Source organism: Gorilla gorilla, chromosome 20, assembly GCF_029281585.2.
Source record: "Gorilla gorilla gorilla isolate KB3781 chromosome 20, NHGRI_mGorGor1-v2.1_pri, whole genome shotgun sequence".
Classification (NCBI taxonomy): domain Eukaryota; kingdom Metazoa; phylum Chordata; class Mammalia; order Primates; family Hominidae; genus Gorilla; species Gorilla gorilla.
The window spans coordinates 52,753,840-52,895,134 of record NC_073244.2 but is presented as its reverse complement, the minus strand read 5'-3'; the positions used below and the strand labels follow the sequence as shown (position 1 = coordinate 52,895,134).

Sequence of the window (141,295 nt, the reverse complement as noted above, 5' to 3'; positions counted from 1 at the left end):
AGCCTGGCAACATAGCCAGACCCTGTGTCTTCCAAAAAATTTTTTTAATTAGCCAGGTGTTCTTGCACACATAGTCTTGGCTACTTGGGGAGACTGAAGCAGGAGGATTGCTTGAGCCCAGGAGTTTGAGGCTGCAGCAAGCTATGATGGTGCCAATGCATTCCAGTCTGGATGACAGAGTGAGACCCTATCTCCAAAAAAAAAAAGAAAAGAAAAGATGGACAGGTGGTGCTGGGGTGGAGTTTCTACAATGAGCAAGACAAGTCCACATCCTCCTGGAGTTTCCATTCAAAGGGGAAGAGAAATAACACTCACATAAATACTTATCATGTTGCAAGATGTGCAGTGAAGAAAAATAAAGCAGGGGCCAGGCACAGTGGCTCATGCCTATAATCCCAGCACTTTAGGAGGCCGAGGCGGGCAGATCACCTGAGGTCAGGAGCTCGAGACCAGCCTGGCCAACATGGTGAAACCCATCTCTACTGAAAATATAAAAATTAGTCAGGCACTGTGGCTCACGCCTGTAATCCCAGCACTATGGGAGGCTGAGGCAGGCGGATCATGAGGTCACGAGTTTGAGACCAGCCTGGCCAACATGGTGAAACCCTGTCTCTACTAAAAATACAAAAATTAGCTTGGTGTGGTGGTGCGCACCTGTAGTTCCAGCTACTCGGGAGGCTGAGGCAGGAGAATTGCTTGAATGCAGTAGGCAGAGGTTGCAGGAAGTGAGCCGAGATCACGCCACTGCACTACAGCCTGGGTGACAGAGCAAGATTCTGTCTTAAAAAAAAAATTAAAAAACCCCAAAATTATCTGGGTGTGGTGGTACACACCTGTAATCCCAGCTACTTGGGAGGCTGAGGCAGGAGAATCACTTGAACCCCAATGGAGGAGGTTGCTTTGAGCCAAGATCGCTTCATTGCACTCCAACCTGGGCGACAGAGCAAAACTCCATCTCAAAAAACAAACAAACAAACAAAAACAAAAAAAGAAAAAGGAAAAGAAAGCAGGGGATAGTGAGAGGTGTGGGTGCTGTTTTAGAGAGGATGATGGGGGAAGGCCTCTCTCAGGCTATGATTGAGATCTGAAGTAAATTAGCAAGTGAGCCCTGTGGGGAACAGCATTCCAGGTGGAGGGAACAGCCAGTGCAAAGGCCCAGAGGCAGGCGTGTGGCAGGCATGTGAAGAACTGTGAGGAGGCCTGTTTGTGGCTGGAACAGTTGGGGGCAGGAGTAGAGGGAAGGTGGGCTTGGGGTGAGGGCAAGCCTTGGCCTGGCAAAAACTTTGGTCTTTGTTTTAGCTATGATATGAACAGGAGTGATACCATCTGATCTAGTTTTAAAGGATCCCTCTGCTAAGGCAAGTGAAAGGATGATACGTTCTTCCTCTGTTGCCCAGGCTGGAGTGCAGTGGCATGAACACAGCTCACTGCAGCCTCGACCTCCTAGGCTCAAGTGATCCTCCCACTTCAGCCTCCCAAGTAGCTGGGACCACAGGTGTGTGCCACAATAACTGGCTAATTTTTTAAGTTTTTCGTAGAGACAGCGTCTCATTTTGTTATCTGGGCTGGTTTTGCACTCCTGGGCTCAAGAGATCCTCCCGTCTCGGCCTCCCAAAGTGCTGGGATTACAGGCGTGAGTCACTGTGCACCTGGCTGGTTGGCAGAGTTTCTAACAGAGGGATCAGGACCTGGACACATTAATTTTAAGCGTCACTACACATGGGACCATCAGTTTTGCAATGTGATGCAACAAGATGTGGCCCAGCACCTCCAGGGTGGATCTCTTGCCAGAATGAGCCTGTATCTGATCTAATTCCCAGTTTACAGGAGATCCTGGGAACAGAAGGACATCTTGAACAGCACCACAAAGATGCTATCAGCCTAATCCAGAATGTGAAAAATTGCACAGGGCCAAAGACCCAGTTGATTCAAGAAACTAATGGCATGTAAAAGGATGGGTAACAGTTACAGATTTTAAAAACTTAATAGACATTTCAAACAAAATTCAGATTCTGATTTGAACGAACCAATTTTAAAAGACATTAATATTCCAGCACTTTGGGAGGCCAAGGTGAGAGGATTGCTTGAGCCCAAGAGTTTGAGGCCAGCCTGTGAAACATAATGAAATCCCATCTCTACAAAAAAAAAAAAAAAAAAATTTTTTTAAATTAGCCAAGTGTGGTGGTGTGTGCCTATAATCGCAGCTACTCAGGAGGCTGAGACGAGAGGATCACTTGAGCCTGGGAAGCAGAGGTTGCAGTGAGCAGAGACTGTGCCACTGCACTCCAGCCTTTTTTTTTTTTTTTTAAAACAAAGGACAGTCCAGGTGCAGTTGCTCACACCTGTAATCCCAGCATGTTGGGAGGCCAAGGCGGGCAAATTACCAGGTCAGGAGTTCCAGGCCAGCCTGACCAACGTGGTGAAACTCCATCTCTACTAAAAATACAAAAATTAGCCAGGTGTGGTGGCACACACTGGTAGTCTCAGCTACTTGGGAGCTCGGGAGGCTGAGGCAGGAGAATCGCTTGAACCGGGAAGGCGGAGGTTGCGGTGAGCCGAGATCGCGCCACTACACTCCAGCCTGGGCAACAGAGCGAGACTCCATCTCAAAAAAAAAAAAAAGGACATTTATGAGACTATCAGAGAAATGTGAAAATGTGAACACTATGAATCACTATGAATACAATGAATGAATAACAGAATTGTTCTTTGTGATAGGTGTGAAAATGAGTATTGTAGTTTTGACTTTTAAAAAATAAACTTTAATGGGGAGTTATTGTGTTTTTTGTTGTTGTTGTTTGAGATGGGCTCACTCTGTCACCCAGGCTGGGGTGCAGTGGTGTGATCAAAGCCCACTGCAGCTTTGTCCTCCCAGGCTCAGGTGATCCTCCCACCTCAGCCTCCTGAGTAACTGGGACTACAAGTGTGCACCACCACACCAGTCTCACTTTTTGCAGAGATAGGGTTTCCCTATGTTGCCCAGGCTGGTCTTGAACTCTTGGGCTCAAGAGATCCGCCTGCCTTGGACTCCCAAAGTGCTGAGATTACAGGTGTGAGCCACCACGCCCAGCCAGAGTTATTATTTAATGGGTAGTTTTTGTTGGAAACAATGGAAACATTTTGGGCACAAATAGTTGTGATGGTTATACAAGATTGTGAATATATTTTTTGTTTGTTTTTTTTCTGAGACAGAGTTTCACTCTTGTTGCCCAGGCTGGAGTGCAGGTTGCTCACTGCAACCTCCACCTCCCGGGTTCAAGCGATTCTCCTGCCTGAGCCTCCTGAGTAGCTGGGATTACAGGCATGTACCCCCACGCTCGGCTAATTTTGTATTTTTAGTAGAGAGGGGGTTTCTCTATGTTGGTCAGGCTGGTCTCGAACTCCCTACTTCAGGTGATCCCCCTGTCTCGGCCTCCCAAAGTGATGGGATTACAGGCGTGAGCCACCGTGCCTGGCCCATTGCGAATATATTTAATGCTACTAAATTGTATACTTCTAAATGGTTAAAATAATATTATTATGTGTATATTTTAACACACGCAGAAAACTATTTGAAGACCACACCGATTCCATTTTTACTTTGGGGGCCAATAATTCTTCTTTATTGTTTAAGCCATTTTGAGTTTCTGTATTTTTTTACTTGCTACTGAAATCATCCTGATGTCAACTTTTATACTGATATACTGCAGAGTCTGTGCCTTTGTTTGTTTGTTTGTTTGTTTGTTTTCTTTTTTGTACAGATGGGGTCTCACTATATTGTCCAGGCTGGTCTCAAGCTCCTAGGCTCAAGCGATTCTCCTACCTCAGCCTCCCAAAGTGCTAAGATTACAGGTATAAGCCACCATGCCCAGGCCGACATGCCTCTTTATTTTTTATTTATTTATTTATTTATTTATTTATTTATTTATTTATTTATTTATTTTTGAGACGGAGTCTTGCCTTGTCGCCCAGGCTGGAGTGCAGTGGCACTATCTCAGCTCACTGCAAGCTCTGCCTCCCGGGTTCACCCCACTCTCCTGCCTCAGTAGCTGGGACTACAGGCGCCCACCACCACGCCTGGCTACTTTTTTGTATTTTTAGTAGAGACGGGGTTTCACCATGTTAACCAGGATGGTCTCGATCTCCCGACCTCGTGATCCGCCCACCTCAGCCTCCCAAAGTGCTGGGATTACAGGCTTGAGCCACCGTGCCCAGCCCGCCTCTTGATTATTTTTTTTATTATTTAAAAAAAATTTTTTTTTTTTTGAGGCGGAGTCTCGCTCTGGCGCTTAGGCTGGAGTGCAGTGGCGCAATCTCGGCTCACTGCAAGCTCTGCCTCCCGGGTTCACACCATTCTCCTGCCTCAGCCTCCTAAGTAGCTGGGACTACAGGTGCCCGCCACCATGCCCGGCTATAGCCCTCCTCTTTAAATAAATAGGTCTGCTTGTATTTCTACCTGATTCCAGATTTCCCTGAATGTGAATTTTGAGTGCAAAGGAATGCAAATCATTGCCTTAATTTAATTTTTTATTTTTTTGAGATGGAGTCTTACTCTGTCGCCCAGGCTGGAGTGCTGTGGCACAATCCTGGCTCACTGCAACCTCTGCCTGCTGGGTTCAAGCAATTCTCCTGTCTCAGCCTCCTGAGTAGCTGGGATTACAGGTGCCTGCCATCATGCCTGGCTAGTTTTTATATTTTTGGTAGAGACCACGTTTCACCATGTTGTCCAGGCTGCTCTCGAACTCTTGACCTCAAGTGATCTGCCTGCCTCAGCCTCCCCAAAGTGCTGGGATTAAAGGCGTGAGCCACCGCACCTGGCCCCATTGCCTTACTTTTAAAAGAAGAAAACCTTAAACTTCATTCCTTTTCAAAGTGCACCGACATATAAAAAATAGTAATAATATTAAATCCAAGAAGAACTTAGCAGATATTTATTTCCTACGAAGTTCTGAAAGTTTTCACATTTCTTTCCGGATTTTTTTTTTTTTTCCCTTGAATCAGAGTCTTGCCCTTTTGGCCAGGCTGGTCTTGAACCCTTGGGCTCAAACAATCCTCCCGCCTCGGCCCCTCAACAAGGGTTACAGGTGTGAGCCACTGTGCCTGGCCCACATTTCTTACATCTTATCAGTTTATTAAGGCTTTAAGATGGTAGAACCTCAGTCAAGGTGTGACCAGCTAGGAGGTGGCAAAGTTAGGATCTGATTCCAATCTCATCTTTCAGTTCTCTATTATTCTCTGTTTTGTGCTATCTCTATAGAACTTAAGCCAATAAAGTGTTAACATCTTGGATTTTTTTTTTTAAAAAAGAAGCTTTCGCTAATGATATATGCATTGCTTAAGTTTTTTGATGAACTGATACGTGCATTTACTCGGAAATGCCTAAAAAGTCCTGAATTGGTCTGGGCATGGTGGCTCACGCCTGGCCAACACGGTGAAACCCCATCCGTACTAAAAAAACAAAAATTAACCAGGCGCTCGCTGGTAATCCCAGTTACTCAGGAGGCTGAGGCAAGAGAATCACTTGAACCCGGGAGGTGGAGGCTGCAGTGAGCCAAGATCATGCCACTGCACTCCACGTTGGGTGACAGAGTGAGAGTTCGTCTGAAAAAAAAATAAAAATAAAAATTGGCCGGGCGCAGTGGCTCACACCTGTAGTCCCAGCACTTTGGGAGGCAGAGGCAGGCAGATCACTTGAGGTCGGGAGTTTGAGGCCAGCCTGACCAATATGGAGAAATCCCGTCTCTACTAAAAACACAAAAATTAGCCAGGCGTGGTGGCGCATGCCTGTAATCCCGGCTATTTGGGAGGCTGAGGCAGAAGAATCACTTGAACCCAGGAGGTGGAGGTTGCGGTGAGCCGAGATCGCGCCATTGCACTCCAGTCTGGGCAACAAGAGCAAAACTCTGTCTCAAAATAAATAGATAAATAAATAAATCCTGAGCTGGTGGTCAGGTGTGTAGAAACGTTAGAAAGCAGTGTAGCAAAGTGCTAGTGGGAGAACCCAGGAAGTGCACAAGGTGTTCCTTGTACAATTCCCTCAACTTTGCTGCATGTTTGAAAACTGTCCTCATAAAATGTCAAGGGCAAAAATATCTTTAACTCTCAGAAATGTGCATTAAATTACTTTCTGTAATTTGCCTTAAAATAATCTTTAAGGCCAGGCGCGGTGGCTCACACCTGTAATCCCAGCACTTTGGGAGGCCGAGACAGGCGGTTCACCTGAGGTTGGGAGTTTGAGACCAGCCTGACCAACCTGGAGAAACCTCGTCTCTACTAAAAATACAAAATTAGCTGGACATGGTGGTGCATGCCTGTAATCAATCCCAGCTACTAGGGATGCTGAGGCAGGAGAATCGCTTGAACCTGGGAGGCGGAGGTTGCGGTGAGCTGAGATCACGCCATTGCACTCCAGCCTGGGCAACAAGAGCGAAACTCCATCTCAAATTAAAAATAATAATAATAATAATCTTTAAAAAGCAATAGGTGGCCAGGCACGGTGGCTCACACCAATAATCTCAGCACTTTGGGAGGCCAAGGTGGGCAGATCACCTGAGGTCAGGAGTTCGAGAGCAGCCTGGCCAACATGGCGAAACCCCATCTCTACTACAAATACAAAAATTAGCCAGGCTTGGTGGCAGGCGCCTGTAATTCCAGCTACTCGGGAGGTCAAGGCAGGAGAACTGCTTGAACCTAAGAGGCGGAGGTTACAGTGAGCCGAGATGGTGCCACTGCACTCCAGCATGGGCAACAGAGTGAGACTCTGTCTCAAAAATAAAAGATAAATAAGTAAATAAAAAGCAATAGATACAATAAAAATATCAGGGCAGGGTGCAGTCACTCACGCCTATAATCCCAGCACTTTGGGAGGCTGGGATGGAAACTCTTGAGGCCTGGAATTTGAGACCAGCACGGGCTGTATAGTGAGACTTTCTCTATAAAAAATAAAAATAAGAAATTTAGCCGGGTGTGGTGGCACGCATCCGTAGTCCCAGCTGCTTGGAGGCCGAGGCGGGAGGATCACTTGAGCCTAGGAGTCCGAGGCCAAAGTGAACTATGATCATGCTACTGCACCCCAGCTTGGGCAACAAAGCAAAACCCCATCTCAAAAAAAAAAAAAAAAAAAAAAAAAAGAGGCAGAAAAGGATATAGATGAAGTAAAAGCTGCAGAAAGTTGATGACTATTGAAATGAGGCTGGGTGATGGGCACCTGGGGGCTCATTGTATCTTTCTACTTTTGTGTATGTTTGCAAACTTCTTTGCTAGATAAGAAATTTATCCAGTAGCGACTCAGGCCTGTAATCCCAGCATTTTGGGAGGCCGAGACTGGCAGATCATCTGAGGTCAGGAGTCCGAGACCAGCCTGGCCAACATGGTGAAACCCCATCTCTACTAAAAATACAAAAATTAGCTGGGCGTGGTGGCACACACCTGTAGTCCCAGCTACTTGGGAGGCTGAGGCAGGAGAATTGCTTGAACCCGGAGGCGGAGGCTGCAGTGAGCCAAGATCACACCACTGCACTCCAGCCTGGGTGACAGAGTGAGACTCCGTCTCAAAAAAAAAAAAAAAAAAAGAAATTTACAAATGCCTCTGGTTTCCTTGTGAAGGGGAGGCAAGAGAAAAAGGGTGGAAGAAGTGGGAGTGGGCTTAGAGTCTGTGTTGCAAGCTAGTTCCTGTACTCAAGTTTGAAGAGTTCTTATGCTTTCAAGTTTGAAGAGACTCTAGGGTCTGGATCTAGTTGGCTTCAGGCTTTCCCTGGCTGAGGAAGCCCCCAAGGTCCACAGTCCAGCTTGGGTTACCCCCTCCTTGCCCACTTCCCACCGCTGGGCACCTTGGCCCTTTTTGGAAATGAGGCCCAGGGCGTCACCAGCCCTGCCCCTCCTCCCAGCTCCACATCTGGTCCTGATGTCAACAGCCAGGGTGGGCGGTGGCCATGTTTTTCAGCTCCCGCCCAGCCTCAGGGGAGGGGTGGACTCCCCTGTCCCCACCCCTTACTCACAGTGACTGACACGGGTCACACACGCAGTAGGCTAAAGGCCAGAAACAAACTTTAATTCCCAAGCCGGACCCTTAAGTCACAAGGAACGTCAGATCCGGCTCACTCCCTGACAGGGTGAATTGGAAACTGGCCCCCACTTGGTCTCTAACCCCTTCCACTGGGTCTAGTGGGGACTCTGATGCCGAACAGGGGCTGTAGATCAGTGAGTGTGTATGTGTGTGTGGAGGGGCAGCAGGGGCCGCTTTCCACGTGGTTACATAAGCACGTGTTGGGGTTGGGCAGGTGTTCCTCCGGGCTGAGGTTCCTCGTATGTCCAAAGTCTCTGTGCATAATCGCAGACCCAGATGTGTTTGCATTTGGTAGAATCAGGGTGCTTAAAAAGGGGTGACTGAGGGCTGCAGCTGCAGAGGTGGCTGGGGACTGTGCCTCCGTGGGAGCGGCGTGTCTCAGTGGGAAGATACTCTGGGGAGCCAGGACGATGTCGTACGTGGGTAGCTGTGTGGACAAGTGGTTGGGGGTGTGTGGACATCGGTGGTCACAGGCTGGGAGAGTGGTGTAGCCATGAGAGGGAGCACGAGTTGGGGCCATAGACAGCGACAGTCTCTCGGTGGCATGACCCCGGAGGGGGCATGCTGTTCCCTGTGCCAGGCACCAGCGACAGGGACACTGAGAAGTTTGATGAATGGAGAGGGCGTGTGAGCTGTGAACATGTGTGGCTGTTTCTGTGGCTTGTGAAGGTGACAGCCAGACTCCCACGTGTGGGTTGCAGATCCAGGGGAGTCGGTGGGTTACCTGGCTATGTGCTTGTGATTGCAGATGGACTATATTTATGTCTGTGGAAAGCTAACGCAGCAGTTGCTTTGTGGCCCTTGTAGTTGTGTATGGGTGTGTGGTTGTGCGTCTTAACAGCAGCATGAGTCAAGTGAGTGTGTGGGCCGTGGGACAGACTCCGGAAAACAACTGCAGGCGTGTAAATGTGGCTGCCTTCAGTGTACACTCTGGAGACATTAACCCTGTCCATGCCCACTGTTGAGGCTGGAGGCACCGTCCCGGGCACCCACCACTTCCAAGTCGCCTTCCTTCATCTGGTCTGCGTGGTGGAGTGAAGGTCAGTGGGACGGACTTGCAGCTGGAAGGCTGGGGGGATGTTGAAAAGGCCACTGACGGTGGGCTTGAGGCTCAGGGTGTCCGGTCGGCACGGGCTCTCCAGGGAGAAGGCTTGTAGGATGGTGGTGAAGAAGAGGAAGAGCTCCGCTTTTGCCAGGCCCTCTCCAAGGCAGACACGCTTCCCTGGTGAGGAGAGAGATAGAGGGCTGAGTCAGTACTCCTCACACCCAGGCCCACGGGGAGAACAGCAGGTGGAAGAGCCAACAGTAAGCCCAGGGTGCAGAAGGGTGCCCCCAGCTGGCACAGATGCCTGGAGTTTGCCAGCACCTGCTTGTGATACCCAGGGCTGCAGCAGATACCTAAGGAGAAGGGCAGGAACGCCTCATGCTTCCTGAACCGTCCATCTGCATCCAGGAAACGGTCTGGGTTGAACTCTTCTGGGTGCTTGAAGATGTTGGGGTCATGCAGGATGGAGCCAAGGAGGGGGAAGACCTCCGTGCCCTGAGGGGAAATAATAATGAAACTATAAACCCCTTCCCACCCCAGTCTATTTGGTCCTCGAGTGTGGAGTACAAGTCTGGGGTGCCAGGGACACTAGTTCACAAAACATAACGGCATCAACATTTGTGGAGTGTTGAGTGGCGTGCAGTGGCTCATGCCTATAATCCCAGTCACGTGGGAGGCTGAGGTGAGAGAAGCATTTGAGCCCAGGAGTTTGAGACCAGCCTGGGCAATATAACAAGACCTTGTCTCTACGAAAAATTAAAAAATTAGCCAGGCATGGTGGCATGAGCCCGTTGTCCCAGCTGCTCAGGAGGCTGACGTGGGAGGATCACTTGAGCCTAGGAGTTCAAGGCTGCTGTGAGCTATGCTTGTACCACTGCCCCAGCCTGGGAGACAAAGAGAGACCCTGTCAAGAAAGAAAGAGAGAAAGAGAGGAAGACAGGAAGGGAGGAAGGAAGAAAGGAAGAAAGAGAAAGAGAGAAAGAAAGAGAAAAGAAAGAAAGAGAGAGAAAGAAAGAAAGAAAGGCAAAGAATAGTAGTTAAGGCATAGGCTCTGAGTTCAAATCTTGAATCTACTATTTGCAGGCTGGGGGACCTTGGCAAATCTTCTAAAAACTTTTCAAGCTCTCAGTTTCCTTATCTGTAAGATGGGCATGATAATGGTATAGGGTTGCTTTAAGGATTAAATGAGATAATAGATATGCAAAGCACTCAGAATAACCCCTGGTGCAGAGCAGGTCCTCAAGCCTGGATACCTGTCATTATCATCATTAAATCGTTGCTGCCTGGTACATAGGACCGGTTCCCAAGAGTTGAGTTGGTGTTTGTTTTACAAGCATTATCTTACAGCTTCAAGTTGATACTATTATTGTTTCTAATGTAGAGGAGGGATATATCGAGGTTCAGAGGGGGAAGTGATTTGCCCAAGGCCCCATCTACAAAACAGGAGGGGGTAGGCCAGGTGCAGTGGCTCACGCCTGTAATCCCAGCACTTTAGGAGGCCGAGGCAGGCAGTTCATGAGGTCAGGAGTTTGAGACCAGCCTGACCAACATGGTGAAAACCCATCTCTACTAAAAAGACAAAAATTAGCCGGGTGTGGTGGCATACACCTGTAATCCCAGCTACCCAGGAGGCTGAGGCAAGAGAATTGCTTGAACCTGGGAGGCGGAGGTTGCAGTGAGCCGAGATCACGCCACTGCACTCCAGCCTGGGCAACAGAGCGAGACTCCATCTCGAAAAAAAAAAAAAAGAAGAAGAAAAAGAAAATAGCAGCATAGCAGCACTGGATCCTAACTGCCATAGGTTTGATTCTGCAGTGAAGGTGGAGGAGGGAGCTGCTTGCACTAAACCGCTGGGGTTTCTGGGGAAACATCGCCCCCTTTTGGTTCTGCATCGGAGCTGCTCTCCAGTGAAGGGCACTGAGATTGAGAGAGAGAGAGAGACAGAGGAGAGAATGTGTCTGCAGCAGGGGCTAAGGGTCAAGAGGGCTTCCCTTAGTCCTGGACTTGCTCCTCAGTTTTCAAACTGCTTCTCTGTATGTTACCTCATTCGATTGTCCCAACCACCTTGGAAGGAGGTAGAATTAGGAGATCTGTGGGGCAGATGGGGCCCAGAGATAGAGTCAAAGGGGAAGAAAAAACAAACCAAAAAGAAACAGAAAGAGTTAAAAGATGCAGAAAGCATGGCTGGGTGCGGTGGCTCACGCCTGTAATCCCAGCACTTTGGGAGGCCGAAGCGGGCAGATCACGAGGTCAGGAGTTCAAGACCAGCCTGACCAACATAATGAAACCCCGTCTCTACTAAAAATACAAAAAATTAGCTGGGCGTGGTGGTGGGCACCTGTAATCCCAGCTACTCGGGAGGCTGAGGAAGGAGAATCACTTGAACCTAGGAGGCGGAGGTTGCAGTGAGCTGAGATCACGCCATTGCACTCCAGCCCGGGCAACAGTGCGAGACTCTGTCTCAAAAAAAGAAAAAAAAAATATGCAGAAAGGGAGGGGGTGTCAGAGAAAGAAGGAGGAGAAAGATGCAGGGGGGTAGGAGTGGAGGAGGAAGACAGAGACAGAGATAAAGACAGAGAGAGATAAAGACAGAGAGAGATAAAGACAGAGAGAGAGAGAGAGAGACACTAAGATCAAGAAAAAGTCAGGGAGACACTGACAGCAAACCACCCGGGCTCAGGCCCCGAGGCAGAGAACCATGGGTGGCAGCCATACGCATACCCACCTGGGGCAGGGTGTACCCTCGGAAGCGGGTGGTCCACATGAGGGTGCGGGGTATTCCCATGGGCACCAGCGCCAGCAGCCGCTGCGCCTCATGCAGAACCGCGTCGGTGTAAGGGAGGCGGGTTCGGTCCCCTAGGCTTGGTGCCTGGCCAGCCCCCAGCTCCCGATTCAGCTCCTCATGTACCCGCTCTGCAAGCAAGAGGAGGGCAGGAGTCAGACAGGGGTAGGGCCCAGGGATCCTCCTCTCAGAAGCCCATCTGCTTGCATAGCTATAGTTTGGGGTGAGGCTGACAGGTGGGGAGGAGTGGTCCCCCAGCCCTCACTGAGCCCAAAGACCACACATCTTGTGTGTTGGGTGTTCCATCTATCTTCTCTCTCTCTTATTTTATTTTATTTTATTTCATTTTATTATTATTATTTTTTGCAATGGAGTTTTGCTCTTGTTGCCCAGGCTGGAGTGCAATGGTGCGATCTCAGCTCACCACAACCTCTGCCTCCCGGATTCAAGCGATTCTCCTGCCTCAGCCTCCTGAGTAGCTGGGATTACACGCTCTGCCACCCAGGCTGGAGTGCAGTGGCGCGATCCTGGCTCACTGCAACTCTGCCTCCCGGGTTCAGGAGATTCTCCCACCTCAGCCTCCCCAGTAGCTGGGACTACAGACGCCTGCCATCATGCCCAGCTCATTTTTGTATTTTCAATAGAGACAGGGTTTCACCATGTTAGCGAGGCTGGTCTCGAACTCCTGACCTCAGGTGATCCACCTGCCTTGGCCTCCCAAAGTGCTGGGATTACAGATGTGAGCCACCGTACCCGGCCTTCTCTCTCTCTCTTTTTTTTTTTTTTTTGACAGGGTCTTACTCTGTTGCCCAGGCTGGTGCAGTAGTACAATGACGGCTCACTGTAATAGCCTTCATCTCACCTCCTGGGCTCAAGTGATCCTTCCACCTCAGTCTCCTGAGTAGCTATGACCACAGGCACGCACCACCACGCCCAGCTAATTTTTCTATTTTCGGTAGAGACAGGGCCTCATTATGCTGCCCAGGCTGATCTTGAACTCCTAGCCTCAAGTGATCCTCCCACCTCAGCCTCCCAAAGTGCTGGGATTACAGGCATAAGCCACCATGCCTGGCTCATCCATACTTTCTTAATTCCCACAGCACCCTTGTGAGGTACATATCGTTATCTATCCCCATTTCCTAGGTGAGGAAACAGACTCAGAGAACCCAAGTCACTGCTGGAAGTCACAGCTAGTTCCACTCCTGCAACACTACCATGACCTCCACTCCCATATTCCAGGTCAGCCCATCCCCATGGCCCACAGCAGCTGCCTGACCCGAAAATGCTAGAGTTGGGCTGGGTGCCTTGGCTCATGCCTGTAATCCCAGCACTTTGTGAGGCCGAGGTGGGCAGATCACTTGAGGTCAGGAGTTCGGGACCAGCCTGGCCAACATGGGGAAACCCTGTCTCTACTAAACATACAAAAGTTAGCTGGGCGTGGTGGTGCATGCTTGTAATCCTAGCTACTCGGGAGGCTGAGGCAGGAGAATTGCTTGAACCCAGGAGGCCGGAGGTTGCAGTGGGCCGAGATCGCACTACTGCACTCCAGCCTGGGCGACAGAGTGAGAGTCTATCCCCCACAAAAAATAAAAAAAATAAAAATAAAAAACCAATTTGACCTTTCCCTCCCCTGCTCAAAGTCATTGCATTGCTCCCCATGGCTCAGGATAAGGCACCTAATGTATCACTAAGGCAATGAGGCCCACAGACACCTGCCTTGTCTTTCACTGTGCCTCATACTGCAATCAGCAACTCCTGAACCTCTTCTGGCTCCTCGACATCTCAAACGCCATGCCCATCGATGCCGCAAAGATCTAACTCAGCCTGTCTGCTCGGCCCACCCACTCTTCCCTCTAGAACTCTCACTTTTTTTTTTGAAACAGTGTCTCGCTCTGTCACCCAGGCTGGAGTGCAGTGGTGTGATGTCAGCTCACTGCAACTTCTACCTCCTGGGCTCAAACAATTCTCACTCCTCAGCCACCTGAGTGCTGGGATTACAGGTGCATGCCACCACACCCGCTAATTTTTGTATTTTCTGTAGAGACGGGGTTTCACTGTGTCAGCCAGGCTGGTCTTAAACTCCTATTCTCAAGTGATCAGCCCGCCTCAGCCTCCCAAAGTGCTGGGATTATAGGCGTGAGCCACCTTGCTCAGACTAGAACCCTGACTTCTGTTCCCAAGGCCTGGCAAGTGGAAAAGGCTCTTACTTTGGACGTGAGGGTATTTCATCAGGAGCAGGAGGGTATAGCCGACCGTGGCGCTGACCGTCATTGTCCCAGCGAACAGCAAATAAATGACTGTCATCAGCATGTTCTTGTTGGTGAATTCTGTGCCTGGGTTTTGTTCCTCCTGAAAGAAACCAGGCAGAGGGGCTGAGAGAACACAGCCTTCGGGAAGTAAATGTCCAGAACAGCCAAGCCTGGGGTCGGAAACACAAGTTAAAGTTTTGTCACGGGGTTTAGATAAATTTTTGGGAAGGTTGGGAAGTAGACTTTTTTTTTTTTTGAGACAGAGTATTGCTTTGTTGCCCAGGCTGAGTGCAGTGGCACGATCTCAGCTCACTGCAACCTCCGCCTCCTGGGTTCAAGCAATCCTCCTGCCTCAGCCTCCTGAGTAGCTGGGATTACAGGTGTGCACCACCATGCCTGGCTAATTTTTGTACATTTAATGGAGACGGGGTTTCTGCATGTTGGCCAGGCTGGTTTCAAACTCCTGACCTCAGGTAACTGCTGTACCATTTTCCACAGGGCTGCGTCATTTCACATTCCCACCAATGGTATACATGGGTTTCAAAGTCTCCACATCTTCCTCAATCCTTATAACTTTCTGTGTTTTTGTTATTAGTCATTCTCTTTCATTTTTAAAAACATTTCAACCAGAGAGAACTAATATCAAGAGTCTACTTCCTGGCCAGGCACAGTGGCTCACGCCTGTAGTCCCAGCACTTTGGGAGGCCGAGGCAGGTGGATCACTTGAGGCCAGGAGTTTGAGATCAGCCTGGCTAACACAATGAAACCCCATCTCTACTAAAAAGACAAAAAATTAGCCAGGCGTGGTGACGGGCACCTGTAGTCCCAGCTGCTCGGGAGACTGAGGCAGGAGAATGGCATGAACCCGGGAGGCGGAGCTTGCAGTGAGCCGAGATCGAGCCACTGCACTCTAGCCTGGGTGACAGAGCGAGACTTCGCCTCAAAAAAAAAAAAGGTGATTGCCAGGGGTTGGAGGAGGGAGGAACAGGCAGTTGTTTAATGGGTATAGAGTTTCAGCTTTGCAACATGAAGAGTTCTGGAGACTGATTGCATAACAGTGTGAATGTACTGAACACTACTGTACTGTATGCCTAAAAACGGTTAAGATGGTAAAAGTTATGTGTATTTTACTACAGTTAAAACTAAAAAATATTCAATAAAAGAGAAAAGAAATGGGGCAATAGGGTTAAGAAAAATTTTTCTTTCTCCACAAACAGGGAGGCTGCATTTAATTAAAGAATTGGCCCCATTCTTCCAAAGTTCGTACAGTTAAAAACTATTTATTTCCTTAGGAGTCACCTTAATTCTAGTTTACTTATAGGGCATGGTGTCTTTTTCTTTTTTTCTTTTTTTTTTTTTTTTTGAGATGGAGTTTTGCTCTTGTTGCCCGGGCTGGAGTGCAATGGTGCAATCTCAGCTCACCGCAACCTAAGCCTCCCGGGTTCAAGCGATTCTCCTGCCTCAGCCTCCCTAGTAGCTGGGATTACAGGCATGTGCCACCATGCCCGGCTAATTTTGTATTTTTTTTAGTAGAGATGGGGTTTCTCCATGTTGGTCAGGCTGGTCTCGAACTCCCGACCTCAGGTGATCCACCTGTCTCGGCCTCCCAAAGTCCTGAGATTACAGGCATGAGCCACTGTGCTCGACCGGGCATGGTGTCTTATGCCTATAGTCCCAGCACTTTGGGAGTTCAAGGCAGCAGGAGGATTACGTGAGCCCAGGAATTCAAGACCAGCCTGGGTAACATAGTGAGAGTCCATCTCTACAAAGAAAAAAAAAAAAAAAATTAGCCAGGTGTGGTGGTGCACACCTGTTGTCCCAGCTACTCAGGAACCTGAGGCAGGAGGATTGCTTGAGCCCAGGAGTTCAAGGTTGCAGTGAGCTATGATTTTGCAACTGTACTCTAGCCTGGGCAACAGAAAGAGATCCTGTCTCTTTAAAAAGAAAAGAAAAAAAAAAAAGGAAAAGAAATATTGTTCTCATATAATTAATAAAGTGGACTTTATTAACATAACTTGATATTGCAAGGCTTCCTAATAAATGACCATAATTCACATAAAATTGTGAATTTACATAAAAGTCTGGGGAGGCTGCAGGGGATGGGATGAAGTGGTCCTGGGGATTGCTGGTGTAGGACCCTGGGCATGGGGCCTGAACACAAGGGCCGAGGTGGGAGGCAGAAAGAGGAGAGATGCTGGAGATACAGAGAGCCCAGCACAAATGCCCAGGTCGGGGGCAGGAGAGGCAGTGAGAGCAACGCCCTGAAAGGGACAGACAGATGTGCAGAGAAGGGATGCACACACATGCACAGAGACACTCATACTCACAGAGACATGCAGAGAGAGAGAGAGGAACCCAATTGAGGTCCCCAGGGACACCTGGCTGGGGACCTGCCAGGTCACCACGCCCATTCAGAGAGGGGGTCCCTGCACCCTTCCCACACCTGTGCCATCTTCAGCAGGAAGGCATCGACAAGGTCACGTGCGGGGCCCGAAGCATCCAGGTTCCCCTGGTGCTGCTGCACCTGCCGGACTGTGAAGGCAGCCAAGGTGCTGACGTGGTGGAGGAGCTGCTTGTGGGGGCCTGGCAGGGGCCGCAGGAACCAGGAGAACATCTCGTAGGTCTGTGGGGAGAAGGGCAGCTAGTTCTCATGGGACCTTGGCAGGAACCTTCAGGGAAGGTAGTTGGAGAGGGGTCCCACCCACTCACCTGACCCCCCTGGGAGCTGACTCCCAGCAGGGTACCACCAGCTGCCCGGACCACGGCCTGGAACTCCTTATCCTCATAGGAGAAGCGGAGGCCAAAGAGGAGGGAGCAGACTACGTTGGAGGTGGCCTGGGCCAGCAGCAGGGAGGGATCGAATGGGCGTCCTGGGGGGAATGGGGGCAGGGAGGTAGGCTGTGATGGAGCCAGGCAGAGGGGAGCAGGTTGGGGCTGAACCCAACCAGAGAGAGACAGGGAGGCAGGGAAAGACAGATGGATGGACAGCACAGGGAGAGAGCTAAACAGGCAAAGAAGGATACAGACAGATAGGGACAGAGAAACAGACAGGGAGAAAGAAACAGAGTGACCATCACACAGACAGGGAGACAGAAACAGAGATAGACTGAGGGCACAAAAAATAGAGGAAAGGAGAGAGAAAGAAAAAAGACAGAGAGAGAGATGGAGACCCAGGAAGAATGGGAATGATAGCACCAGAGACACACAGAGAGATGTCATGACAGCCTCGGAGAGACAGTGGGACAGAGACAGAAGGTGGCGGTGAACAGAACCCCCAGGCCAGCCTTAGAGTTCAAGGCTTCCCCTCCTGCCCATTCCAGGACCTGGGTTGGGGCCACCCCCAGCCACAGTAGGAGAGTTTTCCCTTTCACTCGGCTGGAGACCCTGGGGTGACCCCGCCATGCTGACCTTCTGTCCCCTGGAATGCCTCCACCAGACACCGGGCCTCCGCCTGGATCAGCTCCTCGCCTTCTCGCTTCCCCATGCCCAGGTCCCGCAGAGCAAGCATGGTAAACTTCCTCAGCTGCCTCCACCGCTCCCCGTTGGAGAAGAAAACCCCTGCGCAGAAGGCTAGACTCAAAGAGGGACCGGCCCCTCTCCCCATTCCCCCTTCTTCCTTTCTTTCCTTTTTTTTCTGAGACGGAGTCTCGCTCTGTTGCCCAGGCTGGAGTGCAGTGGCGTGATCTCGTCTCACTGCAACCTCCGCCTCCCGGGTTCAAGCAATTCTCCTGCCTCAGCCTCCTGAGTAGTTGGGATTACAGGCGCCCGCCACCATGCCCGGCTCATTTTTTGTATTTTTAGTAGAGATGGGGTTTCACTGTGTTAGCCAGGATGGTCTCGATCTCCTGACCTCGTGATCCATCCACCTCAGCCTCCCAAAGTGTTGGGATTACAGGCGTGAGCCACCGCGCCCAGCCGATTCTTCCTTCTTTCTAGTGAGGTTCCCTGAGGGGGACTCTTCAGGCTCCATCTGAGTCCATTCCAGCCTAGCCCAGGGATGAGGACTCAGTAGGTGCTCAATAAATGCATAATCAAACTGGTTCTCCCATCCTTTGCCCTTGGGTAAGGGAGTACATTCTCCTGAAAAGTAGGTAGCTGGGATGACCCAGGCTCCTTCTGTTTTGTAATTATTATTATTATTATTGAGACAAGGTCTTGCTTTGTCACCCAGGCTGGAGTGCAATGGCACGATCTCAGCTCACCGCAACCTCTACCTCTCGGGTTCAAGTGATTCTCCTGCCTCAGCTTCCCGACTAGCTGGGATTACAGGCATATGCCACTACGCCCGGCTAATTTTATATCTTCAGTAGAGATGGGGTTTCTCTATGTTGTCTAGGCTGGTCTTGAACTCCTGACCTGAGGTAATCCACCCACCTCAGCCTCCCAAAGTGCTAGAATGGCAAGCGTGAGCACCGCACCTGGCCTGTTCTGTAAATAACCAGGATGAATGAAGAGTTCTTTCCTCCTTCCTTCCTTCCATCCACCCATCCCATCATTTATGGAGTCCCACTGGGTCCTGTGCCCCATGTAGTTTAGAGGTTGAACAGAGAGGGAGGAGGATGGAACTGCACCATTTTCCTCCCTTATCCAAGACACGTGCTCCAGATAGACCCTCCCTTTCCAATGCCAGCCTGTCGTGGTCTCTTGGGCACTTCCCCTTGGGTGTCTCCTGTCCTTGCCCTACTGTGTTCCAAAGTGGCCTCAGCATCTCTCCTCTCCCTGTTTCAGCCCACCATCCGTTCCTTGGCCAGAGCCCCAGGCCTCTCCCAATTACTCCTTCCTCCCCATCCCCTGGCCCCAGCCCTGGTCCATCACCCTGGACCTCCCAGCCTCCCCATCACCCTGGATCCTCCCTATCACCCTGGGCTCCTAGCCTCCAGTTTCATGCCCTTCAGGCAGCAACCACAGGATCTTCCCAACTCTGAATACAGCTGTTCCCTGCTTAAAATCGACTGCTCCCAGGAAAAACAAAAGCCCAAACACTCTGACGTGACTCACAGGCCTTGCATGACCAGGGATTTCCCTGGCTTCTCAGCTTTGTTTTTTAACCCACTACGACTGCGCTGGTCTTCTCTCACTTCCTCAAGGGCGTCAGGATCCCCTGTCTAGGCCTATGATCCTGCAGTTCCCTCTGCCTCCATCACTCTCACCCCTTTCCATCCCATCCTTGGTGAACTAACTCGTTCATCCTTCATGTCCCGGCTCAAATGTCACCCTCTCTGAGAAGCCTTCCCTGATTCCCTCCTTACCCTCGTACATATGCTTGTGCCCTGTGTTTGCTCTCAAATCTGTACCTCTCATTTTAGGATTATATTCCCTCCCTCTGTTGTCTTACTGCAGTACAAGCCCGCCTCTCCCACAGTAGGAGAGGACACCATATCTGCCTGAGTCATTTCTATGTACCTGGTACCCATGGTACCAGATATAATGATTTTTTGTTTGTTTGTTTTGTGGAGGCAAGGTCTCACCGTGTTGCCCAGGCTTGTCACAAATGCCTAGGCTCAAGTCATCCTCCCCATTCAGCCTCCCAAAGTGCTGGAATTACAGGCACGAGCCACCGTGCCCAGCCTGAAAATTCATCAGATGAATGGATGAATGCTTCTCTCAAAGTCATGCTTTTGTAGGTGCTGGTCTTTCTGCCTGGAACACCCTCCCCACTCATCTTATGAGTCTCAGCTCCGACAGCTTCTCTTCCAGGAAGACTTCCTGAATCTCCCTCACCAAACAAGCCGGGTCAGGTACCTCCTCTAAATTCCTACAGTCCCAGGGCTTCCCTCAGCCTGGCCCTGACCCCTCTTGCCCTGACCCCTCCCCATCCCACCCTGACCTTTCTCCCTGTGCTTCCCCATCTTGGCCCTGACCACTCTGGGCTGGGACTGTGTGGTGAGTCTGTTTCCCCACTGGCCTAGGTGTGCTGGGGAAGCAGCACCGGTGCTGTCTTAGTTACTACTGAGTTCCTGGCAGCACCCAGCATGGGCCTCCTGCTTTCTGTTGTAACACAGAGAACTGTTTCTATTATTCGAGGGCTTGCCCACCAATCCCCAGCACCTTGAAAGCGCTCCGGCATCTTTCTGAACCCTCAGGGCTTTACCTGGATCATTGATGGTTATCACTGATACTACAACCTGGTGATTAGTGAGTGCTCACTTTGCACAAGGCTCAGTCCTCACTCAATCACTCAATCCTACATGATGGGCACTGCTTTTTGTTTGTTTGTTTGAGATGGAGGCTCACTCTGTTGCCCAGACTGGAGTGCAGTGGCACAGTCTTGGTTCACTGCAACATCTGCCTCCCGGGTTCAAGCGATTCTCCTGCCTCAACCTCCCAAGTATCTGGGATTACAGGTACGCACCACCATGCCCAGCTAATTTTTATATTTTTAGTAGAGACAGGGTTTCACCATGTTGGCCAGGCTGGTCTCGAACTCCTGACCTCAAGTGATCCACCCACCTCCGCCTCCCAAAGTGTTGGGATTTCAGGCACAAGCCACTGCGCCCGGCTGATGGGCACTGTTATCACTCCATTTGACAGATAAGGCAACAGAGGGACTAAGCCATGTGCAAAGGTCACACACCAGTAAGTGGTGGCAGGCTGTGAGCGGAGGGCCTAGCAGCCCTTGACTTACCATGGCCATCAAAAGTCCCTTCCAGCATCGCTACGGTTCCCCGGCCGCTGAACTCCTCAGCCTGACCTCCCAGGGCCTCCCGCACAGCCTCCTGCCCAACCAGGACCACCACAGGCCGCCAGGGTCCCAGGTAGATGGTGAACACCGGTCCGTACTTCTTACTCAGCTGGGGGTAGGGAGGAAGAAAGAGGAGGGTGCTGTGACTTCTTCGATCCAAGGTGTCTCCATCATGGCCCCTGTCACTTGAGGAGCCACCGGGTCTAGCTTCTACACCCTCTACCAGGAACCTGCCCCCATCCCAGCAGAAATAGCTGAGGCTCAGTTCTCTTTTTGCACTAGGCTCCCGGGCCTCCTCCCCCAGTACATCCTTCAGTGGCATCCCCCAACTTCCTGTCGTTCCCTTGCTTCCTGCTGAACCCTAACCTCTGACGCTGGGCAATCCAGAAGCAGTTTGGGTCTCCCTTAATTCCTTAGGGCCCTCCGTGCCCCCCAAATATCCAGCCACCCCTTTCAGTCACCACAAAACCCTGAAATTCTGGAGCAGACACTGCTGAGTATCCGCCCCATCTCTCCCCCAAGACCCCACCCTTTTTTCTACGTCCTTGAAGTCACCCAGAATCCTTTTGAATGGGAAAGTTCAGGCCTCTGCCCACTCCCACCTGCTATCCCCTAAGGCTGGGGCTGCCTCTGCCTTCTTTCTTGCTCTCCTTCCTCCCCCGTCCCAGGAACTCCCAACTGAGCTCCACATCCTCCCATCCTCCCATCCTGCATTCTCTGCTGGCAGATTCCTTCAGCGGGACCCCCTCTCTGAGCCTGCAACACTCCAGCCTCTTCTCTGCCTCCAACTCCCCGCAGGGACGCCTCCCCCTTTTCTTCTTTGTGCCCTCTTCAGCATGCCCCACCTGTATGGCTCCAGCTACCTCTCCCTCTGGGACAAGCCCAGCCGCATCAGCTTCTCCTCGGCTGGAGGACTCCTGTCTCTTTCAGCCTCGGTCCCTGCCCATCACCTTCCCAGGATTCTGTAGGCAGAGGTCTCTGCCCCTCCTAGCCCTGGTCCCCCACCCCACGATCCTCTCTCCCGGGCACCTCTCCCCTTCTCAGCCCTGGACAACCTGCTCCTGCCCCCAACCCCAGGACAGCAGCAGCCCCTTTGCCTTGGGACCCCTGCCCCTGCCTCCTCCCTAGGATACCCGAAAAGCCTCTCACCCTGGCACTCGGGGTTCTCTCCCAGGAATCCCCCCGCCCCTAGCCAGGACGTCCCCAGAGCCCATTACCCGCATGAGCCCTGAATACAGCGCCCCGGGCCGTAGCTGCAGGAGGTTTCCCAGCAGTGGTAGCGGCGTGGGCCCGGGGGGCAGGTGGCCTCGGGCCCTGGTCCCGGACAGCGCCAGCGTCAGCAGCAGGAGCAGCGCCAGCGCCAGCAGCAGCGCCCAGGTGCCGGTCGCCTCCATCTCGGCAGGTCGGCTCCTTCTCCTCTCCCAGGCGCTCCGCGCGGCTGGGCTAGTTAAGGGCGGGAGCCGGGCGTCTCCCTCCCCAACGAAGTCAGGCGCGGGGCGGGGCAGCTAGCCCAGCCCCCTGCCTCCTGGGCAGGCTTATCTCCCGGCCGCCGGGTTTCTCCCGGACCACCGCCGCCGCCTGATGTCGGGAACTCATGCTCCAACGAATGTCTCCGAGGTCACCCAGGTTTACGCGGGGCTTGGGCGGCGGAGACAGCTCCTTGGGCCCCGGGATAGGGAGTAAGCAAACAGAAGAACCTGGACGCCAGAGACTTTGGCCGCCTGGAGGTTGCCACACCCCGCATCTGGCGGTGACCCCGCGCCACTGTCCCCAGCTCCTACCTCCCTCATTGTTCGGATGTGGGTTCGTGTGTGCGTGCGTGTATGGGGTGTCTTTGAGTCAATTTTCTCCAGCATCTTACATCTTCACGAACCGAGAGGAAGGACTTGACCTTTAAGGATAAACAATCTGAAGTCCAGGGAGATAAATCGGTTGGCCCCAGGTCAACCTGGCTGAGTGGCAGAGTTAATATTTCGACTTGGGCCAGTTAGAATGATTGAGTCATTCATTCATTCATTTAGAGGCAGTTTGCAGAGCGGTTAGGACGGTGATGGCTAAAGCCAGACTGCTTGAATTCACAGCCTAATTCCTCTGTGCCTCTGTTAGCCTTGTAAAATGGGGCTAGTTTTCAGGATTAAATAGTACATCTGTGCACACCATTTAAAGCAGACGCAGGTGCACATGTAACAAGCACTAAATAGATGTTAGCTAATATTTCTGCAACTAATTGTTATTGAGGTCTTACTATAAACAAGACCTTGTTCTAGACCCGAGGGTGCAGCTATGAGCGATGGAGAGAAGGGCTCTGGCCTTCCTGAGCTCATATCCACATGCAGATGAAGATGAGATGAAGACAATTTCAGGAAGTGAGAAGGCCTGCCAGGGGAATGGGCTTCTTGAGAAGGAAGAATGTTAGAACCATTTGTGCATGAATTATTGCAGGTTTGGTTCACTGCTGTATCCCCAACTTATAGTGCAGTGCCTGACACACAGTAGGCACTCAATAAATATTTGTTACATTTTCAAAGATTGAATGTAGGAGATAAGATTCATGAAGTCTGCAGGGGCCATCTTGCAAGGTCTTAGAAAAGACTGCATTTTATTTCTATTGCAAACGGAAGCTGTCTGGAGGGGTTTTCAGCAGGGCAGTTACTTTGTTTGCTTTGCATTTTCATTTCATATTTTATTATAAAAATATTAAAATTTCAAACATACAGTGAACACCTGTATACCCATCAGATTCCACCATTTTATTATCCTTTCTTTGTTACCTATTTATTCTTTTTTTGTTTGTTTGTTTTTTGTTTGAGATAGAGTCTCACTCTGTTGCCCAGAGTGGAGTGCAATGGCATACAAACTCGGCTCATTGCAACCTCTGCCTCCCGGGTTCAAGCAATTCTCCTGCTTCAGCCTCTCAAGTAGCTGCGATTACAGGCATGCACCACCATGCCTGGCTATTTTTTGTATTTTTAGTAGAGATGGGGTTTTTGCCATGTTGACCAGGCTGGTCTCAAACTCCTGACCTCAGGTGATCTTCTCACCTCAGCCTCCCAAAGTGCTGGGATTACAGGCATGAGCCACTGTGCCTGGCCCGTTTTTCATTACATATCTATTCATTTTGCCTATCCATTGATTTTTTTTAAAGCATTTCAAAGTCAGTTGCAGATACCAGTACACTTCACTCCCAAATACATCAGCATGCATATCAGTAGCTAGAGCTCAGTATTTGTTTACAGATACTTTTTGTTCCTCAAGGTATCTTATATACAATGAAATACATACCTCTTAAGTGTATGATTAGATGAGCTTTGAGATGCATATGCTGGAGTTTTAAAATATTAGATTCTTAGAATTTTCACAATCTTTTTTTTTTTGAGACAGGGTCTCGCTCTGTTGCCCAGGCTGGAGTGCAGTGGCACGATCTTGGCTCACTGCAATCTCTGCCTCCTGGGTTCATGTGATTCTCCTGCCTCAGCCTCCTGAGTAGCTGGGATTACAAGCGCCCACCACCACTCCCAGCTAACTTTTGTATTTTTAGTAGAGTTGGGGTTTCACCATGTTGGCCAGGCTGGTCTTGAACTCCTGACCTCAGGCGATTTACCCACCTCGGCCTCCCACAGTGCTGGGATTACAGGCATGAGCCACTGCGCCCGGCCTGCAATCTTGCAATTTGTATTCTAGTCCAGAGCCCTTTCAAGAGCATAGCCAGAGTGCTCCCTGGAGTCTGGGGAATCCTTGACTGTGGTCTTCTTTAGCATTGATTCCAGCCTCTAACATTCCAGGGGTGCCCTGAAGCCAAAGGAGGAGGGGTGGGGAGGCTCATACGCTCTTGCTATGAAGTAAATGCCAGTTCTCAGTTCCTCCTTTGCCTTGTTCTGGAAGGTTTCTAGGACGTTCCAAATCCAACCTTGAGCCTATCTGCTCACTCTGTTCTACCCCTGGGAGAGCTAACAGACATCTCAAACTTCATGGATATAAAAGAATTCCTGATTCCCCCACCTCCTGCAAAATGGGCTGTACCAGCTTCCCACCCCATCTGGGAATACTTTCTCTCACCTCCTTCCTTACCTCTGTAAAAGGTATCGCCATCTTTTCACTTGCTGATGACAACAAAATATAGGAGAGGCCGGGCGTGGTGTCTCATGCCTGTGATCCCAGTACTTTGGGAGGCTGAGGTGGGCAGATCACCTGAGGTCAGGAGTTTGAGACCAGCCTGGCCAACATGGTGAAACCCCGTCTCTACTAAAAATACAAAATTAGCCAGGCGTGGTGGCGCATGCCTGTAATCCCAGCTACTCGGGGAGGCTGAGGCAGGAGAATCGCTTGAACCCGGGAGGCGGAGGTTGCGGTGAGCCGAGATCGCGCCATTGCACTCCAGCTTGGGCAACAAGAGTGAAACTCTGTCTCAAAAAAAAAAAAAAATAGGAGGAGGGGAAAAAATTAGTTTCATTAGACAACACATCCTTCTGGGTTATCAGATTCTGGTCTTGTTCATTGTTTTTGCAGCCATCTTTCCCCCTGATGCAATAGTCTTTTTGCATAATGTCTCTACTCGCCTGAGACCACATCTGTTTTTATTTGTCAGGTTTAACCTTGATTTCTCTCTTTGACTTTAAACCCAGTTTGTCAGCAAATCCTGCTGGCTCTACCTCTAAATACATTCGAAATTTATCCATTTCCTCCTTTCCCTACCATCCTGATCCAACTGACACCAGCCCTGATTCAAGGTACTGTCATTGCTTGTTAGGATTTTGCAGTAGCTTCCCCACTGAGCTACCTGCTTCCTCTCTCCTTCTCCCCCTCCTCCACAATTCATTCACTGGATGCCAGCCAGAAAGGTCTTTTTAAATGCAAGGAGAAAACTAATCTATGGTGGAAGGGAAGAGGGATCAGTACAGACTCCAGGGAGCATTCTCGTTTTGTTTTTGAGACAAAGGTCTCCAGCCTAGAATAAAAATAGAAAGACTGTTGACCAGGCACAGTGGCCAAGGCGGGTGGATCACCTGAGGTCAGGAGTTTGAGACCAGCCTAGCCAGCATGGTGAAATCCTGTCTCTACTGAAAATATAAAAATTAACCGGCCGGGCGTGGTGGCTCACGCCTGTAATCCCAGTACTTTGGGAGACCGAGGTGGGTGGATCACGGGGTCAGGAGTTCAAGACCAGTCTGGCCAAGATGATGAAACCCCGTCTCCACTAAAAATACAAAAATTAGCCAGACGTGGTGGTGGGCACTTGTAATCCCAGCTAGTCGGGAGGCTGTGGCAGAGAATTGCTTGCTTGAACCCACAAGACGGAGGTTTCAGTGAGCTGAGATCTCCCCACTGAACTCTAGCCTGGGCGACAGAGCGAGACTCCGTCTCAAAAAAAAAAAAAAATTAACTGGATAAGGTGGTGCATGCCTGTAGTCCCAGCCACTCGGGTGGCTGAGGCGGGAGAATCACTTGAACCCAGGAGGTGGAGGTTGTAGTGAGCCAAGATTGTGCCACTGTACTCCAGCCTGAGCGATAAAGTGAGACTCAGTGTCAAAAAAAAAAAAAAAAAATATATATATATATAGCAAGATTATTATAAAGATTCCATGTCTAATGTTTAAAGATGATGATTGTAACATCCTATAGATAAGAAAACTTAAAAGTTCTTGCCAGGCGCGGTGGCTCATGCCTGTAATCCCAGCACTTTGGGAGGCCGAGACGGGCAGATCACGAGGTCAGGAGATCAAGACCATCCTGGCTAACGCGGTGAAACCCCGTCTCTACTAAAAATACAAAAAATTAGCCGGGCGTGGTGGCAGGTGCCTATAGTCCCAGCTACTCGGGAGGCTAAAGCAGGAGAATGGCGTGAACCTGGGAGGTGGAGCTTGCAGTGAGCTGAGATTGCATCACTGCACTCCAGCCTGGGTGACAGAGCGAGACTCCGTCTCAAAAAAAAAAAAAAAAAAAAAAAAAGTTCTTGCCAGACGCAGTGGCTCACGTCTGGAATCCCAGCACTTTGGGAGGCCAAGGCGGGCGGATCACGAAGTCAGGAGTTCGAGAGCAGCCTGAATATGGCGAAACCCCGTCTCTACTAAAAATACAAAAATTAGCCGGGCATGGTGGCATGCACCTGTAATCCCAGCTACTCAGGAGGCCGAGGTGGGAGAATCGCTTGGACCCGGGAGGCGGAGGTTGCAGTGAGCTGAGATCATGAACTCCAGCCTGGGCAACAGGGCAAGACTCTATCTCAAAAAAGGCAGGATTGCTTGAGCCCAGGAGATCAATATAGCGGGAAATATAGTGAGACCCCCATCTCTCCAAAGAAAAAAATTATTCAGGCATGGTTGCACATGCCTGTAGTCCCAGCTACTCAGGAGGCTGAGGTGAGAGGATCATTTGAGCCCAGGAGGTTGAGGCTGCAGAGAGCTGTGACGGCACCACTGCACCCCAACCTGGACAACACAGTGAGACCCTGTCTCTCAATAAAATAAAATAATAAAGATTCCTGAACAAGACTTTCCACTATCCTGGTAATAAAATTTGAGCCCCTCGTGGTGGCCTACAAGGCCCTTCAGCATCTGTCCACTGGTTGCTGAATTTGACATCATCTTGGTCCACTGTATTCTCTGCTTATAATACATCACTTCTTTTTGTTTCTCTAATGTCTAGCCAGCCTCAGGGCATTTGCACTTGTCCTCTGCCTGAAGTGCTTGTCCTGGAAATTGAGGTTGGCTCATTCTGTTCCCTTCTCAAAGACCAGCCCCCTTCCAGAAGAGACCCTCTCAGACCACGCGAGCTGAATTAGCTTAACCCCCTTCCCCATCCCAGCCCCTGCTTTAATTGATTAAATAGAGTATTGTATACATATTAAATGAGTTAACATTTTAAACACTTAATAGTGCCTAGCTTATACTAAACTTTTCTTTAGAGGCAGGGTCTCATCATGTTGTCCAGGCTGGTCTTAAACTCCTGGGCTTAAGCGATCCACCCACCTCAACCTCCCAAAGTGCTGGGATTATAGGCTTGAGTCACTGCGCCCAGCCTATAGTATGCTTTAAATTGTTTGTTAAATATATAAAACATTTTCTTTTTTCCTTTTTTTCTGTTTTTTTGGAGATGGAATCTTGCTCCATCACCCAGGCTGCACCCAGGAGTGCAGTGGCTCAATCTCAGCTCACTGCAGCCTCTGCCTCCTGGATTCAAGCGATTCTCCTGCCTCAGCCTCTCGAGTAGCTGGGACTACAGGTAGGTACATGCCACCATGCCTGGCTAATTTTTCATATTTTTAGTAGAGATGCATTTTTGCCACGTTGCCCAGGCTGGTCTCGAACTCCCGAGCTCAGGCAATCTTCCCACCTCAGCCTCCCAAAGTGCTAGGATTACAGGCATGAGCCACTGCGCCTAGCCATAAAACATTTTCTTGTAGCCTCTTATCACCACCTTCAAATATCTTTTTTTTTTTTTGAGATGCAGTTTCACTCTTGTTGCCCAGGCTGGAGTGCAATGGCATGATCTCGGCTCACCGCAGCCTCTGCCTCCCCAGTTCAAGCGATTCTCCTGCCTCAGCCTCCCTAGTAGCTGGGATTACAGGCATGCACCATCACGCCTGGCTAATTTTGTATTTTTTTTTAGTGGAGACGGGGTTTCTCCATGTTGCTCAGGCTGGTCTCAAACTCCCGACCTCAGGTGATCTGCCCGCCTCGGCCTCCCAAAGTGCTGGGATTACAGGCGTGAGCCACCGTGCCCGGCCTCAAATATCTTATATATATATATATATATATATATATTTTTTTTTTTTTTTTTTTTGAGACAGAGTCTCGTTCTGTCACCCAGACTGGAGTGCAGTGGTGCGATCTCGGCTCACTGCAACCTCTGCCTCCCGGGTTCATGCAATTCTCCTGCCTCAGCCTCTCAAGTAGCTGGGATTACAGGCACATGCCACCACGCCTGGCTAATTTTTTTGATTTTTTTTTTTAGTAGAGACGGGGTTTCACTATGTTGGTCATACTGATCTCAAACTCCTGACCTCGTGATCCACCTGCCTAGGCCTCCCAAAGTGCTGGGATTACAGGCGTGAGCCATCGCACCCGGCCATATTTTTAATGTATTGTATTTGCCCATATTCATGGAGTACGTGTGATATTTTGTTACATGCATAGAATGTGTAATGATCAAGTCAGGGTACTTAGGGTATCCATCACCCGAGTATTGGACATTTCTATGTGTTGGGTATATTTCAAGTCCTGTCTTCCAGCTATTTTAAAAAACGCAATACATTGTTGTTAACTACAGTCACCCTACTCTGCTCTCAAACATTCGAATTTATTCCAGCTGGGCATGGTGGCTCCCACCTGTAATCCCAGCACTCTGGGAGGCTGAGGCTAGTGGATCATCTGAGGTCAGGAGTTCGAAACCAGTGTGGCCAGCGTGGTGAAACCCTGTCTCTACTAAAAAATACAAAACTTAGCTGGGTATTGGCTGGGTGTGGTGGCTCATGCCTGTAATCCCAGCACTTTGGGAGGCTGAGGCGGGTGGATCACGAGGTCAGGAGATCGAGACCATCCTGGCTAATACAGTGAAACCCCATCTCTACTGAAAATACACACACACACACACACACACACACACACACACACACACACACACACACAAATTAGCTGGGCGTGGTGGCGGGTGCCTGAAGTCCCAGCTACTCAGGAGGCTGAGGCAGGAGAATTGCTTGAACCCGGGAGGTGGAGCTTGCAGTGAGCTGAGATTGTGCCACTGCACTCCAGCCTGGGTGACAGAGTGAGACTCTGTCTGAAAAAAAAAAAAAAATTAGCCGGGTATGGTGGCACGTGCCTGTAATCCCAGCTACTCTGGAGGCTGAGGCAGGAGGATTGCTTGAACCCAAGAGGCAGAGGTTGCAGTGAGCTGAGATTGTGCCACTGCCTTCCAGCCTGGGCAACACAGTGAGACCCCGTCTCAAAAAAAAAAGGAACTTATTCCTTCTATCTAGCTGTATTAACCAACCTCTCTCCCCACCCCACCCCACCCATACGCCTTTCCCAGTCTCTAGTATCCATCATTCCATTCTCTACCTCCATGTGATCAACTTTTTTAGCTTCCACGTGGGAGTGAGAACATGCATTATTTATCTTTCTGTGCCTGGCTTATTTCAATTAATGTAATGACCTCCAGTTACATCCATGTGTAATTGTAATAGGTTCGTTGCCCAATGCACACAGCAAGTCAGTATATCGAGACACTGTGAAACCATTACCACAGGGCTGACAAGAATTGCATGCTGGGTTCTGGACAGAAACATACTTATAATTAAGTGTTATTCGGGCTGCACTTTGGTCCATTTCCTTGTTGCTAAAACTCAGGTAGAGCTAGATACTGACCATGTGCACCCCCATTGTTCCTATAGACAGTATCTCTGATATTAGAGTCATAAGGCTTTTGTTAAAGAAAGAATCACTTAAGATGCTTTTCAGGGCCAGGCACGGTGGCTCACACCCATAATCCCATCACTTTGGGAGGCTGAGGTGGGTAGGTCGCTTGAGGTCAGGACTTCAAGATCAACCCAGTCAACATAGTGAAACCCTATCTCTACTAAAAATACAAAGGACATTAGCGGAGTGGAGGTGGTGGGGGGAGGTGGCTCACACCTGTAATCCCAGCTACTCAGGAGGCTGAGACAGGAGAGTTGCTTGAACCCAGGAGGCAGAGGTTGCAGTGAGCTGAGATTGTACCACTACACTCCAACCTGGGAGACAGAGTGAGACTCCATCTCAATAATAATAATAATAATAAATACATAAACAAAAATTTTAAAAGATGCTTTTCAGACCCTGAATTCCAGCAACCAGTGTGAAGGCTACTCACTGGGGAATGGGATCAGCATGAGAATGTGGCTTCTTCATCTCCCTGTCCCGTGACTTCACCCTACATTCTTCAACTCCTCATCTCTTTTGGCGACCCTACGATGAAACCTCTTCTGTCCTGCAACCCAGTGTCTCCTGTTGATTTGCTGTGCGCACTGGGCAATGAGCCTACTACAGTTATAACTGGTTTGCAGCAGAGAAGCAGGTTTAATTGTAGGGTCACTGAATGAGGAGATGGGGGGAAACCTCACATCCATCTCCCCTAAGAGTTTGGGGCTAGGGTGTTCAAGGGTTTTGGAGTGGGCTGAAGGGTGGAGATCGTTGATTGGTTGAAGAGTTCAGAGTGAAGTCACGGGACAGAGGATGGAAGAAGAAGTTATAGTCTCATGCTGATCCCTTTCACTCGCGTCCGTGTGAAGAGACCACCAAACAGGCTTTGTGTGAGCAACAAGGCTGTTTATTTCACCTGGATGCAGGCGGGCTGAGTCCAAAAAGAGTCAGTGAAGGAAGATAGGGGTGGGGCTGTTTTATAGGATTTGGGTAGGTAGTGGAAAATTACAGTCAAAGGGGGTTGTTCTCTGGCTGGCAGGGGTGGGGGTCACAAGGTGTTCAGTCGGGGAGCTTTTGAGCCAGGATGAGCCAGGAGAAGGAATTTCACAAGGTAATGTCATCAGTTAAGGCAGGAACAGGCCATTTTCACTTCTTTTGTGATTCTTCAGTTACTTCAGGCCATCTAGATGTATACGTGCAGGTCACAGGGGATGTGATGGCTTAGCTTGGGCTCAGAGGCCTGACAATCCCCATCCTCTGTAGGGGTCTTCAAACTGGTGGCTGGAATTGGGGTCCAAAAAACATCTGATGTGATCCTTAACAAAAACATCATGATTCTAAGGTCAGCGATGCTGTCTATAAGAGCAATGGGGATACAAATGAATTTTTAAATAGTCTTAGGACCCTAAAGTCAGAAATCTTGTGTATAGGAACAGTGGGTGTGCAAATGGTCAGCATCTAGAGCTATGTGGCTTTTAGCAACAAGGAAGTGGACCAAAGTGCAGCATGATTAATGCTTAATTTTCTTTCTTTCTTTCTTTTTCTTTTTCTTTTTTTTTTTTGAGTCTCACTCTGTCACCCAAGCTGGAGTGCAATGGCATGATCTCGGCTCACTGCAACCTCTGCCTCCCGGGTTCAAGCAATTCTGCCTAGGCCTCCCAAGTAGCTGAGATTACAGGCGCCTGCCATCACACCCAGCTACTTTTTGTATTTTTAGTAGAGACAGGGTTTCACCATGTTGGCCAGGCTGGTCTCGAACACCTGCCCTCAAGTGATCTGCCCACCTCGGCCTCGCAAAGTGCTGGGATTACAGGTGTGAGCCACTGTGCCCAGCCAATGCTTAATTATATTTCTATCTAGAACCTGGCTTGCAGTTCTTGTCAACCCTGTAGGGACAGACAGTTTCACATGTTGCTGCAAATGACCAGATTTTATTCTTTTTCTAATGGCCAAATAGTTTTCCACTGTGTATATGTACCACATATTCTTTATCCATTCATCTGTTGACGGACATTTAGGTTGATTCCATATCTTTGCTATTGTGAATAGTGCTGTAATAAACATTGCTGTGTAGCTATCCCTTTGATACACTGATTTCTTTTCCTTTGCATAAATTCCCAGTAGTGGGATTGCTGGATCATATGATTTTTGTTTGTTTGTTTGTTTGTTTGTTTTTTGAGATGGAGTCTTCCTCTGTCGCCCATGCTGGAGTGCAGTGGTGCCATCTTGGCTCACTGCAAGCTTCGCCTCCTGGGTTCACGCCATTCTCCTGCCTCAGCCTTCTGAGTAGCTGGGACTACAGGCGCCCGCCACCATGGCCAGCTAATTTTTTTTTTATATTTTTAGTAGAGACGGGGTTTCACCGTGTTAGCCAGGATGGTCTGGATCTCCTGACCTTGTGATGCACCCACCTCGGCCTCCCAAAGTGCTGGGATTACAGGCGTGAGCCACCGCGCCCAGCTCTTATGATAGTTTTTTGAGAAATTTCCATACTGTTTCTCATAGTGGCTGGACTAATTTACATTCTCACCAACAGGGTATAAGTTTCCTTTCCTCCACATCATTGCCAATGCGTATTATTTTTTGTCTTTTTATATTTTATATATTGATTCACTTTATTTTTTGAGACGGAGTCTCACTCTTGTTGCCCAGGCTGGAGTGCAGTGGTGTGATCTCCGTTCACTGCAACCTCTGCCTCCTGGATTCAAGTGATACTCCTGCCTCAGCTTCCCGAGTAGCTGGGACTACAGGCATGTGACACCATGCCTAGCTAATTTTTGTATTTTTAGTAGAGACAGGGTTTCACCATGTTGGCCAGGCTGGTCTTGAACTTCTGACCTCACTCAAGTGATCCACCCACCTTGGCCTCCCAAAGTTCTGGTATTACAGGCATGAGCCACTGTGCCCGGCCCGGCCCGTCCTACTTTTTTTTTTTTAAAGACAGAGTTTTGCTCTGTTGCCTAAGCTGGAGTGCAGTAGTGTGATCTCTGCTCACTGAAGCCTCTGCCTCACAGATGTCAGCGATCCTCCTGTCTCGACCTCCTGAGTAGCTGGGACTACAGGTATGCACTCCATGCCTGGCTAATTCTTTGTAGAGACAGGGTTTAGCTATGTTGCCCAGGGCTCAAGCGATCCACCTGCCTCGGCCTCCCAAAGTTCTGGGATTACTGGTAGGAGCCACTGCTCCCAACCTTGATTTGCTTTTTTATTCTCCCTTCTCCCACTGAAATGGTCTCTCCATAAGGGCCGATTCTCTGTCTGTTTTGTGTGTTGCTGTATCCCCAGTGCCTAACACACTGTGGGTGCTCAATAAACATCTTGTTGAATAAACAATTTCAATACAATTTGTAAATCTCTAAAATTCATCCAGAAAGCAATCACGTGTCCAAAATTCTCAAGTCTAGAGAGCAAACATTCTTAGGTTCCCAAGATAGATTTCACAGTAACTGAGTCATTCCAGGTGCATTCTGGCCTTTCTGCAATGCCAAATCCCCACCCTGGGCCAGGAGATGCCCATATGTATAGTTCAGCTGAAAACAGCCTGAATTTTTCCACCACGCCCTGCCCTGACCCCAGCTACTTCCCATCAGAAACCCTCTGATCTGGGCTGGGCAGTGCTGGAGTGACCATTTTTGTATCTGGCCTCCTACTGTGGATTTTATTTTTCTTTCTTTCTTTTTTTTTTGAGACGGAGTCTCGCTCTGTTGCCCAGGCGGAGTGCAATGGCGCGATCTCTGCTCACTGCAATCTCTGCCTTCCGGGTTCAAGTGATTCTCCTGCCCCAGCCTCCCGAGTAGCTGGGATTACAGGCGCATGCCACCATGGCCAGCTAATTTTTTGTATTTTTAGTAGAGACGGGGTTTCACCATGTTAGCCAGTATGGTTTCGATCTCCTGACCTAGTGATCTGCCTGCCTTGGCTTCCCTAAGTGCTGGGATTACAGGCATGAGCCACCGCGCCTGACCACTACTGTGGATTTTCCTAACCATTCTGGAAGCTGCCAACCCAAGGGTTCTGGCAAGCTGTGTGATGGATGGGTTTGAGAAACTGCTGGGGGATTTAGTTTGCTAAGGCTCCTCCAAGCATATGGCTCTGGAACCCCACCTGCTGTCCAAGGCTAAGCCACAGCCTGTCTGCTCTGTGGTCCACTTTACTAGGCTCACTCTGCCTGCCCACTCTGATTTTTTCCTCTCAGTCTTGCTTATCTTAGTCTCTCTCCTTTCTCTTCTTCAGAGGTGCCTCATTCAGCACCTGGAACTAGATAGAAGGGGAAGTCCAAGATGAGTCCTGCTTCCAGGCCTTGGACTTCCCCAGATTCTGTGAGCATCATCCCTGGCTGGGAATAGTGTCAGTGAGTTGAGTTGCTTACATCATCGACCCCAAAGCAGCAATGTTCTCTGCTCTGGGCTTCTACAGCCGTCTCGTCATCCTATCCCTTCTCCCTTCCCTATTTATCCTGTCATCCATCCACTCGTGCACCCCACCATCAGGAGAGCACTGCCTCCCCCATGCTCTCATTTACCCCCACCTATCCCTTATCCAGTCCTTCATTCCATCCCCTCATCCCACTGCTCATCCTGTCCCATTATCCTACATCCTCACCCCATCACCTCACCCCATCCTTTCTTTTCCTGACATGTTCTATGTACTGTGGACCTAAAAGAAAGAAGTCAAGGGGTGGGTGCAGTGGCTCATGCCTGTAATCCCAGCACTTTGGGAGGCCGGGGCGGGCAGATCACCTGAGGTCAGGAGTTTGAGACCTGCCTGGCCAACATGGAGAAAACCCATCTCCACTAAACATACAAAAATTAGCCGGGCGTGGTGGCGCGCACCTTATTGGCCAGGCTGGTCTCAAACTCCTGAGAGTTATGTTATTTTTGTAAACCAATAAGAATTCCTGACGAGCATTTTTTTTTTTTTTTTAGCGGTGGGGTTATTGAGTTTTTTTGAGACAGGATCTCACCCCATAGTCCAGACTGGAGTGCAGTGGCAGGTTCATGGCTCACTGCAGCCTCGACCTCCCAGGCCCAGGTGATTCTCCCACCTCAGCCTCCTGAGTAGGTGGAATCACAGGCATGCACCACCATGCCTGCCTAATTTTTGTACTTTTTTTGGTAGAGATGAGGTTTCGCCATGTTGCCCAGTCTGGTCTTAAACTCTTGGGCTCAAGCGATCCACTTGTGTCAGTCCCACTCCCTGTCCCCCCTTTTTTTTACCTTTAAAAATCCACTTGTTCGCTGGGCACAGTGGCTCATGCCTGTAATCCCAGCACTGTGGGAGGCCATGGTGGGCAGATCACCTGAGGTCAGAAGTTCGAGACCAGCCTGGCGGACATGGAGAAACCACACCTCTACTAAAAATACAAAAACTAAGAAAAACTAAAAAAAAAAAATTAAAATTAAAAAATACAAAAACTAGCCAGGGATGGTGGTGCACGTCTGCAGTCCCAGCTACTTGGGAGGCTGAGGCGGGAGGATTGCTTGAAACTGGGAGGCAGAGGTGCATCAGCTGAGATCGCGCCATTGCACTCCAGCCCAGGCAAGAGAGTGAGACTCCGTCTCAAAAAAGAAAAAAAAAAATCCACTGGTAGGCTGAGGCAAGAGGATCATTTAATCCCAAGAGTTCAAGACTATGGTGAGCTATGATCTTGTTGCTACCCTCCAGCCTGGGTGACACAGTGAGACCCTGTCTCAGACCAAAAAATAAAATAAAATAAAATAAAATAAATCCAACTTGCAAGTACTGCTAAATCAGAGTGCATATTCAGGGCAATTTGAATCTATACTTCTGAGTTGCAACCCTCAAGCTTGGCTCAAATAAATAAACGCTCTACTTTTGCCTTGACTTCTTCGTTTGTTTTTTGTTTTTTTTTTTTTTTTTAACAGAGTCTCCCTCTGTTGCCCAGGCTGGAGTGCAGTGGCACGATCTCAGCTCACTGCAACCTCTGCCTCCCAGGTTCAAGCAATTCTCCTGCCTCAGCTTCCTGAGTAGCTGCGATTACAGACGCCTGCCACCATGCCCAACTAATTTTTTTTATTCTTAATAGAATTGGGGTTTCACCATGTTGGCCAGGCTAGTCTCGAGCTCCCGGCCTCAAGTGATCCACCCACCTTGGCCTCCCAAAGTGCTGGGATTACAGGCATAAGCCACTGCACCCGGCCTAAAAGTTCTTTACTAAGTACTACTCTTCGTAGCTGGGTGAGGGTGGGAGAAGAAAAAAATAAGGCACTGCTCCCACAAATTCATATCAGGAAGGCAACCATAAGTTGAGAAAAATAAAATTTTGGGTCTCCTGGGGGACAGCTTTTGCTTCCTTTCCTTCATCTCCCTCTGTATCCAACTATCACCTGGTTCCACACCCCGCCAGTCCCCTTATTAAAAAAAAGGTATTTCAAAAGTATATATATATATTTTGAGACGGAGTCTCGCTCTGTTGCCCAGGCTGGAGTGCTGTGGCGCGATCTCGGCTCACTGCAAGCTCCACCTCCCGGGTTCACACCATTCTCCTGCCTCAGCCTCCTGAGTAGCTGGGACTACAGGCGCCCGCCACCACACCTGGCTAATTTTTTTGTATTTTTAATAGAGACAGGGTTTCAGCGTGTTAGCCAGGATGGTCTTGATCTCCTGACCTCGTGATCCGCCCGCCTCGGCCTCCCAAAGTGCTGGGATTACAGGCGTGAGCCACTGTGCTCAACCAAGTATACGTTTTTGAGACAGGATTTCGAACCGTTGCCCAGGCTGGAGTACAGTGTTTTGGTGGGCTCACTACAACCTCCACCTTCCCGGGTCATGTGACCCTCCCATCTCAGCCTTGTAGATAGCTGGGACTACAGGTGCATGCCACCACACTTGGCCAACTTTTAAATGTTTTGTAGAGATGAGGTCTCACTATATTGCCCACGGTTGTCTTGAACTTCTGGGCTCAAGCCATCTTCCCGCCTTGGCCCCTCAAAATGTTGGGATTACAGGCGTGAGCCACTGTGCCCAGCCTCCAAAATATATGTTATTTTAAAAATAATAATAATTACTGTTTTTTGAGACAGAGTCTCGCTCTGTCACCCAGGCTGGAGTGCAGTGGAGTGGTCTCAGTTCACTGCAACCTCTGCCTCCCGGGTTCAAGCAATTTTATATTTTTAGTAGGGATAGGGTTTCACCATGTTGGCTAGGTTGGTCTCAAACTCCTGACCTCAGGTGTTCCGCCCACCTCGGCCTCCCAAAGTGCTGGGATTACAGGTGTGAGCTACTGCACCCGGCCAAAAATAATTATTCCTTTTTCTTTTTTTTTTTTTGAAATGGAGTCTTGTTCTGTCGCCCAGGCTGGAGTGCGGTGGCATGATCTCAGCTCACTGCAACCTCTGCCTCTGGGGTTCAAGTGATTCTCCTGCCTCAGCCTTCCCAGTAGCTGGGACTACAGGCACACACCACCATGCCCAGCTAATTTTTGTATTTTTAGTAGAGACAGGGTTTCACCATGTTGGCCAGGCTGGTCTCAAACTCCTGGCCTCAAGTGATCCACCCGCCTCAGCCTCCCAAAGTGCTGGGATTACAGGCATGAGCCACCGCGCCTGGCCTCGAAAATAATTATTTCAAATACAGACATGGAGACAGGATTAGAGGAATTACCACGATTATACATACACACCTATCTTTACAATATCTTAACATTTTTACCATTATTAATTTAGAGAAATAAAATACTCATGACCGGGTTTGGGGTTCCCGGTATCCCTTCTGAAACATCACATCCTTCTCTCCCTCCTACAGGGGAAGCACTGTCTTTTTTTTTTTAGACGGAGTCTCACTCTGTCGCCCAGGCTGGAGTGCGGTGGCGTGATCTTGGCTCATTGCAACCTCCGCCTCCCAGGTTCAAGCAATTCTCCTGCCTCAGCCTCCAGAGTAGCTGGGATTACAGGCACATGCTGCCATGCCTGGCTAATTTTTGTATTTTTAGTAGAGATGGGGTTTCACTATGCTGGCCAGGCTGGTCTTGAACTCTTGACCTTGTGATCTGCCCACCTCAGCCTCCCAAAGTGCTGGGATTACAGGCATGAGCCACTGAGCCCAGCGGGAGGCACTATCTTATAGTTAATATTTCCAGGTACCTTCTGATTCTTTTCCTGCATATTTGTGCAATCACACACAATTATTTGGGAAAACATTATTTTTATTTTTATTTTTATTTTTTTGAGATGGAGTCTTGCTCTGTTGCCCAGGCTGGAATGCAAAGGCATGATCTCGGCTCACTGCAATCTCCGCCTCCCAGGTTTAAGTGATTCTCTTGCCTCAGACTCCCGAGTAGCTGAGATTATAGGTGCCCACCACGCCCCGCTAATTTTTGTATTTTTAGTAGAGATGGGGTTTCACCATATTGGTCAGGTTGGTCTCGAATTCCTGACCTTGTGATCTGCCCACCTAGGCCTCCCAAAGTGCTGGGATTACAGGTGTCAGCCACCATGCCTGGCCTGGGAAAACATTCTTTTTCAGGCTTAAAAACTTTATGCACTCTGCGAGCGGTGGGTCACACCTGTAATCTCAAAACATTGGGAGGCCCAGGTGGGTGGATCACTTGGGGTCAGAAGTTCGAGACCAGCCTGTCCAATATGGTGAAACCCCATCTCTACTAAAAATAAAAAAATTAGCTGGGTGTGGTGGCAGGCGGCTGTAATCCCACCTACTTGGGAGGCTGAGGCAAGAGAATCACTTGAACCTGGGAGGCGGAGGTTGCAGTGAGCCGAGTTCGCACCATTGCACTCCAGCCTGGGTGAGAGAGCAAGACTCTGTCTCAAAAAAAAAAAAATAAATAAAAGAACAACTTTATGCCTGGGACAGCACACAGGCCACATCCCTTCTTCTGCAACTGGCTTTTGGTCTTCAGCTTTTAAGATTCATTCATATCCATACAGCTGGCTCTGGATCACTAATTTTAACGCCTGGGAGGTGTTTCAGAGAAGGCTTTGGCACACCTCTCCATCCATTTAATTTCCCATCTGATCAGATCTCTAGGTTGTTTCTAATCTTTTCCTCTTAGAATCAGTTCTGCATCTATCTCTGGGTTGAGAATTTCCTCATTTCAAACGCCTGAGTCATGGGGTTCTGTTTTCTTCTGCCTCTAGCATTTGGCTTTGATCTGCCCGCTTCTGCCCTCCACACATTCTATTCCGGCTCTTTCCCCTCCCATCCAGGCCCCACCCATTCTCCTCTCAGAGCCCCAGGCCTCCAGGTTCGGCTCCCCTCCACCCTCCCCTCTGCAGCCAGAGGATCTTGAAACAGCAGGCATCTGAGATTATTTGTCTGAGCTGGTTTCCTCTCCTACCCAAAGAGGGGCGAGTGCAGGGACAGGGCTTGTCTGCCTTCCCTAGGCCTGTGTGCCTGTGCCTTACACTGCCATGAGATGAGGAAGACACAGTCATTAAACAGGATGAAAATGTACCTGTCTCAACAACTGGCTTCTTGCTCACAGGTCGAGAGCGATCTTGGCTGTTGAAAATATGTGGATCGGCAGGTTAGTGGAGACAGGGGGAGTAGAAGAGGGGTGGTGGGTAAGTGGTGGGATAGGCAGGAACTGGAGCTTAACAGTTTAGCAGGAACATGTTTGGGGGATGGGATGGAGAGGAGTGTGGAGGCCCAAGCTTGAGGTCTGGGGGTTGGAAACCCAGGGGAACCGGAGTTACTGGAATTCAACTCATTGCCCTGCTAACACCACTGCCTCTTTCTTTTCCTTCCTTTTTTGTTTTTTGAGACAGAGTCTTGCTCTGTCGCCCAGGCTGGAGTGCAGTGGTGTGATCTTGGCTCACTGCAAACTCCGCCTTCCGGGTTCAAGTGATTCTCCTGCCTCAGCCTCCTGAGTAGCTAGGATTACAGGTGCGCACCACCACACCCAGCTAACTTTTGTATTTTTAGTAGAGACGGGGTTTCATCATGTTGGTCAAGCTTGTCTCGAACTCCTGACCTCAGGTGATCCGTTTGCCTCGGCCTCCCAAAGTGCTGGGATTACAGGCGTGAGCCGCCGCTCCCGGCCTCAAAATAGACCAATTTAACAGCATTCCACCGATGTCCATGCTGAACCATGGGAATGGCGGCCTGTTCTTTCTCCTGGAGTCCATCCTCCTCTGCAGCCGGATTTCTTAGCCGGAGAGTCGTGCTGAGGGAGCACCCCACTGCGTCTTTTATGTGACTGGCCAAGTTGTCCAACCTCAGTTTTCCTCATCTGTAAATGAAGCTTATAACTGTACCTAGCCTCCATTAATACTCTGAGAGAGATACTAACATATCATCTCCATCTTCAGATGAGGAAACTGAGGTTCAAGGACCCTAGGTCACCTGCCCAGAGTCACACAGCCCCTAAGTGTCTATGGCTCTGGGATGCTCCTTCTCTCCTTCTCCCACTGCTCTCTTCGTCTGGGGGCTTTGTTTTGCTCCACTCCTACCCCCCAACACTCCCAGAACAGAGTGGACCCTCTGGGCTGTGATGATGAAGAAATGAATGAGTGCACTCTACTCTGATACCTACCTTTCCATATCTCGGTGGGACCCAAACCACCCCCACACTCTCACCTGCCTCCACCCTGTACCACCCTGACTTTCTGCACTCGGCACACACGCACCAGGGGGTGCCCCTAGCCTACAAGTCACCCCATTGGGCTTTTGGAGAATGGGGCAGGGGGAGAGAAGGAGAATGGCCCAGAGACAGACTGAAAACCCTGGAGGTGAGGGGTGTGCAGAGAACCAGAGAGAGATGGACAGTAATCCTTTCTCTTCTTCTTCTCCTCCTCCTCCTCCTCCTCCAAGGTGAGGGGTGTGCAGAGAACCAGAGAGAGACGGACAGTAATCCTTTCTCTTCTTCTTCTTCTTCTTCTCCTCCTCCTCCTCCCTGGGTTCCACTTTTACGCTGGCTCGGGATATGTGACCTTGGGCCTATGACTGAACTTCTCATCAGCAGATCGGGGATGACATGTGAGTGCAGCCCTCAGAGGTTTATGGGGATCATATGATGAATACCTGCGCAGCGTTTAGGCAAATACTTGCACGTAGCCAACGTGTGCCAGCTGGCGTTCACTGCCCTTCTGCTCTCCATGCTTTTTCTGTGCTAGGTGTGGCACCGAAATCTTACAACAGCCCGAAGTCAGCACCTTTATGATCTCCACTTTATTATGCTTTTCATAGGAATTCAGTTACATAAGTAATAGATGATTATGGGTTGATTACAAATTTCAGCCGGGTACAGTGGCTCAAGCCTTTGGGAGGCCAAGGTGGGAGGATCGCTGGAGCTCAGGAGTTCAAGACCAGCCTGGGCAGCATAGCAAGGCCCCCATCTCTAGAAAAAATTTAAAAATTAGCTGGGTGTGGTGGCAGACGCCTGAAGTTCCACCTACTTGGGAGGCTGAGGAGGGAGGATCGCTCAAGTTCGAGACTGCAGTGAGCCGTGATCGCGCCATGGCCCTCCAGCCTGGGCAAAAGAGCAGGACCTTGTCTCCAAAAAAGGAAAGAGAAAAATAAAATTTCAAAGACTACAGAAAAATAATTCCCTTTCTCCCTTCAACCCACTACTCCCTGGCTGCTGTCTATTTCAGTCCCACCCCCAGCTGTCCATCACCGGCCACTCCTGCCATTACTATTGTTCTAAAGCTGCCAGAGTCAGCCTGGCCTGGTTCTATTCTTTTCTATCTTTCTAGAAGGTAAGACCCACTCTGGGTGGGTCAGGAGGTTAGTGTGTTACTTTTTTTTTTTTTTTTTGAGACGGAGTCTCGCTCTGTCACCCAGGTTGGAGTGCAGTGGTGCAATTTTGGCTCAGTGCAACCTCTGCTTCCTGGGTTCAAGTGATTCTTTAGCCTCAGCCTCTGGAGTAGCTGAGATTACAGGCATGTGCCACTACGCCCAGCTAATTGTTGTATTTATAGTGGAGATGGCATTTCACCATGTTGGCCAGGCTGGTCTCGAACTCCTGACCTCAAATGATCTGCCTGCTTCGGCCTCCCAAAGTGCTGGGATTACATGCGTGAGCCACTGCGCCCGGCCTCTATGCGTTACTTTGGAGAAGTCACGTTCCTCATTATACACCCATATCTCCAAATGTGAAGTCCACTCCATCTCCATTTAGTTCCAGTTTTTATTTCAACATGCTGCAGCTTCCAGAATAAGGAGTAGCTGGAGAAGATCCAGAGTGTGGCATGCAGAAAGCCCCTCCACCAGTGCCAGGTACTGAGGCCCCAGGGAACTCCTGACCTCCGCTCCTTTATGCAGAATTGATGCCAGGCCTGCATCCAGGCCTGACTGGGTGATGCTGGGGAGGCAGTAGAGACAGAGACAGCCCTACCCCCATGGGGCCTACAGTCCAGTTGAGGAGGCAGGTTAGTCACCAGACCTTGACTGCCCAGAGTGGTCGGGGCTGGGATGGGGGAGGCCAGGGGGCCTGTGGGAGCCCAGAGTAAGTGCCTGCCCTGGCCGGAGAGTGGTGAGTATCAGGGAGGGCTTCCTGGAGGAGGGGATACATGGATCTGAAGAATGACTAGAGAAAGATCATGGGGAAGAGTGTTCCTGCAGGGGCAATAGCATGTTGGGTGGCTGAGAGGGTAGCAGGAGGGATTGGAGGAGACCAGGGTTTTTGATGATGATTTCAGCACAGAGTGCTGGGGCTGTGGGGGAGGTGGGGGAACTGATTTCTCACCTCAGGGAGGGGCAGGACTTTGGAGGAGAGAGGAGAGCAAACATTCCAGGTGGGGAAACACCTGTTACAAGCCATAAGAGGGAGTGTACGGCGCTGGAGGCCCAGCAAGGCCAGTGTGGTTTAGCACAGATCCTTGCTGTGGACACAGAGTTGGGAGTCCTTGGCAGACGGACGGCAGATTCTGCAGCTCTGTGAATGACCAGGCTCACCTGGGAGAGAGGGTGAGAAGAGGACCCGGTTTCTAGCATGTGGAGGTGGGGTGGGGGAGAAGGCAGAGCGAGGGAGACTGAGGGTGGGGACCCAGGAGGTGAAACACCGCCACCACCTGGAAGCTGGACGAGGGGCTCTCAGCCAACTCCCCACCAGAATTTGTATTGTATAATTCTAAAAACGATGTCTGGTTAACATTTACTTTTATATTCAAATGTATCTTTTTAGAATATTGTGCCAGTCTTGAAGATCACTGGAGATACTTCTACCTTCACCTACAATTTTCTTTCTTTCTTTTTTTTTTTTTTTGAGACAAGGTCTCACTCTCTTGCCCAGGCTGGAGTGCAGTGGCACGATCTCAGCTCCCTGCAACCTCAACCTCCCAAGCTCCAGTGATCCTCTCACTTTAGCCTCCCAAGTAGCTGGGACTACAGGCGCATGCCACCAGACTGGGCTAATTTTTGTATTTTTTGTAGAGACGGGGTTTCACCATGTTGACCAGGCTGGTCTGGAACTCCTGGACACAAGTGATCCGCCCGCCTTGGCCTCCCAAAGTGCTGGGATTAAAGGCGTGGGCCTCCGTGCCCGGCCCTGTTTTACTCTTTTCCTGGTGCCTTTTTTTTTTTTTTGAGTTGGAGTTTTGCTCTTGTTGCTCAGGCTGGAGTGCAATGACGCGATCTCGGTTCACCGCAACCTCTGGCCCCCAGGTTAAAGGGATTCTCCTGCTTCAGCCTCTGAGTAGCTGGGATTACAGGCATGTGACACCACACCCAGCCAATTTTGTATTTTTAGTAGAGACGGGGTTTCTCCATGTTGGTCAGGCTGGTCTCGAACTCCCCATCTCAGGGATCTGCCGCCTTAGCCTCTCAAAGTTTTGGGATTACAGGCGTGAGCCACTGCGCCCAGCCCTTCCTGGTGTCTTTGATGAACTACATTTGAATGTAGTCCAATTTATCAGTCTTTTCAGTAATGTTTGTGCTTTTTTGTGTCATTTTTAAGAACGCTTTTTCTCTCTTGGGGGCATAAAGATACACTTCTAGATTATCTGTTAAAGCTTTTATTGTTTAGCTTTTCACATTGAGATATATGATCCATTTGGAATTAATATTTGATGTGATGTCAGGTAGGTTTCGAATTTCCTTTTTCCCTGTAAAGGTATTCAATGTCTCAGTCTCATTATGGAAAAGACCACCCTTTCCTCATGGTTCTGTAATACCATCCTTGGCATCAACCAGAAGTGGGTTCTTATTTTGGGCTGACTAATCTCTTCCATTGGTCTCTGTTCATGTTTGGGTAATTCTACACTGTCCTAATTACCATAGCTCCCTAGTAAGTTTGATATCAGGTAGAGTAAGTCCTCTTATTTAGTTTTTGTTTTTTCGGAGTCTTACTCTGCTGCCCAGGCTGGAGTGCAGTGGTGTGACCTTGGCTCATTGCAACCTTTGCCTCCCGGATTTAAGTGATTCTCCTGCCTCAGCCTCTCAAGTAACTGGGATTACAGGAGCCCGCCACCATGCCCAGCTAATTTTTGTATCTTTAGTAGAGATGGGGTTTCACCATGTTGGCCAGGCTGGTCTGGAATTCCTGACCTCAGGTGATCCACCCGCCTCGGCCTCCCAAAGTGCTGGGATTATAGGTGTGAGGCACTGCGCCCAGCCTTTGTTTGTTTGTTTTTTGTTTTGTTTTGTTTTTAGAGACAGGGTCTCATTCTGTCTCCCAGGCTGGAGTACAGTGACATGATCATAGCTCACTGCAGCCTCCAACTCCTGGGCTCAAGGGATCCTCCTGCCTCGGCCTCCCAAAGTGTTGGGATTACAGGTGTTAGCCACCATGCCTGGTTACTGTCTTTTTCTTATTTAGGAATGTCTCCGCTCTGCTTGATGTTTTGCCTTTCCATATGTATTACAGAATAAGCTTATCATTTCCTTTTTTTTTTTTTTTTTTTTGAGATGGAGTCTCGCTCTGTCCCCAGGCTGGAGTGCAGTGGCGCCATCTCGGCTCACTGCAACCTCCGCCTCCTAGGTTCAAGCGATTCTCCTTCTTCAGCCTCCCGAGTAGCTGAGATTACAGGTGTGCGCCACCAGGCCCAGCTAATTTTTGTGTATTTAGTAGAGATGGAGTTTTGCCATTTTGGCCAGGCTGGTCTCGAACTCTCGACCTCAGGTGATCTGCCAGCCTCGGCCCTCCAAAGTGCTGGGATTACAGGCATGAGCCACTGTGCCTGGCCAGAATGAGCTTATCAAATTCCACAAAATTTGGGATCTTGATTTGGTTTATATTGAATCCATAGATCAATTTTGGGGAAACTGACATTTAAAATATTAAGTTGATCAATTCAAGAGCCTGGAATATTTTTTCACTTATTTAAGTCTTCTTTTTTTTTTTTTTTTTTGAGACAGAATCTTGCTCTGTCACCCAGGCTGGAGGGCAGTGGTGCAATCTCGGCTACTGCAACCTCTACCTACTGGGTTCAATTTTCCTGCCTCAGCCTCCCGAGTAGCTGGGATTACAGGCTTCCGCCACCACGCCCAGCTAATTTTTGTATTTTTAGTAGAGATGATGTTTCACCATGTTGACCAGGCTGGTATTTAAGTCTTCTTTAATTTGTCTCAATATTTCCTTGTTTCTCTTTTTTTTTTTTTTTCTTTTTGAGACAGTCTCGCTCTGTCGCCCAGGCTGCAGTGCAGTGGCGCTATCTCAGCTCACTGCAAGCTCCGCCTCCCGGGTTCACGCCATTCTTCTGCCTCAGCCTCCCGAGTAGCTGGGACTACAGGCACCCACTACCACGCCCGGCTAATTTTTTGTATTTTTAGTAGAGACGGGGTTTCACCATGTTAGCCAGGATGGTCTCAATCTCCTGACCTCGTGATCCGCCCATCTCGGCCTCCCAAAGTGCTGGGATTACAGGCGTGAGCCACCGGGCCTGGCCCCTTGTTTCTCTCTTGGTGTTTTTGCATGTCTTTTGTTAGATTTATTTTGAAGGGTTTAATGTTTGATAGTTTTAAGTGCTACTTTAAAATTTCAGGTGCTAATTGTTGCTTTCATCTACAAATACAGGCCAAGTACGGTAGCTCATGCCTGTAATCCCAGCACTTTTGGAGGCCGAGGCAGGCGGATCACTTGAGGTCATGAGTTCAAGGTCAGCCTGGCCAACATGGTAAAACCCCATCTCTACTAAAAAAAATACAAAAATTAGCCGGGCGTGGTCACGCACGTCTGTAATTCCAGCTACTCGGGAGGCTGAGGCACGAGACTCACTTGAATTGTGGAGGCAGAGGTTGTAGTGAGCCAAGATATCCCCACTGCACTCCAGCCTGGGGGACAGAGCGATACTCCAAGACTCCATCTCAAAAAATAATAATAATAAAAATTAAAAATTAATTAAATAAATAAAAATACAAATGTATCCATTTTATATCCAGCAATCTTTCTACGCTCACTCAGTTTTTGAATTTCTATGTACAAAATAGCTCATCTGCAAATAGAGGCAGGTTTGTTTCTGCCTTGCCATTATGGCTTATGCCATCTATTTATTTCTTCCTTTATTTAATTATTTGCCTTAGTGACCTGGTTAAGTCCTCCAGTACCATGTTCAATAAAAGTAGTGAGAGTAGACATCTTGTCTTGTTGCCATTCTGAAATGGAACATTTTCAGCGTTTCACTATTAGGTATAAAGTTTGCTGTAGGAAACTTGATTAGATTAAGGCATTTTATTCTTAGTTTGCTAGAATTTTTTTTTTTTTTTTTTGAGACAGAGTCTCACTCTGTCACCCAGGCTGGAGTGCAGTGGTGCGATCTGGGCTCACTGCAACCTCGACCTCCCAGGTTCAAGCGATTCTCCTGCCTCAGCCTCCCGAGTAGCTGGGATTACAGGTGCACGTCACCATGCCCCGCTAATTTTTGTATTTTTAGTAGAGATGGGGTTTCACCATATTGGCCAGGCTGGTCTCAAACTCCCGACCTCAAGTGATCTGCCTGCCTCAGCCTCCCAAAGTGTGTGAGCACTGCGCCCAGCCATTTTTTCTTTTTAATCATGAATAGGTGTTGAATTTTGTTAGATACTTTTTTAGATGCATTGAGATCATCATATAGCTTTTCTCCTTTAATCTGTAAATAACACTGAAGAATTTTCCGATGTTAAATTATTCTTCCTGGAATAACGACAACTGAACTATGATTTATTAACATTTTTATATTTTGTAAGATTCTGTTTGCTAATATATTTATTCATATTTTAAACTCCTATCTGTACCAGATGCTAGTATTTTATTTATTTATTTATTGAGACGGAGTCTTGCTCTGTCACCCAGGCTGGAGTGCAGTGGCCTGATTTCGGCTCAGTGCAACCTCTGCTTCCTGGGTTCAAGCGATTCTCATGCCCTAGCCTCCCAGGTAGCTTGCATTACAGGCACCTGCCAGCATGCCTGGATAATTTTTGTATTTTTAGTACAGATGGGGTTTCACCATGTTGGCTAAGCTAGTCTTGAACTCCTGACCCCAAGTGATCCACCCACCTTGGCCTCCTCAAGTGCTGGGATTACAGGCATGAGCCACTGTGCCTGGCTGCTAATATTTTATGTATGATTTTTATATCCAAGTTTGGTAGTGAGACTGGCTTGTAATTTTCATTTCTTATATTGTCTTAGGCAGGTTTTGGCAATTAAGTTTCCGCCTGCCTTATAAAACTGTGCTTTTTCTATACCATAAAAGAGTTTATGTGAGATTGGCATTATTTCTTCCTTAGATATTTGGTAAATTTCACTAGTGAGTTATCATAAACATTGGAGGGAAGATATTTAATTTTAGACTTGATTTCTTTAATCATTTTAGCACTATTCATGTTTATTGTTTCTCCTTGTGTCCATTTTGGCAAGTTGTATTTATTTTTCTTTCTTTTTTTTCTTTTTTTTGAGGTGGAGTCTCGCTCTGTTGCCCAGGCTGGAGTGCAGTGGTGCAATCTCGGCTCACTGCAATGTCTACCTCCTGGGTTGAAGCGATTCTCTTGTCTCAGCCTTCCAAGTAGCTGGGATTACAGGCGCCTGCCAACACGCCCGGCTAATTTTTTGTATTTTTAGTAGAGATGGGGTTTTGCCGTGTTGGCCAGGTTGGTCTTGAACTCCTGACCTTAGGTGATCCGCCCACCTCGGCCTTCCAAAGTGCAGGGATTACAGGAGTGAGCCACCGCACCTGGCCTATTTTTCTAAGGAATGTGTTCACTAATCTTCAAACTTTTGACATAAAATTGTTGCTGGTTTTTTTTCTTTTTTCTTCCTGTCAAGCTGTTCTTTATTTCAGGGAGAGGGCAGGGGAGGGGGCTCAGTCTTTCTAGGCAGCAGCTTTCCTCACGGTGGCCAGCACCTTGCTCAGCTCCTTCCGCTTCCTCTTGGCACGGATGTGCGTCCCTATCCTTTTCTTGATGAACTTGAGGGACCGTTTGTCCTTGGGGACCTTCAGCAACTCCATGGTGAGCCGCTTGTACGAGGCGAAGCTACACACCTCCCGAATCATGTCCCGCGCAAACCTGGTGTGTTTGGTCAGACGTCTGGGGCGGCAGCTGTGCCTGGGCTTGCTCACGTCCTTGGTCACCTTGGGGCCCACGGCCACAGGGTCGCGCAGAGCCATGGCTGCTGCTCTCCAATGGCAGCCGTGGCGGAAGCGCTGGTATTCTTTAAGTTTATTTTTATTGAAAAATTTTCGGCCGGTCGCGGTGGCTCATGCCTGTAATCCCAGCACTTTGGGAGGCCGAGGCGGGCGGATCACGAGGTGAGGAATCGAGACCGTCCTGGCTAACACGGTGAGACCCCTGTCTCTAAAAATGCAAAAAAAATTAGCCGGGCGTGGTGGCGGCCGGCGCCTGTAGTCCCAGCTACTCGGGAGGCTGAGGCAGGAGAATGGCGTGAACCCCGAGAGGTGGAGCTTGCAGTGAGCCGAGATCGCGCCACTGCACTCCAGCCTGGGCGACAGAGCGAGACTCCGTCTCAAAAAAAAAAGAAAAAAAGAAAAACTTTCATTGTCTACCCCCCTGGTGATGCAAGCTTGGAGAAAATGTGTTCACATAATTAAATAGATGGGAATCCAAAGAATATCAGTATAGCAATGTCCCTTAATTCTTTTAACTCCTTCTAAGCTATATGCCAAAAATCAATGGTCACCTATCTTCAAAATATAGTTGAATGACTCCTCAGCTGACAATTGCTCTAGGTCCTCTTCTAGTTTTGTTGACTGCAAAGTATTGAAAGCAAAACATTGAAAAGCAAAGACTTGCAGGCAGATTTATTACCCAGTCAATTGAATTCCTCCTAACACCACTATTAATGTTCTAGATGTCTCTATTTGGTCACCAGAGGATTTCAGCACTGAGAGCATGTACTGAAAATGGAAGAGAGGTAGGATTTTTTTTTTTTAAGTGGGAACAAACAAATGAACAAAAAAGTAAGTAAAAAGTGGGGCCAGGCATGGTGGCTCACTCCAGTAACCCCAGCATTTTGGGAGGCTGAGGCAGGAGAATCACTTGGGCCCAGGAGTTCAAGACCAGCCTGGGCAACATAGTGAGACACTGTCTTTACAAAAAAAAAAAAAAAATTAGCCAGGTGTGGTGGCACGTACCTGTGATTCCAGCTACTCAAGAGGCTGAGGTGGGAGGATTGCTTGAGCTTGGGAAGTTGAGGCTTCAGTGAGCCAAGATTGAGCCACTGCATTCCAGCCTGGGCAACAGAGCAAAACCCTTTCTGGCAAAAAAAAAAAAAAAAAAGAAAAGAAAAAGAGAAAGTCTGGGCGCAGTGGCTCACGCCTGTAATCCCAGCACTTTGGGAGGCTGAGGCAGGCAGATCACTGGAGGTCAGGAGTTTGAGACCAGCCTGGGCAACATGGTGAAAACCCATCTCTACTAAACATACAAATATTAGCCAGGAGTGGTTGTGCACGTCTGTAATCCCAGCTACTTGGGAGGCTGAGGCGGGAAAATCACTTGAACCTGGGAGGCGGAGGTTGCAGTGAGCTGAGATGGGGCCACTGTGCTCCATCCTGGGCGACAGAGCGAGACTCTGTCTCAAAAAAAAAAAAAGAAAAGAAAAGAAAAAGGAAAAAGGAAAGAAAAAGAAAAAGTGGGTGATGGGTGGAAAGTGAAACAGGATATGGGTAAATCATTCCTATACAACTGGGGCATTTTCAGGCAGGTCTCCTCGGGGAACTGTTCAATTGAAAGGTGAGGATTTGGGCATTAATTTCCTTTATTATTTATTTATTTTGAGACGGAGTCTCACTCTGTCACCCAGGCTTGGCGTGCAGTGGCGCCATCTTGGCTCACTGCAACCTCTGTCACCTGGGTTCAAATGATTCTCCCGCCATCGAGCCCAGCTAATTTCTGTATTTTTTAGTAGAGACAGGGTTTCACCAATTCAGTCAGGCTGGTCTTGAACTCCTGACCTCATGATCCACCCACCTCGACCTCCCAAAGTGCTGGGATTACAGATGTGAGCCACCGCGCCTGGCAGTTTCCTTTAATTTATCTCTGTATCCATCTATCCCATGGAAAATGTTCACGGACCCTTCCAGGTGTACATACCTAGACTAAGGAGCAGTCACCACCCTGAAGAGTAGCTGATGTTTTCTGTGTTACACTCTCTTGCCTATTCTGACGTGCAATAATAAAGGAGTTATTTTACAGCAGTTACTACCACAACCTAGAGTGTCTCGGACTGTGCGTTCTGCTGGACGCTTGGTCCTACATAGCTATGTATTGTCAGCACAGACTTAATTATATATAATCATTACAAACTCAACAGCAATGGCATGGACTGTATGCCATGCCAGGGGCTGTGCCAAGTGTTTGAGAGGCATTGCCTTAGTTAATTCCCATTTTACAGGTGAGGAAACCGAGGCTTGGGAGTGTTCCGTCACTTTCCCACGGCCAGCCAGTCAGTAACTCCCAGGCTTTGGGCTCAAACCCGGGTCTCTCTGATTCCAGAGCTGGTACCACACTGCCTGGAGACTCTAGACACTCAGAACTGTGAAATTTTAATCTTGGGACCCCATTAGAGACCCTCTGACCCATGCCCTTTGTTTTACAAAAGAAGTTTTAGGGCCAGAGTCAGGAAGTGACTCATGCAAAGTCATCTGCCCAACAGGTGCAAGGTGCGAGGGGAAACGGGAGGCATGGGTGGGAACCTCTCCCTGTTGACATTCTGATATCTAGGACTTTGGCACAATTTATTTTGAAGATAAAGAAGTACCTACGGCAACCAAGGTATGTGCCAAGTTGAATGAGTCCCTTAATCTCTTGAGAAATTTCTCTAGGAGACAGGGGTATGGCTGAGATGACCTTGAGGAAACCTAAACCAGAGGCTCCAATAGTTTGCATTCTCTTCCAGCGCCTGAATGAGCAGGAGCCGGACAATGTCACAGGATCAGTAGACATTCCAGGAAAGTAAAAGTTATCAGTTTGTGTCCTGACCACAGGTACAGACTGACTGCTGATCCAGGCCTTGGAACGAATCTTAACCCTGGACCAAGAATGAACCCTAACTGCAGCCACAGAGGGAGCAGAGAGAGCCTGGGCAAAGACTAAGAGAAAGACAATATATAGTATGTTATGGGAGCCTGAGCTGTTTAGGCCAGAAGGATCTCTAACTCTTGTTGCCACATAAAAGCTACTCCAGGGCCGGGTGCGGTGGCTCATGCCTGTAATCCCAGCACTTGGGGAGGCTGAGGTGGGTGGACCGCTTTAGTCCAGGAGTTTGAGACCAGCTTAATCAACAAGGTGAAACCCCATCTCTACTAAAAATACAAAATTAGTTTGGCGTGCTGGCACCTGCCTGTAATCCCAGCTACTTGGGAGGCTGAGGCAGGAGAATTGCTTGAACCCGGGAGGTGGAAGTTGCAGTGAGCCGAGGTGGCACCATTGCACTCCAGCCTGGGCAACAAGAGCGAAACTCCATCTTAAAACTAAATAAATAAATAAATAGGCCAGGCACAGTGGCTCATGCCTGTAATCACAGTGCTTTGGAAGGCCGAGATGAAAAGGCAGGAGAATCGCTTGAACCCGGGAGGCAGAGGTTGTAGTGAGCCGAGATCGCACCACTGCACTCCAGTCTGGGCAAGAAAAGCAAGACTCTGTCTCAAAACAAACAAACAAACAAACAAACAAAAAAAACAGGGGTCTGGGCGCGGTGGCTCACGCCTGTAATCCCAGCACTTTGGGATCAGCTCACTGCAACCTCCACCTCCTGGGTTCAGGGGATCCTTTGTCTCAGCCTCCCAAGTAGCCGGGACTACAGGCATGCACCATCACACTGGGCTGATTTTTGTATTTTTAGTAGAGACAGGGTTTCACCGTGTTGGCCAGGCTGGTCTCGAACTCGTTGCTTCAAATGATCTGCCCACCTTGGCCTCCCAAAGTGGTGGGATTACAGGCGTGAACCGCTGCACCCGGCCGATGGTGTTATTATTTCTCTATTGCTGCCATTAACAAATTTCCACAAACTTAGTGGTGTAAATCAACACAGATTTATTATCTTACAGTTCTGGAGGTCAGAAGTCTGAAGCTAACCTTAACGGGCTAAAGTCAAGTGTCAGCAGGGCTGGATCCTTCTGGAGGTTTCAGTGGAGAATCTGTCACTTTTTTCTCCCAGCCTCTGGAGGCTGCCTCCATGCCGTGGCTTCTGGCTGCATCACTCCAGTCTCTGCTTCAGTGGTCACATCTTCTCTGACTCTGACCTTTCTTTCTCTTTTTTTTTTTTTGAGATGGAGTCTTGCTCTGTCACCCAGGCTGGAATGCAATGGCACAATCTTGGCTCACTGCAGCCTCCACCTCCCAGGTTCAAGTGATCCTTGTGCCTCAGCCATTTGAGTAGCTGGGACTACAGGCACACGCCACCACACTGGCTAATTTCTGTATTTTTAGTAGAGACAGGGTTTTACCATGTTGGCCAGGCTGGTCTCGAACTCCTGACCTCAGGTGATCCGCCCACCTTGGCCTTACAAAGTGCTGGGATTACAGGCATGAGTCACCGTGCCCAGCCTGACTGTGACCTTTCTGCTCTCCTGTTAGAAGGATGCTTGTGATTACCTTGGGTCCACTGGCTAATCCAGAATGACCCTTCCCTCTCAAGATCCTTAATCATTTCCGCAAAACCTCATTTACCATCCCGGGGAATGTGTTCGCAGGTTCTGAGCATTAGAGTGTGGACATCTTCGGGCGGGTCGGGGTGGCGTTATTCAGCCTACTATGCCTGGATCTAGGAGATTTAGGGACCTCAGTCTTGTATAGAATTCCTCCAAGAAGCAGACTCTGGGAAACCTTTGGGGAGAACTCCCTTTAGTGCTCATTTTCTTCCCCTCCACAGTTGCTCTGTTTAGCTTTCCTCCCTCCCTCCCTTCTCTTTCTTTCTTTCTTTCTTTCTTTCTTTCTTTCTTTCTTTCTTTCTTTCTTTCTTTCTTTCTTTCTTTCTTTCTGTCTCTCTCTCTCTCTTCTTTCTTCTTTCCTTCCTTTGTTTTTTTGGAGTCTCACTCTGTCGCCCAGGCTGGAGTACAGTAGCGTGATCTCAGCTTACTGCAACCTCTGCCTCCCAGGTTCAAGTGATCCTCCTGCTCAGCCCCCCTAGTAGCCGGGATTACAGGCACGCGCCACCATGCCCGGCTAATTTCTGTATTTTTAGTAGAGACAGGGTTTTGCCACGTTGGCTAGGCTGGTCTCAAACTCCTGACCTCAGGTGATCCACCCACCTCGGCCTCCCAAAGTGCTGGGATTACAGGTGTGAGCCACCACGCCTGGACGTTTATCACTATGTCTAGTTAAATCAATGTTGAATGCTTGCGTGACGATGACTCTGCAATAGATAAGAGTCCACAGTTAGGCTGTGTAGTGAACTATTCAGTGATGGCATTTCCTTTCTCATACAGACTTGTTTATCCTGAAGTCAATGTCTTGTCTTTCATTTACTTACTTTTCCAAGCACTTGTTAGTATTTTATCCCTAGATTCTGACATAGCCATGATCCAACATGTCAGGGAATCAGCATCTTTTTTTTTTTTTTTTTTTTTTTGAGAGGGAGTCTCACTCTGTCGCCCAGGCTGGGGTGCAGTGGCATGATCTTGGCTCACTGCAACCTCCACCTCCCAGGTTCAACCGATTCCCCTGGCTCAGCCTCCTGAGTAGCTGGGATTACAGGCACCCACCACCATGCCTGACTAATTTTTGTATTTTTAGTAGAGACAGGGTTTCACCATGTTGGCCAGGGTTGTCTCAAACTCCTGACCTCAAGTGATCCACCTGTCTTGGCCTCCCAAAATGCTGGGATTACAGGTGTGAGCCACAGTGCTCTGCCAGCATCTTGATACTCAAAAGAACCGAACCTCACAGGCCACCTTTGAAGGATGCTAAGGAACCAACTCATTATTGTGAAAACTAGTAAGTAAAGGAAAGAATCAGGCATGTCTCTTGCTTTTTTTTTCTTTCTTTCTTTTCGTTTTGTGACAGGGTCTCACTCTGTCCACCCAGGCTGGAGTGCAGTGGCGCAATCATGGCTCACTGCAGCCTCAACCTCCCAGACTCAAGTGATTCTCATGCCTCAGCCTCTGTAGTATCTGGGACTACAGGTGCTCACCATCATACCTGGCTAATTTTTAATATTTTTTGTAGAGACAGAGTCTTGCCATGTTGGTCGGGCTGGTCTTGAACTCCTGGGCCCAAGCAATCTGCCCAGCTCAGCCTCCCAAAGTTCTGAGATTACAGGCGTGAGCCACCACACCCAGTTGTTTCTTGCCTTCTCTATAAAAACTGTACATTAGACCCCATTTTTCCCAAGCCGAAGATCTCAGTAGTTAAAGATTTTTTTTTTTTTTTTTTTGAGACAGAGTCTTGCTCTTTCGCCCAGGCTGGAGTGCAGTGGCGCGATCTTGGCTCACTGCAAGCTCCGCCTCCTGGGTTCACGCCATTCTCGTGCCTCAGCCTCCTGAGTAGCTGGGACTACAGGCGTCCACCACCATGCCCGGCTAAATTTTTTTTGTATTTTCAGTAGAGATGGGGTTTCACCGTGTTAGCCAGGATGGTTTCGATCTCCTGACCTCATAATCCGCCCACCTCAGCCTCCCAAAGTGCTGGGATTACAGGCGTGAGCCACCACGCCGGCCAGTAGTTAAAGATATTAACATTATTTTGTATCTGCTTTTTCCTGTCTGTATCATCTATATCCATTTCTATATTCATATCACATGTATATACTATATTTATATTATCTGTATTTGAATCATCTATATACCATTTATGTCTATATAATTTATCTTTATATCTATATTATGTATCTAAATAATCATTTTTTTTTTTCAGATGGAGTCTCGCTCTGTCACCCAGGGTGGAATGCAGTCGTTTGATCTCAGCTCACTGCAGCCTCTGCCTCCTGGGTTCAAGTGATTCTCCTGCCTCAGCCTCCTGAGTAGCTGGGACTACAGGCATGTGCCACCACACCGGGCTAATTTTTGTTTTTGTTTTGTTTTGTTTTGTTTTTTGAGATGGAGTCTCTCTCTGTCACCCAGGCTGGAGTGCAGTGGTGCGATCTCGGCTCGCTACAAGCTCCACCTCCCAGGTTAAAGCGATTCTCCTGCCTCGGCCTCCCGAGTAGCTGGGACTACAGGCACCTGCCACCACGCCCAGCTATTTTTTAAAAATATTTTTAGTAGAGACGGGGTTTCACTGTGTTAGCCAGGATGATCTGGATCTCCTGACCTCGTGATCTGCCTGCCTCCGCCTCCCAAAGTGCTGGGATTACGGGCGTGAGCCACTGCGCCCGGCCGATAATTTTTGTATTTTTTGTGGAGACAGGGTTTCTCCATGTTGGCCAGGCTGGTCTCAAACTCCTGACCTCAGGTGATCTGCCTGCCTTGGCCTCTCAAAGTGCTGGGATTACAGGCGTGAGCCACCAGGCCCAGCCCTAAATCATCTTTCTATTGTATAAGTATACATCATTTATCTGTACATCTATGCTAATATATTCATATTCTATATTTATATCTAATATTTCAGAATAACCTACCCCTGTTATACTGCTGAGGGACTCATGCACAACCACTCTTTTTCATTCTCCAAAGACTTCAGGTTCCAGATTTCCAGTCATCCCAGACTTTTAACTGCCCTTTACCTACAAACACACACAGAAGTTCCCATGCAGATATAACTCGCACAGGGGCAACCCCTCACCCCCCATCAGGCTAAATGTGCCTTTGGTCTCCTCCAGTGAGAACAGGTAACATCCCAGAGCTCTCCAGCCCTCTCCAGCCCAGCACCCTGCCCCTTATCCACTCTCCCGTTCTTGCGCCCCCTCCAAGGATCAGACCCTCCAGGCCTCCAGGAGGCGCTGTGAGCTGTAGCTGAGGTGGGAAGGTTTAGGAATTGCGGGGGCAGGAAGACAGAAATGGCTTGAGTGGAAGAGAGAATAATATATATGATCCCATTTAATTCTCAGAAATCCCGAGGGAAATATGATTCCCACTTTACAGATAAGGAAACTGAGGCTCAGGAAAATGACACGATTGCTTAAGTTCACACAGCTCGGAAGCAAATGAACTAGGACTGAACTTACATGTTGTGGCAACAAAGCCCTTTCTCTCTCTCTTTTTTTTTTTTTGAGAGGAAGTTTTGCTTTTGTTTCCCAGGCTGGAGTGCAATGGCCCGATCTCAGCTCACTGCAACCTCCACCTCCTGGGTTCAAAGAGTCTCCTGCCTCAGCTTCCCGAGTAGCTGGGATTACAGTAGTGTGCCAACACACCTGGCTAATTTTGTGTTTTTAGTAGAGATGGGGTTTTTACATGTTGGTCAGGCTGGTCTTGAACTCCTGACCTCAGGTGATCTGCCTGCCTCGGCCTCCCAAAGTGCTGGGATTACAGGCGTGAGCCACCGCACCCAGTCAGCCCTTTCTCTCAAACACTGACAATACATTGCTCTGGGTTAATGTGTATGGAGGTGGGTGGTGCTTTCAGTTGATCAAAAATATCTGTGTGAAAGTAATGATAATATCGATAACAACAATAGCTAATATTTGTTAAAGGCGTCCTATAAGGACTTGTGTTCAGCCCTTTGCCTACACGTCTTGCTGAATCTTCACATACCACTGAGAAGTAGGTAACATTTTCTTTTTCTAAAATTTTTAAATTTTTTCCTTGTATCCACAAATTATTTTCATTTCATTTAATTAATTAATTTATTTCATTTCTTTTTTTGATATGGAGTCTGACTCTGTCACCCAGGTTGGTTTGCAGTGGCGTGATCTCGGCTCACTGCAACCTCTGCCTCCTAGGTTCAAGTGATTCTCTTGCTTCGGCCTCCTGAGTAGCTGGGATTAGCACCACCATGCTGGCTAATTTTTGTATTTTTAGTAGAGATGGGGGTTTCACCTTGTTGACCAGGCTGGTCTTGAACTGACCTCTTCTCCTCCCCTCCCCTTACCTCTCCTCCCTCTTTTCTCTTTCTTTTCTTTTCTCTTTTCTTTTCTTTTCTCTTTTCTTTTCTTTTCTTTCTTTCTTTCTTTCTTTCTTTCTTTCTTTCTTTCTTTCTTTCTTTCTTTCTTTTCTTTCTTTCTTTCTCTCTCCTTCCTTCTTTCCTTCCTTCCTTCCTTCTTTCCTTTCTTTTGTTTTCTTTCTTTCTTTCTCCTCTCCCTCCCCTCTTCTCCCCTCCCCTCCCCTCCCAGCCCTTTCCTTCCCCACCGCCCCCTTCTCCTCTTTCACAGGGTCTCACTCCATCACCACAATCACAGGCTCACTGCAGCCTCTAACTCCTGGGCTCAGGCAGTCCTCCTGCCTTAGCCTCCTGAGTAGCTGGAATTACAGGTGCACCACCACACTTGGCTAATTAAAAAACTTTTTTTTTTTTTTTAAGAGAGGGATTCTCACTATGTTGCCCAGGCTGGTCTTGAACTCCTGGCCTCAAGTGATCCTCCTGTCTTGGGCTCCCAAAGTGCTGGGATTACAAGCATGAGCCACCTCGCTTGGCCAATCTTTTCCTTTGTTTGGTGAGATGCCCCATGGTTCTGGTGTGCATTCTCCCTCATTGAAATGGGTCAGTGAACCTGGCTTTGTTAGACTACAAGTTAGTTCCTGGTCACCTTAGATTGATGGGTGAAGGGGTTGAGAGTGTGTTACCTCAAATTTGCCACCCCAGCATACGCATTATTTTGAGCTGAAGACAGTTGAGAAAAAGCAGACACATGAAAGAACTCTGCCCTCCCCTTCTCTACCAAGAAGGGCAGGATGATTTCTTAATAGCCAATACAATCTCTAGACTCTTATCAGCCCACAGATGGCAGGAGGGGAATCTATATAACAAACCTTATGAGCCAGCCTTTATCTTCTACTAGTTGCCCAATATATTTATCTTCCCACAATTTGCTGTGCCCGGAAGCTCAAAAGTTCTTTTCCTGTGTCTTGTCATTCTCTACAAATTTATTGTTCTTTTTTGTTGTTGTTGTTGTTGGTGTTGATCTGGAGTCCAACTCTGTCACCCAGGCTGGAGTGCAGTGTCATGATCTTGGTTCACTGTAAACTCCACCTCCTGGGTTCAAGCGATTCTCCTGCCTCAGCCTCCCAAACAAATTTATTGTTCTTTATTAAGATGCTATGGCCAGTCACGGTGGCTCACGCCTGTAATCCCAGCACTTTGGGAGGCCAAGACAGGCAGATCACCTGAGGTCGGGAGTTCGAGACCAGCCTGGCCAACATGGAGAAACCCTGTCTCTACTAAAAAATACAAAATTAGCCAGGCATGGTGGCACATGCCTGTAATCCCAGTTACTCCGGAGGCTGAGGCAGGAGAATCACTTGAACCCAGGAGGCGGAGGTTGCGGTGAGCCGAGATCGTGCCATTGCAGTCCAGCCTGGGCAAAAAGAGCGAAACTCCATCTCAAAAAGAAAAAAATAAAAGATGCTATGTAAGCTCCAAGTTCATTGGCAGAAGTAGGGCCATGTGCAGTAAAGCCTTAACTCTGCTGGCATGGGTCCTTAAGTCTTGAACATTCCAAAGAAAAAAACTGGCCCTTGACCAGCTCCTTAACCTCTAAGCCTTTGGAATATCCTGCCTGATAACAGTATCTGTACACATCTGGGCCTTGGGCGGGACAGAGGGATAGTTTATGCTAACACCATGACTCATGGTAAGTGTCTGTTTTTGCATACCTGGGGCTTTGGGCAACACTGTGTTAGTTTGACCTCTGCGGGCTGGAGACTGAGGAGTTAAGTCACTTGGGTGCTCTCTGCCTATGTAACTGACCCCCAGTGAACACCTTGGACACCAGAGCTTGGGTGAGTTTTCCTGGTTGGAAGTGCTCCATGCTTGTCATGCCTTCTTGCTGGGGAATAAAGCCCTGTCCACACAAGTCCACTGAAAGAGGACAGGTGGCAGCTCATGGGATCTCCCTCAGACTCCGCCCTGTGAGCCTTTTTTTTTTTTTTTTTTTTTTTTTTTTGCTGATTTTTTTTTTTTTCTGTTGCCCAGGCTGGAGTGCAGTGGCATGATCTTGGCTCACTGCAACCTTTGCCTCCCGGGTTCAAGTGATCCTCCTGCCTCAGCTTCTTGAGTAACTGGGATAACAGGCACCTGCCACCATGCCTGGCTAATTTTTGTATTTTTAGTAGAGATGGGGTTTTATCATGTTGGTCAGGTTGGTCTCAAACTCCTAGCCTCAAGCGATCTGCCCACCTCAGCCTCCCAAAGTGCTGGGATTACAGGCATGAGCTAACACGCCCCGGCCCAAAGGTTCTTTATGAACCTTAATGTGGCCCTTAATGAGAACTTGATTTCCTCTGAACCTGTTTATCTCCCATGCGTCTTGGTAAGTGGTATTACCATACCCTGATTGCTAGAATTAGAGATCTAGGAGTCATTCTTTTTATTTTATTCGAGTCTTTTTTTTTTTTTTTTTTTTTTTTTTTGAGACAAGAGTCTCACTTTTGTCATCCAGGCTGGAGTGCAGTGGTGCAATCTCAGCTCACTGCAACATCTGCTTCCTGGGTTCAAGCAATTCTTGTGTCTCAGCCTCCCAAGTAGCTGGGACTGCAGGCACATGCCACCATGCCTGGCTGATTTTTGTATTTTTAGTAGAGATGGGGTTTCGCTATGTTGGCCAGGCTGGTCTCGAACTCCTGGGCTCAGGCGATCCTCCTGCCTTGGCCTCCCAAAGTGCTGGGATTAGAGGTGTGAGCCACCACGCCCAGCCTGTTTCTAACTTTATTATGAAAGTGACATTCAGATATCTACAAAAGTGGGGAGAAGAATGCAATAAACTCCTATCACCTAGTTTCACCAATTATCAGCATTCTCCTCAGCTTATTTTATGTATTCCTGTTTTCCGAAGCATTTTAAACAATCCCAGATATTTGCCCCATAAATATCTCAGTATGCATTGCTTAATGATAAAAAAGTTTAGCAGTACCATCATGCCATTATTCCAGCTAGCAAAAATAATATTCCTTTAATTTCATCTAACACTCAGTCCATATTCATACTTCTCCAATGATCTCAGAAAAGTCATTTTTGGTTACTTTGTTCAAAACAGAATGCAAAAAAGCCCTGAGACTGTGTTTGGTTGTTATATTCCCAAAGTCACTAAAAAAAACTTTATCAAGGTATAATTGACATAAAACAAATGGCTTATATTTATTTATTTATTTATTTTGATTCTCTCACATCAGCCTCCCAAGTAGCTGGGACTACAGGCATGTACACCATGCCTGGCTAGTTTTTTTGTTTGTTTGGTTTTTTTAGAGACAGGGTTTTGCCATGTTGCTCAGGCTGGTCTCAAACTCCTGGACTCCAGCAATCCTCCCCACTTGGCCTCCCAAAGTGCTGGGATTACAGGTGTGAGCCACCACACCCTTCCACTGCTCATATTTAAATGAGCATTTCTGTAATCTCCCCAACATTTCCTTGTATTTTTTTGTAATCTCTCCCACCCACTTACACTCCCATCCCTATTTTTCAAGCAACCTCTGATTTGTTCTCTATTGCTATAGATTAGTTTGTATTTTCTTGAGTCTTATATAAATGGAATCATATAGTATGTTCCTTTTTGGGGGGAGGAGTCCAACATAATTATTCTGAGATTGATTCATGTTGCTGTATGTATCAATAGTACATTCCTTTTGATTGCCAAGTAGTATTCCATTGTATAGATGTGCCACAGTTTGTTTATCCATTTACCTGTTGATGAACATTTGGGGTGTTTTCAATTTTTGGCTATTAAAAATGCAGCTTCTATGAACACTTGTATACAAGTTTTTTTGTGTGTATTTATTTTTGAGACGGAGTCTCGCTCTGTTGCCCAGGCTGGAGTGCAGTGGTGTGATCTTGGCTCACTGCAAGCTCCACCTCCCGGGTTCATGCCATTCTCCTGCCTCAGCCTCCCTAGTAGCTGGGACTACAGGCTCCTGCCACCACGCCTGGCTAATTTTTTTGTGTGTATTTTTAGTAGAGACAGGGTTTCACCGTGTTAGCCAGGATGGTCTCGATCTCCTGACCTCGCGATCCACCCACCTCGGCCTCCCAAAGTGCTGGGATTACAGGCGTGAGCCATTGCGCCCGGACTACAAGTTTTTGTTGTTGTTGTTGTTGTTGTTTGAGACAGGGTCTTGCTCTGTCACCCCAGGAGGAGTGCAGTGGTGCAATGACAGCTCACTGCAGCCTTGATCTCCCAGACTCAAGTGATCCTCCTACCTCAGCTTCTTGAGTAGCTGGAACTACAGGCGGGCGCCACCATACCTGGCTAATTTTTAAATTTTCTGTAGAGATGAGGGTTTTGCCATGTTGCCCAGGGTGGTCTCTTGAGCTCAAGCGATCCACTCGCCTCATCCTCCCAAAGTGTTGGGATTATAGGCATGAGCCACCTTGCCCTGCCACAAGTTTTTATATGAACATATATTTTCATTTCTCTTGACTAAATAGGAGGGAAGGGGCTGGATCATAAAGGTATGTTTAACTTTTTGAGCAACTGCCATACTGTTTTCCAAAAATGGTTGTACCATTCATTGTACATTCCCACCGGCAGTGCATGAGAGTTCCAGTTCCTCCCTCTCCTGGCCAACACTTGATATGACCAGTCGTTTGGATAGTTATGTAGTGGTATCTCATTGTGGCTTAAATTTGAATTTCCCTAATTACTTGTGATATTGAGCATTTTTACATGTGCTTTTTGCTATCTGTGTGTCTTGTTTGGTGTCTGTCAAATCTTTAATTTCCTATCTTTTGTCCTGGAATGTGCCATTCCAATTGGAATAAGGGAACCCATTTCAATGGCTGAAATGAGCCCTCTGAATTTTTTTACCTCTATACCAGCCGTTACAGGGCTTTTCAAAGATGCTAGTGCTTCTGATGCCAGTATGTTTCTCAATGTCATTGTGAAAGGCATGTTTCCTTAGGAGATATTGTCAGGGTGTGTGTGATCTTCTAAACTTAACAGATACTCTCCAACATTTATTATATCAGTCTTTGTTTATTTGTTTGTTTTGAGATGGAGTCTTGCTCTGTTGCCCAGGCTGGAGTGCAGTGGTGCGATCTCAGCTCATTGCAACCTCCACCTCCCAGGTTCAAGTGATTTTCCTGCCTCAGCCTCCCGAGTAGCCGGGATTACAGGCACGCGCCACCATGCCTGGCTAATTTTGTATTTTTAGTAGAGATGGGGCTTCTCCATATTGGCCAGGCTGGTCTCGAACTCTTGACCTCAGGTGATCCACCCACCTCAGCCTCCCAAAGTGCTGGGATCGCAGGCGTAAGCCACCATGCCTGGCCTCAGTCTTTGGATTTCTTCCTCTACATTATATCAACAAATCTATTATATCAACTATATATTATATCAACAAAACTAAGCTTCATTTAGTTTAGTCCAACAGAGCCTATAATTAGAACAACTTCTGGAAAGTTGATCCAGCGATATATCTAGGATCTCTGTTAGTGTTTCCATACCGATACACATAGCGTTACAAAGCACTATGTGACAAATTATCTGGTTTAGCATGTGCAGAATCCTTTCCCACTTATAATCAGCTTTCTTAAAAGGGTGTAATTTACATTCCATGAAATCCACAGGTTTACAGTTCAGTCAATTATGACAAAGGCATACACCCATGTAACCCAAATTTCTCTCAAGACACAGAACGTATTCATCACCATAGAAGCATTCATCATGCCTTTTCCCAATTAATAAGCACTTGAAAAGCAAGCACTGTTGTGATTTCTAGAACCACAGATTAGCTTTGCCTTTTCTAGAGTTTCCTGTGACTAGAATTCTATATAATACACCCTTTTTTGAATCTCACTTAGCAAAATGTTTGAGATTCACTCACGTTATTAGTGTGTTAGTAGTTCATTCCTTTTAGTAGTTAGAATGTTAGTAGTTCATTCCTTTTCAATAGTTGAGTAGGAGTCCATTGTATAAATAAAGCAGAGTTTGAGTTTGTTTATCCATTCTCCTGTTGATGGACATCTGAGCTGTTTACAGTCTCTTGCCAATAATAGAGCTGGGATAAACATTCCTTTTTTTTTTCGAGACGGAGTCTCGCTCTGTCACCCAGGCTGGAGTGCAGTGGTGCAATTTCAGCTCACTGCAAGCTCTGCCTCCTGGGTTCATGTCATTTTCCTGCCTCAGCCTCCCGAGTAGCTGGGACTACAGGCACCCGCCACCACGCCCGGCTAATTTTTTGTGTTTTTAGTAGAGATCGGGTTTCACCGTGTTAGCCAGGTTGGTCTCTATCTCCTGACCTCGTGATCCACCTGCCTTGGCCTCTCAAAGTGCTGGGATTACAGGCGTGAGCCATCGCACCCGGCTGGGATGAACATTCTCTTACAAAGTTTTATGTAGACATAAGTTTTTATTTCTCTTGGATAAATACCAAAGGGAGAAATAACTGGCTCATAGCATAGATGTTACTTTCTCCCAACACTATTAGGAAAAAATTTCAAACGTAAAGAAAAGTTTAAAGAATTGTATAATAAACACTCACATACTCATCACTTAGATTCTACAATGAACATTTTCCCATGTTTGTTTTGTCATATCTATCCTTCTACCCTCCCACGAAACCACCTTATTATTTATTTTATTTGTATTTCTTGCTTTGTCCCCCAGGCTGCCATGGAGTGATCACAGCTCACTGTAACCTCAAACTCCTGGCCTCAAGCAATCTTCTCATCTCAGCCTTCCAAAGCACTGCGATTACAGGCATGAGCCACTGAACCTATTTATTTTTGAGACGGAGTTTCACCCTTGCTTTTTTTTTTGAGATGGAATCTCGCTCTGTCACCCAGGCTGGAGTGCAATGGCGCGATCTTGGCTTACTGCAGGCTCTGCCTCCTGGGTTCACGCCATTCTCCTGCCTCCGCCTCCTGAATAGCTGGGACTACAGGACCCCGCCACCACACCCGGCTAATTTTTTTTTGTATTTTTAGTAGAGATGGGGTTTCACCGTGTTAGCCAGGTTGGTCTTGATCTCCTGACCTCGTGATCCGCCCGCCTCAGCCTCCCAACGTGCTGGGATTACAGGCGTGAGCCACCATGCCTTGCTCTTGTTGCTCAGGCTGGAGTGCAATGACATGATCTCAGCTCACTGCAACTTCTGCCTCCTGAGTTCAAGTAATTCTCCTTTCTCAGCCTCCCGGGTAGCTGGGATTACAGGCGTGTGCCACCATGCCCGGCTAATTTTGTACTTTTAGTAGAGATGGGGTTTCATCATGTTGGTCAAGCTGGTCTCAAACTCCCAACCTCAGATGATCTGCCTGCCTTGGCCTCCCAAAGTGCTGGGATTATAGGCGTGAGCCACCACGCCAGGCCTTTTTTCTTCAAGCGATTCTCCCACCTCAGCCTCCCGAGTAGCTGGGACAATAGGCATGCACCACCACGCCCGGCTAATTTTTGTATTTTTTGGTACAAACAGGATTCATCATGTTGGCCAGGCTGGTCTTGAACTCCTGACCTCAAGTGATCCTCCCACCTTGGCCTCCCAAAGTGTTGGGATTACAGGCATGAGCCACTGCACCTCGCCTATTTTTCTGGTGCTTCTTGATAGAAATGGCAGACACCAGTACATTTCACCCCCAGACACTTGAATATCAATATCATTACCTAAAATTGAATCTTTATGTTTTCAAGGTAAAATTGACATAGAATAAAATGCATAAATCATAACTATATGGTTTGATGTGCTTTGAAAAACGCATGTACCTGTATAATAAAAACACCCATCAAGATAGAGCACTATCATCACCGCAAAAAGTCCCCTCATGTCCCTTCTCAGTCAGTGTCTCAGAAACAACAACTCTTTTGTCCCACCTCCCCACATAAGTTAGTTTTGTCTGTTATAGAACGTTAAATAACCAGCATTTCTTTTTCTTTTTTTTTGAGACAGTTTTGCTCTTGTTGCACAGGCTGGAGTGCGGTGGTGCAACCTCGGCTCACTGCAACCTCCACCTCCTGGGTTCAAGTAATTCTCCTGCCTCAGCCTCCCGAGCAGCTGGGATTATAGGCATGTGCCACCATGCCCAGCTAATTTTTTGTATTTTTAGCAGAAATGGGCTTTCACCATTTTGGCCAGGCTGGTCTCGAACTTCTGGCCTCAGGTAATCCACCTGCCTCGGCTCCCAAAGTGCTAGGATTACAGGCATGAGCTACCATGCCAGCCCAAATAACCAGAATTATACCATAAGTACTCTTGTGTGCAAGACTTGCTTTACTCAGCACAATGTTTTTGAAATTTATCTATGTTGTTGCATGATGCTAATTTTATTTTTTTTGAGACAGGGTCTTGTTCTGTTGCCCAGGCTGGAGTGCAGTGGTGCAATCTCTGGCTCACTGCAGCCCTGACCTCCTGGGCTCAAGAAATCCTACCACCTCAGCTTCCCAAGTAGCTGGGTTACAGGTGCACACCATCTCACCCAGCTAGTTTTCATGTTTTTGTAGAGACAGGGTCTCCCCATGTTGCCCAGGCTGGTCTTGAAGTCCTTGGCTCAAGTGATCCTCCAAGTGCTGGGATTACAGGAGTAAGCCACCGCCTCTGGCCTGCCAAACTTTTTTGTTTGTTTGTTTTTTGAGATGGAGTCTTACTCTGTCACCCAGGCTGGAGTGCAATGGTGTGGTCTCAGCCCACTGCCACCTCCACCTCCCGGGTTCAAGCAATTCTCCCGCCTCAGCCTCCTGAGTAGCTGGGATTACAGGCGCCTGCCACCACGCCCGGCTAATTTTTGTATTTTTAGTAGAGACGGGGTTTCACTATATTGGCCAGGCTGGTCTCGAACTCCTGACCTCGTGTTCCACCCGCGTTGGCCTCCCAAAGTGCTGGGATTACAGGCGTGAGCCACTGCGCCTGGCCTGCTAAACTTTTAAGAAATTTGCAGAATCTTTTTCTAAGCAGTTGTACGTTTTATACACCCACAGTCATGAACGAGAGTTCTGGTGATCCTTGCCAGCACTAGGTGCTGTTTGCATATTTCCATTTAGCCTTTCTTATGGGTGTGTGGTGGTATCTCAGTGTGGTTTTAATTTGTGTTTCCTGTTGGCTAATGACATTAAACACCTTTTTATAGCCTGTTGGCCATTTTTTGGTTGGGCTTTCTTTTTTTTTTTTTTTTGAGACGGAGTCTCACTCTGTTGCCCAGGCTGGAGTGCAGTGGCGCAATCTTGGCTCACTGCAAGCTTCGCCTCCCGGGTTCACGCCATCCTCCTGCCTCAGCCTCCCGAGTAGCTGGGACTACAGGCGTGTGCCACCACGCCTGGCTAATTTTTTGTATTTTTTTAGAAGAGACAGGGTTTCACCATGTTAGCCAGGATGGTCTCGATCTCCTGACCTCGTGATCCACCCCCCTTGGTCTCCCAAAGTGCTGGGATTACAGGCGTGAGCCACCGTGCCCGGCCGGTTGGGCTTTTTTTTTTTTTTTTTTTTTTTTATTGAGCCATAGGAGTTGTTTAGATATTTCAGGCACGGGTTATTTTGTGAGATATATGTGTTGTGAATATTTTCTTCTGGTCTGTGCCTGGTCTATATATCTTCTTTTCTTTTCCTTTCTTTCCTTTTTTTTTTTTTTTGATGGAGTCTCTCTCTGTTGCCCATGCTGGAGTGCAGTGGCACAATGTTGGCTCACTGCAACCCCTGCCTCCTGGGTTCAAACAATTCTCCTGCCTCAGCCTCTTGAGTAGCTGGGATTACAGGCATGTGCCACCACACCCGGCTAATGTTTATATTTTTAGTAGAGATGGGGTTTGGCCAGACAGGTCTCAAACTCCTGACCTCGGGTGATCTGCCTGCCTTGGCCTCCCAAAGTGCTGGAATCACAGGTGTGAGTCACCACGCCTGGCCGGTCTGTATATTTTCTTAATGCTGGTTTTGGATGAGCAAAAGTACTACTATTATTTATTTATTTATTTTAAATATAGAGACTCGTTCTCACTATGTTGCCCAGGCTGGTTTAGAACTCCTGGGTTCAAGCAATCCTCCCACCTTGGCCTCCTAAAGTGTTGGGATTAGAGGCGTGAGCCACCACCGTGCCTGGCTGAAAGTATTATTTTTGACTAAGTCCAGTCTGTCAATTTTTTCCTTTATGATTAGTGATTTTTGAGTCCCATGTTAAAAAAAAAAAAGATCTACTTCAAGGTTTTGAAAATATGTTTTTAGAAGTTCTTTAGCTTTAGTCTGTACTTTTAGATCTCTGACCTAGTTCAAGTTAATTTTTGTGTATGGTGTGAAGTAAAAGGCAGGGTTCGTTTTGTTTCCATGAGGCTGTTTAGTCATTCTACCATTTGTTGAAAATACTGGCCAGGTGTGGTGGCTCACACCTGTAATCCCAGCACTTTGGGAGGCCAAGGTGGGTGAATCACAAGGTCAGGGGTTCGAGACCAGCCTGGCCAACGTGGTGAAACCCTGTCTCTACTAAACATACAAAAATTAGCTGGGCATGGTGATGCATGCCTGTAGTCCCAGCTACTCGGGAGGGTGAGGCAGGAGAATTGCTTGAACTGGGACCCAGGAGGCAGAGGTTGCGGTAAGCCAAGATTGCGCCACTGCACTCCAGCCTGCTACAGAGCAAGACTCCTTCTCAAAAAAAAAAAAAGAAAAAAGAAAAAGAAAATACCGTCTTTTCTCCACTGAATTATCTTAGCATCTTTGTCGGTAATCAATTGAAAGCAGGTGAGGGAGGCTGAGGCAGGAGGATCGCTTGAGTCCAGGAGTTTGAGACCAGCCTGTTAAACACAGTGAGACCCCCACCTCTAAGAAAAAAAAATTCTATTGACCACATATTTATGGACTTCCTAGTTTATTCCATTCATCTCTTTCTATCGGAATCCCAGTACACCTTGCCTTTATTACTGTAGTGTGTGTGTGTGGTTTTTTGTTTTTTTGAGACAGAGTCTTGCCCTGTCACCCAGGCTGGAGTGGAGCAGTGCCATCATGACTCACTGCAGCCTTGACCTCCTGGGCTCAAGCGGTCCTCCCACCTCAGCCTCCTGAATAGCTAGGACCACAGGCACATGCCATCATGCCTGGCTAGCTTTTTAAGTTTTTGTTGAGATGGGTTCTCACTATATTGCCCAGGCTGGTCTTGAACTTCTGAGCTCAAGTGAACTTCTGGGCTCTTGCGTTGGCCTCCCAAAGTGATGGGATTACAGGCATGAGCCACAGTGCCCAGCCTATTACTGTAGTTTTATTATAAATTTTGATATTAATATAAATCCTTCCATTTGGCTTTTCTTTTTCTTTTTTTTTTTTTTTTGAGACGAAGTTTCGCACTGTTCAGGCTGGAGTGCAGTGGCGCGATCTTGGCTCACTGCGAGCTCCACCTCCCGGGTTCACGCCATTCTCCAGCCTCAGCCTCCCAAGTAGCTGGGACTACAGGTGCCCACCACCACGCCTGGCTAATTTTTTGTATTTTTAGTAGAGACGGGGTTTCACTGTGTTAACCAGGATGATCTCCATCTTCTGACCTCGTGATCCACCCACCTCGGCCTCCCAAAGTGCTGGGATTACAGGCATAAACCACTGTGCCCGGCCTCTTTTTTTTTTTTTTTTTTTTGAGTGGGAGTCTCACTCTGCCACCCAGGCTGGAATGCAGTGGTGCGATCTCAGCTCACTGCAACCTCTGCTTCCCAGGTTCAAGTGATTCTTGTGTCTCAGCCTCCCAGTTAGCTGGGATTACAGGCACAAGCCCCCATACTCGGCTAATTTTTTGTATTTTTAGTAGAGACGGAATTTCACCATGTTGGCCAGGCTAGTCTCGAACTTCTGACCTCAGGTGATCCGCCTGCCTTTGCCTCCCAAAGTGCTGGGATTATAGGCGTGAGCCACTGTGCCAGCCTGGTTTTTCTCTTTTTTTTCTTTTTTTTTTTGAGACAGGGTCTTGCTCTGTCGCCCAGGCTGGAGTGCAGTGGTACCATCTCGGCTCCCCGCAACCTCTGCCTCCTGGGTTCATGTGATTCTCCTGCCTCAGCCTCCTGAGTATCTGGGACTACAGGCGTGCACCACCACACTTGGCTTATTTTTGTATTTGTAGTAGAGACGGGTTTTACCATGTTGGCCAGGCTGGTTTTGAACTCCTGACCTCAGGTGATCTGCCTGCCTCAGCCTCCCAAAGTGCTGGGATTACAGGTGTGAACCACTGCGCCCAGTCTGGTTTTTCTTTTTCAAGATGTTTGGCTCTTGTTGATCCTTTACATTGCCATATAAATTGTAGCCTCAGCTTGACAATTTCTATAAATAAATAAATAAAGCTTGCTGGTATTTCAATTTTGTCTGGGATTCATTTACTCTGCAGATGAGCACTATTATCTTTTATTATTATTATTATTATTTTTTGAGATGGAGTCTCACTCTTTGCCCAGGCTGGAGTGCAGTGGCGCTATCTCTGCTCAATGCAACCTTCATTTCCCGGGTTCAAGCTGTTCTCCTACCTCAGTCTCCCTAGGGATTATAGGTGTGTGCCACCATGCCCAGCTAATTTTTTTGTATTTTTAGTAGAGATCGGTTTCACCATGTTGCCCAGGCTGGTCTCGAACTTCTGACCTCAAGTGATCCACCCGCCTCGGGCTCCCAAAGTGCTGGGATTACAGGTGTGAGCCACTGCGCCTGGGCTGGAGCACTAATATCTTAATATTGAGTAATCTGATTCTTCAACATGGTGGATCTTGCCACTTACTCAAGTCTTATTCTGTTTCCTTCTTTAATGTTTTGTGGTTTTCAGTGTACTGGTTTTGCACATATTTTATTAAATGTATCTCTTAGTATTTCATGATTCAGATGTGATGGGAAATTTTATATATACATATGTATATATGTGTGTGTGTGTGTGTGTGTATATATATATATATATATTTTTTTTTTTTTTTTTTGAGATGGAGTCTCACTCTGTAGCCCAGGCTAGAGTAAAGTGGCGCGATCTTAGCTCACTGCAACCTCTGCCTCCCAGGTCCTAGTCCAAGCAATTCTTCTGCCTCAGCCTCCCGAGTAGCTGGGATTACAGGCATAAGCCATCATGCCCAGCTAATTTTTGTATTTTCAGTAGAGACAGGGTTTCACCTTGTTGGCTAGGCTGGTCTTGAACTCCTAACCTCGTGATTCACCCTCCTTGGCCTCCCAAAGTACTGGAATTACAGGCATGAGCCACCGTGCCCGGCCGGGAAATTATATATTTTTAAATGTCAATACAAAAAGGGCATACAACAAATGAATATAGCTCAATGAATTGATACCAAGTGTACACCCAGGTTAAGAGACAGAATGTTGCCTACATGCCAGATGCCTGCTACTGTTTCTCCCATGACTATCCCCTCCCTTCTTCCAATGGAAAGGATTTTTTTTTACACTTTTATAGCGTTTTAGCATTTCATGATTGGTTTAGCATTTCACTTCCTAAGTATGCATAATTAAATGCCTGTTTGGGGGCACTTTGCACAAAAGGAACAAGTAATACGTATTGTTTTACGTCTGGCTCCTTTGCTCAAAATTATGTTTCTTAGATTTATCCTGTTTATCGTATATTGTTCATTCATTTTCCTTGCTTTATACTAATTCATGTTATGAATATATGACACTTAATCTGTTCTCCTTTGCCTTCATTTTTAGGTATCACCTACATACAGTAGAATGCAAAGCTTTTAAGCACACAGCTTACTGAGACATGTCCATAATAGATATAGGCATCCAGGCATGGTGGCTCATGCTTGTAATCCCAGCACTTTGGGAGGCCGAGGCGGGTGGCTCACTTGAGGTCAGGAGTTTGAGACCAGTCTGGCCAGCATGGCAGAACCCCATCTCTACTAAAAACACAAACAATTAGCCAGGTGTGGTGTCTGGTGCCTGTAATCTGAGCTGCTCAGGAGGCTGAGGCAGGAGAATCGCTTGAAACTGGGAGGTGGAGGTTGCAGTGAGCCAAGATTATGCAATACACTGAGACCCTGTCTTTACCAAAAAAAAAAAAAAAAAAAAGACTCACATCTAAGATTCCAGAGGCATCAAGACAGTTAAAGGCAAGGGCTCTAGAACCAGAGAGCTGGGCTTTGATCCTGGCTCTGAACTCCTATCAGAAAAGTGACCTTGATTAAGTTATGTGATTTCTTCATGCCTCGGTTTCCCCAGTGGTAAAATGGGATAATTTTAGAGATATGTGGTGAAAACATTTATAGGTGAATTTATGCGAGGTCTGGGCTTTGCTTCAAAATAATCCCAATTTTTGGGGAGCTGGTGAAGGGGGTTGTTGGGAGCACAGATGAAACAAGATTGGCCATGAGTTGATCATTGTTGAAGCTGGGTGATGGATATACTTTTCTTTGTTTTGTTTTGAGACTGAGCCTCACTGTATCACCCAGGCTGGAGTGCAGTGGCGCATTCTCGGTTCACTGCAACCTCTGACTCCCAGGGTCAAGCGATTCTCATGCCTCAGCCTCTCGAGTAGCTGGGATTACAGGCACGTGCCACCGCACCCAAATTATTTGTGTATTTTTAGTAGAGACGGAGTTTCATCATGTTGGCCAGGCTGGTCTCGAAATCCTGACCTCAAGTGATCTGCCTACTTTGGTCTCCCAAAGTGCTAGGATTATAGGCGTGAGCCACTGCGCCCGGCTGGATATAGTCTTATATCTACTCTTGTGTATGTTTGATATCATCCACAAATAAAACAGTTTTTTCAAATAAAAGTAAAAAGTGAAGGACATGAATAGACGATTCTCAAAAGAAGATATACAAATGGCCAACAAACCTATGAAAAAAATGCTCACCATCACAAATTATCAGGGAAATGCAAATTAAAAACACAATGAGATACCACTTTACTCCTGCAAGAATGATCATAATTAAAAAATCAAAACATATAGATGTTGGCCATGGATGTGGTGAAAAGGGAACTTTTACACGGCTGGCGGGAATGTAAACTAGTACAATCACTATGGAAAACACTGTGGAGATTCCTTAAAGAACTAAAAGTAGAACTATCATTTGATCTAGCAATCCCACTACTGGGTATCCACCCAAAGGAAAATAAGTCTTTGTATGAAAAAGACAGTTGCATGCACAGGTTTATAGCAGCACAATTTGCAGTTGCAAAAATATGGAACAAACCTAATTGCCCATTAACCCTCGAGTGGATAAAGAAAGTGTAGTGCAGGCGCAGTGGCTCATTCACGCCTGTAATCCAAGCACTTAGCGAGTCTGAGGTGGGTGGATCATGAGGTCAAGAGATCAAGACCATCCTGGCCAACGTGGTGAAACCCCGTCTCTACTAAAAATACAAAAATTAGCTGGGCGTGGTGGCTCGCGCCTGTAGGCTGAGGGAGGAGAATCGCTTGAACCTGGGAGGTGGAGGTTGCAGTGAGCTGAGATGGCGCCACTGCACTCCAGCCTGGTGACAGAGTAAGACTCCGTCTAAAAAAAAAAAAAAAAAGTAGTAGGTATTCACCAAGGAATACTACTCAGCCATAAAAAGGAACAAAGTAATGACATTTGCAGCAACCTGGATGGAGTTGGAGACCATTATTCTAAGTGAAGTAACTCAGAAATGGAAAACCAAATATCCAGAGTTCTCACTTATAAGTGGGAGCTAAGCTATGAGGATGTAAAGGCATAAGAATGATATAGTGGACTTCGGGGACTCAGAGGGGAAGGGTGGGAGGGGGGTGAGGGATAAAAGACTACACACTGGGTATAGTGTAAACTGCTCGGGTGACGGGTGCAACAAAATCTCAGAAATCGCCACTAAAGAAATTATCCATGTAACCAAAAACCACGTGTTTCCCCAAAAAATATTGAAATGAAAAAGAAAAAAAGGGTGAAAAGTGGAAGGGGTGCTGATTATAACTTACCTGCCTTAGCGGGTTGTTAAGGGGGGGGATTAAATAAATTAATTTAAATTAAATGGGCCGGGCGTGGTGGCTCACACCTGTAATCCCAGCACTTTGGGAGGCCAAGGCAGGTAGATCACGGGGTCAGGAGTTCAAGACCAGCCTGGCCAACATGGTGAAAATGCAAAAAATTAGTAATTTGTATTTTGTAAAAATACAAAAAATTAGCCTGGCGTGGTGGCAGGCGCCTGTAATCCCAGCTACTCGGGAGGCTGAGGCAGGAGAATCGCTTGAACCCGGGAGGCAGAGGTTGCAGTGAGCCGAGATTGTGCCACTGCACTCCAGCCTGGAAGACAGAGTGGGACTCCATCTCAAAAAGGAAAAAAAAAAAAGCTAAATCTAAGTAAAGCACTTAGAACAATGGCTGGCCCATAGTAAATGCTGTGTTAGTGTGTTAGTTGCTGTTCTTCCAGGTCAGAAGAGGCACAGACAAACTACCACTAGGTGGCGCTCAGAGTCTGCGGAGGCATCACAACAGCCCTGAATTTGAATCCTGCTCTGCCACTGCCTAGTTGAGACCTTTTACTACCTGACTAGCTGAGACATTTACGACATTTACGACATTTACTGGCTCTAGGACTCATTTTATTCATTTCATTACTTTTTTTTTCTTTTTTTTTTTTGAGACGGAATCTCGCTCTGTTGCCCAGGCTGGAGTGCAGTGGCACAATCTCGAGTCACCTCAACCTCTGCCTCCAGGGTCCAAGCAGTTCTCCTGCCTCAGCCTCCCAGGTAGCTGGGATTACAGGCGCCCGCCACCACGCCCGTATTTTTAGTAGAGATGGGGTTTCACTATGTCGGCCAGGCTGGTCTTGAGCTTCTGACCTGTGATCCACCTACCTCGGCCTCCCAAAGTGCTGGGATTACAAGCGTGAACCACCGTGCCGGGGAGAAAGCTCGTTTTCTTGAGAGGTGATGAAGACTTGAGGCTACGTCAATCATACCTGAGTTAGAATTCCAGTTCCAGCACCTACAATCTATATTTCCTTTGATATATATAAATGACTTCACCAGTCTGCCCTTCAGTTTCCTCCTTTATAAAATGACTATTTTAACAAAACCTATCTCTGTATAACATACAGCAATCATGATGGATACACCATGAGGATTCAACGTGATACTGTAGAAAATCCTTTAACGCAAGGCTTGGCACAAAAAGACACTCCTATCAACCTTCAAATATTAAGACTAATATTAAACTAACACTTGAGGGCTTGTTACGTGTCAGGGACATAACACCATGAATTCTCATAGCAACACCATGAGACAGATAATACTGTCATGATTCCCCTGTTATGGAAGAGGGAACTGAGGCTCAAGTAGATGTTACTTGTGGAAAGTCACACATTTGGGATTTAAAATAAGGTAGCCTATCTCCAGGACCTATATTACTCACCATTATGCTAGACTGGACTCCCTCACCCTCGTAACCCATGTTGTGTGCCCAAAATTCAAGTTTCTTCTAGGCCCGAGGTCTTTGAACAGCCGGAGGTCTTCCATCCCTTCCATCTTCTGTACTGGAGTGGATGACTCAAGAAGTAGAAAACCAGCCAGGTGCAGTGGCTCAAGCCTGTAATCCCAGCACTTTGGGAGGCCGAGGTGTGTGGATCATCTGAGGTCAGGAGTTCAAGACCAGCCTGGCCAACATGGCGAAACCCCATTTCTACTAAAAATACAAAAATTAACTGGGCGTGGTGGTGTGCACCTGTAATCCCAGCTACTCAGGAGGCTGAGGCAGGAGAATTACTTGTATTGGGGAGGTGGAGGTTGCAGTGAGCCGAGATCATGCCACTGCACTCCAGCCTGGGTGACAGAGTGAGATTCCATCTCAAAAAAAAAAAAAAGAAAGAAAGAAAAGGAAAGAAAAGAAAAAAGGGGGCCAGACTTGGTGGCTCATGCCTGTAATCCCAGCACCTTGGGAGGCCAAGGCAGGAGGATCACCTGAGGTCAGGAGTTTGAGACCAGTCTGACCAACATGGAGAAACCCCATCTCTACTAAAAATACAACCTAGCCGGGTGTGGTGGTGCATGCCTGTAATCCCAGCTACTCGGGAGGCTGAGACGAGAATTGCTTGAACCTGGGAGGTGGAGGTTGCAGTGAGCCGAGATTGTGCCATTGCCCTCCAGCCTGGGCAACAAGAGTGAAATTGCATCTCAAAAAAAAAAAAAAAAAAGAAAAAAGGGGGAAAAAAAGCTGTACAAAACCTTCTGCTCTTTGACCGTGAAGATCATGATAATACTGTAGGGCAGTGATGCTCTGCTGAGAACATGCCTCAGAATTGCCTGCAGGCCTTGTTAAAACACAGGTTTTGGGTTTCTGATTCAGTAGGTCTGGGGTGGGGCTTAAGAATTTGAGTTTTTAACAAGTTTCAGATAGCTGAGTGTGTGGTGTATGCCTATAGTCCTGGCTACTTGGGAGGCTAAGGCAGTAGGATTGCTTGGGTGCAGGAGGTTGAGGCTGGAGTGAGCTGATATCGCATAACTGCATTCCAGCCTGGGTGACAGAGCAAGACCCTGTCTGTCTAAAAAAAAAAAAAAAAAGTTCCAAGGTGATGCTGATGCTGCAGGTCTGGAGGCTGCACTTTGAGAACCACTGAACTATAGCAGAGCAACGAGTTTGAAGGAATCTGGGTCCATGATTGACCACAAGGAGGGGAGCCACCTTGCCATGATGGACTAACTGTCTACTTCAAGAGGGACACAAAAGAAAGAAAGAAACTTGTATTTTATTTGAATGACTGCATTTTGGGATCTGTTGGTTACAACAACCTGGCCTTTACCTTAATTAATATGGACATTTTTCAGGCTGTTTTCCTGTAGATGTCCTGATAGATATCCTTGTTCCCACGAGCCATTGGTAACTTGGCCAACATCTGTCAGCAGATCCAGTTCTGTGGATTCCCCTCAAGGTCCAGAGATTCCCTCTGTCCCTCCCTCCCTCCCTCCCTCCCTCCCTTCCTTCCTTCTTTCCTTCCTTTTCCTTTCTTTCTTTTTTCTTTGACAGGGTCTCGCTCTGTCAATCAGGCTGGAGTGCAGTGGTGCAATCACAGCTCACTACAGCTTCGAACTCCTGGGCTCAAGCGATCCTCCTGCCTTAGTCTCCTGAGTAGCTGGGGCTACAGGCTCATGCTACCACCCCTAGCTAATTTTTTTATTTTTTGTTGAGATGTGGTCTCGCTATGTCACCCAGGCTGGGATTACAGGCGTTAGCCACCGCGTCTGGCTTCAGAGTGATTTTTCTACAGCACAAATTTGATTGTGACTTCCCCTACTTTAAATCTCCCGTGGTTCCAAAGGACCTAGGAAAAAGTCAAAACTCCTCGGTGGGACATTCAGAGATTTTTCTAAGAATCCAAAGGACCTCTCATGGTCCATGTCCCAAAATTTTCCCCGATGGACCCTCTGGGCTAAACTTTTTCTCTTGTTACCTCTAGCCAAACACAACACAGTTCCAAGCCTCCTGCCCTTTCCTCTTGCTGTTCCTCCTCCCTGAGGTGCCTTTCATGGCTCAGGCTGTGGCCAGGATCAGCGCGGAGTCAGTAGCTTGGATGGGTGGTCCAGGTCCAGTGCTCACTGAGTGACCAGGATCTGGTCTCAGAATGTGACCGAGGTCTGGGTCAGCGTTCAGGTGGAAGCAAGGCTTGGGGTTCAGACTGTCCATTTTTCATTTTCTCAGAATATTTACTGAACTGTTATCAGCTGATATTTTGAGATATCCAAGCCCTGGCCCATTCTGGCACGAGATAGAGTCCAAGAGCTAGGCTAGGATGGCTCCTGGGTGTCATAGTCAAGGAAGGGTTAACTATTGTATTAAAGAACCCAAAATCTCAGTGGGGTTCACAGTCATGGGGCTCCATATCAGATCTGAGCATCTGAGTCCCCCGCCTGCCCCTGGAGCCCCAGGATCCCCTGCTTGCTCAGCTATCCCTGTGCCTCCCCCCGACATCCCAGTGCTGCATTTGGTTTATTAGAAGGGTGGGGAGCAGTAAATGTATTTGACCAACTCTTGTGTGCCAGGTCTAGGACACACATGTCCTCACTAAGTCTTCAAAACAACCCTGTGGGTGGGGCACGGTGGCTCACACTTGTAATCCCAGCATTTTGGGAGGCCGAGGCAGGCAGATCACATGAGGTCAGGAGTTCGAGACCAGCCTGGCCAACATGGTGAAACCCCATGTCTCCTAAAAATACAAAAATTAGCCAGGTGTGGCGCGTGCCTGTAATCCCTGCTACTCGGGAGGCTGAGGCAGGAGAATCACTGGAACCCAGGAGGTGGAGGTTGCAGTGAGCCGAGATGGCTCCATTGCACTCCAGCCTGGGTGATAGAGTGAGACTCTGTCTCAAAGAAAGTTCAGAAGAATTTCTTGGGAGATTAAGGGCCCACGCCTGCTTTGTCCACAGAGTTTATGTCCTTCTCAAGAAGGGTGTGAGAGAGATACACAGAGAAATGTCTACAGATACAGGGCTGTTTTTTTTCTTGCTCTGTTGCCCAGCCTGGAGTGCAATGGCCTGATCTCGGCTCACTGCAACTTCCACCTCCCAAACTCAAGCGATTCTCCTGCCTCAGCCTCCTGAGTAGCTGGGATTACAGGCACACACCATCATGCCCAGCTAATTTTTGTATTTTTAGTAGAGACAGGGTTTCACCATGTTGGCCAGGCTGGTCTCAAATACCTGACCTCGTGATCTGCCTGCCTCAGCCTTCCAAAGTGCTGGGATTACAGGCATGAGCCACCACCCTTGGCTCAGATACAGGGCTCTGATGCAAGAGCTCTACTTCTTCCCCATTGCCATCCCAGTTCCCTCGGCCACGGTTTGCTGTGGATCTTGCATGAGGTCTTTCCTTCTGTGGTCCGCACTTCTTTCATCTTCAAGTGTCAGGGTAGGTGAGGTGGTCCCTTCCACTGCTCTGAGGTGGACTTTGGAGAGAGACAACAGTCTTGGATTCAAGCCACACCTTGGGCATTCTACTTGCTGGTGACTTTGGGAAAATGGCTTAGCATCTCTGAGCCTCAGTTTCTTCATCTGTGAAGTGGGGGCCAAGCTGTACAATGCCTGTCAAATATTTAGGTAGTTCCGGCTCACAGCAGGCTCTGTAATGAGAGCTTTTTTTTTTTGTTTGAGATGGAGTCTCACTCTGTTGCCCAGGCTGGAGTGCAGTGGCACAATCTCGGCTCACTGCAACCCCCACCTCCTGGGTTCAAGTGATTCTCGTCCCTTAGCTTCTCGAGTAGCTGGGATTATAGGCACACGCCACCACACCTGGCTAATTTTTGCATTTTTAGTAAAGACCGTTCTTACCATGTTGGCCAGGCTGATCTCAAACTCCTGACCTCAAGTGATCTGCCTGCCTCAGCCTCCCAAAGTGCTGGGATTACAGGTGTGAGCCACCATGCCTGGCCTGTAATGAGAGCATTCTTGCTGTGACTGTTGTTGAAAGTGCAAGGAAAGCTATTGCTTAAGGGTTTTGGAGATGGGCAGACCTAGGGTTGAATCCAAATCTGTCACTTTTTTTTTTTTTTTTTTGAGACAGAGTCTTGCTCTGTCACCCAGGCTGGAGTGCAGTGGCATGATCTCGGCTCACTGCCACCTCTGTCTCCCAGGTTTCAGCGATTCTCCCACCTCAGCCTCCTGAGTAGCTGAGACTACAGGCGTGCGCCACCATGCCTGGCTAATTTTTGTATTTTTAGTAGAGACGGGGTTTCATCATGTTGGCCAGGCTGGTCTCGAACTCCTGGCCTCAAGTGATCTGCCCGCCTCGGCTTCCCAAAGTGCTGGGATTACAGGCATGAGCACTGTGCCCGGCCCAAATCTGTCACTTTCTAACTCTGGAGATCCCAGAGACCATTCTCCCTCTGAGCTATTCCTTATTTAGAGAATGGGGATCTCTGACTTGGAAGGCAATGGGAGGGTTAAATAAGGTCATAAATGTAAATTGCACAGTGCAATGCTCAGACCTAGATGGGCTCTGTAAATGTTAACAATTATTATAAGTTTATGATCCCACAGCGCTAAGAGTCTCTATTTTTAAGTTTCAAAAAATTCGTTGTAAGGTTCCTGGATTCAGTCTGTAATGGGGGTGCCTCTTGCAGTTTCCACCTTTCCAGGGCCAGGGACTGTTCTGGATGACATCCCCACGGACAGGGATGCTGTGGCCCCCATCATGCATGCCTGGAGCAGTTGGCAAGACCACAGCAGCCCCCAGCCCTGTGTGTGTTTGGAAATTTTCCATCTGAGGCCAGGAGTGTTTGGCTCATGCCTGTAATCCCAGCACTTTGGGAGGCTGAGGCAGGCTGATCACTTGAGGTCAGGAGTTTGAGACCAGCCTAGCCAAGATGGTGAAACCCCATCTCTATTAAGAAAATTTCCATCTGTTCCATTGTTCCAGGTTCATGCTCAACACATTTCTCTCCCCGACTGGCCATATGCAACCCATCCCTGAGTCATTGATTTTACCTCCTAAATGTCTTTGGAACATGTCCATTTCTCTACATCTCCATCATTGTTATACTTTGAATTTTGTGCTCCCAAAAGATATTGAAATCTTCAACCCCAGGACCTGTGAATGTGATCTTATTTGGGGAAAGGGTCTTTGCAGATGATCAAGCTAAGATGAGGTCATTAGCTGGGCTTGAATCCAATATGACTGTCTTTTTGTTTGTTTAAGAGTTGGAGTCTTGGCCAGGTGTGGTGGTTCATGCCTGTAATCCCGGCACTTTGGGAGGCCGAGGTGGGTGGACTGCTTGAGGTCAGGAGTTCGAGACCAGCCTGGCCAACATGGTGAAACCCTGTCTCTACTAAAAATACAAAAATTAGCTAGGCATGGTGGCATGCGCCTGTAATCCCAGCTACTCAGGAGGCTGAGACACCTTCATAGTCATTGAAAGGTTCACTGTTGTATTAAAGAACCCAAAATCTCAGTGGGGTTCAGTCATGGGGCTCCATATCAGATCTGAACATCTGAGTCTCTGCCCATCCCTGGAGCCCCAGGATCCCCTCCCTGCTTAGCTATCCCAGTGCCTCCCCCTACTATCCCACAGCTGCATTTGGTTTATTAGAAGGGTGGGGAGCAGTAAATGTATTTGACTAACTCTTGTGTGCCAGGTCTAGTACACACATGTCCTCACTGAGTCTTCAAAACAACACTGTGGGCCATGGACGGTGGCTCACACCTGTAATCCCAGCACTTTGGGAGGCCGAGGCGGGAAGATCAGGACCAGCCTGGCCGACATGAGGGCAGGAGTTCAGGACCAGCCTGGCCGAAATGGCTTTTTAAAAGCCCAGGGGAATAGACTGGGTGGGTAGCTCACACCTGTAATACCAGCACTCTGGGAGGCCGAGAAGGATGGATCACTTGAGGTCAGGAGTTTGAGACCAACCTGGCCAACATGGTGAAACCCGTCTCTACCAAAAATACAAAAATTAGACAGGCGTGGTGGTGGGTGCCTGTTATCCCAGCTACTAGGGAGGCTGAGGCAGGAGAATTACTTGTATTGGGGAGGTGGAGGTTGCAGTGAGCCGAGATCATGCCATTGCACTCCAGCCTGAGCGACAGAGCGAGACTCCATCTCAAAAAAAAAAAAAAAAAAAATGCTGAAGGGAAGGCGGGTCTACTTTCCTGCTCCAGGGGTAACTGATTGTGTTTCGGTCTGCACAGCGCACACCTGCCGATTCTGGCTGATCTTGGCATACGCTCATGCATCGGGGCCCCACACAGGATCTCCAGACTCAGTGGGCACCTTTGGCCAGACAGTGGCCGTGCAGGTGAGTGTCAAGGGTGAGGGTGCGCGGCACCACGCTGATGAAGCGCTGGATCTCGAGCAGCACTGCGTTGGTGTAGGGCCATTGCACGTGGTCGTCTGGGCTTGGGACAGGCCTCCACCCTACCACGGGGTCCAGCTCCTGCCCCTTGGCTGGGACGGAGGGAGGCTGTGCACTTCCGGGACCCTCCAGCCATCTCCAAACCGCAGCCTCCCATTCTGGGTCTCTCTGGCTCGCAGACCTGCCACCTCTGGGTACTTTAAGCAGAATGAGGAGCCCATATGGAGCACAGGGTGGTGCTCGTGGCTTCTGTGCCACCAAAAAAAAAAAAAAAGTTGCATCGTCATTACCAACGTCTCCTCCTGGAAATGGCTCTCCGGGTCTTGCTGTTGCTGTGGGCAGAGAAGATGGGCTGCCGTGCGCCAGGCACCTATTGATGGGCGGCATGGATAGAGTTTAGGCAGCTGGGACCCATGCCTTACCCATCTGGTGAAGCAATCGATGAAATCGCGGGGCTCCGCCGGCTGCCTCATCTGCCAGTGTTGTTGGATTTGCTCAGAGATGAAGACCTGCAGCTCTGAAAAGTTTCGGAAGATTTGGTGGTGCGGGCCCGGGAGCCAGTCCATGAGAGACAGGCAAATGTACATCTGGAGAGAAAGGGTCTCAACAAGGGCCCTGGACATGGCCACTAGGCCTTAGTTTCCCTACAGGGACCTTGATATTGGAGGTTCTAGAACTCTTCCAAGAATGTAACTGTCCCATTGTAGGTAGGTCTGTGTACTCGCGATTTGGCATAAGGCTGGACGCACAAGGGAGAGATTGTGGCCGGCCCTCTCACCTCGCCCCATTTTGAACTCATGATGCGGAAGTTGTCACTGAAGAGGTTCAGGACCTCAGGAACTCCGGGTCCCCGTAGCGATAGCGGTTCCCGAAGACAAGAACAGATAACACTGGATACAGCATTACCCAGTAGCCGCACGGGGTCAAATGGGGCCCCTGGGGGTAGGAACAGGACGGTGGTCATAACGCTTGGTCCTGCCCCCAGCCAGCCCCATGGGCTTACTGGCTTTCTTCCACCCAAATACTTTCCCGTGGCCCCATCTTGGCAGTCCAAGGGCCACTCCCACACCAGGCCCTTTCGCCCTCCCGGCCAGGCCGAAGCAATGGTTGCTTGAAATTCGTCTAGCAGACAAGCCGCCTCATCCAGGACACGCGCCTCGATGGTCCGCGTATCCAACTCGAACTTCTTCGGCGCTCCAAGTGCAAAATTGCGCAGTGTCCACCAGCGCGGCCCGTTAGAAAACAAGATTCTCGCGGTGGCAACAGGAAAGGAGGCGGGCCCGGGAGCCGGCCACGCCCTATCCAGGAAGCGCCGGGTCACTGGCTACATCCCTTTCGGGGCCTCCGACTCCTGCGGCCGGCTTGTTTCGTTTTGCTTCTTTACCAGACCTCCAAGTGCCTTATCCACACATTGGCCCCGCCTTTGCTGGGCTCCATCCCTGACCTAGGCTGGCTCTGGGACTTTGAATCTTAGGCTCTTCTCTCCTCTAGGCTGCAGGTTGAACCTCCATTCTAACCTTACGCTTTAGCGCCGCCCCGCCCTCTCTCGGCCGTTTGCACCTCATTAGCTGGAGTCTCTATTAGGCCCCGCCCCCATTTGCCCACCTCTACCATTTACCCGCCCAGCCTGGAGCGTCCGGGCCGGCAAGTCCAGCGCCGGGGCCTCACTGTTTCCGCGTGTGAAGCGTTCGAAGACTGCCATGGACCCGCGGCCGGAGACCGCATCCGCCTGTAGCACTAACGCGTCCCGCAGCGCTGCGTAGCCGCACAGCACCACCGCAGGGCGCGGGCCCAGCCGCACTGTGAACACCCGGCCCCAGAGGCCGGAGAGCTACGGGTAGCCGGTGCTCAGCGGGTGCCCATAGGGTTCCTCATCGGAGCCATTGCCCCCAGCTCCCTCTTCCTTCAGACCCGGGAGTCCTCGTCTCAGACCCTCATTCCTCAGGCCCAGGAATTCAGATCCCCAGCTCCTTCCTCCCTGAGATGCGGGAGTCCAGGCCCCCACTTCCTTCTTCCCTTGGGACCTAGAAGTCAAGCTTCCCAGCCTCCGGCACCCTCAGAGTCGTCTCCTGGGCCCTCAGTACTCAGCCTCCCCACCCTGAACCAGGAGAACAGAACCCCTGCTCCCCTCTTTCCACAACCTGATTTCCTGCTCTGGGCTCCTTCCTTACGACCCAGTGTCCCGGCCCCAGGCTCTCCACTCCCTATTCTCCTCTCCTAGTACTCAGCAGGCCGGAGCACTCATCCTTCCTGTCCTTCCTCAAGATCATAGAGTACAAGCCCTCAGCTGTCTTCATTCAGGAGGAGTTCTAGTCCCCAGCCCCACCTCCACGAATCCAGAATTCCGTTCCCCCATTCCTGTCGGGAATGGAGCGCGCGGTCCAGGCCTCCGGACTGCAGCTGCAAGTTCCCCAGCAATGGGAGCGGCCTGGGCCAGGGAGGTAGGGACCCCCGCATCTGAGCGCGGCACCCACCTTACCCCCACCACGGCCAGCACCAGCACCAGAAGCCACAACAGCAGCGCAGCGATACCCGCGATCATCATGCCTGCAGTTCTCCACGCCTGCACCTCTATTTGATTTCCAAGGGGTCTTGGGTGGAGCAGGGGCAGAGACCCGATGTGGGAGGAGTGGGCATCTCAGGGCTGCTCATTCCATGGATTCCCCAACCCGACGTCTCCAGCCCGCCCCCAGCCCTAGTGGAACTGTGCCCTGGCTCCTCCTGGCTTTTTTTGTGTGTCTGCCTCAGCCTGCCCCACTTAACATCTTTCATACACCAGCATTTTCACGTCAACACACCTGGCCAACAGGTGCACCCTCCTGAGCCCCTAGCACCTTTGAGTCCAATTTACTTGGCCTGTAGGTGTGTATTCCTCAATCTCCGGGCCATCTCTGGGCCCCCTGAACGCTGTACCCTGTACCTCTGATTCCTAAATACACACCGACTCTCAAATACACTTCTTCTTCTTCTTCTTCTTCCTTCTTCTTCTCCTTCTCCTTCTTCTTTTTTTTTTTCAGAGTTTCGCTCTTGCCCAGGCTGGAGTGCAGTGGTGCGATCTCGGCTCACTGCAACCTCCGCCTACCAGGTTCAAGATTCTCCTGCCTCAGCCTCCCGAGTGGCTGCGATTATAGGCATGCACCACCAGGCCCTGCTAATTTTTGTATTTTTAGTACAGACGGAGTTTCACCATGTTGGCCAGGCAGATTTTGAACTCATGACTTCAGGTGATTCCCCTGCCTCGGCCTCCCAAAGTGCCGGGATTACAGGCGTGAGCCACTGCGCCTGGCTCAAATACACTTCTAAAGACACCCCTGGCACTTCTGTGCTCTGTGCCTGTGATTCCTAGGAGCTCACACCTGAGCCCTTGTCACTTCCATTGCTCTTGGGACCCTGTGTGTTACACTTGTTCCCCAGATCTGCCTTCAATTTCCCTGGCTTCTGGGTGTCCATCAGCCTGGCACTTCTGTGCCTCTATTTCTTCAGGGTGTCTTTCTGCATGTTGACCCCCTTGTACCTCCATATTATGTCCTGCCCTGAATCTACCATCTCTATCCCCAAGGCACTGGCTCCCAGATGCCCCCAAATGTTCTGTGCCCATGCTGCTGAACCCCCTGGTATCCAGTCCGCCAGGTCCCTGTCTGAGGCCAGGCCATGATGGCAGATAAACTTATCCCTTATTCTCTCATCTATCCCCCCCACCCCCCATCCTAGGGCATGGGCTAGAGGGGGCAGACTCAGGCCTGGATGGGCCATGGTTGCGGTGGTGGCAGCAGTGAGTGAGGTTGGGACTGTATTTGGAACAGACTGTTCAGGAATGTGGTCCACCCTCCTGCCTGCCCCTGCTTGGCCAAATCCAGCCTTCCTCCAAGTGCCTGGCACAGGGCCCAGACCTGGGGAGATGGTGGGCGGCGGGGGGGGGGGGGGGCACTGTGCAGAGCCTAGGACTGGCATTGTCTCTGGGAGGGTCTCTTTGCGTCTCTTTGTTTCATCTCTCAGTCTCACTTGCTCTCTCTCTCTTTTCTTTCTTTTCCTTCCTTCTTTTCTTTTCTTTTCTTTCTTTTTTTGAGACAGAGTCTGGCTTCTGTCCCCCAGGCTGGAGTGTAGTGGTACGATCATGGCTCACTGCAGCCTCAACCTGGGAGCAAACAATCCTCCCACCTCAGCCTCCCGAGTAGGTGGGACCACAGGAACACACCACCACATCCCGCCAATTTTTGTATTTTTTGAAGAGACAGGGTCTCACTGTGTTTCCCAGGCTGGTCTCCAACTCCTGGGCTCAAGCAATCTTTCTGCCTTGGTCTCCCAAAGTGCTGGGAGTATAGGCATGAACCAGCGTGCCCAGCCTCCCTCACTCTCAGTCTCTATGTTTCTGTGTTCATCTCTCTCTCTCTCTCCTCTTTCCATCTCTTCCCATTTCTCTCTCCTTTCTCTCAGTCTCTGCCTCTGTTTGTGTCTGTTTTCTGTCTCTCTTTTCAGTATGTCTGTGTCTTCCTCTCCCTGTATCTCCCCCAGTCTGTGCTTCCCTTTGTCTCAGCCTGGCACTTCTGTGCCTCTCATTTCTTCAGGGTGCCTTTCTGCATGTTGACCCCCTTGTACCTCCATAATCTGTCCAGCCCTGTCCTGGGTCTTCCTACCTGTCAGCCTTTCTGGAACCTGGTGACTGACATGGGTTGTGTGGCAGGGCCCCTGCTCAGAGCTGCTGACTCCACTGACAGCGGGAGTGTGGTGGGGCACAGTAAGCTGCATCCTCCCCCAGCCCTACCCACCCTCTCTGACAGGCTTTAATGGATCCTCTTTATTATGGCCTCTGGTTTCTCCCCGCTCCTGACTCTTCCTCCATTTTGCTCGGGTGGGCTGTCCTCTGGAATGTCAGCTCTTCCAGAGCAGGGATTTTGTCTTGTTCACTTCTGTATCCCAGCACTTAAAATAGCGCTCAGCACAGCAGTAGGCACTTAGTAAATATTTGTTGAATGAATGCCCAGTGTTTCTTCCTCCCTACTTCTCTTTGTTTTTTTATAGAGATGGGGTCTTGTTAAGTTGGCCAGGTTGGTCTTCAACTCTTGGTCTCAAGCAGTCCTCCTGCCTCAGCCTCCTAAAGTGCTAGGATCACAAGCGTGAGCCACCGTGCCCAGCCTCTTTCTTCCCTCCCCTCCCCTCTTTTCCCTTTCTTCTTTTCTTCCCTTCCCTTCCATCTGTCTTGTTCTGTTGCCCAGGCTGGAGTGCAGTGGCACCATCACAGCTCACTGCAGCCATGACTGCCTGGGCTCAAGTGATCCTCCCACCTGAGCCTCCCAAGTAGCTGGGACTAGAGGTGCGTGCCACCATGCCTAGCTAATTTTTAAAATATTTATAGAGACCAGGTCTCGTTATGTTGCCCAGGCTGGTCTCAAACTCCTGGGCTCAAGTGATCCTCCGGCCTTGGTGTTTCTCTCTCTTTGTAATTAGACTGGATTTCTCTGTTTCTCTGTTTTTCTTTTCTTCCCTTTTTCTTTTTCTCTCAGGTCTCTCTGTCTCTCTTCATTTCTGTTCTCTTTATTTATCTTTGTCTTTCCTCTCTCTGGACATCGCTGTCTTTCCCTTTTCTCAGTGGCTGTCTTTCTCCTCCCGGTCTCTGTTTTCCAGGATCTCTCTGCCATCCCTGCGTATCTGTCTCTTCCTTTTCCTCTCCATCTCTTTTCAGTGTCTCCAGGTGTTTTTCTCCATCATCTCTCTCTGCCTGTCTTTCTCAGGACCTCTGAGTCTCTCTGTGTCTCCCTCTCTCCCCCAACCTCTGTGTCCCTGGCTGGGCCCTGGGGCCGACTCTGGTCAGCCTGTGATGGGAACAGTGTGGGGATTAAAGAGCTGACACCTTAATCCCCATGTGGGGACTGCCTATAAGCCTCACTTCAGTAAGCCCCATGCTCAGCAGAGCATGTCCCAGTTTCTGCATCGCCTTGGGGAGACCCCGTTCAGGGTAGAGCCCCCCAGGCCACTGATGGCTGAGGGGCCAGTTCCACTCTGCTTGAATCTGGCTTGATGTGCTTTGGGACGCCTGCCCAGCAAAAACAGCCACTGTCAGCAGGATGTTAGGGTATTAGGTCGGGTCCCAGGTTGGGAGGGTACATGCCTGGGGTTGCTATCCTCATTCCAAAGGGGAGAATTTCAGAGAATTTCAGTGAGAGGGTGGGAGGGCCGAGTGCAGTGGTTCATGCCTGTAATCCCAGCACTTTGGGAGGCTGAGGTGGGCAGATCACTTGAGGGCAGTAGTTCGAGACGAGCCTGGCCAACATGGTGAAACCCCATCTCTACTAAAAATACAAAAATTAGCTGGGCATAGTGGTACGTGCCTGTAATCCCAGCTACTCGAGAGGCTGAGGCACGAGAATCACTTGAGCCCTGGAGGTGGAGGTTGCAGTGAGCTGAGATCATGCCACTGCACTCCAGCCTGGGCAACAGAGTGAGACTCTGTCCAAAAAAAAAAAAAAAAAGAAAAGAAAAGAAAAAAGAAGAAAAAGAAAAGAGGGGCTGGGGATTGAGGGAGAGAGCCTCAGTCCTCAGAACTCCCATTGTCATTGCTCATCTGTCTTTCTCTGGTCATTTCTCTGTTTCTTTCCATTCTCTCTCTCGATTTCCCCTGCCTCCCATTTCTTAGTGTCTGTGTTTCTCTGCTCTTCTCTGTATTTAAGGGTGTCTGCCTCTTTCTTTCTGGGTTTCTGACTTGTGAATTAAAAGGTAGTAGTTAGAAGTGCACTGTCTGAGTAGGGCATGGTGGTGTGCACGGGTTGTCCAGAACTTTGGGAGGCTGAGGCTAGAGGATCACTTGAGGCCAGGAGTTCGAGACGAGCCTGGGCAACATAGTGAGACTGCCTCTACAAAAATTAAAAATAAAAAAATTAGCAGCTGGGTGCAGTGGCTTACGCCCATAATCCCAGCACTTTGGGAAGCTGAGGCGGGTGGATCACCTGAGCCCAAGAGTTCGAGACCAGCCTGGCCAACATGGTGAAACCCTGTCTCTACTAAAAATACAAAAAAAAAAAAAAAAAAAAGGTAGCTGGGTGTGGTGGCGGGCACCTGTAATCCCAGCTGCTCAGGAGGCTGAGGCATGAAAATTGCCTGAACCTAGGAGGTGGAGGTTGCAGTGAGCTGAGATTGAGCCACTGCACTCCAGCCTGGGTGACAGAGCAAGACTCTGTCTCAAAAAATAACTCAAAAAATAAAAATAAAAACAAATTAACCAGGTATGGTTGTGGTGCAGCCTGTAGTCCCAACTACTCAGAAGGCTAAAGTGGAAGGATCTCTTGAGCCTGGGAGGTTGAAATTGCAGTGAGCTGTGATTATGCCATTGCATCCCAGCCTGAGAGACAGAGTGAGAGCTTCTCTTGGAAGAAAAAAAAAAAAGAAAGAAGAATAAAAAAGAAAAAAAGAAGTGCAGTGTCTGTAGCCTCAGAGTCTGAATTTAGATCCCAGCTCTGCCTGTTTCTGTGTGATCTTGGGCAACTCACTTCACCTCTCTGAGCCTCAGTTTGCTCATCTGTAAAAACACGATAATAATACTGCTTTGTGGCCAGGTGTGGTGGCTCATGCCTGTAATCCCAGTGCTTTGGGAGGATGGGTGGGAGGATCGCTTTAGTCCGGGAGTTCAAGACCAGCCTAGGCAACACTGCAAGACTCTGTCTCTACTGAAGATTAAAAAAAAAAAAAAAATTAGCCAGGCACGGTGACTGTAGTCCCAGCTACTTGGTGGTCTGAAGCAGAAGCAGGAGGATCAGCTGAATGCAGAAGTTCAAGGTTGCAGTGAGCCTTGAATTGTGCCATTGCACTCCAGCCTGGGCAACAGAGGGAGACCCTGCCTATAAAAGAAACAAACAGGCCAGGCGCAGTGGCTCACGCCTGTAATCCCAGCACTTTGGGATGCCGAGGTGGGCGGATCACGAGGTCAGGAGATTGAGACCATCCTATCTAACACAGTAAAACCCTGTCTCTACTAAAAATACAAAAAATTAATCGGGAGTGGTGGCACCCGCCTGCAGTTCCAGCTACTCAGGAGGCTGAGGCAGGAGAATCACTTGAACCAGGGAGGCAGAGGTTTCAGTGAGCCAAGATCACGCCACTGCACTCCAGCCTGGGCAACAGAGCAAGTCTCTGTCTCGAAAAAAAAAAGAAAAAAAACCTCCCAAATCAAACCAAAGCAAAAAACATGGCTTTGCCTCATAGGGAGACTTAATGAGACATTCAGAACAGTGTGCAAATAGGGAGTGTCATTTAGTGGCAGTGCTTGTTCCTTAGCCTCACTTTCCCCTGCTTCCATCTCTCTGCAGTGCCCTTCATCTCTTGCATATTCTCTCTGATATCTCGCTGCTGTCTCCTTCTTCCTTCTCCTCCTCTTCTTCTTCTTCTTCCTCTCCTCTCCCTCCTCCCCCTCCTCCCTCTCCCTCTCCCTCTCCTTCTTTTTTCTTTCTTCTTCTGACAGGGTCTCACTCCCGTCTCCCAGGCAGGAATGCAGTGGCGCAATGATACCCCATTGCAGCCTCGACCTCCCAGGCTCAAGCAATCCTCCTGCCCCACTTTTTGACTTTTTGTAGAGTCAGGCCTCACTCTGTTGCCCAGGCCGGTCTCAAACTCCTGGGTTCAAGCGATCCTCCCGCCTCAGCCTCCCAAAGTGCTGGGATTACAGGTGTGAGCCACTTCGCCTGGTCCTGCTGCCTTTTTCTCTGTCTTGGTTTCTCTGCCTCTCTGGCTTCAGGTCCTCGCAGCCTTTACCTTCAAGCCCGTCTCCAGGATACAATTTCTCCCACCCTAGCCACCCTAAAGGTGAGGGCAAAACTAGCCAGTGTCTCCATCTCTGCAGCCAGCTCCCTTCTCCCCATCCTAAATGACTGTCATCCTCACTTTAATTCAGCCAAGACTGGTTTGAATCTATTACAAATGTACTAAGAAATGATACAAAAAGCCCAGAAAAGGGCGTGCCATAGAACAAGCTCTGTGGGTACAAAAAGACATGCCACATCTGCCTCTGCCCTGCAGACGGGGTACAGATTGGAGGGATGGGGGAAGGGCACGCGGCAGGCACAGCATGCAGGGAAGACAGCGTGACTGCCAGAGGGATGGGGGCAGACCGTGGACCAAGAAGGGGACGTAGCAACCCACATGGGCGGGCCTCATCGCTCACAGGCGAATCTGGAAGGGCCGGGGCGTTAGCGCGGGCGCAGGCACAGCTGGAAAGGCCGCGGCAAATTGCCGAGACCTGAGCTGAGCGGGGTCAGGTCGATGTCCTCGGGCGCACCCAGCGGCTGCAGCGAAAAGCTCTGCAGGATGGCGCTGAGGTACAGAAAGAGCTCCATGCGCGCCAGCGACTCTCCCAGGCACAGACGGCGCCCTGCAGGGGTGGCAGGATGGGGAGCGGCGGTGAGATAAGATGAGGTTAGAGGCTGCAACCCCACATTCCCAGAGGAAAACATAAGAGGAAAGGAAGACAGCAGCTGGGGACGTCACAGATTCACCCATGTAAAGATCTGGGAAAGATGCTTTCAACTGTGGAGTGGAATGACCTGGGCTGCTTGGGTTCGAATCCTGGCCCTGTCACTACTAGTTTTGTGATCCTGGACAAACCACACTTTCTGGGTATTTAAAATGGGGATATGAAGGCTGGGCGTGCTGGCTTAAGCCTGTAATCCCAGCACTTTCGGAGGCCGAGGGAAGAGGATCTCTTGAGTCCAGGAGTTTGAGAGCAGCCTGGGCAACACAGCAAGATCCCATCTCTACAAAAAATTTTCTTAAAATGTGCAAGGTGGCACATGCCTGCAGTCCCAGCTGCTTGGGAGGCTGAGGCGAGGGGATCACTTGAGCCCAGGAGGTCAAGGCTGCAGTGAGCCATGATCGTGCCACTGCCCTCTAGCCTGGGTGACAGCAAGACCCTGTCTCAGAAAGAAAAATAGAAGGAGGGATAGTAATAGTGCCTCATGAGGCTGCTGTGAATGGTAAACACAGGGAAAGCAGTGAGGCTGTAAGTAGCTTACCATGGGCCATGCACTACTCTGAGCATTACATCACAATTAATTCTAACAACTCCAAGAGGCAGGCCTTAGTATTATCTCCATTTTATAGATGTGGACATTGAGGCACAGAGAAGTGGAGTAACATACCCAAGGCAACACAGCTAGGGGGTGACAGATGGGATGCAAACCCTGCTGGAATCTGGGCCACACATTCCCAGAGGAAAACATAAGCTCTTAGCTGGGCTCTTGTAGAGGCAGCACTCGATGCACAGTAGGCAATATGGTAAGTTACCTATTATTACGCCAGTTTTTTGTTTTTTCTTTTCCTGCCACTGAGTAAAGAGGGAATTTTTCAGCAGGGTAAAGAGGAAAGCCAAAAAACAAACAAACAAAACAAAAACACCTCGAACCACCTCAACTGCGCCACCCAGTGGAGAGGTAGACAATGACCACTCCCAAGTTCAATTATTTTTTTTTCTTTTAAAATTTTTATATATTTTTTATTTTTGGCTAGTCAGTATTTTTTATTTTAGAGAAAGGATCTCGCTCTGTCGCCCAGACTGGAGTTTAGTGGCATGATCATACTCACTGTAACCTCAAACTCCTGAGCTCAAGTGATCATCCCACCTCAGCCTCCCAAGTAGCTGGGACTGCAGATGCACACCACACCACATCTAGGTAATTTTAACATTTTCAGTAGAGAAAGGGTCTTGCCATGTTGTCCAGGCTGGTCTTGAACTCCTGGCCTCAAGCGATCCTCCCGCCTCAGCCTCCCAAAGTGCTGGGATTACAGGTGTGAGCCAATGTGCCTGGCCCAAGTTAAATAATAATTATCATAATTATTATTTATTCATTTTTTGAGATGGAGTTTTGCTCTTTTTGCCCAGGCTGGAGTGCAATGACGTGATCTTGGCTCACTGCAACCTCCGCCTCCTGGGTTCAAGTGATTCTCCTGCCTCAGCCTCCAGAGTAGCTGGGATTACAAGCATGTGCCACCATTCCTGGCTAATTTTGTATTTTTAGTAGAGACGGGGTTTCACCATGTTGGTCAGGCTAATCTTGAACTCCTGACTTCAGGTAATCTGCCCGCCTAGATCTCCCAAAGTGCTGGGATTACAGGTGTGAGCAACCGCCCCTGGCTGTTAAATTATTATCATTACTTTTTTTGAGACAGAGTCTCTCTCTGTCACCCAGGCTGGAGTACAATGGTGCAATCTCGGCTCACTGCAACCTCCGCCTCCTGGGTTCAAGCGATTTTCCTGTCTCAGCCTCCAGAGTAGCGGGGACTACATGCACCCGCCACCAAACCCAGCTAATTTTTGTATTTTAAGTAGAGACAGGGTTTCACCATATTGGTCAGGCTGGTCTCGAACTCCTGACCTCAGGCGATCCACCCACCTCAGCCTCCCAAAGTGCTGGGATTACAGGTGTGAGTCACCATGCCCAGTCCCAAGTTAAATTATTAATCAACCTCCCCACCTTGCTTCACGAGGATTTTAGTCACTACTTGCCTATAGGAGCAGAGTTGAGAGGAGGAATGAATGTCTCTGTGCATCCAAAGCTGAGAATGGGTGGAAGGAAGGAGTGAGAGGATTTGGCAAGTGGAATTAGGATGAGGAATGTAGGTAGAAATTGGGCCAGAAAGACTCTGATTCCTGCCCTCACCAGCTGAGAAGGGCATGAAGGCTGGGCTCTTCTTGAAGGACTGATTGGCATCCAAAAAATGCTCGGGGTTGAACTCCTGGGGCGTCAGGAACTGGCTGGGGTCGTAGTGGACGGTGTTAAGGAGGGTGATGATATCGGTGCCCTGTGTGGGTGAGGAGGTGGACTTAGCAGTGTAGGAGGGCTGGGAGGCTCCCAAACTCCTTTCCATTGTATTGGGCTGGGTGTCCTGGGGACTTGATAAGGGGTGGGTATAGGTGGGTATAGGACTCAATCGGGGGCCAAGTAAATATGTGTGGGTGTCTAGGGTTCCAAGTGATGAGTGCTATATGCTGTATTATTGGGGACTTTGGCAGGGATGTGGGAAACCCCCACCCTTTGTGGGAGCAGATGTGCGGTTTCTGGGAAAAAGGAGGGGTCCCTGAGAATAGCGTTTAGGCCCAGGGGATCCTCCAGATGAAGTTCCAGACCCCAGGGCTTCCAGGGAGGGGTTCTAGGAAGGGGATTTGTCATGGTGAAGGGGTCTAGTCCAGTATGATATGAGATGGGGTCCTGGCAAAGGCCTGAGCTTCTGGATTTAAGGGTCTGAGATGTCTGTAGCTAGGGCTCGGGATGCCAGTTGCTAAGGCCTGAGGTGTTGATTGCTAGTGCCTGGGATACTCCTTGCCAGTGCAAGAGCCTGCGATGCCTCCTCTTAGGTTGCCTGATGTCGTTTGCCAGGCCTAGCGCACCTTGGGTATCAGGAAGCCGCGAAAGGCCGTGTCCCTAGTGACGCGGTGCGGCAAGCTCATGGGGATGATGTCTGCAAAGCGCTGCACCTCGTGGATCACCGCGTCTGTGTAAGGCATGGCCGCGCGGTCCTTCAGCGCCGGCAGCCGCGCGCGTCCCACTACGAGGTCGATCTCCTCCTGCACGCGGGCTGGAGAGGAAGGGGGAAGCGGGGTCGAGGGTATCAGCGGGCGCGACAGGGCAACCAGGCTGAGAAGAGGTGTGTACGTGTGTGGGGAGGCGTCTAGTCAAAGTCTCCCAGCGCGGGGCGCCACTGCTGGGGCGCACGTGAGAATTAGCTAGAGCTGGCCGGGCGCGGTGGCTCACGCCTGTAATCCCAGCACTTGGGAGGCCCAGGCGGACGGATCGCTTGAGCCCAGGAGCTTGAGACCTTCTGGGCAACATGATGAAACCCAATCTCCACAACAAAACAGAAAAATTAGCTGGGCTTGGTGGCGCACACCTGTGGTCCCAGCTGCCTGGGAGGCTGAGGCAGGAGAATCACTTGAACCCAGGAGGAGGAGGTCGCAGTGAGCTGGGATCAGGCCACTGCACTCCAGCCTGGGCGACAGAGCAAGATTCCGTCTGAAAAAAAAAAAAAAAGGGGGGGGGGAAGAGGAAAAAAAAAAGAATTAGCCAGGGTCTGGGAGGAAGTGGGTCAGTGAGGGCGAAAGCTTGGCTTGTGCAAGGGCCTGAGTGTTGGGTTGTGTGGGCAGGGCTTCAGGGAGGCCTGGAATCCAGGACCTGATGGGATTTCAGGAGCAGTTTTGGGGCTCTACTGGCTGGACGGTAGGTCGAGTGGGTGGACTGTGTGGGAGCGCTGGAGATCAGGGGCAGAGCAGGGGATACACCCGGAGATGGAGCTTGGGGAGGTGGAGCAGCAGACAGAGCTGTGTGTGTGGGCCTGGCTGCATGGGAGAGGTAGGGTTCCCTGGCAGGCACATGGCTGGGGCTCCAGGGCAGGGCTCTGAAGCCGGAGGTGGACGCATGTGGTGGTTGATGCAGTCGGCACAAAGCAAGACTAAGCGGGTGGAGGCAGGAGCGGTGGCTCACACCTGTAACCCCAGCACTTTGGGAGGCCAAGATGAGAGGATTGCTTGAGCCCAGGAGTTGGGGACCAGCCAGGGCAACACAGCGAGACCCTGTCTCTACAAAAAATAAAAAATTAGCTGAGTGTATTGAGTGTGGTGGTGCATGCCTGTACTCCCAGCTATTGATAAGGCGGAGGTGGGGAGATTGCTTGAGCCCAAGGGGCTGCAGTGAGCTGTAATTACGGCACTGTACTCCAGCCTGGGCGACAGAGTGAGTCTGTCTCAAAAACAAACAAAAAACTAAGCAGAGCTGGGTGTAGTGGCTCACGCCTGTAATCCCAGCACTTTGGGAGGCTGAGGCAGGTGGATCACTTGAGGCCAGGAGTTTGAGACCAGCCTGGCCAACTTGGTGAAACCCTGTCTCTACTAAAAATAGAAAAATTAGCTGGATGTGGTGGTGTAATCCCAGCTACTTGGGAGGCTATAATCCCAGCTACTTGGGAGGCTGAGGCAGGAGAATCCCTTGAACTTGGGAGGGGGAGGTTGCAGTGAGTGGATCGAGATCACGCCACTGCACTCCAGCCTGGGTGACAGAGCGAGACTCCGTCTCCAAAAAACAAAGACAAAAAAAACCAACAATTAAGCGGGTGGGATCTGGGTCGGGATTCGGGCAGGCTGCGTGGACCTCATGGGCCATGTGGTGGGATCGGCCTCCGTGTGGGTTTGTGGGTTTGGCTGTGGAATCCTGGTGCCAGCAGGAGGCTGTATCAGACCTGGGAGGCGGGGCTGGAGGCGGGGCCATGGCTCCCTGCTCTGGGGTGAGGCTGGAACACATGGGCACCTCCACGCTGCTGTGTGGGTGGGCCTCACCTTGAACTTTCGGGTACTTCATGAGTGCCAGGAAGGCGTAACGCAGCGTGGTGCCCACCGTCTCGGTGCCGCCAAAGAGCAGGTTATGTGTGGTCATCAGCAGGGTATCCATGTGGAAGTGGCTCAGCGGGTCCTCGTTCTCCTGCATTGGTAGAGGGGTGGGGATGTGAGCCAGGAACGGAGGCCCCTTCACTCTAGACCAGTACAACTGCTGCTGGGGGCCCATTCGGTCCCAGCTGGGTTTAACTTTCTTTCCCTGGGAGAGCTGGGGAACGCAGAAGGGCAGGGCAGGGAAAATCTCAGCTGCAGGGCCTACAATTAACTTCTTGGATAGAGCTTGAATGACTTCTTGTTTTTTAAAAAAATACGTTTTATGTATGCATGTGTGTATGTATTATGATGTATGTATGTATGTGTGTATGTATGTATGTGTATGTATGCATGTGTGTATGTATGTATGTGTGTATGTATGTGTTGTAGAGACTGGGTCTTACTATATTGTCCAGGCTGGTCTCGAACTCCTGGACTCAAGTGATCCTCCTGCCTCGGCCTCCCAAAGTGCTGGGTTTACAAGCCTGAGCAACTGCCCCCTCCGCCCCACCCCACCTCCTTTGATGACTTCTTAATGAGCTGTAAGTTGGCAGTGGCTGCCAGTGGCTCCTGGCTCCAGCCCAGTTGGGCCAGATGCTTCAGCTTCTCCAGGGAGAAGGTCCCTCAACCCTGCCCCATCTGGGGTCCCTGTGGGTTTGAGGCAGGGGCAGCAGGAGAATTTCAGGTCAGACTAGAGGTGGGATTTCCAGGTAGGGATTACCTCTGCCATCTTGGTGAGGAAGCAGTCTATGAAGTCCCGGGGAGATCTGGGGTCTAGCGAGGCCTGGTGGTCGCGGACGCTGTGGGCGATGAGGTCTCTCAGGCACTTGAAGTTCTGGAAGATGCGTTGGTGCGGCCCGGGCACCCAGTCCAGGAGGCTCGGGAAGATGTTGTACAACTGGGGACCAGACAGAGTGGGAGGGTTTTGGAGGAGGACGAAGGGTGTTCAGGGGCGAATGGGGTCAGTGTGGATTAGGTAGGCAGGGACAGGGTCTCCAAGGGCAGCCAGGTCCGGGGTGGGGGTTGGGGCTGAGGGGGAGTGGGAAGGAGGCAGTGGCGGCAATAAATGCTCAGTGGAGGGGAGTGGGCGTGGCCGTGTAACTCTGGGTGGGGTCAGATGGGAGGGGGCGGGCCCTGGGCGGGCCATTCACAGCCCTTTCCCCGCCCACTGTTTCCTCTCCATTCCTAGATCCTGCGGACCCCACAGCCCGTCCCTGCTGGACTCAGTTGGCTGACCTCGCCCCAGGGGCTGCTCATGATTTGGAAGTTGTCATTGATATGGCGGATAATGGTGAGCAGACGCTCATCATCGTAGTCGAAGCGGCTGCCGAAGAGCACGGAACAGATAATGTTGGACACTGAGCGACTCAGCACAAACGTGGGGTCAAAGGGCTCGCCTGAGGGTAAGGAGTGCAATGGATCAGGAAGACGCTGTGTGCAGCACACCAGACCTCATGCAGCAACACCATTAATTTGCACAACATCCGACTCAACCATGGCAACGTGTCTTGCGGTGCAAACACAGGGACATGGTCACAACATGCTGCTTAACAACACCCCAGAAGCATCTGTCAATGCCACAGACAGCACCGAACCCACAGCTTCCTGCAGCACATCGACAGCAACAACGCTCAACCACAGAACAGGTTGGCAACACACACACAGCACGCGACATAGCACAAGGCAATCATCAGGCATCACGGAACACAACAACACAGGGCAACAGAACACCCAGCAAATACAATCACAGTACATGCCAACACACGACATGCAGTGACCTAACAGCCAGCCCGGAAACATCCCAAGACACGGTAACCACACACCAACACATAATGCCAGCATACCGCTACATAATCCTGCCACACAACACACGCTAGTACACAGCAACCCAGCCTGGGCGACAGAGCAGTCAGCAAGCAGAATCGCTTGAACTCAGGAGGCGGGGGTTGCAATGAGCTGAGATCACACCACTGAACTCCAGCCTGGGCGACAGAGCGAGACTCTGTCTCAAAAAAAAAAAGTAGAATGGATGTGAATTATAAGGATGAACTGGATTCAAAGACCTGGCCAGACATGGTGGTGTATGCCTGTAGTTCCAGCACTCTGGGAGGCAGAGGCAAGAGGATCATTTGCACACAGGAGTTTGAGACTGGCCTGGGCAACATAGTGAGACCCTGTCCCTACAAAAAATTTAAAAATAAGCTGGGTGTGGTGGAGCACACCTGAAGTACCAGCTATTCGGGAGGTTGAGGTGGGAGGATGGTTTGAGCCCAGGAGGTCAAGGCTGCCATCCAGCCTGTTAAAAAAAAAAAGATCGTGCCATCCAGCCTGTTAAAAAAAAAAAAAAAATTCCTGACCTTCAGTTTTCCGCAGCTCCGCCAGCAGGAAGCTGCCCTCCTCTAGGATTCGCTCCTCAATGCTTCTCTTCCCCATCCCGAAATTCCGTAGAATCTGGATAGAGAACCGTCTCAGGACCTTCCATCGATCCCCATTGGAGAAGGCGATGCCTGGGGAGAAGAGGAGGGGGCCAGCTTAACCGGGAACTCATCCTGAGGCCACTGCCACCCAGGTCCCCTTTCATGGTATTTGCTGGGAGAGGGACAGAGTTTGGAATCTCCCTGGCTCCTTCCAGTAAGCCCTTCTGGACCCTCCAGCTTAGGGGTCTCCAAGCTTCCATAGGACCGTGGGCTTCCCTCATGACCGTCCTATCACTCTGCCTCTGTTTCCCCATTAAGAACCTGATCACTCTGGGCTGTTACTGTCTGGTGATGGGGCTGTCTCCTTCACAGAACTGTGAAGGCAGAGTTGGTGCCTGTCTTGGTCACCACTGGGTCCTTAGCATTGTCCAGTGCAGAGGGTGTCACACAGGAGGTGCTGGTGATTACTTATTGATGATGATTATTATTTTTTGCGACACAGTCTCGCTCTGTTACCCAGGCTGGAGTGCAGTGACACCATCTCAGCTTGCTGCACCCTCCGCCTCCTGGATTCAGGTGATTCTCCTGCCTCAGCCTCCTGACTAGCTGGGATTACAGGTGTGCACCACCACGCCCACCTAATATATATGTGTGTGTGTGTGTGTGTGTATATATATATATATAGAGAGAGAGAGAGAGAGATGAAGTCTTGCTCTGTCGCCAGGCTGGAGTGCAGTGGCACAATCTCAGCTTACTGCAACCTCCGCCTACCAGGTTCAAGCAATTCTTCTGCCTCAGCCTCCCCAGTAGCTGGGATTACAGGCATGGCAAGGATGGTCTCGATCTCCTGACGTCGTGATCCACCCGTCTTGGCCTCCCACAGTGCTGGGATTACAGGCATGAGCCACCGCGCCTGGCCTAATTTTTGTATTTTTAATAGAGATGAGGTTTCACCATGTTGGCCAGGCTGGTACCAAACTCCTGACCTCAGGAGATCCACTCACCTTGGCCTCCCAAAGTGCTGGGATTACAGGTGTGAGCCATCATGCCTGGCTTGCTTATTGATTATTAAATGCATGAATAAGAGAGATAGGCAAGAAAAATAAGCACCAGGACACTGGGAATTCATCCAGGAACAAAACAGACCCCGTCTCTTCTCTTCCTGGACCCAGAATCTTTGCACAGGCTGGTCCTTCCCAGAGCACTTTCACACCCTGCCTTCTCCTGAATACTCATCTTCATTCTTTAGGTTTCAGCTTAGAGGTCCCCTCTTCCAGGAAGCCTTCTCTGGCTCCTCCTCCCTTCTAGGCTGGGCCAAGTGTTTCTCTAGGGTTTCCATAGCTCCCCAGGCTTCCCCCATCCCAGCCTGGACCACTCTGGGATGGCACAATCTGGTTGGTGATGCCTGTGTCTTCCACTGGACTGGGACCTACTATAGGATAAAGTCTCAGATGTGTTTATCTCTGGTTCCTCTGGACCTAGCAGAGAACTAGATACTAAAGAAGAAGAGAAAAAAGACTATAGTGTATTGCCTGCATTTTTATGCATTGTCTCTTTGACTCCTCATAACATGGAGTTAATGCTATTATAATTTTCTCACGGTAGCAAACTAAGAGGAAGAGAAGGGAGGCCTCTGGCCCAAGGGTACACAGCTAGTGAGTGGCAGAACCCTGCTGTTACCCTCTGTGCTGTGTATTGAATAACTAGATGGTGGCTATTTTTGGTAACAAACGGTGTACCCATCCAGATGTTTTCTGTGCAAAAGTAGCAAGGTGACTTTCTCAAGTGCCCTGTCTCCACCTCCTTGCATCTGGTGTACCTGGACAGGTAAGGTCATCAGATCAAGCCAGGGAAGGGAAGGGAGCATGAAGGATGGAACGTGTACCTAATACACAATGTTGTAATATTGTACCAGAGCTCTCTGATTTCAAATCCTGGGGCAGCTGGGACCCATCTAATGCAGGAGCCAGGGAGAGCCCTAGACATTCTTTGGAGGTGAGGAGAGAATAGTCCAGGACGCAGGTCTCCAGGATCCCCTTTCCAATCATGATGGCTTCCTTCCTTCCTTCCTTCCTTCCTTCCTTCCTTCCTTCCTTCATTCTTTCCCTCCCTCCCCCCTTCCTTTCCTTCCTTCTTTCCTTTTTCCTTTCTTCCTCCTTCCTTCTGTTGGTCCCTCCTTCCTTCCATCATTTATTGGGTCTTGTCACATAGCTTCCTTTGAACAGAGACTTGTCTTTGAAATAAAGTTTGGGGCTGGGTGCAATGGCTCACACCTGTAATCCCAGCACTTTGGGAGTCTGAGGCTGCTGGATCATGAGGTCAGGCATTCAAGACCAGCCTGGCCAACATGGTGAAACCCAGTCTCTACTAAAAATACAAAAATTAGCTGGGCGTGGTGGCAGGTGCCTGTAGTCCCAGCTACTCAGGAGGCTGAGGCAGGAGAATGGCATGAACCTGGGAGGCGGAGATTGCAGTGAGCTGAGATTGCGCCATTGCTTTCCAGCCTGGGCAACAGAACGAGACTCCATCTCAAAAATAAATAAATAAATAAATAAAGTTTGAAGACCACAGGACTAGGGTGATTCCAAGCCTTAGAGGGACAAGATATTGACATAGATGAGGTTTTAAGTGAATGATATGAATTGCTGGATGGCTGAGGATGGAGTTGAGTTTGGGTTGGGTTGGGAATGACAATGGGGAATGAAGGGGGTTATGAGATTGATGATAAATTGTATTTGAAGCTGGTGATGGGGATGGAGTTGGGTAGGATGAGGAGGATTGATAGATTGGGACTGAGCTTGAACTTGGGGTTGGGTAGATATGTGATGGGGTTGTTTTGGTGATGGTAGTGAGTTTAAGATTGAAAGCAAGAACTGGGAACTGGAAATTTCAATAGGCAATTGGGTTAGGAGATGGGGCTGGGATTGGGGAAAAGTAGCAGCAGAATTCAGTGTGGGCCAGGAGCAGTGGCTCGTGCCTGTAATCCCAGCACGTTGGGATGCCGAGGTGGGTGGATCACCTGAGGTTAGGAGTTTGAGACCAGCCTGACCAACATGGCAAAACCCCATCTCTACTAAAAATACAAAACATTAACCAGGTGTGGTAGTGTGTGCCTGTAGTCCCAGCTACTCAGGAGGCTGAGGCAGGAGAGTCCCATGAGCCTGGGAGGCAGAGGTTGCAGTGGGCCGAGATTGTGCCACTTCACTCCGGCCTGGGTGACAGAGCAAGACTCGTCTCAGATAAAAAAAAAAAATTCAGTTTGACTAACGGGACTAGGATGGGGTTGATAATAGAATTTAAAGTGGGGACTGGGATGGGGTTCATAATGGGAATGAAGGTTGGATTGAGATGCTGTCAGTGTTGTGGATAGGGATGAAGGTGGGGCTGATGTGGTGAACACTGGGGAAAGGTTGATGGGGACTGGAATTGGGTTGAGGTGGTCAGTGGGAACTGGGGCCACTTGACTGAGTTGGAAAGTTGATGATGTGGTTGGGATAGAGCTAGCGATTGGGATGACAATGGGGTTGGGGTTGGATGGAGATGAGGAGTGGTGCAAGAGTACAATTCAGGAAAGTGGTGGGATCTGGAGGTGAGGAAGGTGGGACAGAATTTGCCATAGACCAACACTGCCTCGCTGCATTGCATTTGGTGTCATCAGTGATGTCAGCAGCCCTGAGTGTCAACAAGATTGAGACGACAGTCTCTCACCCTCACCCCCTCCCTCAATATGGAAAAGGCCGAGAGCAGAGGAGACAAGGACGAGGCTTACCATTGCCCTTGGTAAAGTTGAAAAAGGCAGGGTAGTCACCGCGGCCACTAAACTCCTCTCCCTGGTCCACCAGGGCCTCCTTCACAGCTTGGTACCCGCTGAGGACCACCACCCGCCTGGGTCCCAGGTGCACTGTGTACATGGAGCCATACTCCTTGCTCAGCTGGGGGTAGGAAGACAGAAGTTACAGGGTGGCCTGTGGCCATGGGACCCCTCCTCCTCATCCTTCCACCATCACCCAAGCTAAGGGCCTTGCACCTTAGTGAGAGAAGTCAGCATGTCTTGGGAGCGAAGCAGCAGCAGGTTTCCCAGGAGTGGGAGGGGTCTGGGTCCTGGAGGCAGCTTTCCCTTATCTCTTGAGCTTAGGGTCAGGAGCAGACAGATGAGAGCCAGGAGCAGGAGTAAGATGGCTGTGCTTACGCTGTCCATGGTGAAGGCAGCTGCTGGCGTGTGGAGGGCGAAGTGGGAGAGGACATTGCTGAGGAGAGAGTGAGATCCCTCCTTTCCATCTCCTCTGGGACTTACCTTCCCTAGGCCCTGGAAATGAAGGCAGATGGAGAGAAGGAGACAGGGAGAGGCCAGGGGATGGGGAAGGGAGGGAGAAAGGAGGAAAGAGGCAGAGATAGTCAACATACAGACAGATAAGGAGACAGAAACACAGAGACAGAAATGGAGAGAGGCAAGTGATAGAGGAACAGAGACTAAGAGAGGCCAAGAGATATGCATAAAGATAATGAGAGAGACAGAAAAACAGTGAGCGATCTACCATATCTACATGTCTACCTATCAGCCATCTATCATCTATCACTTTCTTTCTTTCCTTCCTTCCTTCCTTTCTTTTTTCTTTCTTTCTTTTTTCTTTTTCTTTCTTTCTTTGTTTCTCATCTATTATCTAACATCTATCATCATCTATCTATCATCTATTTATCTATCTATTTATCTATCTATCATCTATCATCTATCCATCATCTATCTATTCTTCTATCATCTATCATTGATCTATTATCTATCATCTATTATCTATCTATATCTATCATCTATCTACTATCTTCATAATCTATCATCTATGTATCATCTATCTATTATCTATCTATCATCACCTGTCTGTCAGGAGACTGTCATACAGAGACAGTGATAAAGAGAGATCAAGACACACAGGGACAGAGACAGACAAACACAGAGATAGGGAGAGCCAGAGAGCACATCACAGAAAGAGAGAGGCTGACATAGACTAGAGAAAGAAAGAGACAGAACTAGACAGACACAGAGCTAGAGAAAGACAAGGGAGATTGAGTGGAGAGACAGCGAGATGGACACTGACTGAGAGACAGAGACGGACATGGAAGGATGGAGAGAAAAAGGGTAAGAGGGACAGAGAGAGGGAGAGACAGAGCTAGACACAGAGACTGAGGGAGATGAGAATGACAGACAGAAACAGATACACAAAGACAGAGTCACATAGACAGAGATGGAGAGAGAGAGAGAGAATAAGAGAGGCAGGGAATACTAGAGCCACACAAAGAGACGGGTAGGCTGCAAAGGGCAGACCAAGAGAGACTGAGGCCAGGCACGGTGGCTCACGCCTGTAATCCCAGCACTTTGGGAGGCCGAGGCAGGCGGATCACTTGAGGTCAGGAGTTTGAGACCAGCCTGGCCAACATGGTGAAACCCTGTCTCTACTAAAAACACAAAAATTAGTCAGGCGTGGTGTTAGGCACCTGTAATCCCAGCTACTCAGGAGGCTGAGGCAGGAGAATCGCTTGAACCCAGGAGGTGGAGGCTGCAGTGAGCTGAGATCGAACCACTGCACTCCAGCCTCAAAAAAAAAAAAAAGAGAGAGAGAGAAAGAGACTGAGACAGAGAGGAAAGGCACAGGCAGAAACAGTGACAGGAAAAAATCAAGTGTTGCCAACCACGGGGTCGCATTGCAGAGAGAGATGCCACCTGCTTGGTGAAGCGCCAGTACAGAAATCCCAGTGCTCAGAACAGGGACATGAGAGCTCTCAGAGGAAACAGCAAAAAAATTCCTAGCCAGTCTCAGAGACAGAGATTGGAGCTGGCGACCCACCCTCTCTTGGGAGACACCCCCTCCTTCTCTGCCTCCCTCACCGGGGCCCTTTACCTGCTGAGCTGCAGGAGACACTGGCTGGGCCGCGCTAGAGCCTGCAGCTCTGGGTGTGCTTGGGGGGTGGTGGGGCAGAGGTTGTTCTTAAGTTGTTTCTGCCCACACCCTCCTCCTTTATCCCCACTTTTCTTGTTCTCGCTGTGAACTTTAAATCCCTCCCATCATCTTGCCATACCTTTCCTGCGGCCCTAGGGCTCACAGCCAGCTGGAAAGGTGCTGTGGGAGGGGGCTGCGCCTGGGGGCCCTCCTGGGATGGGGCAAAGCTTTCTTTCTTTCTTTCTTTTTTTTTTTTTTTTGCTTTGCCAGTTGGAGCCTGGGCCTGGTTTTGGGGTAGTCATGGGGCTGTCACAAAATGATGGGCCAGGGATGAGGGCTGGGTTCCTTTGGTATTTGGGGCACTTGTTTCTTTTTCTCTGGGTTCAAGTCCATTTCTGCCACTGATGGGCCGAGTGGCCCTGGCTAAGTCCCTTTCTCTCCAGAGCTGGAGTTTTCTCTTTCTCTGGAAGCCTATTTTTTCATAGTTCTCCTTGCTGTTCCCTGTCTCTTGCCGTGGGTCTCTGAAATGCTCTGTGTCTTGCTTTGCTTCTGCCTCTACAGTCTCTGCCTCTGAATCTTTTTGTCTCTCTGTGTGTCTGTCTCTCCCTCCTTCGGTGTCTCTGGGTCTTCATTTCTTATGCTCTCTGGGCTTTCTCCTTCTCTCTGCTTCTCTCCCTGATCTCCCTGTAAGTCCATCTCAGTCACTGTCTCCTGATCTCTCTGGTCTCTCACTCTCTCTATCTCTCATGTCTCCACGAGTCAGACTGCACTTGGTGGGACTGAAGCCAGGCTGAGGCTGAAGGAGTGTTTAAGAAAAGGGCAGAGCTGGAAGCCACAGGGAAAAAGGCTCTCAGACTAGAATGACACTCTCTCCCACCACTGGCTCATAAACAGCCCTCCTCCTGCCCTCCTGAACACCCTACTAGCCATGTCTACTCTCAGCTCCTGCCTTAGAAACTCACCCTAGTAGGCCAGGCGCAGTGGCTCACACCTGTAATCCCAGCACTTTGGGAGGCCGAGGTGGGTGGATCACCTGAGGTCAGGAGTTCGAGACCAGCCTGGCCAACATGGTGAAACCCTGTCTCTACTAATAATACAAAAATTAGCCAGGCGTGGTGGCTCACACCTGTGGTCTGAGCTACTTGGGAGGCTGGGGCAGGAGAATCGCTTGAACCTGGGAGGTGGAGGTTGCAGTGAGCTAAGAACATGCCACTGCACTCCAGCCTGGGCAACAGGCTGAGACTCGGTCTCAAAAAAAAAAAAAAAAAAAAAAGAAGAAGAAACTGGCCCTAGTTACCCACCTCCTGGCCAGGTCACAAGGGCAGAATGCAAAACCTGGAGCTGGGCCAGGGCTCTGGTGCCAGGGGCTAGGCTGGGTGGAGAGCCCCTGCGGTCAAGGGTCTGGGAGGCCAGGTGGAGGTGTGGGTACCCCCACAGGTTCGTGGGTGTGCACCAGCATTGCTGTTCTCAGAGGGGCAGAGGAGGAAGTGTTTGGAGATCCTGGGGAATTTGACACCCTAGGTCCCAGGCATATGGTGGGGTGGAGGTGGGGCCCATGCTGTTGTTTCAGTCCTGGATAGGCCGGTTGGGGCAGGTCCTGGAAGAGGGCTGAAGGCTTGATGATGGGATTATATAGCTCTAGTTTCCCTTGGCATCTACTCCCTACTTTTAAGGGGAGGGTGTAGTGCTGTATCCACGCCAGCCCTGTAAGCAACTTATCCCTCACCCTAGAACTTGGTTAAGAGGGGCCTAATGAGGCTGGGCGTGGTGGCTCATGCCTGTAATCCCAGCACTTTGGGAGGCCGAGGTGGGTGGATCACCTGAGGTCAGGAGTTTGAGACAGCCTGACCAACATGGCAAAACCCTGTCTCTACTAAAAATACAAAAAAAAATTAGCCAGGCGTGGTGGTGCTTGCCTATAATCCCAGCTACTCAGGAGGCTGAGGCAGGAGAATCACTTGAACCTGGGAGGTGGAGGTTGCAGTGAGCTGAGATTGTACCATTGCACTCCAGCCTGGGCAACAAGAGTGAAACTTTGACTCAAAAAAAAGAAAAAAAAAAGATGGGCCTAATGGGACCACCTGACTGGGGAAACTGGGATTTATGGGAAGGGCAGTTAGTTAGTTTGTTTTGACACAGGGTCTCACTCTGTCACCCAGACTGGAGTTTAGTGGTGTGATCATAGCACATTGCAGCCTCGATCTCCTGGGCTTAAGGGATTCTCCTGCCTCAGCCTCCCAAGCAGCTGGGACTACAGGCGTGCATCACCACACCTGGCTAATTTTTAAAATTTTTAGTAGATATGAGATCTAGCATGCTATGTCACCCAGTCTGGTCCCCAACTCCTGGGCTCAAGCGATCCTCCCACCTGGGCCTCTGGGGATTACAGGCGTGAGCCACCGTGTGTGGCCGAGAAGGGAGGTTTTAAGAGGCTTTGAGTTCTGTTATTCTGACTTGCTCTCCTGCTACAGAGGGAACTTGGGGCAAGGAAGGGTTGTATTGCAATTTCCCAACTCACTGCTGTTGATGTCTTGGGCCTTCGTGGGTGGTGGGGGCCGCATCCTGTGTGTGGTAGGATGTTTAGCAGTGTCCTTGGTTTCTACTCAGTAGATGACAGAACCCACCCACTCATTCCCTGCCAGTTGTTACAAACAAACATGACTCCAGATACTATTGAATGTCCCCTTGGGAGGAAAAAAATCAACCCAGTTGAGAACCGCTGGGGTATTGCAGAAAGCTGAAACACACTCCATGGTGGAAAAATGCCTCGCCTCTCATTGTCCTCTCTTGGAACTCCCCCCGCCCTATTCCTATCCTTTTGTTCCTGCCTCCTCAAACTCCAAAACCCTCTTCACTCACCTCACTCTTTGTTGATGAACCCGCTTCTTATCTCACGGAGAGAACGGCAGCAATGGGCAGTGAGCGGGCGCATCCTCCATCATCCTGTCCTCTTGCCCACTGGCATCTGGACGGCACATGCAGCCTTCCTTCCTGCTAGAACCACACAGTGTCCCATGTCAGGCTTAGGTGAGCCCCCTTCTGCTGTGCCAAATCCCATTCCATCGCCAACTGGAGGACTTGATTCTATTTACTGTGTCATAGTTCCTGTGAAGGTGTGTAGATGGAGTTTTCCCTTAACGATTTCTTTAGGTAAAATTTACCTGTGATGAAATACACACATGGTAAGTGAACATTTGCTGAATTTTGAATGCATCGAAATCCCTGTGAAGATACAGAATATTTTCATCATCGAAGAAAGTTCTCTTGGAGCTGGGCGTGGTGGTTTGTGCCTATAATCCTAGCTATAGGAGGCTGAGGTGGGAGGATCACTAGAGGCCAGAAATTTGAGACCAGGCTGTGCAACATTGCGAGACCCCTGTCTCTACTAAAAAAAGAAAAAAACAATAGCTAAGTGTGGTGGTGCACACTTGTAATCCCAGCTACTCAAGGGGCTGAGGTGGAAGATCACTTACACCCACGAGTTCCAGGCTACAGTGAGCTATGAACACACACCTGCACTCCAGCCTGGGTGACAAAGAGAGACCCCCTTCTCTAAAGTAATAATAATAATGAAAAGAGAACCCTCTTTCATACTCCTTCCTAGTCAACCATGCTCCATCTCTTGTCGGCAACCATTGTTCTAGGTTTTTTTCTCTTCTTTTGAGACAGGGTCTTGCTCTGTCCCCCAGGCTGGAGTGCAGTGGTGTGATCATTGTTCGCTGCAACCTTGACCTCCCTGGCTCAAACGATCCCCCCGCCTCAGCCTCCTGAGTAGCTGGAAGTAGAGGCCTGTGCCATCACAACTGGCTAATTTAAAAATTTTTTGTAGAGGCAGAGGTCTCCCTATGTTGCCCAGGCTGATCTCGAACTCCTGGGCTCAAGCAATCCTTCTGCCTCAGCCTCCCAGAGTGCTGGGATTACAGGCTTGAGCCACTGCATCCAGCCCTGTTCTAGTTTTTTCTTCCCACTATTGATCTACATTTCATATAAATGAAAATATATGGCTGGGCATGGTGGCTCACGCCTGTAATCTTAGCTTTTTGGGAGGCTGAGGCGGGTGGATCACCTGAGGTCAGGAATTTGAGACCAGCCTGGCCAACGTGGTGAACCCCTCTCTCTATGAAAAATACAAAAATTAGCTGGACTTGATGGAGGGTGCCTGTAATCCCAGCTACTCGGGAGGCTGAGGCAGGAGAATCACTTGAACCTGGGAGGCGGAGGTGGCAGTGAGCCAAGATCATGCCACTGTACTCCAGCCTGGGCGACAGAGCGAGACTCCGTCTCAAAAAAAAAAAAAAAAAAAAGAAAATCTACAGCATTTCTTCCATATACCAAGGCTGCTTCTGGGAAGCATATGTAATGCTTTTGAGAGTTAACCATGTGTTACATACATCAGAAGCTCATTCCTTTTCATTGCAGAGTAGCATGTCACCGCATATAGATGTGCCACAATTTGCTTTTCACCAGTTGATGGAAATGTGGATTGTTCCCAAGGTCTGGCTATTATGAATAATAATATGTATTATTCTTGGCATATAGGCATATGTCTTTGTGGGGATCTATGTTTCGTGTATCTGGATATATCTGTGAGTGTGACTGCTGGGTTCTATGATGAGTGTGTATTTATAAGAAACTTCCAAACTCTTTTCCAAAGTGGCTGTGTCATGTTTTCATTTCCTGTGTGATTTGTTTTCTTCTCTCTACTGAATATTTTTCATAAAGAGCCAATAAGCTGGCCGGGCATGGTGGCTCATGCCTGTAATCTGGCACTTTGGGAGGCCAAGATGGGCAGATCAATAGAGATCAGGAGTTCCAGACCAGCCTGGCCAACATGGTGAAACCCTGACTACTAAAAATACAAAAATAGCTTGGCATGGTGGTGTGTGCCTGTAGTCCCAGCTACTCAGGAGGCTGAGGCAGGAGAATTGCTTGAACCCGGGAGGCAGAGGTCGCAGCGAGCCGAGATCACACCACTGCACTCCAGCCTGGGCAACAGAGGGAGACTCTGTCTCAAAAAACAAAACAAAACAAACAAAAAAACCCCCAATAAGCTGTATTTCTCCCATCTTAAAAAGACCCTTTTATGAAAAGATGTTCAAAATCACTAGCCATCTAGGGAAATAAAAATCAAAAGCAAGAGATATAACTTCATGTTCATTAGGATGGCTATTAAAAACACACACCAGAAATGGTATAATGGTAGGTATTGCCCCTTCCTTCCTTCCTTCCTTCCTTCCCTCTTTCTTTTACCTCCTGAGCTCAAGTGATCCTCCTGCTTTGGCACCCCAATTAGCTGGGACTATAAGCCCGTACCACCATGCCTAGCTACTTTTTTTGTTTTTTATTTTTATTATTTATTTATTTATTCATTTATTTATTTATTTTTGAGACGGAGTCTTGCTCTGTCGCCCAGGGTGGAGTGCAGTGGCACGATCTCGGCTCACTGCAAGCTCCGCCTCCTGGGTTCAGGCCATTCTCCTGCCTCAGCCTCCCAAGTAGCTGGGAATACAGGCGCCTGCAACCTCACCCGGCTAATTTTTTGTATTTTTAATAGAGAAGGGGTTTCACCGTGTTAGCCAGGACGGTCTCAATCTCCTGACCTCGTGATCTGCCCGCTTAGGCCTCCCAAAGTGCTGGGATTACAGATGTGAGCCACTGCACCCGGCCTGTTTTTTATTTTTTTAGAGATGGAGTCTAACTATGTTGCCCAGGCTGGTCCTGAACTCTTGACCTTAAGCGATTTGCCTGTGTCAGTCTCCCAAAGTGCTGGGATTATAGGTGTGAGCCACTGTGCCAGTCTTGCTAATGTATTTCATTGTATGAATATACCATAATTTCTTTATCCATTCACCTGTTGATGAACATTTGATTTGTTTCCAGTTTTTGGCTATAAGCTGCTCTGAACATTCTTTTTTATTTTTATTTTTTGAGACAGGCTTTCTCTCTGTCGTGTAGGCTGGAGTGCAATGGCATGATCTCAGCTCACTGTGGCCTCTCCCTCTTGGGTTCCAGTGATTCTCCCACCTCAGCCTCCTGAGTAGCTGGGACTGCAGGTTCATGCCACCATGCCCAGCTAATTTTTGTATTTTTTAGCAGAGATAGGGTTTCACCATGTTGGCCAGGCTGGTGTCGAACTCCTGACCTCAAGTGATCCGCCCGCCTCAGCCTCCCAAAGTGCTTAGATTACAGGTGTGAGCCATCGCGCCTGGCCTGAATATTCTTATACAAGGCGTTTTGTAATCTGTGCATTCAGTTATTTTTGGTATTGTTGGGCCATAGGATAAGGTATATTTTAGCCTTAGTGGGTACTGCCAAACAGCTCTTCCAAGTGGTTTATCAATTTACATTTCCCTGAGACGTATATGAGAATGCCAGACCTTCTCTTGACCCCATGTCATCCTTCAATTCCTGCTCCATTCTCTGATCCTCTTTATTCTTCATTTCTCTTAACCTTTTTATTATCAACTTTTTTTTTTTTTTTTTGAGATAGAGTTTAGCTCTTGTTGCCCAGGCTGGAGTGCAATGGTATGATCTCGGCTCACTGCAACCTCGGCCTCCTGGGTTCAAGCAATTATCCTGCCTCAGCCTCCTGAGTAGCTGGGATTACAGGCATGCACCATCATGCCTGGCTAATTTTGAAATTTTTTTTTTTTTAGACGGAGTTTCGCTCTTGTTGCCCAGGCTGGAGCGCAATGGCACGATCTTGGCTCACCACAACCTCTGCTTCCTGGGTTCAAGCGAGTCTCCTGCCTTAGCCTCCTGAGTAGTTGGGATTACATGCATGCACCACCACGCCTGGCTAATTTTGTATTTTTAGTAGAGATGGGGTTTCTCCATGTTGGTCAGGCTGGTCTTGAACTACCGACTTCAGGTGATCCACCCGCCTTGGCCTCCCAAAATGCTGGGATTACAGGTGTGAGCCATCATGCCTGGCAATTTTCAAAGTTCTATAAAAGTAGAGTGGCCAGGTGCCATGGATGACATGACAGCCTGGATGACAGAGGAAGGCTCTGTCTAAAAAAAAAAAAAAAAGTACAGAAAATAGGATCCATGTACGCATCACCCAGAGGTTTTCAACACACAAACAATCTTGTTTCATGTCTTCTTCCACCTCCATCTCCCCTTTTTAACTTGAGTATTTAAAAATGAATCTCATGGGTCCCAGGTGAGATAAAAGACAAAAACAAAGAAAGAAAAATGCTGGGCACAGTGGCTCACATCTGTAATCCCAGCACTTTGGGAGGCAGAGGTGGGTGGATCACTTGAGCTCAGGAGTTCGAGACCAGCCTGGGCAACATGACAAAACCTTGTGTCTACAAAATAGTTTAAAAAATAAGGAGATGTTCTAGAATTGAATGGACTCAAAAAAGAAATTAGGAGATCATTATGTCAAGTGAAATAAGCCAGGTACCGAAAGACAAACATCGCATGGTCTTACTTATTTGTGGGATCTAAAAATCAAAACAATTGAACTCATGGACACAGAGTAGAAGATGGTTACCAGAGGCTGGAAAGGGTAGTGGAGGACTGGGGGGAAGGTGGGGATGGTTAATGGGTACGAAAAATTGTTAGAAAGAATGAATAAGACCTACTACTTGATAGCACCACAGGGTGACTGTAGTCAATAATAACTTAATTGTATATTTTAAAATAATTTAAAGAATGTAATTGGATTGTTTGCAACTCAAAGGATAAATGCTTGAGGGGATGGATACCCCATTCTCCATGATGTGCTTATTTCACGTTGCATGCCTGTATCAAAACATCTCATGCACTCCATAAATATATACACCTACTATGTACCCACAAAAATAAATAAATAAAAGCACAAAAAACTGAATATACACCTGTAGTTCCAGCTACTTGAGGGTTTAGGTCGGGGGATAACTTGAGCCTGGGAGGTCGAGGCTGCAGTGAGCCATGATGGTAGCACTGCATTCCAGCCTGGGCAACAGAGCAAGACCTATCTCAAAAAAATGTATTTATTGTATTGTGTGCAACATGATGTTTTGAAGTATAAGTATTGTGAAATAGTTAAATTTATCCAATTAACAAATGCATTATCTCACATAGTTATCATTTGTGTAGTGTGAACTCAATGTCCACTCTCTTTGCATTTTCCAAAAATATGATATATCATCATTAACTATAGTTACCATGCTGTACAGTAGATCTCTTGAACTTACTCCTCTTATGTAACTCTAATTCTAGATCCTTTTTTTAAAAATTATACTTTAAGTTCTAGGGTACATGTGCATAACGTGCAGGCTCCTTACATAAGTATACATGTGCCATGCTGGGCCGCTGCACCCATCAACCCCTCATATACATTAGGAATTTCTCCCAATGCTATCCCTCCCCCAGGCCCCCACCCCACGACAGGCCCTGGTGTGTGATGTTCCCCACCCTGTGACCAAGTGTTCTCATTGTTCAATTCCCACCCATGAGTGAGAACATGCGGTGTTTGGTTTTCTGTCCTTGTGATAGTTTGCTCAGAATGATAGTTTCCAGCTTCATCCATGTCCCTGCAAAGGACATGAAATCATCCTTTTTTATGGTTGCATAGTATTCCATGGTGTATATGTGCCACATTTTCTTAATCCAGTCTATCATTGATGGACATTTGGGTTGGTTCCAAGTCTTTGCTATTGTGAATAGTGCTGCAATAAACATACGTGTGCATGTGTCTTTATAGTAGCATGATTTATAATCCTTTGGGTATATACTCAGTAATGGGATTGCTGGGTCAAATGGTATTTCTAGCTCTAGATCCTTGAGGAATCGCCACACTGTCTTCCACAGTGGTTGAACTAGTTTACACTCCCACCAAAAGTGTAAAAGCGTTCCTATTTCTCCACATCTTCTCTAGCGTCTGTTGTTTCCTGACTTTGATGTGAGATAGTATCTCATTGTGGTTTTGATTTGCATTTCTCTGATGACCAGTGAAAATGAACATTTTTTCATGTGTCTGTTGGCTGCATAAATGTCTTCTTTTGAGAAATGTCTGTTCATATCCTTTGCCCACTTTTTGATGGGGTTGTTTGCTTTCTTCTTATAAATTTGAGTTCTTTGTAGATTCTGGATATCAGCCCTTTCTCAGATGGGTAGATTGCAAAACTTTTCTCCCATTCTGTAGGCTGCCTGTTCACTCTGATGGTAGTTTCTTTTGCTGTGCAGAAGCTCTTTAGTTTAATTAGATCCCATTTGTCTATTTTGGCTTTTGTTGCCATTGCTTTTGGTGTTTTAGTCATAAAGTCCTTGCTCATGCCTATGTCCTGAATGGTATTGCCTAGGTTTTCTTCTAGGGTTTTTATGGTTTTAGGTCTAACATTTAAGTCTTTAATCCATCTTGAGTGAATTTTTGTATAAGGCGCAAGGAAGGGATCCAGTTTCAGCTTTCTATATATGACTAGCCAGTTTTCTCAGAACAATTTATTAAATAGGGATCCTTTCCCCATTTCTTGTTTTTGTCAGGTTTGTCAAAGATCAGATATTTGTAGATGTGTGGTGTTATTTATGAGGCCTCTGTTCTGTTTCATTGGTCTGTATCTCTGTTTTGGTACCAGTACCATGCTGTTTTGGTTATTGTAGCCTTGTAGTATAGTTTGAAGTCAGGTAGCATCATGCCTCCAGCTTTGTTCTTTTTGCTTAGGATTGTCCTGTCAGTGTGGGCTCTCTTTTGGTTCCACATGAACTTTAAAGTAGTTTTTCCAATTCTGTGAAGAAAGTCATTGGTAGCTTGATGGGGATGGCACTGAATCTATAAATTACCTTGGGCAGTATGGCCATTTTCACGATACTGATTCTTCCTATCCATGAGCATGGAATGTTCTTCCATTTGTTTGTATCCTCTTTTATTTCGTTAGCAGTGGTTTGTAGTTCTCCTTGAAAAGGTCCTTCACATCCCTTGTAAGTTGGATTCCTAGGTATTTTATTCTCTTTGAAGCAGTTGTGAATGGGCGTTGACTTATGATTTGGCTCTCTGTTTGCCTGTTATTGGTGTATAAGAATGCCTGTGATTTTTGCATATTGATTTTGCATCCTGAGACTTTGCTGAAGTTGCTTATCAGCTTAAAGAGATTTGGGGCTGAGATGTTGGGGTTTTCTAAATATACAGTCATGCCATTTGTAAACAGGAACAATTTGGCTTCCTCTTTTCCTAATTGAATACTCTTTATTTCTTTCTCTTGCCTGATTGCCCTGGCCAGAACTTCGAACACTATGTTGAAAAGGAGTGTTGAGAGAGGGCATCCCTGTCTTGTGCCAGTTTTCAAAGGGAATGCTTCCAGTTTTTGCCCATTCAGTATATTGGCTGTGGGTTTGTCATAAATAGCTCTTATTATTTTGAGATATGTTCACTCAATACCTAATTTATTGAGAGTTTTTAGCATGAAGTGCTGTTGAATTTTGTTGAAGGCCTTTTCTGTGTCTATTGAGATAATCATGTGGTTTTTGTTGATGGTTCTGTTTATGTGATGGATTACATTTATTGATTTGTGTATGTTGAACCAGCCTTGCATTCCAGGGATGAAGCCAAGGCTGGTTCAGCCTTGATTGTGGTGAAGCTTGATTGTGGTGGATAAGCTTTTTGATGTGCTGCTGGATTCAGTTTGCCAGTATTTTATTGAGGATTTTTGCATCAATGTTTATGAGGGATATTGGTCTAAAATTCTCTTGTTTTGTTGTGTCTCTGCCAGGCTTTGGTATCAGGATAATGCTGGCCCCATAAAATGATTTAGGGAGGATTCCCTCTTTTTCTATTGATTAGAATAGTTTCAGAAGGAATGGTACCATCTCCTCTTTGTACCTCTGGTAGAATTTGGCTGTGAATACCTCTGGTCCTAGACTTTTTTTGGTTGGTAGGCTATTAATTATTGTCTCAATTTCAGAGCCTGTTATTGGTCTATTCAGAGATTCAATTTCTTCCTGGTTTAGTCTTGGGAGGGTGTATGTGTCCAGGAATTTATCCATTTCTTCTAGATTTTCTAGCTTATTTGCATAGAGGTGTTTATAGTATTCTCTGATAGTAGTTTGTATTTCTGTGGGATCAGTTGTGATATACCCATTATCATTTTTTATTGCATCTATTTTATTCTTCCCTCTTTTCTTCTTTATTAGTCTTGCTAGTGGTCTATATATTCTGTTGATCTTTTCAAAAACCAGCTCCTGGATTCATTGATTTTTTGAAGGGCTTTTTGTTTCTCTATCTCCTTCAGTTCTGCTCTGATCTTAGTTATTTCTTGCCTTCTGCTAGCTTTTGAATGTGTTTGTTCTTGCTTCTCTAGTTCTTTTAATTGTGATGTTATGGTGTCAATTTTAGATCTTTCCTGCTTTCTCTTGTGGGCATTTAGTGCTATAAATTTCCCTCTACACACTGCTTTAAATGTGTCCCAGAGATTCTGCTACATTGTGTCTTTCTTCTCATTGGTTTCAAAGAACATCTTTATTTCTGCCTTCATTTTGTTATGTACCCAGTAATCATTCAGGAGCAGGTTGTTCAGTTTCCCTGTAGCCGTGTGGTTTTCAGTGAGTTTCTTAATCCTGAGTTCTAATTTGATTCCACTGTGGTCTAAGAGAGAGTTTGTTGTGATTTCTGTTCTTTTACATTTGCTGAGGAGTGCTTCACTTCCAGCTTTGTGGTCAATTTTGGAATAAGTGCAATGTGGTGCTGAGAAGAATGTATATTCTGTTGATTTGGGGTGGAGAGTTCTGTAGATGTCTAATAGGTCCATTTGGTGCAGAGCTGAGTTCAATTCCTGGATATCCTTGTTAAGCTTCTGTCTCAATCATCTGTCTAATATTGACAGCGGGGTGTTAAACTCTCCCATTATTATTGTGTGGGAGTCTAAGTCTCTTTGTAGGTCTCTCAGGACTTGCTTTATGAGTCTAGTGCATATTTATGAATCTAGGTGCATAAATATATATGCACCCTGTATTGGGTGCATGTATATTTAGGCTAGTTAGCTCTTTTTGTTGAATTGATTCCTTTACCATTATGTAATGGCCTTCTTTGTCTCTTTTGATCTTTGTTGGTTTAAAGTCTGTTTTATCAGAGACTAGGATTGCAACCACTGCTTTTTTTTTTGCTTTCCATTTGCTTGGTAGGTCTTCCTCCAACCCTTTATTTTGAGCCTATGTGTGTCTCTGCACGTGAGATGGATCTCTTAAATACAGCACACTGATGAGTCTTGACTCTTTATCCAATTTGCCAGTCTGTGTCTTTTAATTGAGGCATTTAGCCCATTTACATTTAAGGATAATATTGTTATGTGTGAATTTGATCCTGTCATTATGATGTTAGCTGGGTATTTTGCCTGTTAGTTGATGCAATTTCTTCCTAGCCTTGATGGTCTTTACAATTTGGCCTGTTTTTGCAGTGGCTGGTACCGGTTGTTCCTTTCCATGTTTAGTGGTTCCTTCAGGAGCTCTTGTAAAGCAGGCCTGGTGGTGAAAAAATCTCTCAGCATTTGCTTGTCTGTAACAGATTTTATTTCTCTTTCAGTTATGAGGCTTAGTGTGGCTGGATATGAAATTCTGAGTTGAAAATTCTTTGCTTTAAGAATGTTGAATATTGGCCCCCACTCTCTTCTGGCTTGTAGAGTTTCTGCTGAGAGTTCTGCTGTTAGTCTGATGGGCTTCCCTTTGTGGGTAACCCAACCTTTCTCTCTCACTGCCCTTAACATTTTTTCTTTCATTTCAATCTTGGTGAATTTGACAATTATGTGTCTTGGGGTTGCTCTTCTCGAGGAGTATCTTTGTGGTGTTCTCTGTATTTCCTGAATTTGAATGTTGTCCTGCCTTGCTAGGTTGGGGAAGTTCTCCTGCATTATATCTTGAGGGGTGTTTTCCAACTTGGTTCCATTCTCCCCATCACTTTCAGGTACATCAATCAAATGTAGATTTGGTCTTTTCACAGAGTCCCATTTTTCTTGGAGGCTTTGTTCATTTCTTTTTACTCTTTTTTCTCTAATCTTGTCTTCTCACCTTATTTTATTAATTTGATCTTCAATCACTGATACCCTTTCTTCCACTTGATTGAATTGGCTATTGAAGCTTGTGCATGTGTCATGTAGTTCTTGTGCCATGGTTTTCAGCTCCTTCAGGTCATTTAAGTTCTTCTCTACACTGTTTATTCTCGTTAGCCATTCATCTAGTCTTTTTTCAAGGTTTTTAGCTTCCTTGCAATGGGTTAGAACATGCTCCTTTAGCTCAAAGAAGTTTGTTATTACTGACTTTCTGAAGCCTACTTCTGTCAGCTCATCAAAGTCATTCTCTGTCCAGCTTTGCTCCATTGCTGGTGAGGAGCTGCAATCCTTTGGAGGAGAAGAGGTGCTCTGGTTTTTAGAATTTTCAGGTTTTCTGCTCTGGTTTCTCCACCTTTGGTCTTTGATGTTGGTGACCTACAGATGGGGTTTTGGTGAGGATGTCCTTTTTGTTGATGTTGATGCTATTCCTTTCTGTTTGTTAGTTTTCTTTGTAACAGTCAGGTCCCTCAGCTTCAGGTCTGTTGGAGTTTGCTGGAGGTCCACTCCAGATCCTGTTTTCCTGAGTATCACCAGTGGAGGCTGCAGAACAGCAGATATTGGCACCTGATCCTTCCTGTGGAAGCTTCATCCCAGAGGGGCACCCACCTGTGTGTATGAGATGTCAGTCAGCCCCTCCTGGGAGGTGTCTCCCAGTTAGGCTACATGGGGGTCAGGGACCCACTTGAGGAGGCAGTCTGTCCGTTCTCAGAGCTTAAACGCCGTGCTGGAAGAACCACTGCTCTCTTCAGAGCTGTCAGACAAGGACTTTTAAGCTTGTAGAAGTTTCTGTTGCCTTTTGTTTAGTTATGCCCTGCCCCCAGAGGTGGAATGTACAGAGGCAACAGGCCTTGCTGAGCTCCGGTGGGCTCCACCCAGTTTGAGCTTCCCTGTATGCTTTGTTTACCTCCTCACACCTCAGCAATGGCAGACACCCCTCCCCCAGCCAGGCTGCTGCCTCACAGTTTGATCTCAGACTGCTGCACTAGCAGTGAGCATGGCTCTGTGGGCATGGGACCTGCCGAGCCATGCATGGGATATAATCTCCTGGCGTGCCATTTGCTAAGACCATTGGAAAAGCGCAGTATTTGGGCAGGAGTGTTCCAGTTTTCCAGGTACACTCTGTCACGGCTTCCCTTGGCTAGGAAAGGGAAATCTCCCAACCCCTTGCATTTCCCGGGTAAGGCAATACCCAACCCTGTTTTGGCTCACCCTCCATGGGCTGCACCCACTGTCCAACCAGTCCCAGTGAGATGAACTAGGTACCTCAGTTGGAATTGCAGAAATCACTCATCTTTTGTGTCCATCATGCTAGGAGCTGCAGACTGGAGTTGTTCCTATTCATCCATCTTGGAATGGAAGAAAGTTCCTATATACTCGCTTTTCCCCCTTACATCTTGTGTAAGTATGATACCTTTGTTACAATGATTAATCAATATTGATATATTATTATGAACCAAAGTCTGTAGTTTACATTAGGGTTTATTTTTTCTGTTGTACAGTTCTATGGGTTTTGAATAAGGCATAATGTCATGTAGCATTTCAGTATCATACAGAATAGTTTATCTGCCCTAAAAACCACATGTGCTGCACCTATTCATACTTCCTCCTCCCTAAACTCCTGGCAACTACTATCTTTGTACTGTCTTCATAGTTTCATTTTTCCAGAATGTCATATAGTTGGAATTATATAGTATGTGCCCTTTTCAGACTGGCTTTTTTCACTTAGCTACATACATTTCAGGTCTTCCATGTCTTTCTGAGGCCTGATTTCTTTGTATTGCCAAATAATATTTTGTGTTTTTTTTTTTTTTTTTGCTTGTTTTTTGAGACAAAGTCTCACTGTGTCACCTAGGCTGGAGTGCAGTGGCTCCATCACAGTTCACTGCAACCTCTGCCTCATGGGTTCAAGCAATTCTCCCACCTCAGCCTCCCAAGTAGCTGGAACCGCAGGTGCATGCCACCATGCCTGGCTAGTTTTTGTATTTTTAGTAGAGATGGGGTTTCACCATGTTGGCAGGCTGTTCTCGAATTCCTGACCTCAAATGATCTGCCTGCTTGGGCCTCCCATAGTGCTGTAATTACAGGCATGAGCCATCACGCCTGGCCATATTTCATTGTATGAACATACCACAGTTCATTTATCCATTCACTTATTGAAGAACATCTTGGTTGCTTACAAGATTTGGCAACTATGAATAAAGCTGCTATAAATATCTGTGCAGAAATTTTTGTGTGGCTATACATTTTCAACTTATTTGGGTTGATACAGAAGAGCATGATTGCTGTATCACATAGTAAAAATATGTTTAGCTTTGCAAGAAACCGCCAATCTGTCTTCCAAAGTAGCTGTGCCATTTTGCATTCCCACCATCAGTGAATGACAGTTCCTGTTGAGCCACCTCCTTGTCAGCATTTGGTGTTGTCAGTTTTGGATTTTAGCCATTCTAATAGGTAGGTATGGTATATCATTATTTTTTAAATTTGAAATTGCTACTGACATGATGTGGAGCATCTTTCCTTATGCTTATTTGCTGTGTGTATATTTTATTTGGTGAGGTGTCTGCTCAGATTTTTGCCCATTCTTTAATTAGGTTGCTTTCTATTGTTGAGTTTTAACAGTTCTTTGTGTATTTTGAATGTAAGTCCTTTATCAGGTGTGTTCCCTGCAAATATGTTCTCCCAGCCTGTAGCTTGTATTGTCATTCTCTTGACAATTATCTTGCAGAGCAGAAATTTTTAATTTTAATGACTCAGAACTGATCAATTTCTTCTTTCAAGGATGGTTCTTTTGGTGTTGTATCTAATAAGCCATCACCAAACTTAAGATCATCTAGATTTTCTCCTATGTTATCTTCTAGAAGTTTATACTCACTTTTCATTTAGGCCTACAATAAACTTGGAGTTAATTTTTGTGAATGCTGTAAGGGAGCTTCTAAGGGGGACATACACTAACTTCTTTGAGAGTGGGCAGGTGATTGTCAAACTCTTAGCTGGGTCTTACAACAGACCCCAGATCCATCAGGAGAGCCCCACCTTCAGAAACCCATAGTGGAATGTGTTTCATGCATACACGGAGGAGAATATGCAGTCATATGCTCACATGCAAGCCTGCACATGATCACAAACATGCGTATGGTATGTCCTGATCCAGAGTTCTCCCGGCATTAAAGTGGTTCTCTCCTTCAACTTCTTCATTAAGAGATACAATGACAGAATGTCATTAAAATTAAAAACTTCTGCTCTGCAAAGGAATTGTCAATGCACTGACTCTGTATGTCTATTCATGTCTCGTTGTGTCCTAGACTGACTCTGATTGGGCCACAGTGGCCTTACCTGGTAGCGAGCTCAGACTACACCCTGGTATTCAAAGCGTGCCGAGTAGGCAAGTGTGCAGAGAAGGCAGGACAGCCGCCCGCCAGGTCTCTGGAAAACCCCCCAGGACAGGGATGTTCAGGCCATGTGATGCTATACTAAGCTGTTTTACGTGAGGAAGGGGTGCTTTTTAAGAATCTGTCTAGAGGGCTATGGGCACAGATCTGTGTTCAAAGATTTTCTGGGCACTTAACGTTTTGTGAGAAATCAGATAGAGACAACTTTCTGAGCCGCAGCTTTGTCACGTGTAAAATGGGCATGAACGCTTTTCCCCTTTGCAGAGGTTTGTGGCAATTAAGTGAAGTGAGCGTGCAATGCTTTTTGAACAAAGCTGACATGGAGGTACTTGTTCAGGAAATAAGAGCTGCTATTATTACTATTCTTCATAGCATACTGTAAGGTTTCCCTTCCTCTCATCACAGCTCTGAAGGACATCATCAAGGTGAACTGAGCCCCTTCTGTTTCTTCTGTTCCCTCTAACCACCTCTCCCCTTCCTTCCCCCATCCTGCCCCCATTCTTAGCCCCGCCCCTCCCGCAAGCCCCGCCTCTGCCCCCGCCCACCAGCCCTGCACCAGCGCAGCCCTCGCTCAGCGGGGCTGGAAGCTCATGGTGTAGTTTCGTGGGATCGTGGCAAAGCCCACGTGTTTGGGGGACACGTTGATATCCTTAGGCGACTGGGGGGACTTGAAGCGAAAGTTCTGCATGATGGTGGTGAAGAAGAGAAAGAGCTCCATTCTGGCCAGGCCTTCTCCAAAACAGTACCGCTTTCCTGAGGAGGAGAGGCAGGAGGGGTGGAGGTGAAGCCCACTCTCAGTGCAGCCCCACCCCCTACTGACCCCCGGCTGCATTCTCTAGGGAGGAAGGGTGGAATATTATGGCCTGAGAGACTTTCAGAGGAGACTCCGATCCTCCCTGAGCCTCAGTTTCCTTCTATAAGAGATATAACAATGGTGAACCAATATTGATAGATTATTACTAACCAAAGTCATAGTTTACATTAGGGTTTACTCTGTGTTATACAGTTCTATGGGTTTTGAAAAAGGCATAATGTCATGCATCCATCATAGATGGGGTGATCCATGCCAGGTGTAGCAATGGGAGGTTTAGATGTCCCTACCCGCCAGATACACTTGCAAATACGACTGCTGTGCTGTGCCATTATCTCCTTTTCAGGGAGCCGAAGAATCTGCTGTGTGACCCTAGACAAATAAATCTATGGGGGAAGATGTTTCCTTCCCTTTTACCTGGGCGCAGGTATTGGGTGCTTGGCAGTTAAGGGAGTATCAGCTGGTGGCGGCTCAATGGTAGATTCTAACAGGAACTTCCAAGCTGGAGAAATACCAGGCTACACCGCAGAGAGGGGAGGTGGGTGAGAGAGGCCCCTGCTGGTGTGAGCCGTGGCCTGGCAGCAAACAGTGGTCTCTTACCGATGGAAAAGGGCACAAAAGCATCACTCTTCTTAAACTGCCCCTTCTTATCCAGGAAGTGCTGGGGATTGAAGTCCCAGGGGTTGGAGAAGAACCTGGGGTCTCTCAGCACGGAGCCCAGCATAGGGAACACTTCAGTGCCCTGGAAGGGAGGAGGAAGGTGTGTGTAATGAGGCAGGTTGGGGGGACTGGTGAAAGTACACAGAGGCTGCAGGGGGAACTAGGGTGCCCCAGGTGAGGGGAGTGGCAGGCATGGAGGAGTTGGGGACCTCTGAGGGAGGAGCTTTGGGGGATAGAAGGTTCATGTCTCTGAAACAGGAAGTTTGGGAGACATGGGGTCCATGTTCCACTAGGCAGGGTGTTTGAGGGACCTGAGATTTGTGTCCCTAAGGCAAAAGGCCTAATGGAAAGGGGGCTCCTGTTTCTTAAGACAGGAAGTTTGGGAACATGGGGTATATTCTCCTGACACAAAGAGTCTGGCGAGATGCAGGACTCAGGAGTGTCTAAGTGGAAAGGTGGAACGGATGTGGTGGTTGGGGAAGTCTTTTTTGACTGATTGAGGGAGTGGGACAGAGTCTAGAACGCTAATGGGGGCAGGATTCTGGGGACACAGAGAGAGGCTAGAAGTCCCTGTAGTCTGAGTGGTGGTGGTGGAGGGGAGACAGCACCTTAGGGAGGAAGAAATCCCGAAACTTGGTGTCCTTGTTGACCCTGTGGGCCAAACCCATGGGGAGCATGTCTCCAAATCTTTGGATCTCGTGGATCACTGCCTCCGTGTAGGGCATCTTGGCCCGGTCCTCAAACTTGGGCTGCCGGTTCTTGCCAATCACTCTGTCAATCTCCTCATGGACCTTGGCTGGGGGAGGAGGGGAATGTGTTTAGGTGTCTAGGGATCTCAGAGCAGGGATGATAGTTCGAATAGGCAAAACGGGGTGGATGATATGGCTCCGCCTATGACACGGAAATAGACCATTCATAACAGACATCAGCCATTCGCATTGTTGCAGCAGGATCCTGTTAAACCAGGTTGTGTCAGAATCAGAGGGGAGGCACAAGGAGGAACTTAGGGGATGATCCAGAGGAGCAGGCAGCGGGCACTCAGTGGGCTTGGGACAGGAGTGACTGACCAATCAGTGCAGACATTTTCAGTATTTTAATAGCTAATGAGACTCAGCTGATGCCTATCAGCTGAATATTGCCCTGTCTCTGGACAGCAAGGCACGTCTCAGGGTCCTGGGATCTGGGATAGGTGGGTACACTGAACCAGGCTCAGGGGAGTTTTGAGGGTCTGGGGCCCTTCAGTTTCCTCCCTTTCCAGTCTTACCCTCCACCTCTGGGTGCTTCATGAGCAGCAGGAAGCCGTAGCGCAGGGTGGTGCTCACGGTCTCAGTGCCCGCAAAGAAGAGGTTCAGAGTGGTCATCACCAGGTTCTTCAAGTAGAACTCTGTGTTGGGGTTCTTCTCCTCCTGCAGGGAGAGGGCGGTTTAGACCAAGCTCACTCTCCATGCTCTTGGGGCCCTTCTAGGGCTTTTCCTTTGGAGCTACCTCTCTTTGGTCCAGACCAAAGGTGGAAAGAGGGACCCTAGATTTGCCAAACTCGCTCCAGGTTCCAGCCCTTGCCCTGGCTGCTGGCTTTGCCCAAAATGCTCTTCCTTCTCACCTTCTTTACCTCGCTGACCATCTATCCTTTAATTATCAACTTAGCTGTCAGTTAGGGTTTTTTTTTTCTTATACGGACTTGGTCTTGCTAAGTTGCACAGGCTGGACTCCAACTCCTGGGTTCAAGGAATCCTCCAGCCTCAGCCTCCTGAGTAGCTGGAACTGCACATGCACATGACTATGCAGGCTCACTTGTTAATTGTTAAAAAATTAATTCGTTTTTTTTTTGAGACACGGTCTTATTCTGTCACCCAGGCTGGAGTGCAGTGCTGTGATATCGGCTCATTGCAACCTCTGCCCACCCTGGGCTCAAGCTATCCTCCCACCTCAACCTCCTTAGTAGCTGGGACCGCAGGCATGCACCACCATGCCTAGCCATTTTTTTGTACAGACGGGGTTTTGCCATGTTGCCCAGTCTGTTACTTTTTTAATGATAGGAATATTTGGAAAGAGAAGGATGAGGGGAGACGAAGAGAAATTAGTACAGAGATGGCAAGATGAAGAGTCAGAAAAAAAGAGTTTTTCTGAGATACAAGCACAGAATTTTAAGCAACAGCATCCTATTTCTTCCCTAAAAATCTTGAAACTTACTGTGGAGGGATCCCTCCCTTGATCCTTTCTCCCTGAGCTTTGGACTCCCTAAAGCCTTCCCACATGGGAGGCTGACATCCAGAGGTAGGCGGGGACCCTGCAATGTAAAGCCAGGTCACCTGTCCATGGAGGTGTGTCTGCTAACCAGGACATGAACGGTTAGAGAGCATGGTGGCTAAAAGCACCAGCTTTAGGCTCAGAGAGACCAGGGTTTGAGCTTGGGGGACCATGGCTTCCTCACTGTGTGACCTCAGTTAAGACACTTAAACTCTCTGGGCCTCAGTTTCCTCATTTGTACAATTGGGGCCATGATTGAACCTCCTTCAAAAGCTGTTATGAGTGTTCCATGGCGGACTATCTTAAAGCACTTAACGCAGTGCCTGGCACATGGTAGTGCTGTAGAAGTGCTTGCTATTCTAATGCATGTGCACAAGTTGTGCTTGTGGGTGAGGGCTCAGTAGATGGAACAGCAGTGGTTGATGTAGTTGGGATTGTCAGGACTTTTTTTTTTTTTTTTTTTTAAACAGGGTCTTGCTCTGTCACTCAGGCCGGAGTGCAGTGGCATGATCCCGGCTCACTGCAACCTCTGCCTCCCGGGTTCAAACAATTCTTCTGTCTCAGCCTCCTGAGTAGCTGGGATTACAGGCGCATGCCACCATGCCTAGCTCATTTTTATATTTTTAGTAGAGACGGGGTTTCACCATGTTGGCCAGGCTGGTCTCGAACTCCTGACCTCAGGTGATCCACCTGCCTCGGCCTCCCAAAGTGCTGGGATTACAGGTCGTGAGCCACCGCGCCCAGCCAATTGTAAGGATTATTATGATGAGGGCTAATTTGAATGGGCCTGTGTCGTCTGCCCACCCCACTCCCATCCTGATTTCCCTCTCCCTGGCTTTGCACCTGCCTGCACTGGCTGCTGGGATGTACCTCCTGCATGCGGATGAGAAAGGAGTCGATGAAGTCCCGTGGGGAACTGGGATCCAGCGTGCGCTGGTTGTGCTCCACCTTCTTGGCGATGAAGTCCTCCAGCCCTTGCAGCTCCTTAAAGGCCTGTTGCTGTGGTCCTGGCAGGTGTTTCATCACCGAAGAGAACATCTCATAGAGCTGGGGTTGCAGAGAGAGGATGGGAATGGAAGGACAGCTGTCACGGGGCAGGAGCTGATGGGAATGGGGATTTGTTTCATAGCAAGGAAGGAACTGAGTTAAAGGCATCTGTCCAGGTGTTTAGGTATTTCAGTGAGGTTGGATGGAAACTTATATCTAAGTTTTCACGTGGATTAGGTGCCAGGGCCACGGTCTAGTAATTTAGGTGAGAAGAACTGAGGCATATATCCAGGTTTCAGGTATGCAAATGAGGCTGGATTGGAGCACACATCTTGGTGTTAAGATATTCAAGTGAAGTTGAGTTGGAAGACACCTGTCCAGGTGTTTAGCTCTTCAGGTGGGGCTGGTATGAGGTGAGTGGCACCTGTCTAGGTATTTAGGCATTCAAGTGGGCTTGGTTGGAGACAGCTGTCCAGATACTTACTGGGTCTGGATTGGGGGCTTTTGTACGGGTGTTCAGGTATTAAAGTGGGGCTGGTGAAGATGTTGAAGTGGAGGGGATACCTGTTGAGGTGTTTACCTATGCAAGTGGGATGCACTGGGAGCACCTCTGTAGGGTGTGTGATTGGAAAGGGTTGAGGAACACTTATTTGGGTGTCAGGGAATAATCTGTCTAGATATTTATGTGTTTAGGGTATTGGTTAGGGCACCTGTCCATGTTTCCAGGTATTTAAGTGGGTGAAGTAGAGGGCCCTTGGCCAGATATTCCAGTGGGCTAATCTGGGACATTTGTGTAGATGTGAAATGATTATGATGGGCTGGATTTTGCAGCACCAGGTGTTCAGGTATGCAGGAGGCGGGTTGACGCAGTCATTTGTCCAGGTGTTAAAATATTCAGAAGAACTGGGTAGGGAGCACCTGTTACAAATTACGGTAAGCTGGGGATGGGAACATGTGCCCAGGTGAGAGAGCTGAGCTGAGGGTATGCATCCTGCCAGCGGCTCTGTTTTGGGGAGCATCTGTTGAGCTATCCAGGTGTCCTTGGAGACTGGGTATTGGGCATCCCTCCTGGGTTCTGGTGCAACTGTCCAGTTGTCCAATATCGGGGGCTGATTTTGAGGGGACACTGTCTGGAGGGGGGTGGGAGTTTGGGGCACCTGTCTCCAGGTAGGGGAGCAGTTGGCAGGTTGTGGTAGGGGCGTCACTGGCGGACTGCAGCCTGTTACCTGCCCCGTGGAGGTTGCCGTGAACTGGAAGCTTCCCAGCATCATGCGCAACAGTGACAGGAACTCTTTGTCCTCATAGTCAAAGCGGTCCCCAAAGACAATGGAGCTGATGACATTGGAGACGGTGCGGCTCAGGAAGAAGGTGGGATCGATATTGGCGCCTGCAGGTGTGGCGGGAGAAGGGGGTTGGGGAGAGAGTCAACTCAGAGGTCTGAGGAGAGTCAGAATTCCAGGAGGCAGGGCCCTGTTGAGCCGAATCCCAGCGCCAGACTCCAGGGCTGGAAGTGCGGGCCCCTTTCCCCACCTAGTCCTCATCCCCAGGCAGAAAGCGCGGGTCCCCGCCCTCGCACTCGGGGTCCCCTACTCACCGTGCGTGCCCCGGAGGGCCTCGATGAGGAAGTCCGCCTCCTCCTGGATGCGTTCCTCGATGCCGCGCTTGCCCACGCCAAAACCCCTTAGGGTGGCGATGGAGAAGCGCCGGAGCTGCTTGGCGCGCTCCCCGTTGCTGAACGCCACGCCTGGGGAGGTGAACGCGGGGGTGGAGAGAGGTCAGGGGGCGGCGGGGGCAGGAGCGGACCAGCTCCAAGGGGCTCCCCAAGGGTGGAGCAGAGAGGGAGTGGGGTGGGAGAGAGATGGATTCAGCGCGAGTGCCCAGGAGAGCTGCAAACTCAGTCAGAGAAACTCGAGAGCACGAGAGAGAGAGAGAGAGAGAGAGAGAGAGAGAGAGAGAGAGAGAGAGAGACCGGGTAGAAAGAATAAGAGAATCAGAAAAGAAGCAGAAAGGCCAGACAGACAGATGCACAGAGAAACAGAGGGATACGGGGATACTCCATGGAGGAAGGGAAGGAAGTGGGGAGAGAAAGAGAGAGAGAGAGATGGAGGGAGGGGAAGTGAGATATGGGGAGATCTGGGAGGAGGAAATAAAAATGTTGAAAGATTCTTAAGCTGAACTGGAGAAGAGAGAAAAATACGGAGACAGAAACAGAGAGGATGGGGAAGGAGGACAGACTGTTACCAGAAGTTGGAGGCTGGAGATGTGGAAGTAGGAATACCCTGAAATCCTAAGACAGAGGAAGAAGTGGGAGAGGGAAGCGGAGAGAGGAGAAACACGGAGAAGCACAGAAGCTGAGAGCGACAAAAAGACAAATGAAGACAGAGGACCAGGGCTGGAAAACAGAAACCCAGGATGTCCTCAGAGATGGAGAGAGAGGGGAAAGAGGAGACTCCAGTGAGAGAGAAGGAGGAGACGGGGCAGAGAGAGGCAGGGAGGAATCAGGACAGGGACGCTGGAGACAGGTGAGGGACGCACAGGGAGAGGCCACAATGAAGGGAGATGGGGAGAGAAGACCAGACAGGGGGCTCTGCCATAGCCTCCAGTGGGCAGGAGAGTCAGGGAGAAGGCTGGGGACACTGAGACCATTGCGTCCACCAGGCCACCTTCCCCCTCTTGGGCACCCCCTCACCATAGCCTTTGAAGAGCCAGTCGAAGGTGGCCTGCTCGCCTCGCCCGCTGAACTCCTCAGCCTGGTCCACCAGAGCCTCCCTGACGGCATCATGTCCGCACAGCACCACGACCCGCCGGGGCCCCAGGTGAATGGTGAACACGGGGCCATAGCGCTCACTGATCTGATGGAGGTGGGTGGGAGTGGTTAGAGGGAGCAGCCCCCACTCTGAATGGGGCCCAGCACCGAGATGTCATGTGCTGGGATGCTTCGCCCCCAGGTTCTCACAGCCAGGGAGCTGGACATCCCAAGATCCTGTCTTTCCTGCTAGGACCCTGACGCTGAAACTCCAAAACTCCCTTTCCTAAGACTCTGGTCCACACTGGTCAATCCCCTGCCACAAAGCCCCAGCCAACTAGGCAGCCCCCACCCCGTGCCACCCATCTCCCTGCCTTAGGACACCTTCATGAGGGAGTTATACATCTGCTTTGTGTTCAGCTGCAGGTAGTTTCCAACGAAGGGCAATGGGGTGGGTCCCGGAGGCAGCTTCCCCTTGCTCTTCCTCTGCCGCCAGACAGACATCAAGATCATCACAGTCAGGCAGGCCAGCAAGGTCACCAGAAGCAGCCCTGAGGCCAGCATGGTGGCAGTGGGATGATAGATGGTGATGGCTGGGGTGGTTTGCCTTTATACCGCCTGAAAAAGAGGGATGGACTTTGGTTGATTATATAATCACCTCATTTCACCTCCCAACTACACCCCAACCCTGAATCCCACATAGCTTAGGACACAGCCAGCAAGGGAGGAGGAGGGGGACCCCAGGGAAGCTGAACAGGGAGTGGAACTCCAGACTAAATCTGGTACTTCAGGAGGGTTGCTGCAGGGCTGTGGATTTAGGAGCGGGCAACAGATAAACTGTGGAACTGAGGAGTTTGGAATATTTGCACAGGGGAGCACCTGGGCTTTGGATTTGGGATCTGGGAGTGAGAATGCACCCCAAAGTTGTGGATCTGGGGGTTCCAGGGGAGAGGAATCCAAAGGTCTGGGTTTTATTAGGGTGAGACGGAAGTGTGGCTGTGCATCTGGGGGTCTTCTGTTGTGGAGGATGCAGGGTTAAGGGTCTTGGAGGGGGATTCCAGGCATATGGACTTGAGAGTCTTGGGGCTAGGAAGACCCAGGGCTGTGGGTGTGGAGTTTCTGGGAGGAGGAGTGTGTAGCAAGCCCAGCAGGTGCTCCCAGAAAGCCCAGCAGCCTAGCACTGGGCTCAGGGACTGGCTTGATTTTGCTTTGACCCAGAGCTGTCTCTTGATGCCCAGAATCCTCATTGGAACCTCAGAGTGAGGCCAGGATGGGTGCCATAGAACCTCCACTGCCCATCTCTGATTGGGAAAGGGGCGGAAGACGAGAGCCATATTTCAGAGGAACTTTCCCCACACGTGGAGAAGAGTACCTCATGTTATCAGTTGGCAGAGGGGATTGGCTAGGTCTGGAGAAATAGTAATAACAACCCTCAAATGCTGAAAAAATCTCAAGTGTCCCAAGGGTTGTAATTTACAAAGAACTCCACTGGTTTCCAACCCAGATTCTTAGGGAAACCCACTAGATTGATTGTATCATCCCTATTAATATTATGATTGTTATTTATGTTTCTCATTTTATATAAAGGTCTATGGAGGACAGAAAACAGACAGTGGGCAGGGGACATGTGTGAGTGGCCCTGAACTCCCATCTCTCCTGCTCTGCATCCTTAGTTCCACTTTCTGGATTTGGTTTTCCTGCCAGTGGAAAGGGAGTGTTTGGGAAGAGAAGATCACATTTGAGGGTGAGTTAAGTCTCCTTTAAGGGCGATTCCTGCTTTGTCAGGGGCTACTACTATTAGCAGGCAGAGGGAACAATCGCAGAAGAGATTGGGGTAAACTCCAGTATTAGGCACAGAGGCAGATCCTGGGGTGGGTGTGAGTGGAGAAGGGATGAGTAGCCCTCCTGTCCTTCCCTCAGGGAAATTCTTCCTTAGTAAATAGGACAGTTACCCTTTGGTGAGCACGGTCATATATGGGAAGATTAAGTCTAGGTGTGTACGATCTGGTTGAATCTTTGTAACAGTGAGGTTGGTTCATCATGATCATCCTCATTTTGAAGATGAGCAGATCTAGACTCCATAAATCCTCTTGAGTGAGGTCACACAGGGAATAAGTGAGGGAGCTGGGATGTGAACTTTCTCCTCGCCCCCCTTCATTGACTGACCTAGATTACCCTGGGAGTCAAGTGCAGGCCAGGCTTAGCAGGAGGTGAGTGCTGGGACTGGCATCAGCAGTGGACACACTGGTGACATTGGCGGGTTCTGATATCAGCATCAGGTGTGTCCAGGGAGGGAAAGGCATCGTGTTGGCTTTGGGACTGCCCCCAGGTGTATGCGAGGATGGGAAACAAGTTGGCACTGAACTTGACACCAGGAGAATATTGAAGTCATGTTTGGTGCCAAGAGGGCTCTGTGTGTTGTTTCAGGTGTCATTGAGGGCATAAGAGTGTCCTGCTTCAGGAGGGCATGAGAATGGCACCATATAGGGTCTGAGGTTGGTCCCAGTGGGCTCTGACATGAGCATGAGACAGGTGCAATATTGGTCCTATGTGGGCCTGAGATGAGCCTCAGCCAGACCCTGAGAGGGGCTCCAGATAGGCACAGGACAGGCTCTGATGTTTGGACCTTCCACTGTTGCACCTCTCCTCTGCGTCACCAACTGTGGACAAGTGGAGGTGGGTGAGGTTGGCCCCCCCAGGACTGACATCTTGCTCAAAGTGTTCTAGGATGCTGAGCTCTGAGACCTGTGTGGAGGGAACAAAGGTCAGAGAACAAAGCGGAGAGAGGAAAGTTGTTGATTTTGGAGGGGAAGAGGTGGGAAGGAGGATTAGCACCAGCTTGGCAGATATCAATCCCTCTAATCCTGGTCACCAGCCTGCACCTGGGCTGGCCCCAAGCCTGGGCTCCTCCTTTTCCTTCTAGTTCCTTAAAAAGGTGGGAGATAGAAATTCGGGAACTTTGTTTCTCAGTGAGGTTGGCACTAGGAAGTGCACTGAGTGATCAGCAGGTTGCCATGACCTGGCCAGGGAGGGGGTGGGGAGAGACAGGTTGGGAGAACTCTAGTATTTGTGGACATAGAGGTCAATCAATTTTGGACTTATTGATTACCCTAGAGCATGGAGTGAGAGAATGGTGTCTGAAATCATGTGGGAGGGACTTGTCCCAGTGGGCAGTGTCTTGGGTACAGCCTTTCAGAGTGAGTTAGTGGAAAACCCAGGAAGATCCCTTTCCTTTGCTTGGCCTCAGTTTCCTTTTCTGGATGGATGGTACAGTGATTAAGGCCTGGATTGGAATGCTAACCTTATCCCTTCTTTGTTGTGTGGCCTTGAATAGCTGACTTTATCTCTGAGTCTTATGGAGCCAAGAACAGCTCTTACCTCTTCAGCTATTTAGGGGAGAAGTGTATGTGTTAATGCAGGTGAGGTACATGGCAGTAAGTGCTCAATGAATAGTAGTTGTTCTCTTTCATCTGTAGGATGAAGTGGATGGATAAGATGTTCCCTAAACACATTCCTTGCTTTTACATTCTCTAGTCTAAAGCTCACAAATCTTTTCCCTTGGGAAGGAGGAAAAGGACAGAGTCTTTAGGAACCTCTTTCCCCACCCCTTCCTCAGCACAGCCAAGCTTTACCCCATGGAGCTATGAATAGGAAATTAACCCTTCATGGCCTCCTGGAGCGTGGTGCTGAGTTAGGCAGTATCTGTGGAAGGACAGGCCAGCATTAGACTGTCAGGTTATTCTGGTTGGCCCTGGAGCCCTGCACAGGACTTTGCCCACCTGTCTGTCTATCGTTGTCTTGGATCCTGTCTTTCTATCTTCTCTTTCTCCTTCCCTGCAAGTCAATGTTTCCCTCAATCACCCTGTGTGCTCCTGCATCTTTGTATTTTGTGCCATTTTGTCCAGTGAGTTCTCCTGGATGCCTCTGCCATGTTTATCCTCATTTATTCAACTGTCTGTGTGTCATTCTGGTAGTGTCTATGTGCATGTATGTTTCTGTATGTCCATGTTGATACATGAATTTATGTGTGCACCAGGCTTTGTGGGGTGTATGTTTGTGCTTGATAATGGGTATCCATTCCAACTTATGTCTGCACATGCACATGTGTGTGTGTGCCTGACAGGGTGTGCCACTGTTTCTCAATGCTTGCCAATCTATGTGTCTGTCGCTGCATACAGCATGTGTGCACACATGATTTAGGGGTGTCTACAATGTGCATTTCTGTGTAAAACAAGATGAATGCTGCATATTCATATTTGTGTGTATACATTCACAATTGGGTGACTACATATAAGTATGTGGATGCTCTCATGTGTGCATTCTGGTGTCTGTATGCAGGCTTGTGGGCCGTGTTGCATACATGTGAACATCTGATATTTTCCTGTGCTCATCTGTGTTTGGATTAAAACAGTCCTAGCCCAGCTCCATTTATCTGCTTGAAGAAAACCGCAGAACTGTGGGAAGCTTTTTATGAGCATAATCTTAGTTAAACTCCTCATTGCAAGACTGTGAGGTTGGCTTTATCATCTCCATTTTGCAAATGAGTTAGGTAAGGCCCCCAAAGTTGGTTGTAAGTGACTTGCTTCTGCATTCCACAGCTAATGAGGGTAGAGTCTTAGTATGGTCTTGTGTGACTATAAATTTCTTTCTTTCTTTCTTTCTTTCTTTCTTTCTTTCTTTCTTTCTTTCTTTCCTTTCTTTCTTTCTTTTCTTTCTTTCTTTTTTTTCTTTTTGAGATGGAGCTTTGCTCTTTCACTCTCGTTGCCCAGGCTGGAGTGCAATGGTGCGATCTCGGCTCACTGAAACCTCTGTGTCCTGGGTTCAAGTGATTCTCCAGCCTCAGCCTCCCAAGTAGCTGGGATTCCAGCCACCATGCCCAGCTAATTTTTGTATTTTTAGTAGAGACGGGGTTTCACTATGTTTGTCAGGCTGGTCTCAAACTCCTGACCTCAGGTGATCCACCCACTTCGGCCTCCCAAAGTGCTGGGATTACAGGTGTGAGCTACCACGCCTGGCTGTGAAAGTAAATTTCATGCTGTTAATAACCACTTTGGACTGCCAGGCCCCACCTGTTTTTCTTTATGAAACATTAGAAAAACTGCCTGTAATCTCTTCTTCAAATACTTCCTTGTAAACATGTAACAAAAGTTTTCAAAATGTTAGAAAAAAAAGTCTTTTAATAGGAGGGAGACTTGACCTTCTATAGTGTTTGCACTCTTCGGAACCTTAACCAACGACCTAGTTGGCCAGTATACCCCTCAGGCCATTGTCAATGAAGCAGTGGGGGAGTTGGGGTACTAGTGGTTGTGGTCAGAGAGTGAAATGTGTGTGTTTCACATTTCAGATTGATGACAAGGATTAGGGTGGGGCTATGGGAATGTTGGCTGAAATACAGTAAAGGAGGTCAAAGAAGAGAAGAAAGTCAAGATTCTTTTTTTCTGAGTGTTTGGACAGCTCACATCCATGGCCATGAAGTTCCTGCCTACCAGGAAAATGGCAAGACTTAGAGCCCAGAGATGGGAAAGAAGTTGGATAGATGACAGGGATGAACAGCTTTTTTTGTTTGAGAAGGAGTCTTGCTCTGTCACCCAGGCTGGAGTGCAATGGCGCGATCTCGGTCCACTGCAACCTCTGCTTCCTGGCTTCAAGCAATTCTCCTGCCTCAGCCTCCTGAGCAGCTGGGATTACAGGCATCCACCATCATGCCCGACTAATTTTTGTACTTTTGAAGAGACGGTGTTTCACCATGTTGGCCAGGCTGCTCTTGAACTCCTGACCTCAGGTGATCTGCCCGCCTCAGCCACCCAAAGTGTTGGGATTACAGGTTTCAGCCACCATTTCTGAACAACTTTTTAAAAAATTTTTTTATTTTTATTTTTTAAGAGGACGAAGATGTCAGCTGCCAAGTGCACTGATGAAGAGTTTCTTCTGGTAATGGTTGAGTAGCTTCTTTTGGAGCAAGCATCCCGTGAATAAAAACTATTAACTCTGAAGAAAATATTTTTAACAACCCAATTCCCTGAAATCACTGGGGAGTGAAAAAAAGCAGCAGATTCTGAAGGGAGTTAGAAGAAAGGGGTTTCCTTTAAAAAAAAAAAAAAAAAAGAAAGGAAAAGAAAAAAGAAAAAAAATAGCTTTTGGTCTTCCTTACCACAGGAAGAATGGGAGGTGGGGTCACTGCAAATTTATTCTAGAATATTTTTCATCTTATTAAAATCCTTTAAAATGCAGACCACTTCTTGACGGGGAGGGCTAGGTAAACAACAATTCGTAAGGGAACTAATTTTTTTTTTTTAACATGCTGTGTCTCTTTAAATGTAGAAAGGTGATCAAGATGGCTGACCAGACGCAGGTAGCATGGCCTTCTTCGTGGAGAGGAACTCCATTTTAAACAGATTATCTAGGAGAGAACGCTGGAATTCATCAGAGAAGAGAAGGGATTCAACAGAGAAAAGATGGGAAGCACCGTAAGTGAGTAAGGAGAGGGGATTGACTGAAAGCTAAGAGTGGCTCCTGGATGAGGGGAAATTATAAGAGAGAAACTCCCAGGGCTCCACACTTTGAAATGGGCTTTTATGATCTTGGCTATGGTAGAAACCCTCAACCCACTTGGGTCTTGGGCCTGACATACGGAGCTCCCTACAGATTGTGCAGAGACATTGCCCTGGAAAATGGAACCCACATGGAATCCCATTTGAGCCTAGAGCAGCCTCAGCTGAGTGCCGTTTTGAGAACCTAGATACTGGAGATCTATAGAAATGGTTGCTGCCACCGTGCTGCTTCAAGTAAGTATAGAGGAGACCCAGCACTCCCAGGCACCCATGGGAGGGTCCTTTATGCCTTGCTGCGGGCTGCTGTTGAGACTGAGATGTGAGTGAACCACATTCCCCACAGCTTCTTACCCTGGTTGCAGGCCCAAGGAACCATTTTGAGAGTTTAATACTGTGCTGTGCCCTGCCCTCAGGCCCAGTTTGAGTTGACCTGGCTGCAGCCACCACCTGGCCAAGGAGGGACAGGGAAACAAAGCTCCTTTACATATACCTGGAACAATTTCCCCGACCCTGCTATGGGCTGCTGTGACAGGGAGACTTGAGCAGACCCCACTCCCCACAACTTCTTGTCCATACTGCTTACCAGAGAGGGGCCTGTCCTCTTTGGTCACAAGCCCGCAGCTGGCACAATCGTAAGAGTTTAATATTGGGCTCTGTCCCCCTTTTTGCCAAGTCTGAGGTGATGCCACTGTAGCCGCCACCCAGATGGGAGAGGGACAGGGGAGAACAAGCTCTCCTAAGCACACTTAGGTCTATACCACTACCCTGCTACAGGATGCTGTGGGACTGGGGAGTAGCCCACCCAACCCATTGCATCTACCAGCAACACCAACATGGACTGCCTGGGTCCTAGTGGATTGCTCCACCACCACTACTGCCATCACCCATATCACACTAGGTTGTGCTTCCCAGGGGCCTGAGAACTTGCCCACATCCCTGTCCCCCAACTCCCATGACTCCTCTAAGCAAGCCACTAGGAAGCTCAAGAATCAGCCTTCCAGGACTCACTAATACCAAAGCCAGTAGACTGCTCTGGGGCTCAGCCACACTCTCCAAGCTGCTGCCACCACCAGGGCCCAAAGATAGGCTCAGTTGGCATCCAACACCCAGCTAAATTTCTCTTCAATCTCAAGTAATAACTGTACTCTAAGCTACCAAGGAAATCAAAGATACCAGTGACCCTGGGTACTGCCTATGAAGTCATTCTAAGATCACACTACCATAGGCACCCAGAATCAAAGCCAAAGTATCCTACTCAACTAACAACATGCATACATTTTTCAGGAAAAAAATTTTCTCCTACAGGGCAATTAAAAAAACTTGAACAAGCTACTGCTACACAAGATTTGCAGATATCAATGAAAGGACACAGGAAACATGAAAAAGGAGAAAAATGTAACATCATCAAAGGACCACAATTGTCCAGCAACAGATCCCAATCAAAAAGAATCCCTCAATATGCCAGATAAAGAATTCAAAATACTGATTTTATAAAGCCCTACAAGATGCAAGAGAAATTTGAAAATCAATACAAAGAATTAGAAAAACAGTCCAGGAAATGAATGAGAAATTTACCAAGATAAATAACTTAAAAAAAAAAAACAAGCAGAAACTCTTGAACTAAAAAAATTCAATGAAGAGAATACAGAATATATTCAAAAGCTTCAATAGTAGACTGGACCAAGCAGAAGAAAAAACAGAACATGGCTGGGTGCAGTGGCTCATGCCTGTAATCCCAGCACTTTGGAAGACCAAGGTAGGTGGATTCCTTGAGGTCAGAGTTCAAGGCCAGTTTGGGCAACATAGTGAAACCCTATCTCTAAAATTAGAAGAAAAAAAAGAATCTAAGAACTTGAAGACAGGTCTTTTGAAATGTCCTGTCTGACAAAATAAAGAAAAATAAATAAAAAAGAATAATCAAAGACTTTGAGATATCTGGGACTACATAGTGTGACCAAACTTATGCATTTTTGGTATTTCCAAGGGGGAAGAGAGATTTTAAAAAATTAGAACACCTATTTTTAGGAAGTAATTGATGAAAACTTCCACATCTAGCAAGAGAGTTAGACATCCAGATACAGAGCCCCAGCAAATACATTGCAAAAAGAACTTCACATAATAGTATATTTAGAAAGTCTAAAGTCAAGAAGAAAGAAAGAATTTTAAAATTAGCAAGAGAAAAGCATCTAGTTACCTATTAAGAAAACTCATCAGACTAACAGCAGACTTTTCAGTGGAAACCTTACAGGCTAGAAAAGAAGAGAATGGCATTTCAAACTGCTGAAAGAAAAGTACTGTCAGCCAAAAATTTTATGTTCTGGCAGAATAAGCTTCAAAATGAAGGAGAAATAAAATCTTTTCCAGAGAAGCAAATGGTGAGTAAACTTGTCAACACTAGCCTGTTCCTATGGGAGATGCTCAAATGGGCCTTAAATATGGAAATGAAAGGTCAACACTCAGCGTCATGAAAACACACAGAAAAATAAAACTCACATTTCTTATAAAAACAACCTCATAAATGAGGAAGAGAAAAGAATCAAATGGCAACATGGGAGAATCTCATCAAACCACAATGACAAAAAGAGAAAAAGAAAGAAACAAATAATTTATCATATAAAACAACTTAAAAACAATTAACAATATGACAAGAATAAAGCCTTGCATATCAATAATAACCTTGAATAAATGGATTAAATGCTCCACTTACAAAATATGTATTGACGGAGTACTTTAAACAACATGATGCCCAGCACTTTGGGAGGCCAAGGAGAGTGGATCACCTGAGGTTGGGAGCTTGAGACCAGCCTGACCAACGTGGAGAAACCCTGTCTCTACTAAAAATAAAAAAATTAGCTGGGTGTGATGGCATATGCCTGTAATCCCAGCTACCTGGGAGGCTGAGGCAGGAGAATCGCTTGAACCCAGGAGGCAGAGGTTGCAGTGAGTCGAGATCGTGCCATTGCACTCCTCCAGCCTGGGCAACAAGAGCAAAACTCCATCTCAAAACAAACAAACACATATACACACACACACACACAAACCATGATGCAACTATATGCTGCCTATAAGAAACTCACTTCACCTGTAAAGACACATATAGACTGAAAGTACATAGATGGAAAAAGATACTCCATGCAAACAAAAACCAAACAAGCAGGAATAGCTATATCTTATACCAGTTAAAACAGATTTTAAATAAAAAACATTAAAAATAAAAACAAAACAAAGGTCATTGTATAATGATAAAGGGATCAATTTAGCAAGAGAATATAACAGTGCTGAATATATACGCACCGAACATCACAACCCCTAAATTTACAAACAAATACAACTAGACCTAAAGAATGAGATATACAGAATACAATAACAGTGGGGAGCTTCAATATCCCACTCATACACTAAACAGATCATTGAGAGACAAAATTAGCAAAGAAACATTAGCCTTTCATATGCTTTGGATGTGTGTCCCCTCCATATCTTATGTGGACATGTGATCCCCTATGTTGGAGGTAGGGCCTAGAGGGAGGTATCAGATCATAGGGGCAGATCCCTCATGAATGGCTTAGTGCCATCCCCTTGGTGATGAGTGGGTTCTCACTCAATTTAAATGAGATCTGGTTGTTTAAAAGAGCCTGGGACCACCCCCTTCCATCTCTTGCCAATGTGATACACTGGCTCCTCCATTGCCTTCCACCATGATTGTAAGCTTCCTGAGACCCTTATCAGTAGCAGATGCCAGTGCCATGCTTCATGTTCTGCCTGCAGAACTGTGAGCTGATTAAACCACTTTTCTTTATAAATTACCGAGGCTTGGGTGTTCCTTTATAGTGATGCAAAAATGGACAAACACAGACTTAAATTGGACTTTAACCCAATGGACTCAACAGACACTTATAAAACATTTTACCCAACAACTACAGAATATACATTCTTTTCATCAGCACATGGTATATTCTCCAAGATAGACCATGTATTAAGCCATGAAACATACCTTAACAAATTTTTTAAAAATCAAAATTATATCAAGTATCGTCTCAGACCACAGTGGATAAAGCTAGAAAAGGATTCCATTCCATCAATACTAGGAGGAACTTTGGAAATGGTATAAATACATGGGCATTAAACAGCATGCTCTTGAAAGATCACCAGGTCAGCAAAGAAATTAAGCTGGAAATTTAAAAAAAGTTTGAAATGAATAAAAATGAAAACACAACACAAAAGTCTGTGGGATACAGCAAAAGCAGCACTAATAGGGAAGTTTACAGCACTGAATGCCTACATCAAAAAAGTAGAAAGGGCCAGGCATGGTGGCTCACAGCTGTAATCCCAGCACTTGAGGTGGTGGATCACTTGAGGTCGGGAGTTCGAGACCAGCCTGGCCAGTATGAAGAAACCCTGTCTCTACTAAAAAATACAAAAATTAGCAAGGCATGTTGGTGCATGCCTGTAATCTCAGCTACTCGGGAGGCTGAGGTGGGAGAATGACTTGAACCTGGGAGGCAGAGGTTGCAGTGAGCCGAGTTTGCACCACTGCACTCCTGCCTGGGTGACAGAGTGAGACTCCATCTCAAAAAACAGTAGAAAGATCACAAATTATCGACCAATGTCACACCTCAAGGAACTAGAAAAAGAACAAATCAAACTCAAAGTTAGCCAAAGAAATAACAAAGATCAGAGCAGAACTAAATGAAATAGAAAACACGAAAACAATAAAAAAGATCAACAAAACAAAAATCGGATCTTCAAAAAGTTAAAATTAATAAACCACTAGCTAGACTAACCCAGGAAAGGAGAGAAAATAAAAATAAAAACAATCAGAAATGAAGAATGGGACATTACAACTGATAGGATACAAGCACAAAACATCATGAGAGACTATTATGAACAGCTATATCCTCACAAACTAGAAAACCTAGAGGAAATGAATAAATTTCTGGACAGTTACAGTCTATCAAGATTGAACCAGGAAGTAGAACTCTTGAACAGATCAATAATGAATAGCAAGATTGAATCAGTAATTAAAAGTCTCCCAAGAAGGCAGGGTGTGCTGGCTCATGCCTGTAATCCCAGCATTTTGGGAAGCTGAGGTGTGCGGATCACTTGAGGTCAGGAGTTCAAGACCTGCCTGGTCAACACAGTGAAACCCCATCTGTACTAAAAATACAAAAATTAGCTGGGCGTGGTGGTGCACGCCTGTAATCCCAGCTACTTGGGAGGCTGACGCAGCAGAATCGCTTGAACCCAGGAGGTGGAGGTTGCAGTGAATCGAGATCATGCCACTGCACTCCAGCCTGGGTGACAGAGTGAAACTCCGTCTCAAAAAAAAGTCTTTCAAGAAAATAAATTCCAGGACCAGATAGATTCACAGATGAATCCTACCAAGTATACAAAGAAGAACTAATACCAATCCTTGTAAAACTATTCCAAAAAATTGAGGAGGGAATTCTCCCTAACTGATTCTACGAGGCCGGTATCATCCTGATAACAAAATCAGACAAGAACACAACAAAAAAGAAAACTACAGATCAATATCCCTGAATAACATAGATACAAAAAGCCTCAGCAAAATACTAGCAAATCAAATCCAACAGCACATCAAAAAAATCATACACCACGATTGGGTCGGATTTAACCTGGGGATCCAAGAACAGTTCAACATATGCAAATCCATAACGTGATACCTTCCATCAACAAAATGAAGGACAAAAGCCATATGATTATCTCAATAGATGCAGAAAAAGTATTCAATAAAAATCAGCATTTCTTCATGATAAAAATCCTCAACAAACCAGGCATAGAAGCAACATACCTCAACATAATAAAGGCTACATATGACAAGCCCACAGCAAACATAACATTTAACAGTGAAAAGATGAAAGCATTCTCTTTAAGAACTAGAAGAAGACAAGAATGCCACTTTCACCACTCTTATTCAACAGAGTACTGGAAGTCCTAGCCAGAGCAGTCAGGCAAGAGACACAAATGGAGGGCATCCAAATTAGAAAAGAGGAAGTCAAATTATCCCTGTTTGCTGATGATATGATCTTATGCCTAGAAAACCCTAAGGACTCTAAAAACAACTCTTAGATTTGAGAAATGAATTCAGTAAAGTTTTAGGATACAAAATTAATGTACAAAAATCAGTAGCATTTCCACATACCAGTAACGATCTAGCCAAGGACCAAATCAAGGAGGCAATACATTTGCAATAGCTACAAAGAAAATAAAATACATAAGAATATATTTAACCAGGGAGATGAAAGATCTCTATAAGAAGACCTACAAAACACCAATGAAAGAAATTGTAGATGACATAAACAAATGGAAAAATGTCCCATGCTCATGGATTTGAGGAATCAGCATCATTAACATGAACATACAGTCCAAAGCAATCTATAGATTGAATGCAATCTCTATCAAAACACCATCATTTTTCACAGAATTAGAAAAAACAATCCTAAAATTCATATAGAATCAGAAAAGAGCCCAAATAGTTTAAGCAATTCCAAGCAAAAAGAACAAAGCTGGAGGCATTACATTACCTGACTTCAAATTATACTTCAAGCCTATAGTAACCAAAACAGCATTGTACTGGTATAAAAATAGACACATATATCAATGGAACAGAATAGAAAACCCAAAAATAAAGCCACCTACCTACAACCAACTAATCTTTGACAAAGTCAGCAAAAATATACACTGGGGAAAGGACATCCTATTCAATAAATATTTATGGGAAGATTGGATAATCATTTGCTGAAGAATGAAACTGGACTGGTATTTCTCACCATATACAAAGATGAACTCAAGATGGATTAAAGACCTAAATCTAAGACCTGAAACTATAAAAATTTTAGAAGAAAACCTAGGAAAAATTCTTTTGGACACTGGCCTAGGCAA

At 48.1% G+C, this 141,295-nt stretch overlaps 4 protein-coding genes and 1 pseudogene across 4 annotated transcripts; all 5 read right to left on the bottom strand.

Moving 5' to 3' along the window:
• Positions 1–8,003: 8,003 nt before the first annotated feature.
• LOC101152766 (cytochrome P450 2S1) lies at positions 8,004–22,313 on the bottom strand. Its single transcript, XM_004060781.5, has 9 exons — positions 22,020–22,313; positions 20,746–20,911; positions 17,529–17,678; positions 16,830–16,990; positions 16,564–16,743; positions 14,079–14,220; positions 11,815–12,002; positions 9,443–9,584; positions 8,004–9,266 (listed from the first exon to the last, which is right to left on the bottom strand). Exons 1-9 carry the CDS (start codon positions 22,194–22,196, stop codon positions 9,058–9,060), a joined length of 1,515 nt encoding a protein of 504 aa, XP_004060829.3. The 5' UTR covers positions 22,197–22,313; the 3' UTR covers positions 8,004–9,057.
• Positions 22,314–48,394: 26,081 nt separating this feature from the next.
• On the bottom strand, positions 48,395–48,691 carry LOC109024144 (large ribosomal subunit protein eL36-like). Its single transcript, XM_055369495.1, has one exon. The coding sequence runs from the start codon at positions 48,689–48,691 to the stop codon at positions 48,395–48,397; it is 297 nt and encodes a 98-aa protein (XP_055225470.1).
• Positions 48,692–81,144: 32,453 nt separating this feature from the next.
• Positions 81,145–83,782, bottom strand: LOC101127743 (cytochrome P450 2F2-like; annotated as a pseudogene).
• A 6,328-nt stretch (positions 83,783–90,110) lies between these two features.
• LOC101152395 (cytochrome P450 2F5) lies at positions 90,111–104,001 on the bottom strand. The gene is made up of 10 exons (XM_063701941.1): positions 103,941–104,001; positions 102,077–102,258; positions 101,819–101,981; positions 97,990–98,139; positions 96,869–97,029; positions 96,354–96,530; positions 95,543–95,684; positions 93,605–93,792; positions 92,877–93,018; positions 90,111–90,592 (listed from the first exon to the last, which is right to left on the bottom strand). The coding sequence occupies exons 2-10, from the start codon at positions 102,245–102,247 to the stop codon at positions 90,411–90,413; spliced, it is 1,476 nt and encodes a 491-aa protein (XP_063558011.1). The 5' UTR covers positions 102,248–102,258; positions 103,941–104,001; the 3' UTR covers positions 90,111–90,410.
• A 15,171-nt stretch (positions 104,002–119,172) lies between these two features.
• On the bottom strand, positions 119,173–128,429 carry CYP2A13 (cytochrome P450 family 2 subfamily A member 13). Its single transcript, XM_031004339.3, has 9 exons — positions 128,229–128,429; positions 127,788–127,950; positions 126,693–126,842; positions 126,325–126,485; positions 124,982–125,158; positions 123,129–123,270; positions 122,473–122,660; positions 121,805–121,946; positions 119,173–121,146 (listed from the first exon to the last, which is right to left on the bottom strand). Exons 1-9 carry the CDS (start codon positions 128,406–128,408, stop codon positions 120,965–120,967), a joined length of 1,485 nt encoding a protein of 494 aa, XP_030860199.2. The 5' UTR covers positions 128,409–128,429; the 3' UTR covers positions 119,173–120,964.
• Between the last annotated feature and the right edge of the window lie 12,866 nt (positions 128,430–141,295).

Excerpts from the sequence above, each read along its gene's own strand:
- LOC109024144 (XM_055369495.1), bottom strand. The coding sequence starts at position 48,691 with ATGGCTCTGCGCGACCCTGTGGCCGTGGGCCCCAAGGTGACCAAGGAC.
- LOC101152766 (XM_004060781.5), bottom strand. The coding sequence starts at position 22,196 with ATGGAGGCGACCGGCACCTGGGCGCTGCTGCTGGCGCTGGCGCTGCTC. Across the intron at positions 12,003-14,078 it reads GAAATACCCTCACGTCCAAA|AGCGGGTACATGAGGAGCTG; the intron begins GTAAGAGCCTTT and ends TCTTGCTTGCAG. Across the intron at positions 9,585-11,814 it reads GAGGGTACACCCTGCCCCAG|GGCACGGAGGTCTTCCCCCT; the intron begins GTGGGTATGCGT and ends ATTTCCCCTCAG.
- LOC101152395 (XM_063701941.1), bottom strand. The coding sequence starts at position 102,247 with ATGGACAGCGTAAGCACAGCCATCTTACTCCTGCTCCTGGCTCTCATC. Across the intron at positions 98,140-101,818 it reads CAACTTTACCAAGGGCAATG|GCATCGCCTTCTCCAATGGG; the intron begins GTAAGCCTCGTC and ends TCTTCTCCCCAG. Across the intron at positions 93,019-93,604 it reads GCGGCTTCCTGATACCCAAG|GGCACCGATATCATCACCCT; the intron begins GTGCGCTAGGCC and ends TCACCCACACAG.
- CYP2A13 (XM_031004339.3), bottom strand. The coding sequence starts at position 128,408 with ATGCTGGCCTCAGGGCTGCTTCTGGTGACCTTGCTGGCCTGCCTGACT. Across the intron at positions 126,486-126,692 it reads GGCCCTCCGGGGCACGCACG|GCGCCAATATCGATCCCACC; the intron begins GTGAGTAGGGGA and ends CCACACCTGCAG. Across the intron at positions 123,271-124,981 it reads TTCTCATCCGCATGCAGGAG|GAGGAGAAGAACCCCAACAC; the intron begins GTACATCCCAGC and ends CTCTCCCTGCAG.